General features: G+C 41.0%; 2 protein-coding genes across 7 annotated transcripts; both read left to right on the top strand.

The window, feature by feature from the left end:
• Positions 1-26,307: 26,307 nt before the first annotated feature.
• On the top strand, positions 26,308-120,511 carry LOC115153236 (receptor-type tyrosine-protein phosphatase epsilon). Of its 6 annotated transcripts, none has more exons than XM_029698464.1 (21): positions 26,308-26,382; positions 30,880-31,007; positions 84,891-84,962; positions 89,896-89,992; positions 90,383-90,456; positions 106,597-106,733; positions 106,915-107,005; positions 107,159-107,235; positions 107,367-107,403; positions 107,582-107,679; positions 108,211-108,330; positions 108,840-109,003; positions 113,552-113,687; positions 113,779-113,928; positions 114,056-114,149; positions 114,395-114,471; positions 114,563-114,697; positions 116,485-116,610; positions 116,864-117,015; positions 119,400-119,535; positions 119,742-120,511. In XM_029698464.1, the coding sequence occupies exons 2-21, from the start codon at positions 30,893-30,895 to the stop codon at positions 119,814-119,816; spliced, it is 2,163 nt and encodes a 720-aa protein (XP_029554324.1). In that variant the 5' UTR covers positions 26,308-26,382; positions 30,880-30,892; the 3' UTR covers positions 119,817-120,511. The 6 variants fall into 6 exon arrangements, with proteins under 6 accessions (XP_029554324.1, XP_029554323.1, XP_029554325.1 ...); XM_029698463.1 differs by lacking the exons at positions 26,308-26,382; positions 30,880-31,007 and adding exons at positions 49,994-50,438; positions 72,073-72,375; XM_029698465.1 differs by lacking the exons at positions 26,308-26,382; positions 30,880-31,007 and adding an exon at positions 49,995-50,438.
• Positions 120,512-122,741: 2,230 nt separating this feature from the next.
• On the top strand, positions 122,742-124,144 carry LOC115153238 (progonadoliberin-3). The gene is made up of 4 exons (XM_029698468.1): positions 122,742-122,758; positions 122,944-123,086; positions 123,559-123,639; positions 123,950-124,144. Exons 2-4 carry the CDS (start codon positions 122,949-122,951, stop codon positions 123,977-123,979), a joined length of 249 nt encoding a protein of 82 aa, XP_029554328.1. The 5' UTR covers positions 122,742-122,758; positions 122,944-122,948; the 3' UTR covers positions 123,980-124,144.
• The last annotated feature ends 20,035 nt before the right edge of the window (positions 124,145-144,179 follow it).

Genomic DNA, 144,179 nt, shown 5'->3' with positions numbered 1-144,179 from the left:
AGGTTGATGCATAGGCTAGTGATTTTGCTGTTCAGTTACTAGTCTTGTTGGCTGAGAAACTAAGTGTGGACAGTTATTCTAACATCTTCAAAGTGCGCAGACACGTCATTGCATCCTCGACTTGCATGTTCTGTTAAGATTAATTACCATAATCGAAAAGTGATTTCTGTCATTCTGAGCACTGTGGATGCTGTCGGTCAAATGTCCGGCGCCACATTTTCATAACATAAACCCTGGTGGGAGAATGTACTGTGTGAACACACATGAACAAACACACACACACACACACACACACACACACACACACACACACAGAGTCTTGTATAACTAACCTACAGCATTTTCCCTAACCCCTTACCATAAACCTAACCCTAGCTCCCAACCCTAACCATAAAACTAACCCTAGATCCTAACCCTAAACCTAATTCTAACCTTAACCCTAAAACCCCTAGAAATATCATTTGACCTTGTGGGGACTAACAAAATGTCCCCAGTTGGTTTACTGGGGACATTTGTTTACTATTCTAGTGGGGACTTCTGGTCCTAGCCAGATAGCTATCTGGCTAGCAACTTCTGGTCCTAACATAAATAACATTCCTCTCTGTTTGAGTCAGGTTGTTGAGAAGGCTAAATTAGCTGCATTAGCTAAGTGAAAGGTATTCTAAGAAGAACAAAAATTACAATGAAACATAGTTCTCTGCTGCTTCTTTAATTTGTTAAAAACTGTTCTTTAATTTGTTAAAAACTGTTCAGCTATTGTCTCTCTTTGAGTCAACTACTCACCACATTTTATGCACTGCAGTGATTTTAGCTGTTAATTACTACTTTTTTAATGTTTCACAATTTTTACTTTTATTAAATTATTAGGATGGTTTTCCCTTCCTCCTCTGAGGAGCCTCCTCTGTTAGTGTTTTCACCTCCAGGTGGCAAGTGGGCAAATGTAATGTATGTGTATACTTAATGCAAGATCATTCCTGGTTTCAGGAAAGAAAAGTGTTCATTTTCGTAAGAGGATGTGCCAATTGGAAAGGTCAGAACTGTCTATAGAAAACAAATCAAGCCAGTATTCATCATTACTCAAGCTCTCCACAGACACATAAAAACGAGGTGCCTGTCGGAATCCTGATGATCCCCCCCAGTCAAATAAAATAAAGGCATCTGGATTTAACAGCTCATCTTATACAACATTGAGCAAAACATTTAAAGTTTAAGAATTGTTATTTTGGAGTGATTTTCTATAGAACTGTCATAGTATAATATCTCATTTCTGTCACTATGTCCTGTATGTTTGTTATATAGCAGGAGTTGTTTCTGCATGCAGGAAATATCAGAACCAGAGATATACAGAATACAATTATCTAAGTCTTACAACAACGTTACCATACCCCCAAATCATCTTCGCCTGCAGTAACCAATCGCTCTCACGTTCATATCTTATTTTTGAGAATTCTTTAACAAGACTGTTCCGATGGTTCCTGTCCTGCCTGACAAGGTCGTCCGTGGCTGTGTCCGTGGCTGTGTGTGGAGCTGTTTGTGAGGGGGATTAGAGGCCTAATAGACAGTGCCCAGCTCTAATGAAAGGCCTCTGCATTGTCCCCCATCTATAGATCACAAGCTGCCATTTCCATTTTCATGCGTGCCCAGACGCATCACCAAGGGAATTTAATGGCTGATTTGTTGATCTCTGTGGACTGATTCTCACAGGTGTGTGTAAATAACAGAAGAGGGTTTTGTGTGTGTGATCCTGCCTAAACAGTCAACATGTTTTAATAACAGTTATTTGGCTAATATCTGTGCACGGATCGATTACACAGACAAAAATATGACAATAAATATAGCACTCACACAGGAATGAAAAGCATGAAAGAATCCCAGGTCCTTCCAGTCACTCAATCTGAAATACTTATATTTCACATGCAGTATTATAACCTGCCATTTCCTCAGGTAGCGTTTTCACAAGTAGATTCGGTTGCAGCAGAATCTGCTATACTTAATTTTTTAACAGTAGAATCTGCCAGAGCTAAACCAAATAATGACCATTATGTAGAGAGGAAGAATGAAGGACAGCAGAATTCTCCCACTTGCTTGCTGTATCCTGTCTGCACAGTGACACACCAGCCTTGTGACACTGATAGTTTTCCTGGACTCAAATCCCCTCTCGATACCTACACTGTGAAGGTTAATGGGGGAGAAAGGACTTTGTCATAAAGCAGAGCACCTTGTGTCTCGTTTGTGTCGACATGCAGTTAAAGAAGAGGGATGCAGTGACACCGGTCACTTCAGAACAACTTGTCATAGCGTCCTACTTCAGAATACTATATCATGTAGCATTACAAGTGGATGTGTCAAGTACAAGGACATACAGTTGAAGTCGGAAGTTTACATAAACATTTAAACTGTTTTTTTTTATACAATTCCTGACATTTACTCCAAGTAAAAAGTCCCTGTCAGTTAAGAATGTGAAATGTCAGAATAACAGTAGAGAGAATGATTTCTTTCATCACATTCCCAGTGGGTCAGAAGTTTACATACACTCAATTAGTATTTGGTAGCACTGCGTTTAAATTGTTTAACTTGAGTCAAACGTTTTGGGTAGCCTTCCACAAGATTCCCACAATAAAATGGGTAAATGTTGGCTCATTCCTCCTGCAGAGCTGGTGTGACTGAGTCAGGTTTGTAGGCCTCCTTGCTCGCACACGCTTTTTCAGTTCTGCCCACAAATGTTCCATAGGATTGAGGTCCGGGCTTTGTGATGGCCACTCCAATACCTTAAATTTGTTGTCCTTAAGCCATTTTGCCACAACTTTGGAAGTATGCTTGGGGTCATTGTCCATTTGGAAGACCCATTTGCGACAAGCTTTAACTTCCTGACTGATGTCTTGAGATGTTGCTTCAATATATCCACATAATTTTCCTTGCCTCATGATGCCATCTATTTTGAGAAGTGCACCAGTTCCTCCTGCAGCAAAGCACCCCCACAACATGATGCTGCCACCCCGTGCTTCACGGTTGGGATGGTGTTCTTCGGCTTGCAAGCCTCCGCCTTTTTCCTCCAAACATAATGATGATCATTACGGCCAAACAGTTCTATTTTTGTTTTATCAGACCAGAGGACATTTCTCCAAAAAGTCAAATCTTTGTCGCCATGTGCAGTTTTATGGCGGTTTTGGAGCACTGGCTGCAAAACCGCCGAGCGGTTTTCAGAGGTTGCTGAGCGGCCTTTCAGGTTATGTCGATATAGGACTCATTTTACTGTGGATATAGATACTTTTGTACCTGTTCCTTCAGCATCTTCACAAGGTCCTTTGCTGTTGTTCTGGGATTGATTTGCACTTTTTGCACCAAGTACGTTCATCTCTAGGAGACAGAACGCGTCTCCTTCCTGAGCAGTATGACGGCTGCGTGGTCCCATGGTGTTTATACTTCGGTTTGTACAGATGAACGTGGTACCTTCAGGCGTTTGGAAATTGCTCCCAAGGATGAATCAGACTTGAAATACATCCACAGGTACACCTCCAATTGACCCAAATTACGTCAATTAGCCTATCAGAAGCTTCTAAAGCCATGACATCATTTTCTGGAATTTTCCAAGCTCTTTAAAGGCACAGTCAACTTAGTTTATGTAAACTTCTGACCCACTGGAATTGTGATACAGTGAATTATAAGTGAAATAATCTGTCAGTAAACAATTGTTGGAAAGATTACTTGTGTCATGCACAAAGTAGATGTCCTAACCAACTTGCCAAAACTATAGTTTGTTAACAAGAAATTTGTGGAGTGGTTGAAAAACGGGTTATAATGACCTAAGTTTAAGTAAACTTACGACTTCAACTGTAGATGTAGAAGGCGGTGCAAAATTGGCCCAGCATCATCTGGGTTAGGGAAGGGTATGGCGGGGGGGGTTTACAGTTTAGCCGTCATTGTAGATAAGAATTTGTTCTTAACTTGCCTAGTTAAATAAAGGTTAAATAAATAAAATGTTGCTCAAATAAAATAGTTGAGGTCTTCCACAACAGTTTCTTCTTCCAAAATGCAATCCATTTTGGACCAGTTTCCTTTGCTGATGCCAAAACATGCATTGCATACGTAGTGATATTGTGCATTTTATATCACACATAAAAATGTTAAACAAATTGAACTTGCAATTTCATTCACTGAAAACATTCACCTTTAGAAAGACAGTAGTCTATTTGACATGCAGAGGAAAAATATGTAACTCTCAAAAGGTCTCCTGGGCCCTTAGGGGAGTGAATGTACTCCATTGCATCTCATTCCCTTTCCAGACAATGTCTTTTTCTAGTGATTTTTCCACAGAGCCAAAGTGCTTTGTCACTGTGATGACAGTGTGAATGTCTCCATAAAGGCTGAATCCTTCACATTTTCACTTAACTCTATGCTGGAGACAACATGGCAACCCTTTGACATTTACGCATTACTGGTTTTCCACAGTAAATAATTGTGTGACAGATCACAAGTTTTTGACTGCTAATCAATCACAACATTATATTGAGATTGTGTTCAGGAACACAATTGAGATTGTGTTCAGGTGCATCTTGTTTCCATTTATCATCCTTGAGATGTTTCTACAACTTGGAGTTCACTTGTGGTAAATTCATTGGACATGATTTGGAAAGGCCCACACTGGTCTATATAAGGTCCCATAGTTGACAGTGCATGTCAGAGATAAAAACCAAGCCATGAGTTCAAAGGAATTTTCCGTAGAGCTCCAAGACAGGATTGTGTCGAGGCACAGATCTTGGGAAGGGTACCTAAACATTTCTGCAGCATTGAAGGTCCCCAAGAACACAGCAGCCTCCATCATTCTTGAATGGAAGAAGTTTGGAACCACCAAGACTCTTCCTAGAGCTGGACGCTCGCCCAAACTGAGCAATCGGCGGAGAAGGGCCTTGGTCAGGGAGGTGACCAAGAACCAGATGGTCACTATGACAGAGAGATACTCTGTGGAGATACGAGAACCATCCAGAAGGGCAAACATCTCTGCAGCACTCTACCAATCAGGCCTTTAGGGAAGAGTAGCCAGATGGAAGCCACTCCTCAGTAAAAGGCACATGACAGCCCACTTAGAGTTTGCCAAAAGCACCTACTGTAAAGACTCTCAGACCATGAGAAACAGGATTCTCTGGTCTGATGAAACCAACACTGAATTATTTGGCCTGAATGCCAAGTGTCACGTCTGGAGGAAACCTGGCACCAACCCTACGGTGAAGCATGGTGGTGGCAGAATCATGCTGTGGGGATGTTTTTCAGTGGCAGGGACTTGGAGACTAGTCAGGATCAAGGGAAAGATTGCAGGAGCAAAGTACAGAGAGATCCTTGATGAAAACCTGCTCCAGGTTCACCTTCAAACAGGACAACGACCTTAAGCACACAGCCAAGACAATGCAGAATTGGCTTCGGGACAAGTCTCTGAATGTCATTGAATGACCGAGCCAGAGGCCAGACTTGAACCCGATCTAACATCTCTGGAGAGACCTGAAAATAGCTGTACAGCGACGCTCCCAATCCAAGCTGACAGAGCTTGAGAGAATCTGCAGAGAAGAATGGGAGATACTCCCCAAATACAGGTGTGTCAAGCTTGTAGTGTCATACCCAAGAAGACTTGAGGCTGTAATCCCTGCCAAAGGTGCTTCAACAAAGTACTGAGTAAAGGGTCTGAATACTTATGTAAATGTAATAATTCATCTTTTTTGTATTTAATACATTTGCAAAAAAAAAAAAAGTTTTTGCTTCATCATTATGGGATAGTGTGTGTAGATTGATAAGAACAAAAAAAACATTCAATCCATTTTAGAATCAGGCTCTAACGTAAAATTCAAGGGTTCTGAATACTTTCCCGAAGGCACTGTATATCATACAGTGGACACCTAAGCCTATAGCCTATTCATGCAATACCCTGATGTTTTTAGTGTACATATTCACAAATTGGGTATGGGAATTTCCACGTGGAGTTGATTTAACATCAACAAATAGGGCACTAACAGCTACTGTACCAGTGTAGCTAGCTAGCATGCTAACCGTATCTAGCTAGCTAGGAAAGCCAAGTCAGCCTGTGCTCATGGTTCTCACAGGGGAAGTAAAATGATAGGCTACAATGACTTTGCTCATGATCATGCATGCTGCAAATGACACGTTTACGTTTACGTCATTTAGCAGACGCTCTTATCCAGAGCGACTTATATAGTTATATGTACATTCACTTTGTAAGTTCCTTGAATGTTCTATTGCAGGTGCCTTCTCATTATCTGGATAGACACTTGGTTTCTAGCTAATGTTATTTCAGTCAAAACAGTTGAATGTGTAGTGAAGCAAAACTTTAGTGGTCAAATTTGGTCCATGGCTCAGGCCAAGGTGCTAAGTGGACACGAGGCTGTTTGGCTCAACTCAATCGCAAACAGGAATAACTTTGCATCTGTTTATGAATAATAAACAATGCCATGCTGGTGGGTGGTAACATTCAAATAAAAACGCAGCCCTGAAATGAAACATAGGTTGAAAAAAAATGGTATGTCATCATAGGAAAAGATATCGCATTAAGACAGATTTCCACGAAGTGGGCAGTTCGGATTTGTCACTTCAAGCCTTAATGTAAGTATATATTTCTTTATATACCTAAAGGGGTCCTAAAATTCAAAATCATATAGCAAAATGATCCATGGTATGACCATCTTAAAATAATTCCATATTTTGGCTTAGTTCCCTCCTACAGACAAAATGTACTACAAACAAAATCCTTCTGATGCCCTGTAACATGCTTTCCCGCTGGGCACAGGAGTCAGTTCCACGTCGGAGTCAGTTCAACATCTATTTTTGTCAACTATCATGAATTCAACCAAAACTTTCACCCTGTCATTGGATTTAAGTTAAAAGTTGAGTGAAAAAATACTCAATTCCCTTGGGTTGATTACTTTTTGCAAATCCAATCAGTTTTCCACGTTGATTCAACGTCATCACATTTATTTTTGGGTTGAAATATGGAAACAACGTTGATTCAATCAGTTTTTTCCCAGTTGCTTGAGTCAATGTTGTATTTTTAAATCAGCCATTAGACGTGTACAACATCAATCAATCAAAGTCTGATATGGCACATTCACACAGATCCAGATGTATAATACTTCCACTCCATGTCACTTAACTGAAGGGCATCTCCATTGCTGTGCTTATATGTTTTTTTTGGTATGTGGGGAGGTAGATATGCTGAATTGAAACCAGATGACCTGGAATTAACTCCTGGTCAGTTGGACAGAGTATCAGAATGACCCTGAGAAGAGCCCATTGATGGTGTGCAGCACCGAGGTGCAGACTGGTTCAGAATCGTTCTAGGACATTGTAGTCTGAATGGTTTAGGTTATCCCTTATTACATGAAGGTCGACAGCAAATTAGTTCTAGTACTGATCAAACTCTAATACAATTTAAGCAAAACATTATTTTATCTAAAAACAGACCACAACAAAACATTCACTTGACCTTGCATTTCACCCTTTAAAGAGGGCATATCTATATTCACTCCCATCCTATTTGAGTGCAGACCACAGCATATACCATCCATCAAGTGTTTAGTGGAAGGTGTTGTGGTAACTCTAGGGGGACAAACATGTAGAGTGATGGTGTAGCTGACCTCAAAGTGTCCATTTGATTAAGGCAGTAAACTGTGTGTATGTCTAAGAGTGAGTCCAAATTACGAGTCAAGTTGAAGTTTCACTCAGTGTTTGAATAACTGCTCTGGGACATTTCCATGTAAAAGGACCCATGAGCATCAACATGTGAAGTTCATAGGAGCATGTCAAATTGGGTGTCAAGTGAAAGCTAAGAGTCTATATTTGTGAAAATAAGGCATAATACATTTTTCAACCATTTTCCATCCTAAGAATTAGGAATAAGCAAAGGCTTTGATTGCTGGTCAAACAGATGGAAAATAGGTCTTAGACAACATTTACCAGAAAAACAATAATGTTGAAGTATAGACACCTGCCAACTAATATCAACACATATTTCATTTTCGAGAAATGATTTACATTGCAAGTTGAGGGATTTCCACAACAGTAGCCGGGCTATAAAAAGTATATTGTCCTGCTAATAGGAAACATTTGCATGATGGGCTATATTCTTTATTATAACCGCAATGTCACATATCATTTGTATCTACCGTTCCAATTACTTTGAGTTTGGGATTTACAAATGCGCGCTTTAATTATTAGCTATATTGTTTAAGTTTGAACGTGCAGACTTTTTTTCTATAAATGATTGTTTTATGTAGGATGCTACATTTTTGACCAGTTGCAATTGGAAGTAGGCCTTTAAAAAAATCTACTTCTATTAGGCTGTTAAGCCTCATAGCCTACCTCAGCCAGTTAAGTTATTTTATATAGGTCTAGGCTCCGAAGAAATAGACTCCAATTAAGTCCTCGTTGTTTGTAAAGTCAAAATAAAATGAAGATTATTGTTGAAATGAATTGCTCGACTGGTGTAGGTTTTCTTCATCTGTTGGTGTGCAACACTTGCATAACAAGTTAGCTACATTTTCAGCACCAGCATACGTTCACCTCCTATTGATTGCGCTGCGGTTGCGGCTAGTTGTTTTTTAAATTGAACCTTTAATTAACTAGGCAAGTCAGGTATGAACTGATTCTTATTTACAATGAAGACCTACCCCCGGGCAAACCCGGATGTCGCTGGGTCAATTGTGCGCTGCCCTATGGCACTCCCAATCATGGTCGGATGTGATACATCCTGAATTTGACCCAGGGACTTTAATAAAGCCTCTTACACCAAGATGCAGTGACTTAGACCAATGCGCCACTCAGGAGCCATGACCAACATATATATTAGTCTGGTTCATCCTTGGGAGCAATTTCCAAACGCCTGAAGGTACCACGTTCATCTGTACAAACAATAGTACGCAAGTATAAACACCATGGGACCACGCAGCCATCATACCGCTCAGAAAGGAGACGCGTTCTGTCTCCTAGAGATGAACATACTTTGGTGCGAAAAGTGCAAATCAATCCCAGAACAACAGCAAAGGACCTTATGAAGATGCTGGAGGAAACAGGTACAAAAGTATCAATATCCACAGTAAAACGAGTCCTATATCGACATAACCTGAAAGGCCACTCAGCAAAGAAGAAGCCACTGCTCCAAAACCAGCAATAAAATAACCAGACTACGGTTTGCAACTGCACATGGCGACAAAGATCGTACTTTTTGGAGAAATGTTCTCTGGTCTGATGAAACAAAAATATAACTTTTTGGCCATAACGACCATCGTTATGTTTGGAGGAAAAAGGGGGAGGCTTGCAAGCCGAAGAACACCATCCCAACCATGAAGTACAGGGGTGGCAGCATCATGTTGTGGGGGTGCTTTGCTGCAGGAGGAACTGGTGCACTTCACAAAATAGATGGCATCATGAGAAAGGGAAATTATGTGGATATATTGAAGCAACATCTCAAGACATCAGTCAGGAAGTTAAAGCTTGTCGCAAATGGGTCTTCCAAATGGACAATGACCCCAAGCATACTTCCAGAGTTGTGGCAAAATGGCTTAAGGACAACAAAGTCAAGGTATTGGAGTGGCCATCACAAAGCCCTGACCTCAATCCTATAGAAGATTTGTGGGCAGAACTGAAAAAGTGTGTGCGAGCAAGGAGGCCTACAAACCAGACTCACTTACACCAGCTCTGTCAGGAAGAATGGGCCAAAATTCACCCAACTGGGACGCTTGTTGAAGGCTACCCGAAACGTTTGACACAAGTAAAAAATGTAAAGGCAGTGCTACCTAAAACGAATTGAGTGTATGTAAACTTCTGACCCACTGGGAATGTGATGAAAGAAATAAAACCTGAAATAAATCATTCTCTCTACTATTAGACATTTCACATTCTTAAAATTAAGTGGTGATCCTAACTAACCTGAGACAGGGAATTTTTACTAGGATTAAATGTCAGGAATTGTGAAAAACTGAGTTTAAATTTATTTGGCTAAGGTGTACACTATGTAAACTTCCAACTTCAACTGTGTATATAATAATAATATATATATATATATATATATACACATACACAAATCTGAACATTAACCGTGTGTACTGTAGGTAGATGTGGAAAGACAGATACAAATGATTTGTTGCAATTTTGGGGGGGGTTCACACCTAACTCAAGTTGGGGGGTTCACACCTAGCTCAGCTACTAGACAATTCTTTAGTAAAGGTTGAATAGTCTATTGTTCACCTAATACCCCATGCTGCTACGCTTGTGAAAAACTAATAATAATACTTTTTCCCCTTTCAAAATGTTAAAGATTCCAATTGAAAAAGTGTTTTTAGCCACAATCGGCCCCAACCCCAATTAATATATTTGGGCACAATCAATAGCCCGCTGGACTTCGGGATAGAATGTTGAGGGTTTGAAACCTGCTCCCTGCTCGTTTCATTACATTATTATGCTCGTCTCATAGCAAATAGCCTGGTTTGTTACTCCCATCTCATTCCTCGCTCTCTTCCACGCGTCATTCAGCACGCTTGTGGGCGTGCTGGCAGGATGTACTGTTTTTATTCTGTGTATATGAATTACATATCAGCCTTTACTTAAATCATGTTTCTAGTCTATTGCGTAGTTACAATGTGTAATAATTGATGTCCCAGGAGCAGGAGTGGTAAACACTGTTGAAGTGTATAATTGTAATACATACATGCAGACACAGCATCATTCACAGAATGGCGTTTGATACACCTGGTATTGGATATGACTGAGAAAAAAACATGCTAAATAGCGATTTTCGTGAATTAACTTTATAACAAAAGAATATGCACAATCGTTTGTCCCTACATTAACTAGCATATCCCTCTCAATTGTACATTTTTTGCTTGACTCGTTATGACGTTATAACTACTTACATTTGATTCCCCCGTAATGTTTTGTCAGCCATCTTTGCTGAAGAAAGTCACCAGTGGCTCCCATCAAATTCGCCATTGGAACCACTTGATATGATTGTTCATTTAAAACCTTGGGACCCAAACGCATAATGAGTGCTCTAACTCCCCCGTGTGGTGGTCTGGAGCAATGAAGTCGTGAAGCTGGGTACCTCCTAAGTCCTGCGGTGTAAACTCAACTTTTAAAGGAGGAACCACTGTAGCTACAATATATGCTCTCTTGTGTAAATAAATTAAACAAGCTCCAGTAGACTAATCTTTTTGAGTGTGAACTATATTACTGTACTGTATTATACTATATTAGATGGAGTGGTCTTCACGCACATCGTTCAAACAATAATAAAGTAGGGAGAGAACATGTGATTCTGGTGCAGCACATGCAGCCTACAAATGTACAAGAATAGGCTAGCGAATTAGATTTTAATTTTTAAATATATTACGGCCTATTTGTATAATTAGTAGGCTGACGCATATATACCTTTCATAATAGTTCCCCTAATATTATTAGCCTACCTCCTCTTTATCTCTCTATTGTTGCTTCATTCCTTTCTCAATATCAACAACTTAAATTAAATAAGTTGTCCTTATCTTCATCATTCTAATGATATCCTTGAATAATATAGGACTAGAATTAGATGCAGAAGGCTTTCACTTCTCTTCACGAACAGTTATGGGTCTGAATAAATAACTGCTAGCCTAGCGCATTCGCTCTGCTTTCAAACTACCCATGAGGCGATTGGCTGCTGTATTTAACATTCAGCAAACAAGAGCTTGCGTACCTCCTCGAATAGTCTATTGGTATAAGAATTTGTAAAAAAATGTATGTCATGCAATCTATTCTAGTCTATCTTTTCCTGCATGGGACGAGTGCGTATTGCGCAAGAATCAGAGGCTATAAATTAGCAGATTATTATGCATAACCCATCATTAATTCACTAAATATAAGGCTAATACTGCATTGACTGCATTACCTGAAAGAGGTAAGGTAGGACATCTATATATAGGGCTATATATCAATCTAGAACAGGATTATACTGTATATTTTGTACTGTAGTGTACTGAACTCTATTCTACTGTAATCTACAGTGCTCTACTGTGATGTCCAAACTTTTGTAACAGACGTCTATGATTGGTTCCTATTTGGTCCGGACCAACTAAATGTGGTCTTGTTTGGGGGCTGAGCTCATTAGAATAGCCAGTGTGTAGAATAATACGCAAATATGCAAAGGAGGATATGGCATATTTTTACCTTCTTGTACCTTTTCAGGATACATCACCATGAAGAGATCATATTCAGATCGATAATTATGCATTCCTGTAGTACAGACAAGGGACAAGGGACCCATGATGTAAATCCGTTACCATAATTCTGTTACCGGATGTAAATCCACTTCACTTACTGTAGTTCAATAACCAAAATATATGTTTTCAAAGTCAAGGTGTCATGTCATAGATGACACCCCATTCTATCTGCAGACATCTTTAAATCTTAATCAGAGCAGATATTTCGTTTTTGGAAAATGTGGTCACTTAAAAAAGAACATCTGCACAGTTCTTCCAATAAATGTATTTTTGTACCCTGTTCGGTAACACTTCACTGTAAGGGAATGTATTAAACCATTTATAAATTGTGTAGTTAACCGTTTATTAATCATTACTCACACATTTATAAACTATTTACTAATTATTAGTAAAATAGTTTTGCAGTCCCTAATCTAAAGTGACCGCTATTTATATTTCTCACAAAAAGATGGGTATGCCATTGGTAGTCATTCCTGCAGTACCATGTAAAATAATATGCACACAACACAGGATGTGTAGGAAATCTATAAGTGACCCCAACATTTTGAACGATACTGGGTGTAAATATATATACATACACACACACACACTACCGTTCAAAAGTTTGGGATTACTTAGAGATGTCCTTGTTTTTGAAAGAAAAGCACATTTTTTGTCCATGAAATTACATAAAATGTATCAGAAATACAGTGTAAACATTGTTCATGTTGTAAATGACTATTGTAGCTGGAAACAGCAGGTTTTTTATGGAATATCTACATAGGCATACAGAGGCCCATTATCAGCTGCCATCACTCCTGTGTTCCAATGGCACGTTGTGTTAGCTAATCCAAGTTTATAATTTTTAAAAGGATAATTGATCATTATAAAACCCTTTTGCAATTATGTTAGCACAGCGGAAAATTGTTGTTCTGATTAAAGAAGTAATAAAACTGGCCTTCTTTAGACTAGTTGAGTATCTGGAGCATCAGCATTTGTGGGTTTGATTACAGGCTCAAAATGGGCAGAAACAAATAACTTTCTTCTGAAACTCCCTTGTCTATTCTTGGTCTGAGAAATGAAGGCTATTCCATGCGAGAAATTGCCAAGAAACTGAAGATCTCGTACAACGCTGTGTACTGATACCTTCACAGAACACCGCAAACTGGCTACAACCAGAATAGAAAGAGAAGTGGAAGGTCCCGGTGCACAATTGAGCAAGAGGACAAGTAGTTTGAGAAACAGACGCCTCACAAATCCTCAACTGGCAGCTTCATAGTAAAAACACCAGTCTCAACGTCAACAGTGAGGAGGCAACTCCGGGATGTTGGCCTTCTAGGCAGAGTTCCTCTGTCCAGTGTCTGTGTTCTTTTGCTCATCTTCAACGCATCTTTTTATTGGCCAGTCTGAGATATGGCTTTTTCTTTGCAACTCTGCCTGGAAGGCCAGCATCCAGGAGTCACCTCTTCACTGTTGACGTTGAGACTGCTGTTTTGCGGGTACTGTTTAATGAAGCTGCCAGTTGAGGACTTGTGAGACGTCTGTATCTCAAACTAGACACTCTTAATATACTTGTCCTCTTGCTCAGTTGTGCACCGGGGCCACCTGGCCCACTTGAAGGGGCGGGACTGAGACAGGTAATGGCGGACTGAACGTAGTTATGTAGAGCACCTCAAGATAAAAGCGTAATATTCAATATCGGCAAGTTAGACTAAATATTCGCACTACACAATCTGGTGGGTGATAACGTTCAATCTGGATAATAACACAAAACAAATCTTAAGACTAGAGAAATGTATCGACAAATATTACGAAAACAAGCGACACCCAAACATGACGGAGAGTAAGACAGGGGAACCAATTTCTAAACGAAAACTTGACTCTTCTACAGACACAGACAATTTAATATTTTCACCACAAGGAATGGTAAACATCGAAACCGATCTTTTAAAATCAATAAATTTTTATTTATTTTTTATTTCACCTTTATTTAACCAGGTAGGCAAGTTGAGAACAAGTTCTCATTTACAATTGCGACCTGGCCAAGATAAAGCAAAGCAGTTCGACAACATACAAAAACACAGAGTTACACATGGAGTAAAACAACATACAACCAATGATGCAGTAGAAAAAAATAAGACTATATACAATGTGAGCAAATGATGTGAGATAATGGAGGTAAAGGCAAAAAAATGCCATGGTGGCAGAGTAAATAAAGTATGGCAAGAAAAACACTGGAATGGTAGATTTGTAGTTTGAAGAAAGTTAAAAGTTAAAATATAAATAATATGGTGCAAAGGAGCAAAATAAATAAAATAAATAAATACAGTAGGGGAAAAGGTAGTAGTTTGGGCTCAATTAAAGATGGGCTATGTACAGGTGCAGAGATCTGTGAGCTGCTCTGACAGCTGGTGCTTAAAGCTAGTGAGGGAGATAAGTGTTTCCAGTTTTAGAGATTTTTGTAGTTCGTTCCAGTCATTGGCAGCTGAGAACTGGAAGGAGAGACGACCAAAGGAGGAGTTGGCTTTAGGGGTGACCAGAGAGATATACCTGCTGGAGCGCGTGCTACAGGTGGGTGCTGCTATGGTGACCAGTAAGCGGAGATAAGGGGGGACTTTACCTAGCAGGGTCTTGTAGATGACCTGGAGCCAATGTGTTTGGCGACGATTATGAAGTGAAGGCCAGCCAACGAGAGCATACAGGTCGCAGTGGTGGGTTGTATATGGGGCTTTGGTGACAAAACGGATGGCACTGTGATAGACTGCATCCAGCTTGTTGAGTAGGGTATTGGAGGCTATTTTGTAAATGACATCGCCGAAGTCGAGGATTGGTAGGATGGTCAGTTTTACGAGGGTATGTTTGGCAGCATGAGTGAAGGATGCTTTGTTGCGAAATAGGAAGCCAATTCTAGATTTCACTTTGGATTGGAGATGATTGATGTGAGTCTGGAAGGAGAGTTTACAGTCTAACCAGACACCTAGGTATTTGTAGTTGTCCACAAATTCTAAGTTAGAACCGTCCAGAGAAGTTATGCTGGATGGGCGGGCAGGTGCAGGCAGCGATCGGTTGAAGAGCATGCATTTAGTTTTACTTGTGTTTAGGAGCAGTTGGAGACCACGGAAGGAGAGTTGAATGGCATTGAAGCTCGTCTGGAGGGTTGTTAACACAGTGTCCAAAGAAGGGCCAGAAGTATACAAAATGGTGTCGTCTGCGTAGAGGTGGATCAGAGATTCACCAGCAGCAAGAGCGACATCATTTATGTATACAGAGAAAAGAGTTGGCCCAAGAATTGAACCCTGTGGTACCCCCATAGAGACTGCCAGAGGTCCAGACAGTAGGCCCTCCGATTTGACACACTGAACTCTGTCAGAGAAGTAGTTGGTGAACCAGGCGACGCAATCGTTTGAGAAACCAAGGCTACTAAGTCTGCCGATGAGGATGTGGTGATTAACAGAGTCAAAAGCTTTGGCCAGGTCAATGAATACGGCAGCACAGTAATGTTTCTTATCGATGGCGGTTACGATGTCGTTTAGGACCTTGAGCGTGGCTGAGGTGCACCCATGACCAGCTCTGAAACCAGATTGCATAGCGGAGAGGGTGCGGTGGGATTCAAAATAGTCGGTAATCTGTTTGTTGACTTGGCTTTCGAAGACCTTAGAAAGGCAGGGTAGGATGGATATAGGTCTGTAGCAATTTGGGTCAAGAGTGTCACCTCCTTTGAAGAGGGGGATGACAGCAGCTGCTTTCCAATCTATGGGAATCTCAGACGACACGAAAGAGAGGTTGAACAGGCTAGTAATAGGGGTTGCAATAATTTCGGCAGATAATTTTAGAAAGAAAGGGTCCAGATTGTCAAGCCCAGCTGATTTGTAGGGGTCCAGATTTTGCAGCTCTTTCAGAACATCAGCTGAATGGATTTGGGAGAAGGAGAAATGGGGGAGGCTTGGGCGAGTAGCTGTGGGGGGTGCAGTGCTGTTGAATGCAGTAGGGGTAGTTAGGTGGAAAGCATGGCCAGCCGTAGAAAAATGCTTATTGAAATTCTCAATTATAGTGGGCTTATCGGTGGTGACAGAGTTTCCTATCCTCAGTGCAGTGGGCAGTTGGGAGGAGGTGTTCTTATTCTCCATGGACTTTACAATGTCCCAGAACTTTTTAGAGTTGGAGTTGCACGAAGCAAATTTCTGTTTGAAAAAGCTAGCCTTGGCGTTTCTAACTGCCTGTGTGTATTGGTTTCTAACTTCCCTAAAAAGTTGCATATCGCGGGGGCAGTTCGATGCTAATGCAGAACGCCACAGGATATTTTTGTGTTGGTTAAGGGCAGTCAGGTCTGGGGAGAACCAAGGGCTATATCTGTTCCTGGTTCTAAATTTCTTGAAAGGGGCATGCTTATTTAAGATGGAGAGGAAGGCATTTTTAAAAAATAACCAGGCATCCTCTACTGACGGGATGAGGTCAATATCCTTCCAGGATACCAGGGCCAGGTCGATTAGAAAGGCTTGCTCGTTGAAATGTTTCAGGGAGCGTTTGACAGTGATGAGTGGAGGTCGTTTGACCGCTGACCCATTACGGGTGCAGGCAATGAGGCAGTGATCGCTGAGATCTTGGTTGAAAACAGCAGAGGTGTAATTAGAGGGCACATTGGTTAGGATGATATCTATGAGGGTGCCAGTGTTTGCGGCTTTGGGGTTGTACCTGGTGGGTTCATTAATAATTTGTGTGAGATTGAGGGCATCAAGCTTGGATTGTAGAATGGCTGGGGTGTTAAGCATGGGAGGAGGCTTCTAATGTTAACATGCATGAAACCAAGGCTATTACGGTTACAGAAGTCATCAAAAGAGAGCGCCTGGGGAGTAGAAGTGGAGCCAGGCACTGCAGGGCCTGGATTCACCTCTACATCCCCAGCGGAGCAGAGAAGAATAAGTATGAGGGTACGGCTAAAAGCTATAAGAATTGGTCGTCTGTGACGTCCAGAATAGAGAGAAAAAGGAGCAGGTATCTGGGGGCGATAAAATAGCTTCAAGGTATAATGTACAGACAAAGGTATGGTGGGATGTGAGTACAGAGGAGGTAAACCTAGGCATTTAGTGATTATGAGAGAGATATTGTCTCTAGAAACATCATTGAAACCAGAAGATGTCATAGCATGTGTGGGTGGAGGAACTGAGAGGTTGGATAAGGTATAATGAGCAGGGCTAGAGGCTCTACAGTGAAATAAGCCAATAAACACTAACCAGAACAGCAATGGACAAGGCATATTGACATTAAGGAGAGGCATGCTTAGCCGAGTGATCAGAGGGTCCAGTGAGATTCAGACAGCTAGCCGGGCCATAGGTAGCAAGCTGGTGGAAGATGGGAGGGAGGTCTGTTTTTAGCCGCCTCGTGCGTTTCCGTCTGTGGGTTAGTGGGGTTCCGTGTGGAAGGGGGGACCTGTCCAAGTTGGCAAAATAGTTATAGTGGCCCAAGAAAAGTGTCCGACAGACCTATTCAGATCGCAGCCGAAAAGACAGCTAACGATTAGCTGGCCGCAGATGGGCGATCAGGTTACGTCGCGACGGAGGGGCCAGTTGTACAACTCCCTCGGGTAGATAACGTCGGTGATCCAGTCGTGAAGACCCAATGGGGCTCCGCATCGGCAGTAAAACGGGTCAGGATAGGACAGTTGTAGGCCAGGAGACACTTCAGCTGGCTAGCTCAGGAATAGCCCACGAGTGGCTGACGGAACTCTTCAGCTGGCTAGCTAGCAAGCTCCGTAATAGTGTGTGTTAAATTCCGTGACCGACGTTGCCAATAGTCACTCAGGTAGCAGCTAGTTAGCTGCAAGATCCAGGTGTAAATGTCCAGAGCCTGCGGTAGAAATCGAGGAAAGGAGAGAGAATAGGTCCGATATGCTCTGGTCTGAGTCGCGCTATACAAAAACTGGCGATAGCTTTTCGAGCTAATGGATAGCTGAGGACAGCTAACCGTAGCTAGCTGAACTTCAACGTTAGCCAGTGAAAAATGGCTAACCTCTGGCTAGCTTCTGTCGTGGAATTCAGATGAGGTAAATAATACTATTTTTTTTTTTTAATTGATGAGGCGGGTTGCAGGAGAGTGCTTTGAGGTTGAGTATTTAGAAATAAAAAAAAATGTAAAAAGATAAGTGAAGAAAAAATATGTAAATATATATATATATATATATATATATATATACACGGGACACGACAGGACGTCTGAACTGCTACGCCATCTTGGATACTACAGTGATGACAAATGACAAATGATGACAAATGACAAACTAGGTATACTTCAATTAGTCAGTAAGGATATAAAAGAGTTGAAGGCAAGCCTCGAGATGAGCGATGAAAAAGCTGCGACATTGGAGAAGGAAACAAGCAAGCTAAAAGTGACAGTCAATAAGATTGAAACCAAAGTGAATGAACTTAAAAAGGAGAACACCGTTCTAAGAGAAGCCTTACTTGACATACAGACTAGATCCATGAGAAAGTATCTGGTACTTACAGGTATCCAAGAGAAAGAAGGAAAAGTTCCTGAGTCCGTAGTTAAAGAGTTCCTTCTTACAGCGCTGCAGATTCCACGTGAAGCTATCGACAAAATCCAACTCGAACGTGTACACCGCTTCGGACAGAGAGGGCAGAGGAATGAACGCCCAATCGTTGTCAAATTTGCTTCATTTAAAGATCAAATAATGGTTAAAAGCCTGGGTAAAAGACTTGCATGAATGACCAGTTCCCGAAGGAAATTTCAGAACGGCGTAAAGTTCTGTATCCAATTTTCAAGGAAAATAGATTAAAAGGGAAACGAGTAGCTCTCGTCGTCGATAAACTATATATTGATAACCAGTTGTTCAGAGACACAAAGACTACTCCATGGCTATTTAAAAAATTACAACGTTCTTATAGACGTGGAAAATAATGAAACACAATTCTAGCCCGGTTATGGATTATAATAATACAATACAAAATATAGCTTTTCTATATATCTTCAAATATAACTAATTGGAACTCAAGCACTAATTCAACATGGTGAAGATTAAAACTCAGTAAACAGAAGGCACAGTATGTGTGGATGGTGCAGTGTGTGTTTTTTTTGTTATGTTTGGGAACGTGTGGCGTTGAGTGAGAAAGGAAATGGTTGCATATCCCAGAACCAATGTATTGCTGTGAGCGGGGGTGTGAGAGTGCTTTCAATGTTGTTCAGATGATGGATTTCCTTTTTATAATGAATTATACGTCTTGTTTATTTATTTATTTATTTATTGTCCTATCATGGTGGAACAGTGTTTCAAATAAATTATACATTTGATTTATTTATTGTGGATCCTATCACGGGGAACTACATTTTAAAAATAAATCATATCTAATTTATTTATTTATGATCCTATATTGATGGAACGGTCCACAACCCTATACCTTAGACACCCACCTGAATGACCCAGATACTAAGGAGAAGTCCCTAACTGTTTTATGGGCCTGCTGTAAGCGGTCTGTATGCAGCCAAAATGCGGTCAGAGACCTACAGCAGCACTGCCCCCTCAAGATTCTGAGCCTGCTTGGCAGGGTTGGTCCTGCAAAGCCAAAGCCCCCTAAAGGGACAGCGTACTACACAAGGAAATTCTCAAAGCTGCTAATGAGAACCTTGACGACCTTGTACCTAGCCGGTGGGGATTCTGGTGGGGTGCCCCGACCCAGGCAGTGGCAGTGCTGGCAACACTAGCTGCAGTAACCCATGGGGAGGGGGTCACACTCGGACATTCAGAGAGGGGGTATATTATTGTGACCCTGGTGGAACAAAATCAAAATTCTGACTGCATGGAGATACTTGGGCGTATGGTCAATACGGGGGACTGTGTTGTGGGTGTTTCATGGAAAAGGTGTACATTTGACCTCCGTCATCTAGGATGTGACAATGATTAATAAAATCTTTCCATTTATACCCTTTTTTTTGCACAGTCTTGCAGGCTTTCTCATATAGCTGCAACTGTATATGCATTCGTAAATCAAGACCTTTTTTGAGTTGGACTCTGGGATGGTGCAACTGTTGAGAATTATGAGCCTATGGTTGTGTGGGGTGAAAGGGTTGAGCGTGTATGTGCGTATCCCACAACTATTGCAAAGGAGTAAAAGATGCTAGGGACAATATAGGATGATTCCCAAGAATTGTTTGCTGATATAATAATTGCTTGCAATAATGTAATTTTGGTAATGGCGAGACTGGTGAGAGATAAAATCCTTTGCATAAATTGCCTACATTACTACAAATATGAATAGCTAATTATGGAAATTAAGAAACAGGATTTAAAACAATATGTATACAGTGCTGTGAAAAAGTATTTGCCCCCTTCCTGATTTCTTATTTTTTTGCACATTTGTCACACTAAAATGTTTCAGATCATCAAACAAATTGAAATATTACACAAAGATAACCCAAGTCAACACAAAATGCAGTTAAGTGATATAGTTGAAGTCGGAAGTTTACATACACTTAGGTTGGAGTCATTAAAACTTGATTTTCAACCACTCCACAAATTTCTTGTTAACAAACTATAGTTTTGGCAAGTCGGTTAGGACATCTACTTTGTGCATGACACAAGTCATTTTTCCTTAGAAAATAAAGGAAAGCCGCACACTCTAAGAGCTCAGATGCAAAAAAAAATTTTAATAACCAACGTTTCGACAGCTAAGCTGTCTTCATCAGGGTATCATCACAAACACTGGGAGATGAGTCATATATAGTGTCAAGAGACATACAGGTGTTTGTAATCATGGCCAAGTATGGCCTAATATCATTGGTTAACTGAAATATTAAAAAAATGGTATACAAGAAACATACAAAAAGACAAACAAATGGATAACATGATCATAGCATTTGTAGTCTAAAAAGTATCTAACAAACAATTACAATGGCAAAATCACAATAATCACAAGAATGGCTTCAGATCAAAGTCTGTTGAGACCGAAGGGAGCAAGTGTCTTTAAATTAAAGATCCAGGCAGCCTCTCGTTTTAACAATAAACAAGTCATTTTTCCAACAATTGTTTACAGACACATTTCACTCTATCACAATTCCAGTGGGTCAGAAGATTACACACACTAAGTTGACTGTGCCTTTAAACAGCTTGGAAAATTCCAGAAAATGATGTCATGGCTTTAGAAGCTTCTGATAGGCTAATTGAAATCATATGAGTCAATTGGAGGTGTACATGTGGATGTATTTCAAGGCCTACCTTCAGACTCAGTGCCTCTTTGCTTGACATCATGAGAAAATAAAAATAAATCAGCTACGACCCCGAAAAAAAAATCGTAGACCTCCACAAGTCTGGTTCATTCTTGGGAGCAATTTCCAAACGTCTGAAGGTACCACGTTCCTCTGTACAAACAATAGTACGCAAGTATAAACACCATGGGACCACGCAGCCATCATACCGCTCAGGAAGGAGACGCGTTCTGTCTCCTAGAGATGGACGTACTTTGGTGCGAAAAGTGCAAATCAATCCCAGAACAACAGCAAAGGACCTTGTGAAGATGCTGGAGGAAACAGGTACAAAAGTATCTATAGCCACAGTAAAACGAGTCCTATATCGACATAACCTGAAAGGCCTCTCAGCAAGGAAGAAGCCACTGCTCCAAACCCGCCATAAAAAAGCCAGACTACGGTTTGCAACTGCACATGGGGACAAAGATCGTACTTTTTGGAGAAATATCCTCGGGTCTGATGAAACAAAAATAGAACTGTTTGGCCATAATGACCATCGTTATGTTTGGAGGAAAAATGGGAAGGCTTACAAGCCGAAGAACACCATCCCAATCGTGAAGCACGGGGGTGGCAGCATCATGTTGTGGGGGTGCTTTGCTGCAGGAGGGACTGGTGCACTTCACAAAATAGATGGCATCATAAGGAAATAAAATGATGTGGATATATTGAAGCAACATCTCAAGACATCAGTCAGGAAGTTAAAGCTTGGTTGCAAATGGGTGTTCCAAATTGACAATCACCCCAAGCATACATCCAAAGTTGTGGCAAAATGGCTTAAGGACAACAAAGTCAAGGTATTGGAGTGGCCATCACAAAGCCCTGACCTCAACCCTATAGAACATTTGTGGGCAGAACTGAAAAGGTGTGTCGAGCAAGGAGGCCTACAAACCCGACTCAGTTACACCAGCTCTATCAGGAGGAATGGGCCATAATTCACCCAACTTATTGTGGGAAGCTTGTGGAAGGCTACCTGAAACGTTTGACCAAAGTTAAACAATTTAAAGGCAATGCTACCAAATACTAATTTAGTATGTAAACTTCTGACCCACTGGGAATGTGATGAAAGAAATAAAATATGAAATAAATCATTCTCTCTGCTATTATTCTGACATTTCACATTCTTAAAATAAAGTGGTGATCCTAACTGACCTAAGAAAGGGAATTTTTACTTGGATTAAAACTTTTTCCTTGTGAAAAGCTGAGTTTAAATGTATTTCGCTGAGGTGTATGTAAACTTCCGACTTCAACTGTATATTTTTTGATTGCTATATATACACAATAGAAATCCAGGTGAGGGCGATGGAAATGCATTTGGCGGTTGATCTTCTTCTGTTCTGTAAATGGCACTGTATGCTCTTTTCGAAGGATGGATCCCAGTCTTTTCAGGGCTATGGGATATGGGGGATCGGGGGTGGTCTGCCGGGCATTGGGATGACAACCCAACTCGGGATAAGGAGGGCTTTTAGCGGGTGGAATAGTGGGGATCAGTTGGAGGTTTACTTAGTAGCAATGCAAATATCATGGTACAGCTATATAGACACTCAGAAATTCAAAAGGGGTGATGGTTTTAATTACCAGTCATTTTGATCCAAATGTGCAAATTGTCCAAACAGATCATCAAGGTAGATGGATTATTTTAAATATGTTATTGGACAAAAAACAGATATGGCTTATTAACCTATACGGTCCAAATAATGATGATCCAAGCTTCTTTGAAAATATATAAAGAATTGATCAACTCTACAAGCAACACTAGACTCTATTATTATGGTGGGAGATTTTAATACGGTCTTAAATACCTCTATGGACTGGAAAGGAAATCACACTACAAACTATCACCCTCAGACACTTAAGGAAATCATGAATGTCATGGATATATTGGAATTAGTGAATATATGGAGATTTAAATACCCTGACCTAGTGAGATATACATGGCGGAGGCTTAATCAAGCTAGTCGTCTTGACTACTTTCTTATGCCATTCTCTCTGCCACCAAAAGTTTAAAAAGTGTTGACGGGACAGAATGCGGTCGGATCATCACATAATTGGCATATATTTTACTCTTACAGAATTTCCACGTGGGCGAGGATATTGGAAATTTTATCAAAGCCTACGAGATGATAAATTGTTTAGAACTAGGACAGAAGAATTTATAACTTACTTTTTCAGACATAACTGTCATGTCCTGACCAGTAAAGGGATTATTTGTTCTTATAGTTTGGTCAGGACGTGGCAGGGGGTATTTGTTTTATGTGGTTCAGGGTGTGTTTGTGTATGTGTTCATGTAGAGGGGGTATTTGGTTTATATGGTTCGGGGTGGTTGTGTATATAGAGGGGTATTTGATTTATTAGTCCAGGGTTTTGGTTATTGTTCTATGTTAGTTTATTTCTATGTTCAGTCTAGTCATTTGTATTTCTATGTTTAGCTAATTGGTGTTGGGGCCTTCAGTTGGAGGCAGCTGTCTATCGTTGCCTCTGATTGAAGGTCCTATAAATAGGAATGTGTTTGTCATGGGATTTTGTGGGAGATTGTTTCTTGTTTTGCTGTGTGCCTGACGAGACTGTCTAGTTCGTTTGTTTTTGTATACATTGTTTGTGTTTTCCTGAGTATACATTTTCCCACTGCGTTTTGGTCTACACCCTACGACACCCGTGACAATAACATAGGTACAGCAGATCCCCTTATTGTATGGGAAACTTTTAAATGTGTCTTTATAATTATAATTCAGTATTCATCTATAAAACAAAAGCAATTTAGATCAAAAGAGTCCATATTAACAAAGGAAATTGAAGGACTAACAGTACAGTTAGATAGCAATAAAAACTGTACCATAGAAGCACAGAATAAGTTAGAGGAAAAACAAAAAGAAATGGAGGAACTTATTCAAGAAAGATCCAGTGTAATATCTCTGGCCTGCTCGCCTCCCTATCTCTGCGGAAGCAGTTCCCGCTCAGCCCAGTCAAAACTGTTTGCTGCTCTGGCACCCCAATGGTGGAACAACCTCCCTCACGACGCCAGGACAGCGGAGTCAATCACCACCTTCCGGAGACACCTGAAACCCCACCTCTTTAAGGAATACCTGGGATAGGATAAAGTAATCCTTCTAACCCACCCACCTTCGCCAAAAAAAATCTAAATGTACTATTGTAAAGTGGTTGTTCCACTGGATATCATAAGGTGAATGCAACAATTTGTAAGTCGCTCTGGATAAGAGCGTCTGCTAAATGACGTAAATGTAATAGCCCCAGTGGCTTTTTGCATCCAACTTTAGCCCCCTCAGTTTTTGTTTTATGTCCCTATATATAAATAGCAAATAAGTTATAATTGAATGACAGGTTGAGGGCAAAATAAATGTGTCTCTTCTGCGCTGTGTTAGGACAATAGACAGGGCTAGGGCTGGCTGTTGTGTGTGTGTGTAGGGGGGTTATGGAAAGCCACTGGGAGGTTAGGTATGACTCTTGGGTTTCCATAAAAAGCGGGGGAAAGGTTCTCATCGTTGTGTAGTTAGGCTAAGTGAATAACGTGATACCCCTCCGCCTGTAATATTTTATTTGGATTTATAGGGGCGGGGGAAAGTTTACAGTTGAAGCTGCTTCACTCTTAGTAGGCTGGACAATAGGCTGAAAAACAGCAAAATAACGTAGGCTGAGCTGGAACACTAGCGGGAGGCCATAGCAAATGAATTGAAACTAACCTTTGCTGAGCCTCTTCTGACTGGCGTGATGCTTAGAATTCCATTTTGCCTAAATGGCACAAAAAAACGTAGCCCTTTTAATTTTACCACTACAATCTGTTCTTAGGGCGAAACTGAAGAAAAACAAAACTTGTGTAGAAAGTAAACATCCGCACCTCGATGGTGTCAACGGTGCTTATGTCTGCGTAATGAGGAAGTTGGGAAAAAAATGAAAACTCGACTATTTATTTTCTAGTGATCGAGGACAACCATGCTCGCTACCCAGACTTACATAATTACAAAGGGGAGATTCTTCTGATTAAAATGGTGTCCGACTTGAAAAAATTTAAACACACAAATTGTGAGATATTTGGCGAAATAGACCGGCATGCCTCTCCATAGGAAAACAATGAGCGGAGCTCAGGATTTCAAGGGCAAAAAGTATTTTGGGGCTAGCATTTGATGACAACCGAGCTCACTGCCCAGACTTACATCATTACAAAGAGGAGATTCTCCTGATTAAAATGGTGTCTGACTTGAAAAAAATCTAAATATACACATTGTGAGATATTTGGCGAAATAGACATGCATGTCTGTGTAGAATTTCCCCATAGGGAAACAATGGGGCCTCCTCAGAGTTACAACAGTAATGTGTAATTTCTGATATTTGAAAGGCTAGCGTTTAATGAGCACAGAGCTCAACATCAATTTTGAGTTATTTGGCGAAATACAGACATTGCCACTGTATTGGGGAAATAGTGTCGGGAGACCACTTTGTTTTGTTTCAACTGCTGATTGGCACTTTAAGGGGGTGTTACTTTGGCAGATAATGCTACACAAAGTGTTTTTCATAATTAACTAAATATATGGTGTATTTGGTTTAAGGGTATATGGACCATTGTTCATTGTCATGCTGTAAATGGCTATTTTATGGTTGTACGTGATAAAATGAACTAACACATTTTATATTTAGCAATTCTGAGTAATTACTACTTCAGTAAGGATTACTATACACTTATTTGGTGACATTGTTTATGGTCCTGCTAAATATTTCCAATAAGACCACAAATGGCATTTCTCAAGATTAGTTCTCCCTGGATACACCACTCCCAGGAAAACTCCCTCATACGCTTTTTGTCTGTCCCTTTCCACACTGCTAACGCAAGAGGAAGAACTGACTAAGAGGACTGCAAACATGACTGCAATATCATTTAAAAAGATAACTACAGGTGAGTGGGAGCAACAATATAAATGATGCGTGCAGTTAGGTGCAAATGTAGAATTAAGTTGTGGTAGCAGATCGCCCAAATTTGCATTAGAATCATTAACAAACGGAGTAATGATTGAAATTCTGACAATTCCTCTGAGATCTTCTCCTGCGTCGACCACTAGTCTAATGTATGACATTTTAGCTAATAATTTCAATTTAAGTGACCAGGTTGCAAGTAAACTAGTATTTTCGATAGCCAAACAAGTCTCAGACAAGAAGTTAATTTGTCCAAATGACAAAGAAACATTCAGGCATCAAGTGTTTACACTTCCACTCTGAACAGCCAGAGTTCACGGGAGAAACATTGGCTGCTAGCGCTTGCCCTCCCACTCCCTATCTCGATACAGATAAAATAGATTGTGTAAGAAATGCAAATGAAATTGTTATTGGGTTAAACAAGGAGTTCACAGTTTACCATCAAACAAGAGAGAGCTAAGAGAATTTAGATGCACAAATTTCTAGACTAAAGATTCAACGCAATGAAATGGAGCATGGGCTTCAACAGTCAAAGAAACATTATCTCCCTTACAAATAAATATTAGAGCGTGCAAGAGACCTTGCGAAATTCAAACAAACGCAGTAAATGGAAAGATGTTCAAATAGATTTACTTCAAACTAAAATCCCGGAGCAGAAAGGAGAGAATCACAGATTAGAGCAGGTTAATTTATAGTTGGAGAGAAATGTTGAGGTGCTGCAAGTAAAAATTAAAAACCTTAAGCGTGGAAAAGAGAGCAATTTAAATAAACTTAAGTGTAAGAAGAGAAAGGAAAATGAATTGCCAGATAAAATGGATGATTTAAACAATGAGAGAGTTTACTGGCAATCCCAACAAAGCACAGAAGAAACAGGTAGGGGCCTTGGATGGTTGTGTGTTCAGTGACAACACTAGGCAGACAGTGATGGAGCTGACCTGTGCATTGGGGGTCAGTAGTAACAAAGCACCTCAAGCAATAGATTGCGTAGTAGAAAATATGGGAGAGATGCAAATTGATAGGTTATCTAGCATATCGCCATGTAAAAATATTACACTGGTGGCAAGACAGGTGTCATTGCAGCAAATTCAAGATATGAATGATGCATGAAAACGAGGTCACGCTGACCACTGATGGGACCAGAAAGCTGGGTCATAAATACGGAACAGCAGGTTTTTGTTTTAAAGACAGCTCTAGGCTTCATTTAGGGTTTAAGACAATAGGCATCTGGTTCTGCGCAATACACGTTTGACACCATTGTTGAAATGGTACAGGACGTTGTCAATAGTGGTAAAACATAGTTTTCACGTGATCATCACATCAAACACATATTTACAAAAATAACAAACTTAATTGGTGACAGAGCGAGCATAGAGAAAAAAAATGTAATGAGATTCTATCCCAGTTCAGGTCAAAACATTATCAGATATTGTAGATGACACAGAAAAGGCTAGACTTTCTCTTGTCAATAAGCTATTTTGCGGTATGCACGTTATTGATGGGCTGGCACATCAGGCGGGTACAACATTAGCTATGTGGGAATCCCTTATTTTCCAACTGGACAAGGTAGTACTAGTGTAGATCCTAGTGTAAATTGATTTGCATTTTAATGAGGGAAATAAGTATTTGACCCCCTCTCAATCAGAAAGATTTCTGGCTCCCAGGTGTCTTTTATACAGGTAACGAGCTGAGATTAGGAGCACACTCTTAAAGGGAGTGCTCCTAATCTCAGCTTGTTACCTGTATAAAAGACACCTGTCCACAGAAGCAATCAATCAATCAGATTCCAAACTCTCCACCATGGCCAAGACCAAAGAGCTCTCCAAGGATGTCAGGGACAAGATTGTAGACCTACACAAGGCTGGAATGGGCTACAAGACCATCGCCAAGCAGCTTGGTGAGAAGGTGACAACAGTTGGTGCGATTATTCACAAATGGAACACAAAAGAACTGTCAATCTCCCTCGGCCTGGGGCTCCATGCAAGATCTCACCTCGTGGAGTTGCAATGATCATGAGAACGGTGAGGAATCAGCCCAGAACTACACGGGAGAATCTTGTCAATTATCTCAAGGCAGCTGGGACCATAGTCACCAAGAAAACAATTGGTAACACACTACGCCGTGAAGGACTGAAATCCTGCAGCGCCCGCAAGGTCCCCCTGCTCAAGAAAGCGCATATACATGCCCGTCTGAAGTTTGCCAATGAACATCTGAATGATTCAGAGGACAACTGGGTGAAAGTGTTGTGGTCAGATGAGACCAAAATGGCGCTCTTTGGCATCAACTCAACTCGCCGTGTTTGGAGGAGAAGGAATGCTGCCTATGACCCCAAGAACATCATCCCCACCGTCAACCATGGAGGTGGAAACATGCTTTGGGGGTGTTTTTCTGCTAAGGGGACAACTTAGCAGACAACAACAGGACAACTTCATCGCATCAAAGGGACGATGGATGGGGCCATGTACTGTCAAATCTTGGGTGAGAACCTCCTTCCCTCAGCCAGGGCATTGAAAATGGGTCATGGATGGGTATTCCAGCATGACAATGACCCAAAACACACGGCCAAGGCAACAAAGGAGTGGCTCAAGAAGAAGCACATTAAGGTCCTGGAGTGGCCTAGCCAGTCTCCAGACCTTAATCCCATAGAAAATCTGTGGAGGGAGCTAAAGTTTCGAGTTGCCAAACGTCAGCCTCGAAACCTTAATGACTTGGTGAAGATCTGCAAAGAGGAGTGGGACAAAATCCCTCCTGAGATGTGTGCAAACCTGGTGGCCAACTACAAGAAACGTCTGACCTCTGTGATTGCCAACAAGGGTTTTGCCACCAAGTGCATGCATTTCATTAGCATGCAATATAACCTACTTATATAGCAATATAACAACATTTTCCCATGGACAAAAATTGACGGTCGACCATATCCCGAGTATCTTAGATATAGGGCTTTACAATCATCCAAAGATACCTGCAATTTAACATATAGTCAGGGCGCCACCTTCATTCTTAGCCTGACATATAATGGTTGGGAGTATTTCCGAAATAACATGGGGGGTGGGAAATGTATGTAGCATGCTTGTGTTGTAAACCTACACCTGTTGGGAAAAATGCAATAACATAGGCGTGTTTAAGATACTATTAGCCTGTCAGAAGTTGCACAAGTGAATGGCATCACAAGAATGAGGCAATTTGGTGATTTTAATGTTTGGAAAATACACAGCAGAAGCCAATACAGTGTTTGTGAACATTACATAAATTGACAAAGAGTTGCATCAGTTCTCATATTCAAGTGAATGGCATCACATGAACGAAGAGGTTTGGTGCATTTTAATGTTTGGAAAACAACAAGGAACATGAACATCGGATAGCATAATAAAACCTCAAATCAATGTAAGGTAAAATAAAAAAAATCTGAGGCAACTCAGAAAATGAATGCAAAGAAAATAACAGAAATAAACTGACTACCCTACCTCATGTAATGAAACAAAAAACGCTGCAAATAATCAAAAAGCCTAACCTTGCGGTGACAATTAAGATGAAGCCGGTCACTGCTATAAAGCGTGTGATTGGGTTGTGAGTGCCTCAGAAATAATCTATTAGTCCTAAAATAAATGACATCGTTTATGTGACAGATGCTCCAAAAGCCGATTTGTTACAGACGCGACCCACTCGTTCGTTCTTTGTGTTCAGTTGCATTGCTCGCTGGCAAAGTTCTTATCCCTTGCTTGCTGCTAACTAGCCAGCTAGCTACTACTAAATCTGCAGCCAGAATAGTTACTGTTTTCTATTGACATTCATTTGGATACATCCATAACAATGAGCTGATAATGCCTGATTTTACCTGGCATAGCTAGAAATGTTTGCCGCCTTGTCAGGACACTCGTCAACACTGACTGATAATTACGAGGAGATCACATTGCATTTCAAACAAGATGCTAGAAGCTAGCTAAATAGTTCGTTGCTAGCAAACCTGCCAACATGACAACCTATATAAAACACTATCAGTTGCTGAAAACAGCTGGTCAAAATAGAACCACGTGGGAAGATTTCACAGCCGTAGCGGCGGAGGGGACCGTAGAAATTAATGTTCATCACTCTCCACGTTAGGCCATCAGATGCGCCAAGAACATATACCTCTGCAAAAAGCAAATCAATGCAAGCTACGTGTTTTCCTCTTTGGACCTGCATTTACAATGTATCCAATTTCTGTTTGTTTAGTTGTTGGTTTAGCTTTCAGTGTCCCGATATCTTTTCCAACTGTCCCGTTATCCATTATCTGGTTGTAATGTCCATTCGAGAATGCCCTTCTTGCCAATCAGAAATGAGTATTCAACAATGCTGTGGTTTAACAATGCTGTGGTTTAATTCCCTGTAATGGTAGAATTCAATGGCTATAGTTCATTCTTACATGTTCATGTTTGAGGTGCCTTTGAAAGCAAAAGTCTAATTGAAAACATTACTGGCGTTGTTGAATTCTTTTTCATAATAGGAGGTCTCCAGAGATGGTATGGAAAAGGGAGGAGAGGATGGGATCAAGCAGGCTGGTTGTCGGGCAGCCAGACATCACCAGTGGCATGATTTCTTCTGGAGAGAGGGGAGAAAGAGGTCAAGGCGTAGGTCAGTTCTTTAACGATTTGATATTTCGCATCACTGTTTTGTTCTGTTCACATTTGTTTGCATTCGCTGTTGTGTCGGTATTCTAAGCCAAACTGCTGTTCAGTATTTTTGGTTGCATGCATGAATAACTAAGCTATGACTTTCAGCATTTACTCGCAGGTCCTATTATTTTGATAAGACAGCTGTGTGTATGGCTGGATTCACATAGGTCAATTCACCTATTACAAACAGCCTATCTATCTTGTAGCTTATATTCATCACCAAAATGGCCTAGCTGTAGGGCACTGTCCATTGTGCTGATACAGAGCAGCAGAGATCAAAATCTCTTAATGATCTCGGATTCTCTGCATTTAAACGTTATGTTTATTGTGGTATAGCTTGATTATATAAGCAGAATTCAATATAATTCCATTGGAAGGACCCCAGGAAATGTTGCACCCTGCCGACTTCAACTGCTCTCTTAGTTAATTTATCCTGGTGCCGGTGTGGTGATATAACTCGATCCCTTGGAATAAGGCCATAGGAGAGCTTATTTCAAAGAGTGCTCCGTAAGCCACGCCCCAGTGGGCAGAGCTAGGCATGATGGACTGGGACACGTTTTAATATGAAGAAAAGCCTCTAATTTTACAATGGGTCCACCCTGGTTCTGTGTATGCTAGTTATGCCAATATATTGGAATACATTGAGTGAGTTGACAAACAGACCACGGGATGCCTTTTCACACAGATATTTATTTGTTAAAGGTCCACGGTGGGTCTGTGTAAACTATGCGGTTATATTGGAGACAGGTTTATAGCAGTGAATGTCATCTATTCATTTACTGTTATAGTATTTCTAAGTAGCAGCATACCAGCAAGGGAAACTAATTGTTCTCACTTTATGATAGAACATTAAGATTTTTCTGCCTGACTGGTGCTCTTTACCTGAATTGGTAGGATTTCCTTGTGATCACAACAAAACCACTTATTTTGGAATAGATGATAGGCAGTGGAGAGGCCAGGTGCATCATTTCGCATTAAATAACAGCGAAGACATGACACACCGCTTAAAAAGCTCCCCTATTGATCTTGTTTAGGGACAATAAAATGATCCTACCTAGACTAGCCTAATTAATTAATAATTTCATTGTTGTTTTCAAGCAAGTACAAAATTCTATTCTAGTCTGCAGTGAAAATGTAATTTCAATAACGGCACAAAATCCCTGTGATTTGAATGTTTCATTCAATGTGAATCTACTCGACAGTTTATAAGGTCTAGAAAGCCACAGTAGCAAGCCAGTCTGGCTGTATTCTTACTTCTGATACTGAATGCGCTGTCGGTTGCAGATCATCATTCTCCCAAGTTGTTCCATGATAATGTGACCACTTACAGTGCATTCGGAAAGTATTCAGACCCCTTGATCTTTTCCACATTTTGTTATGTTACAGCCTTATTCAAAAATGTATTCAATATTTTTTTCCCCCTCATCAATCTACACATAATAACCCATAACGAAAAAGCAAAAACAGTTTTTTAGAAATGTTAGCAAATTTATAAACAATAACAAATGAAAACATTACATTTACATAAGTATTGAGACCCTTTATTCAGTACTTTGTTGAAGTACCTTTCGCAGCGATTACAGCCTTGAGTTTTCTTGGAAAGGGATTGGGGGATACCTAGTGGGTATTGCGCTACAAGCTTGGCACACCTGTACTTGGAGTTTTTCCCATTCTTCTCTGCAGGTCCTCTCAAGCTCTGTCAGGTTGGATGGGGAACGTTGCTAAATAGCTATTTTCAGGTCTCTCCAGAGATTTTCGATTGGGTTCAGGTCCGGGCTCTGGCTGGGCCACTCAAGGACATTCAGAGACTTTCCCCAAAGACACTCCTGCGTTGTTTTGGCTGTGTGCTTAGGGTCATTTGGAAGGTGAACCTTCTCCCCCAGTCTGAGGTTCTGAGCGCACTGGAGCAGGTTTTCATCAAGGATCTCGCTGTACTTTGGTCTGTTCATCTTTGCCTCGATCCTGACTAGCCTCCCAGTCCCTGCCTCTGACAAACATCCCCACAGCATGCTGCTGCCACCACCATGTTTCACCGTAGGGATGGTGCCAGGTTTCCTCCAGACGTGACGCTTGGCATTCAGGCCAAAGAGTTCAATCTTGGGTTCATCAGACCAGAGAATCTTGTTTCTCATGGTCTGAGAGTCTTTAGGTGCCTTTTTGCAAACTCCAAGTGTGCTGGCATGTGCCTTTTACCGAGGAGTGGTTTCCCCCTGGCAACTCTACCATAAAGGCCTAATTGGTGGAGTGCTGCAGTGATGGTTGTCCATCTGGAAGGTTCTCCCATCTCCACAGAGGAACTCTAGAGCTCTGTCAGAGTGACCATCTGGTTCTAGGTCACCTCCCTGACCAAGGCCCTTCTCCGATTGCTCAGTTTGGTCGGGCGGCCAGCTCTAGGAAGAGTCTTGGTGGTTCCAAACATCTTCCATTCAAAAATGGAGGCCACTGTGCTCTTGGGGACCTTCAATGCAGCAGACATTTTTTGGTACCCTTCCCCAGATCTGTGCCTTAACACAGTCCTGTCTTGGAGCTCTATGGACAATTCCTTCAACCTTATGGCTTGATTTTTGCTCTGACATGCACTGTCAACTGTGGGACCTTATATAGAGGTGTGTACCTTTCCAAATCATGTCCAATCAATTGAATTTACCACAGGTGAACTCCAATCAAGTTGTAGAAACATCTCAAGGATGCTTAATGGAAACAGGATGCATCTGAGCTCAATTTCGAGTCTCGTAGCAAAGGGTCTGAATATTTCTGTAAATAAGGTATTTCTGTTTCAAAAAATATCTAAATTAGCAACAACAAAAAAAGAGTTTTCACTTTGTCATTATGGGCTTTTGTGTGTAGATTGCTGAGGGGAAAAAAATATTGAATCAATTTTAGAATAAGGCTGTAACGTAACAAAGTGGAAAAAGTCAAAATTGTCTGAATACTTTCCGAAGGCACTGTATATCATAAAGTGGACACCTAAGCCTTTTGCCTATTTATGCAATGCCCTGATGCATTTAGTGCTCAAATCTCCGACAGCTGAACCGTGAGATGAACAATTATTGTTTTTGGAAAGTAGCCTAACCCCCCCCCCCCAAAAAAAGACTATAAAAAGTTTGCATATTCTACACATCGAAACCCAATGAATACTGTTTTTGTAAGTTGTTATAGGCTGTTTGGAAATGTAAATGTGGCTCATTTGGCCAATATCCCTTGTTTATTGATGCCGCTTTTTGCAACAGGTTGGATCTGAATGCATATAGATGTCTGGTAAATTTCTCAAATGTCCAGTAAATTAAAATCTTCATGTTCACGTTGTCCGGCGGCAAATGTTCCTAAAGGAAACTCTGAAGTGCGCATATTGTTTTTATGCAGATATTAGAATATTCGCATGAAAATCTGTCACCAATTTGATGGAAAACTAGCTCTAGCCACCCTTTGGGAGAAGGACAATGGATATGCAGCCAAAGTTAATGGTCACACACCTTTGAGTCTGTAGTAATAAAGGGTATTCTATAAAAGAGAAAATAATTGACACAAGTTGTTGTAGTAGTAACAATCGGTAAGACAATGGATCCAGAGCTGTATAGGTTAACTATGGACTTTAAAGTAGCAGGCAGGTAGAGGGGGCCCAGGTGGGATTGGGCCAGGTACGTCCAGGTGTCAGGCCAGGGTGTCCTCAGTCATGGTCCAAGAGCCTCGGGCCCCCCGGAAGGAGAGACAGCGAAAGATTTAAAAAAAGAATGGTTAGTGAGAGCATGGCTAAGAACATAGTACACCAAATGCACTGGGAGTAGAGAATAATCAATAGTGTTGCCGTGGACACTGGATAATCTGACTAACGCACACACACTTGTTTGACCTGGCTGTGATACTGTAGGCCTACAATTCAGGTAGCATTCAATGTCCTACTTTTCAAAGAAATACCATTTATTCAATTATTTTGTTTTCCTTTCTTGTTACCTGTTAAATAACAAACAACCATGGATAACCACAATGAAAGTAAGGTGGAGAAACACCCATGTCAGCCAGGCCCATCTTTTTAATAAAGAAACACCATTTATTTCAATCTAGTTTATTAACATAAATCGTTTTGTTCTGGTCACAAGATAATCCAGAAAATTGCGGTAAATAGCGCCACACTCAGGCAGAAAATGGAATGTTCTATTCTCAGCCAGGCCCTTCTTTTAAAAGAAAACAATTAAATGATATCTATTTGAGCAAAAATAAGTTGTTTTGTTTGATGATAAGAAAATCCTAACAATTCAAGACCGACAAAGTCAGGCAGAAAAATCTGAATGGTCTATCAAAGTGAGAACAATTACAGTGGGGGGAAAAATTATTTGATCCCCTGCTGATTTTGTACGTTTGCCCACCAACAAAGAAAGGATCCATGTATAATTTTAATGGTAAGTTTATTTGAACTGTGAGAGACAGAATAACAACAAAAAAATCCAGAAAAACACATGTCAAAAATGTTATAAATTGAGTTGCAAAGAGGAGTGGGACAAAATCCCTCCTGAGATGTGCGCAAACCTGGTGGCCAACTACAAGAAACGTCTGACCTCTGTGATTGCCAACAAGGGTTTTGCCACCAAGTACTAAGTCATGTTTTGCAGAGGGGTCAAATACTTATTTCCCTCATTAAAATGCAAATCAATTTATAACATTTTTGACATGCGTTTTTCTGGATGTTTTTGTTGTTATTCTGTCTCTCACTGTTCAAATAAACCTACCATTAAAATTATAGACTGATCTTTTCTTTGTCAGTGGGCAAACGTACAAAATCAGCAAGGGATCAAATTTTTTCCCTCACTGTAGTTTCCCTGGCTGATATGGCTGCTACTTAGAAATACTACTGTGGACCTTTGACAAATATATGTCTGAGTGAAAAGGGGTCCCTGGACTGTTTTGTCAACTCAATCAATATATTCCAAACACTGGTGGTAACCAGATGATCCCAATAATTGATTTAGCCTAGTAAACGATGCCCCCCTTTGGTATGTTCTATTGCGAACTGTCTGGGACTCGTTGTTTCCATGTTTACTACCCAAAGATATTTTACTAATTAAGTCAAAGAAGAAATGAACAGCAATACAGTGGTCTGAAATATATTAGCATAATTAGGCTACACAGAATCACGGCGGACCCATCGTAACTCGGACCCATCGAGTTTTTTTCTTTGTATGAAAACGTGCCCCAGTCCAAGATGCCTAGCTCTGCCCACTGGTCCGTGGATTATGGAGCACACTTTGAAATAAGTGCTTAAATCGCCTTATTCCAACTGATCGAGTTCTCACCACACCGGGTCTGCCTGTGATACGTAGCCTATGTAAATAAAGTGTATGTGCACGTGTGTAATAAATGTTTTTATCATAAAACAACCATCATGTGACTGTACAGCTCCATTTCCCTACATACAAACTCTTTCACGTTGCTATTAACTTAAAATGTGTAGGCTACACGTTATGCCCCACACTGAAAACATTGTGTTTGGTGTTTTGCAACGTGTGTATAAACTAATGTTTAGTTGATTACATGTTGCATTGATTATGCAAACTCAGTTTTCTACTCGTCTGAGCAGATTGTGATTTGGCAACATCATGTCTCAGCCATATCCTTTCTAGCCAGTGGCTACCTGTCATTCAAGGCGGGTGGGGCTTTTGAGGCCCACATTTTTGGGGGGCTTTCCTGTTTTGCATGCTATTTTGGCAATAATACATGTCACATATCAGTTTGCAAACAATGTAAAAAATATAATTGAGTTAATAAAACTGCATACAAAAATGGTCTCTTTCTTTTGTTTTCTTGAGTAAGACAGCTTCAAAATGCAGCTGTTTCAGCCTAGCTCTGGCTTTCTGTGGTGGGGCAAGTCAGCAGAAAATACTGAGCGTGTCACGGTTGTCGTTGCTCATCTTGAACTTTTATTAACTCAAAATGAACACCAAAATAACAAAACGAACTCATGATCAACGAAACAGTCTTCTCAGGCTCACACATGCTAGACAAGAAACAATCTCCCACAAAACCTACACCAAACAATTACCCATATATAGGACTCTCAATCAGAGGCAACGAGGAAGCACCTGCCTCCAATTGAGAGTCCCAACCCCCCCATTAACCTAACATAGAAATACACTCACTCGACTAAACATAGAAATACCTAAACATAGAACATAAACCAAAACCCGGAAATAATAAATCAAACGCCCTTCAACAAACACACCACCCCGAACCACATAAAACAAATACCCTATGCCACGTCCTGACCAAACTACAATAACAATTAACCCTTATACTGGCCAGGACGTGACAGAGCGTTGCGCTGTGATTGGCTCAATGTTCTGTCACTCATGGGGACACTACGTCAAATCACATATCTTCAAAAATTTGGATTTTGCTTCCATTTGTCAATTTTCAGATTTTGGAATATTTTGCAACTATAACTTCCATACTTTCATAAAATGTACAAATAAATCGTCAATAATGTATGTAAATACTTTTTGTATAATTTTATCCCAACTCTGTCAACCACACCTACCATAAATGTCGTTCTTGATAGCATGTTTCATATAGGACTTTAACCAATATTTTTAAAACTCCCATGTTGAATCATACATCATTCAAATGCTTGTTTTCCGGAGCATATCATTAGCTAGTCCACAAACAGTCAATGTAATTGCCCTGTCATTTCTACACTGCGTGCACAATTATTAGGCAAGTGAGTATTCTGATCTTATCATTATTTCTATTCACATTTTCGAACTCCAAACCATATAAACTTGAATGCTTATTGGATTTAATCAAAGTCCTTGTATGTGACAAATTGAGCAAAGTGATATGAGAATTTGCCCAAAACTGCACATTTGCCCAACAGACCAGTATTCAAAGCAAATGCTCTATTGCTTGAAACAAATGTATTAAACGTGCAAATGTATTTGTAAAAGGTATATTTAATTTATTTGTCAGTTTAGAAGAGATATATGAATAACAGCTGAATTAATGTGACATAAATTGTCATATTTGTGGAAAGTACATTTTAATTGCATTAGCTTATCTTTATCGGCAATTTTCTCAAAATGACATATTCCCCGTGCGGCAATTTATTTTTCTCAGTCTTCAAAGGACTTTGATGTACATTCACATTATTCAACACACAGGTTCTTAGGTCTTATTGTCATACTTTTACAGAGGCTTTTTTTATATCTTGTGTCGTTTTCATTTTAAGCGTAATTTTATGTGTAAATATATGCACAATATGCATCCGTCATACATGTCAATAGTGTTTAAATAATTCCATGAAATTACAATATTTTGATAAAATAATCTGTAAAAGTCTAACCATTGAGTGTCTTGTCACAATAAAAAAATATATAAACAATTCTGCCTTGAAGCAATGTGTTGAAAAACAGATTCTAGTCATATGGAAATTAGCTCATATTTAAGGAGGGTTTGCGTCATTTGCATATTTTAAATAAATAAAACTTATAATAATACAATAATATATTTTATTTATGTATACTTTCAACTGGTAAATTACAATATTAGCCTATGGTGCCTGGCCTTAAGGGTCTCTTTTCCTAGTTTAAAATTATAAACATTCAACATTGGCCATGCTGTCAATGAAGCATGATTTGTGCCTTGCTCAAAACAACTGTCAACTGCAAAATCTGACTTTAGTGAGTTCAAGACAACTGGGATCTTCAGAGAAAACGAGCTACGACTGGGAAAATAAGTTTTGAACTTTCATCCAAATGACCTCTGGCCTCTTTCTAGAGCTATGACCTGAAGATCACTGACATCATCATGATTCAACCTTTTTTTCCCCTGAGTTCCCAGTTGTCTTGAAAGCACCATAAATCCAGAGAATGCCAGACTTTGATGACAAAGTTTAATGACAAAATTTGCCTTTGAAGGCCCACCGCGCCACCTTCCTGTTCAAGTGAACACAGCACAACAAGGTGAGTCCAAAAATGCCTGTATGCTGCTGTATAAATTATGTAATATGCCAGGGAGATATGTATACTGTAGCAAAGAAAGTAATACTAAGTGAATGTTGTGTAGTAAGCTGTTGGTAACCCATGTGCCTCACCCTAATAATTTGGTCTATTTTCACCTCTTAATTTTGCCTACTGTTCTGACTTGGTGGTGCACAAGTAGCCTATAACCTGTTTTTGAGAAATATTTTCTGAAGGCACTTTAGCCTTCCATTTGTATTTTATATTTATACATTTTCTTATTCTATCTGGTCATTAACACAGGCCTACGGCATTGCACCAGAATATTGTTTAAAAAAATATATAATCTGTGCTTCAGAACCAAAAAGTTGCATGTCTTCACTGTTGATTAATGACCAGTCATCAGCATTGGCCACAAAGGTGGCACACACATCCATATTTGTGACCAGAAAGCCCTTGTTTAATTTTCTCCTGTATTGCCTGGCAAAAACAGAGTAGTGTACCTACCGGAACCTTAATATTATACATATAAAGTACTGTTTAGAAATCTGCTATGGACGCATCTTTGCCACAACATTTATAATTTTCATATTTCAGATAGACATAGTTTGGGTGGGTTATAAATAAACTACACGTAACAGTAAAAGTAAATCCGGAACACTCAAATTTTGGTATGGTTACATAGTCTGCAGTGGAGGTTGCAGGATTGGATGGAAAGCATGAACAGTCTGTAGCTTTTTTATTCCTCACACATATCGTAATTAATTCATATGTTATGTCTTCATCCCATAATTATTGAAGGTAGTGCAATGTTACAGCTATCTTTAGACATGCAGTACCACCACTGAAGTATATATACAAACTGATCTCAGAGCATTTCATATTATTCTGTGCGTAAATCCGAGGGCAGTCTATTTAGTATGATATGTTACTTTTCATATGATTTATATTCATTTGTGGAAGTCCATCATCCATTCGTATATTATGTTACGAATTACAATGCGTGTGATACGTTATGAATTTTAAAAATGTAGGATAATGTTAGCCAGGTGACTAAGTGGCTAAGACTTACATTAGCTAGCTGGCTAATGTTAGCTAGGCTAGGGGTTCAAGTTAAGGTTAGGGTTAAGAGTTATGGTTAAAGGGTTAAGGTCAGGTTTAGGGTTAGGGTTAGCTAAAAGGATTAAGGTTAGGCTTAGCTAACATGCTAAATGCAAAGTAGCTAAAAATAAGTAATTAATTGAAAAGTTTCTAATTAGTTAAAATGCTCAAGTTGTCCATGATCAGATTTGAACAAGCAACCTTTCGGTTGCTAGACATTCGCATTATTTCATTTTTGCATTAAGTTACCTTCTGTCTTATGTAACCATACCAAATGTAACATACAGTATCATACTCATAGACGTCTAGTCTATGAGACCAGGCTGTGCATACAGGTAGGCAGGCCTATGATTCTGCTTGCTCTGGACTACAGAGAAGTGACAGTGTGACATGATATCCCTAGTTGATATTGAATGCTAATATTAATTACTTTTCAGCTCAAAATTCAGGTGTAAAACACTGTTTCTTTCTGCATCTTGCGTTTTGAAAATGCGTCACCATTTATTTGCGCAGAAATTGCATGCGTGCGCGAGTTTCGATGCTTTGAACCACTACTCTTTTGGGGTTGCGGGTTAAAAAGTTTGGAAACTACTGAGCCATCAAACAGATTGCTGATTTGCCGTACAGCTATAAAATCGGTTGCAGGCCACACTCAAATTGCAGGGAGAGAGGATTGCCGTAAATGATTGTGCAGCTACAAAAAGTGTTTGGTGATCAAGAATATTAACCGTTTACTTTGCTAGGTCACATGCAATGGGGCAACAAGCAACAATTACTAGCATCTTTTGGTATGTCAAAATTGCTTGAAATTTATAATTTACTTATGAAGTTTGCATTTGGATTTTGTTGTTGAGATTAACATAAGGGCTGATTGGTAGTCTCAATAAATAGACACAGATTTGTAAATTGAACAAGTCATTGTCTGTATAGATTAATTGTTTTACTTGACTTGAGTCTTAACCTAAAAACTTGTCTCGACTCGACTTGCTCTTTAAATGCACGATGTGAACTTCACTCGACCCGTTCTACTTGGGACTTGTCTTGAGACTTGGACCTTATGACTTGAGACTTGTTTGTTACTCGAATAATAGTGACTTGATCCCAACTGTGCTATTTTTGTTGACAAAATTAACACTGCCCTAAAATCTACTTACCTGACGCAACCTGTTTACATATGGCAAGAATAGAGTGAGCTTCCTGACACAGAGGGTATTTGAATCGGTTGGTTTGAGGAGAGAAGAAGGAGAATGAGAAGAAGGAGAATGTAAATGTGTGTGCTGCTGTGTGTTGCTACGTTAGCCATGTCAAGTTTGGGCCAATGTATTTTGCTCCTTTTTTTCTTCATTTCTCCTTGGTCTTGAGCACATGAATGCTGTCGCCAATGATAGCTCACTAACCCGTTATTCAATAAATCCGGCACCAATTGGAAATCATCTTGCAACCTGTGCTGCCGACCGACAGTAGGTATCATCTCTAGTGATGGGTCGTTTGCGAACGAGTTGGCTCTAAGAGCCGGCTCCTGTAGGTAAACATTGGGATCCGGCTCGCATATCAGAAGAGCCGAATCTATTTATAAAATTATTTAAAAAATAAGATATGAATAATCAAAAGATTGAAATGAATAGAATTAACTAATTCAAAGAACGAAAAAATAAATAAAATAATACAGCCCTAAATGCTCAAGCGCATACACATTCGTTCTGATTGTCTGCTCAGACTAACAGCCTCACCTGTTGTTCCTGTCAATCAGAAACGCAGTGTCAACCAATGAACCAAAGATGCATGAGGGAGGGCCGAGCCAACTCACTCAGTCACACACTTAGCAGCCGAGGAGAGAGAGGAAGGACAGCTGTGAAAACAACAGCTGGAAAATGAGTCGGAAGCAGCATTTGGATGCATTTTCATAATGTAGACAATGATTGAGCACAGTGTAGAATTTGCCAAAACAAAATCGTGGAGGACAGAGGTTTTAGAAATTATGGCAATAGTCTAAATCCAATGTACATAATTCCAAGCAGGAAAACCCTTTCAAAATCACTTATTCCACAACTGTACGAGAGCACAAAGGCTTCAGTGCGGGAAAGAGTCCAAAAGGCTACTGCAGTTTGTCTTACCACTGACTGCTGGTCATCAAGAGTAACCACTTCTTACATGTCGGTTATATGTCACTTCATTGAAGATTTTTCGATGTCTAACTGTCTTCTGGACTGCTTTGAGTCCAGTGACAAACACACCTCAGAGAACTTGGCAGAGGAACTGTTGAGAGTGGCCAGAGAATGGCAAGTAGATGGAAAAGTGGTCTGTTGTGTTAGCGACAATGCAGCTAACATAACCAAAGCCATGAAAATGTTTAAATGGACCCATCATCCATTTCTTGCCCACACAATCAACCTGATTTGTAAGAGATGCTTTGAAGGTGATGAAGCCCACTGTGGACAAAGTGAATGCAGCTGTGGAATACTTCCACAGGAGCACAGTAGGTGCTGAAAACTAAAGTCTACACAACGCCAGATGGGGATGCCTGAGATGAGGCCTAAACAAGACTGCACTACAAGGTGGAATTAAATATTTTATATGTTGAAGTGGTTTCTTGAGTCAAAGGATGCCATTTATCTCTACCCTGGCCATTGTCAATGCACCTGTTGATGCTCTGACCCAAGAGGAATGGGAGGTGGTGGAGGAGGTGTGTAATGTGCTCTGTGTGTACCTTGTGTAGAGGAGCAGGACAGCAGATATGAGTAAATAAACGTAATTTACTCAAAATAGACAAGTATAATACAATAAAGCAAGCCCACATAACGGACCGTCTTACATGCAAACAATTACTCAAACAAACATGGGGGAACAGAGGGTAATAATGAACAAGTAATTGGGGGATTGAAACCAGGCGTGTAAGACAAAGACAAAACAAATGGAAAATGAAAAGTGGATCGGCGATTCCTAGAAGGCCGGTGACGTCGACCGCCGAACACCGCCCGAACAAGGAGAGGGACCGACTTTGGCGGAAGTCGTGACAGTACCCCCCCTTTATGCGCGGCTCCAGCAGCGAGCCGACATCGTGGACGACCAGGAGGACGAGGCGCAGGGCGATACGGGTGCAAACGGTGGAAATCCCGTAGCAACGAAGGGTCCAAGACGTCCTCCACCGGCACCCAGCATCTCTCCTCCGGACCGTACCCCTCCCACTCCACGAGGTACTGAAGGCCCCTCGCCCGACGCCTCGAGTCCAGGATGGCTCGAACAGCATACGCCGGGGCCCCTCTTGATGTGGAGGAACCCCCCGCACCTCAGACTCCTGGAGTGAATCAGCCACCACCGGCCTGAGGAGAGACACATGGAACGAGGGATTAATACGGTAACCTGGGGGAAGCTGTAACCTGTAGCATACCTCGTTCAGTCTCCTCAGGACTTTGAATGGCCCCACAAACCGCGGACCCAGCTTCCGGCAGGGGGGCAGGTTTCGGGTCGAGAGCCAGACCCGGTCCCGGGCCTCACTGCGGTGGTGGTAGTTGCTCGCCTTCTGCCGCCTCACGGCCCGTTGCAGGTGCACATGTGCGGCGTCCCAGGTCTCCTCCGAGTGCTTAAACCATTCATCCACCGCAGGAGCTTTCATCTGGCTCTGATGCCAAGGTGCCAGAACCGGCTGATACCCCAGTATGCACTGGAAGGGAGAGAGGTTAGTGGAGGAGTGGCGGAGTGAGTTTTGGGCCATCTCTGCCCAGGGGATGAACGCCGCCCACTCCCCCGGCCGGTACTGGCAATATGACCGCAGAAACCTACCCACATCCTGGTTTACTCTCTCCACCTGCACATTACTCACGGGGTGAAAACCTGAGGTGAGGCTGACCGAGACCCCCAGACGTTCCATGAACGCTCTCCAGACCCTGTACATGAACTGGGGACCTCAGGAACCCCGTAGTGCCGGAAGACGTGAGTGAACAGGGCCTCCGCAGTCTGTAGGGCCGTAGGGAGACCGGGCAAAGGGAGGAGACGGCAGGACTTAGAAAACCGATCCACAACGACCAGGATTGTGGTGTTGCCCTGTGAGGGAGGAAGATCCGTCAGGAAGTCCACCGACAGGTGCAACCACGACCGTTGTGGAACGGGTAGGGGTTGTAACTTCCCTCTGGGCAGGTGCCTGGGAGCCTTGCACTGGGTGCACACCGAGCAGGAGGAAACATAAACCCTCACGTCCTTGGCCAAGGTGGACCACCAGTACTTCCCACTAAGGCAACGCACCGTCCGACCGATGCCAGGATGACCAGAGGAGGTTGACGTGTGGGCCCAGTAGATTAGACGGTCGCAGACGGAACATACAGGCGCCCAGCTGGACACTGAGGGGGAGTGGGCTCTGTGCGTAACGCCCGCTCGATGTCCATGGATCTATGGACCACTCCTCTGTGTCATACATCCAGGACAGTGCGTCTGCCTTAGCGTTCTGGGAACCTGGGAGACTGAACCTCATTGTCAAAACAAAACGGGTAAAGAACATGGCCCACCTTGCTTGGCGAGGGTTCAGTCTCCTCGTCGCCCGGATGTACTCCAGATTGCGGTGGTCAGTCCAGATGAGGAAAGGGTGTTTAGACCCCTAGGCCAATGTCTCCACGCCTTCAGAGCCTTGACAACAGCCAACAGCTCCCGGTCCCCCACATCATAGTTTGGCTCCGCAGGGCTGAGCTTCTTTGGAAAGAAAGCACAGGGGCGGAGCTTTGGTGGCGTGCCCGAGCGCTGAGAGAGCACGACTCCTATCCCAGCCTCGGACGCGTCCACCTCCACTATGAACGCCAAAGAGGGATCCGGATGAGCCAGCATGGGAGCCGAGGTAAACAGAGCCTTCAAGTGACCAAAAGCCCTGTCCGCCTCAGCCGACTACTGCAGTCGCACCAGTCCCCCCTTCAGCAGTGAGGTAATGGGAGCCGCAACCTGACCAAAACCCCGGATAAACCTCCGGTAGTAGTTGGCAAACCCTAGAAACCGCTGCACTTCCTTTACCGTGGTGGGAGTCGGCCAATTACGCACGGCTGAAATGCGGTCACTCTCCATCTCCACCCCTGAAGTGGAAATGCGGTACCCTAGAAAGGAGACGGACTGTTGGAAGCACAGACATTTCTCAGCCTTGACGTACAGGTCATGCTCCAACAGTCGACCAAGCACCCTGCGCACCAGGGACACATGCTCAGCGCATGTAGCGGAGTATATCAGAATGTCGTCGATATACACCACTACACCCTGCCCGCGCAGGTCCCGGAAAATCTCATCAACAAAGGCCTGGAAGACTGATGGAGCATTCATCAACCCGTACGGCATGATGAGGCACTCATAGTGCCCTGAGGTGGTACTAAATGCCGTCTTCCCCTCGTCCCCCTCCCGGATACGCACCCAGTTCTAAGTGCCCATGAGACCCAATTTTGTGAAGAAGCGCGCCCCGTGCATTGACTCGATCACACTGGCAATGAGAGGCAGCGGGTAGCTGTACCTCCCTGTGATCTGATTGATACCCCGATAGTCAATACACGGGCGTAAACCTCCATCCTTCTTCTTCACAAAAAAGAAACTCGAGGAGGCAGGTGAAGTGGAGGGCCAAATGTATCTACAGGAGCAAGGGGGATCCCTAAACTATGAGCAAATGAACGGTCAATAAAATTCCCAGCTGCGCCTGAATCTACAAGCGCCTTATGCTGGGAATGCGGGGAAAACTCAGGAAATTTAATGAACACATACATGTGAGCAACAGGGGGCTCTGGGTGAGGCTGGTGCCGACTCACCTGGGGTGACACGATAGTACCCTGCCTGCTGCCTCGACTCCCTGAAGAACCCCCCCAGCACCGACCAGCAGTGTGCCCTCTGCGGCCACAGATGGTGCAGGGAATGGCCCCTCCTCCGGTCGCCCTAAGTGCAGCACCTCCCAGCTCCATGGGTGTCGGAGCGGTGGTGCTGGAGGATGGAACTGACAGGCCCCGATCCGGACGTCCGCGGGTAGCCAGCAGGTTGTCCAGCCGGATGGACAGGTCCACCAGCTGGTCCAACGTGAGGGTGGTGTCTCGGCAGGCCAACTCCCGACGGATGTCCTCGCGCAGACTGCACTGGTAGTGATCGATCAGGGCCCTGTCATTCCATCCCGCACTGGCGGCCAGGGTCCGGAAGTCCAAAGCGAAATCCTGTGCGCTCCTCGTCCCCTGCCTCAGGTGGAACAGACTAGAGGTCGACCGATTAATCGGAATGGCTGATTAATTAGGGCTGATTTCAAGTTTTCATAACAATCGTAAATCGATATTTTTGGACACCGATTTGGACGATTTATTTTTATAAGTCAGTTAAGAACACATTCTCATTTTCAATGACGGCCTAGGAACTAACTGCCTTGTTTAGGGGCAGAATGACAGATTTTTACCTTGTCAGCTCGGGGATTCAATCTTGCAACCTTACGGTTAACTAGTCTAACGCTCTAACCACCTGCTTTATATTGCAGTCCACGAGGAGCCTGCCTGTTACGTGAATGCAGTAAGAAGCCAAGGTAAGTTGCTAGCTAGCATTAAACTTATCTTATAAAAAACAATCAATCAATCATAATCACTAGTTAACTACACCTGGTTGATGATATTACTAGTTTATCTAGCCTGTCCTGCGTTGCATATAATCGCTTAGGTACACGTTGCTCCATAACCATAAACATCAATGCCTTTCTTAAAATCAATACACAAGTATATATTTTTAAACCTGCATATTTAGTTAATATTCTCTGCTAACATATTTATTTTAACTAGGGAAAATGTGTCACTTCTCTTGCAACAGAGTCAGGGTATATGCAGCAGTTTGGGCCGCCTGGCTCGTTGCGAACTGTGTGAAGACTATTTCTTCCTAACAAAGACAGCCGACTTCGCCAAACGCGGGATGATTTAACAAAAGCCCATTTCCGAAAAAAGCACAATCGTTGCACGAATGTACCTAACCATAAACATCAATGCCTTTCTAAAAATCAATACACAGAAGTATATATTTTTAAACCTGCATATTTAGCTAAAAGAAATCCAGGTTAGCAGGCAATATTAACCAGGTGAAATTGTGTCACTTCTCTTGCGTTCATTGCACTCAGAGTCAGGGTATATGCAACAGTTTGGGTCGCCTGGCACGTTGCGAACTAATTTGCCAGAATTTTACGTAATTATGACATAACATTTAAGGTTGTGCAATGTAACAGGAATATTTAGACTTATGGATGCCGGTTCTGAACGGTTCTGTATTTCACTGAATGAATTAACGTGATAGTTTACGGATTCAACCATATTAATGAACTAAGGCTCGTATTTCTGTGTGTTATTATGTTATAATTAAGTCTATGATTTGATAGAGCAGTCTGACTGAGCGATGGTAGGCACCAGCAGGCTCGTAAGCATTCATTCAAACAGCACTTTCGTGCGTTTTGCCAGCAGCTCTTCGCAATGCTTCAAGTATTGCGCTGTTTATGACTTCAAACCTATCAACTCCCGAGATTAGGCTGGTGTAACCAATGTGAAATGGCTAGCTAGTTAGCGGGGTGTGCGCTAATAGCGTTTCAAACGTCACTTGCTCTGCATGGGTAACGCTGCTTCGAGGGTGGCTGTTGTCGATGTGTTCCTGGTTCGAGCCCAGGCAGGAGCGAGGAAGAGGGACGGAAGCTATACTGTTACACTGGCAATACCAAAGTGCCTATAAGAACATCCAATAGTCAAAGGTATATGAAATACAAATCGTATAGAGAGAAATATTCCTATAATAACTACAACCTAAAACTTCTTACCTGGGAATATTGAAGACTCATGTTAAAAGGAACCACCAGCTTTCATATGTTCTCATGTTCTGAGCAAGGAACTTAAACGTTAGCTTTCTTACATGGCACATATTGCACTTTTACTTTTTTCTCCAACACTTTGTTTTTGCATTATTTCAACCAAATTGATCATGTTTCATTATTTATTTGAGGCTAAATTGATTTTATTGATGTATTATATTAAGCTCAAATAAGTGTTCATTCAGTATTGTTGTAATTGTCATTATTACAAATAAATAAATACAAATCGGCCGATTAATCGGCACCGGCCTTTTTGCCCCTCCAATAATCGGTATCGGCGTTGAAAAATCATAATCGGTCGACCTCTAGAACAGACGTTCACCCGCCGCTCGACCCTCAGGCGGGTGGTCGAAAACTGCCAAAAGCTGCGGGTGAACTCTGCGTAATGGTCCAACGCCACGTCTCCTTCACTCCATACGGCGTTGGCCCACTCCAGGGCTTTGCCTCAGAGGCAGGAGACGAGGGCGGACACGCTCTCACGTCCCGAAGGAGCCGGGTGGACGGTCGCCAGGTAGAGCTCAAGTTGGAGGAGGAACCCCTTGCATCCGGCAGCCGTCCCATCATACTCCCTCGGGAGCGCGAGCCGAATTCCGCTGGGACTGGGTGAAGGAGGGGTGGCCAGTCGGGCCTGCTGTAGTGGGGCTGGTGGAGGCGCTGGACGACCTCCTGATCCTGCAGATCCTCTGAGCTAGTGGAAGAACAAGGCCTCTGTCTACCCACGGCATACTAAAGTCATTACAGGGAGACTCTGCATAGTGGCCACATCCGTTCCCTCTGAGAGGGTCTTCTCGAAAATGGAACAAATAATTACTGAGAGAAGAAACCGCATCAGCCCCTCGAAAGTGAGGCAGCTTCCATTTCTGAATGCAAATCTCTCATAAAAGCAAAATATGGTCAGCATTGCTGTGTGCTGCTGGTTATAACATGGCAATAAAGAACAGAGAAAAGAGGGGCCAGTTTAATGTTTTAAGTGGGATGCTGCAGTTTTGCAAAAATGTTTTTATTTTTTTAATATGGTTCAATATTCTATTATTGTCACGCCCTGACCTTAGAGACGTTTTATTTCCTCTAGTTTGGTTAGGTCAGGGTGTGATATGGGGTGGGCAATCTAGGTTTTGGTATTTCTATGTTCCATTCTATGTTTTCTATTTCTTTGTGTTGAGCCGAGTATGGTTCCTAATCAGATGCAGCTGTCTATGATTAGGAATCATACTTAGGCAGCCCTTTTTCCCTCCTTCCGTGTGGGATCTTGTTTTTGTACAGCTCAGTTAAGCCTGCGGAACGTGACGTTGTTTATTGTTTTGATTTAGTGGTCTGAGTAAAAATAAATGTATCATGAGCACTCACCACGCTGCACCTTGGTCTACTCCTTTTGACGATCATTACAATTATGCTGTTCAGATTGTATTCGTTTTGAATGGTTAGATTTACATGCACTTTGTTGATATACATTATAATGTTATACTTTAAATGCAAATGTTTAATAGCGTTCTTTTTCATAAAAAAAACAATGCATTTTTAAATACATTGTGGTTAAGTATGATTTAATAATAATTGTTTTAATACCAATCATAGTCCAACTATCGCAAACTGACTTGAAAAAATATAAAACATATTTTTTTAAAGATCCGTTTGGGAGCCAAAAGAGCCGGATCTTTTTGGTGAGTTGAGCCGAACGAGCCGGCTCACTGAAAAGAGACGGAATTCCCATCACTATTCACCTCCCTAGGCCCTGAGACACTGTTGGCTATCCATTGTTTGTGTGTGTGTTGTAGGCTGTTTGCTCTCTCTTACCAGCAGATGGCTCTGCTGATAGCCTACCGTAGTTATTGTATGATTCTCGAACAAGATAACAACGTTATTCAACCTTTAAATAAAACGGTGTAGGCTAATAATTAAGTGTGTAGCTTATGTTCAGGAATTGGTCATTGTAGGATAAATAGCTTAGAAAGGCCTAAACATAAAACAAAAACGACATATTTAGGCTACCAGAAAATCATCTGACTTTAATTCTCTTCACTTCATGTACCACGTGCCTTTTTATTATATATATATATATTAGGCCTATTACACGTATGATAGTAGCCTACTTGTGCGATATCACTTTAATTTAATTTCAATACGTAGGCGTGTTTACAGGAAAAACACAGAATCATAGAGAAAATGATTATCATGGAACGTCCAGCAGCTATCATCATTACGAATTGAGGGATGTAGATGATGCGCCGCTTTGCAGTGATGCTCACTCCGACCTGCCTGATGCAGATTCATGTAGCCTATGCGCCCCGTGGGACGGACCAGGTCTACTTCGCTCATAGCGACTTTTATACTACGGCATCATCGGCCGGGCAGCAAGATTAATCTTTTCCTAAGAGCTTTGCGGCATGGAAGATAGTCCTCATTTTCATATCCACATCTCATTAACACCAGCGAATAAAAACACAGTTTTTTTCTCAGCCAATAAACCATATAATTCCTCAAGACGCTGCGAGATCACATTTCCTACATCTCTACGGTAAGAATGTATCTGCTTTGATGATGCCAGTTCTATTCATATGCCAGCCTGAGCCTAGCAACCTGAGCCAAGTGAACAAATAAAAAAAACAGTTCTGAGATAGCTCTCTAATGTAGACCTATCCGGTAATAGCCCACCCAACCAATCATGTTTTACAATTCAATCCGTGTCAACGAGCACTGTGAATAGGCCTAGCGCATTTATATATGGCAGATTTCAAAACATCTATGCTCATATTGTCCATGGCATATTGTGTGCAAGCTTTGAATGCAACATGAATAATTCGATATTTTGCGTACCGCAGTTCCTTAAATTGGCATGATACGAGGTTGGCGACGTCTACACTACAGTATGTAGAGCAAACCCGTTCCTCTTGCGACCACCAAGAATCTTCACGAATGCATTCATTGATAACGTTTGATAACTGTGGATCTAAACCTGTTTATATTGCACTTTTCTGTGCCTTCCGAAGCTCATATTCAACAGCAGTATCTTACACCGTCACTAAGGACAGTGTGTTGAGGTTAGCCCACCGGTTTAGACGGAATCAGGCAGGGGCGAGGAGCAGAGAACACATTGGATATTTATTTGTAGGCTACCCAATACAGCAGCAGGTTGCCTAATGTCACAACTTTGGTTCACCCTTGACCACCTTCAATGAAAGATGCTGTATGAGACATGTGCATCTTTTAAAAGTAGATATTCTAGCTGTGTACCTAAGAAATTGCTCGATACTGTAATTGGTAGGGGTGCAGTAGATATGTTATCTATTGACATGGGTTTTTACAAGGGCTGGCAAACCATGCCAATATATCCTCCAAACACCACCTTCGAGGGCATTAATCACTTTTATACAACGGGTTACCAACATATTAACATAATGATTGACATATTTTCATTAAAAAAAACGTTATTTTGATGAATTTATTCATACCATTTCATCCTTCCACAAGATATATATATCCCCGACACAAATCTAGGGTTGCTACCCAAGCCAGGCTGGTCGTTAAGTATTTTTGTTCTATAACTATGGACGTGACCCAAACGTTTCGTTCTAAATGTTCTATTGCAATGGTTATTTGGAGACATTTATTTCTAGTGACATTTATTTGGAGGCATTCATAACAATTAGCTAATGATGCGATATTTCACATGGCATAGAAAATGTGCTCTCATCAGGACACTGTTCTTCAGAGGAGCTAGCGAACAACACAGCTAACCCAATCACGTCAAACCGAAGCTGGGAAGACTGCAAACTAGCTGCATTTCGTTGTATATATCCATAAAAACTATGCTGATTCGTGATTTCGACTGGCTGATAAAAGCTGCCTGCCTGTATTTCTCGTCCCGACTCCCAACCCCTACATGTTCTTCACTATGGGACAGCTGGAGATCGAATTTCAGTATGGAAACAATGTTGCCAATGTCAGAGCAACAGACAGCAAGGTTTATACAAAACTCTGCTATTGAAAACCAACGTCTAGTCTAAAAGAAATGGGAGATAATGGCTAGATGCTTTTTACAGTGGAGATCAACTTTATAAATTGTGTTGCTGAACTGATCGACAGTGGATTGCGCAGTCAGATAGAACAGAGTAAATTTCAACATAATAGCTTTAGCCAGTGGTAATTTGTGGAATTGGCACCGGCTAGAATGTGGTTTTAACCAATCAATGTTCAGGATTAGACCCACCCATTGTATACTTAAGTGATAACACCCGAGAAGCCGGTGTTTGGAGGATATATTGGCATGGGTTTTCCTCTCAGGCCTGCAAACCAGTGCCAATATATCCTCCAAATACCGGCTTCTCGGGCATTATCACTTTTATATAAAGGGTTACCAACATATTAAAATAATGATTGACATATTTTTAATTAAAAACGTTATTTTGCTGAATTTATTCATACTATTTCATCCTTCCACAAGATATAGTCCCGACACAAATCTAGGGTTGCTACCCAATCCGGCTGGTCGTTTATTCCATTGGTTCGGTTGCCAGAGACTGACCCAGTCATTCAGTCTTTTTGTTCTGTAATATTACATTTACATTTTAGTCATTTAGCAGACGCTCTTATCCAGAGCGACTTACAGTAGTGAATGCATACATTTCATTTCATACATTTTTTTCCTGTATATGAACATAACTCAGTTGTTCATTCTAAATGTTCCATTGCCATACTGGCTGGCAACGTTCTTATCCCTTGCTTGCTATGGCTACAGTGCCTTGCAAAAGTATTCATCCCCTTTGGCGTTTTTCCTATTTTGTTGCATTACAACCTGTAATTTAAATTACATTTTATTTGGATTTCAAGTAAGGACATACACAAAATAGTCCAAATTGGTGATGTGAAATGTAAAAAAATAACTTGTTTAAAAAAAAAAGTAAAAAACAGAAAAGTGGTGCCTGCATATGTATTCACCCCCTTTGTAATGAAGCCCCTAAGTAAGATATGGTGCAACCAATTACCTTCAGAAGTCACATAATTAGTTAGATTGCACACAGATGGACTTTATTTAAGTGTCACATGATCTGTCACATGATCTCAGTATATATACACCTGTTCTGAAAGGCCCCAGAGTCTGCCACACCACTACTTTGAACATCCCATGGAGCACCATTAAATCCATTATTAAGAAATGGAAAGAATATGACACCACAACAAACCTGCCAAGAGAGGGCCAGGCAAGGAGGGCATTAATCAGAGAGGCAACAAAGAGACCAAAGATAACCCTGAGGGAGCTGCAAAGCTCCACAGCGGAGATTGGAGTATCTATCCATAGGACCACTTTAAGCCGTACACTCCACAAAGCTGGGCTTTAAGGAAGAGTGGCCAGAAAAAAGCCATTGCTTAAAGAAAAAAATAAGCAAACACGTTTGGTGTTCACCAAAAGGCATGTGGGAGACTCCCCAAACATATGGAAGAAGGTACTCTGGTCAGATGAGACTAAAATTGAGCTTTTTGGCCATCAAGGAAAATGCTATGTCTGGCGCAAACCCAACACCTCTCATCACCCCGAGAACCCCATCCCCACAGTGAAGCATGGTGGTGGCAGCATCATGCTGTGGGGAATATTTTCATTGGCAGGGACTGGGAAACTGGTCAGAATTGAAGGAATGATGGATGGTGCTAAATACAGGGAAATTCTTGAGGAGAAACCTGTTTCAGTCTTCCAGAGATTTGAGACTGTAATGGAGGTTCACCTTCCAGCAGGACAATGACCCTAAGCATACTGTTAAAGCAACACTCGAGTGGTTTAAGGGGAAACATTTAAATGCCTTGGAATGGCCTAGTCAAAGCCCAGAATGGCCTAGTCAAAGCCCACTTAAAGATTGCTGTACACCAGCGGAACCATCCAACTTGATGGAGCTGGAGCAGTTTTGCCTTGAAGAATGGGCAAAAATCCCAGTGGCTAGTTATAGAGACATACCCCAAGAGACTTGCAGCTGTAATTGTTGCGAAAGGTGCCTCTACAAAGTATTGCCTTTGGGGGGGGGGGTCATCTTATTTCTTGTTTGTTTCACCAAAAAATATTTTGCATCTTGAAAGTGGTAGGCATGTTGTGTAAATCAAATGATACAACCCCCCCCAAAATCTATTTTAATTCCAGGTTGTAAGGCAACAAAATAGGAAAAATGCCAAGGTGGGTAAATACTTTCGCAAACCACTGTAGCTAGCCAACTACGGCTAATTTACAGTCAAGTCCAACAGTGCAGACAGAATAACCACAGTAGCTGCATTTGTTTAAGCTGTTTGCTAGTGACATTTATTTGGAGACATCCGTAACAATGACCTAATGAGGCACGATTTCGCCTGGCATAGAAAATGTGCTCTCTCTTTAGGACACTGTTGTTCAGGGGAGCTAGCCAACAACACAGCTATTGGAACAATGTTGCAAATGTTGGAGAGATAGACAGCAAGGTTTATACAAATCTCTGCTGTTGAAAACTACATGTTTGTCTAAAAGAAATGTGAGATAATATCTAGATGCTTGTCACGTCCTGGCCAGTATAAGGGTTAATTAGTATTGTAGTTTGGTCAGGATGTGGCAGGGGATATTTGTTTTATGTGGTTCAGGGTGGTGTGTTTGTTTAAAGGGTGTTTGATTTAGTATTTCCGGGGTTTTGGTTTATGGTCTAGGTTTATGTATGTCTATGTGGAATCTAGTGAGTGTATGTCTATGGGTGATTAATTGGGGTTGGGACTCTCAATTGAAGGCAGGTGTTTTCTCTTTGCCTTTGATTGAGAGTCCCATATATTGGGGTGTGTTTGTGTTTGTGATTCGTGGGTGATTGTTCTGTGCTTAGCCTTGTGCCTAGTCAGACTGTTTTGTTGTTTGTGGTTTCATTTTTTGTTATTTTTGTATGTTCATTTTGGAAAGTAAATAAACATCAAGATGAGCCTGCACATACCTGCTGCGTTTTGGTCCTCCTTAACCGACGACAACCGTGACAGAATCACCCACCAACTATGGACCAAGCAGCAGAGGAAGGAGCAGAGGGACTTTGAGTTGGACTGGCGGGAGAAGTGGACCTGGGAGGAAGTTCTGGACGGGGCCGGACCTTGGCACCAGGCTGGGGATTATCGCCGCCCGCAGTGGGAAATTGAGGCAGCCAAGGCAGAGAGGCGGAGGTACGAGGCCATGGACGCGCTGAGGGAGAAGCACGAGAGGCACCCCCAAGAAATTTTTTGGGGGGGCACACGGGTAGTTTGGCTAGGCGTAGGAAGAGCCGGAAGCCAGCTACCCGTGGTTATATGGAGGAGCGTATGGGGTGGAGAGTGCTATGTTTCGCTGAGGAGCGCACTCTCTCACCCATACGCACGCACAGTCCGGTGCGAGTTATTCCAGCCCCTCGCAGGTGCCGTGCTAGAGCGGGCATCCAGCCTGGTAGGAGGATGCCTGCGCAGCGCATCTGGTCGCCGGTACGCCTCCGAGGACCAGGCTACCCAACTCCCGCTCTACGCACGGCTACCATCAGGCCCCTGCACAGCCCAGTCTGCCCTGTACGAGCACCCCGCTCGTACAGGGCTACTAGTTCCATCCAGCCAAGGCGGGTTGTGCAGGAGGTAAGATCTAGACCGACTGTGCGCCTCCATAGCCCTGGGTTTCCAGCTCCTTTCTCTCGTGCGGACCCGGAAGTGCGTCAACCCAGTCCGACTCGTCCTGTTCCCGCTCCCCGCACTAGCCTTCAAGTGCGTAAACCCAGCCTCGCCAGTCAACAGTCGTCGGAGCTGCCCGCCAGTCAACAGTCGTCGGAGCTGCCCGCCAGTCAACAGTCGTCGGAGCTGCCCGCCAGTCAACAGTCGTCGGAGCTGCCCGCCAGTCAACAGTCGTCGGAGCTGCCCGCCAGTCAACAGTCGTCGGAGCTGCCCGCCAGTCAACAGTCGTCGGAGCTGCCCGCCAGTCAACAGTCGCCGGAGTGGCCAGACTGCGCTGAACTGCCGGAGTGGCCAGACTGCACTGAACTGCCGGAGTGGCCAGACTGCGCTGAACTGCCGGAGTGGCCAGACTGCGCTGAACTGCCGGAGTGGCCAGACTGCCCTGAACTGCCGGAGTGGCCAGACTGCGCTGAACTGCCGGAGTGGCCAGACTGCCCTGAACTGCCGGAGTGGCCAGACTGCCCTGAACTGCCGGAGTGGCCAGACTGCCCTGAACTGCCGGAGTGGCCAGACTGCGCTGAACTGCCGGAGTGGCCAGACTGCCCAGACTGTCCCGAGCTGCCAGACTGCCCAGACTGTCCCGAGCTGCCAGACTGCCCAGACTGCCCCGAGTTGCCAGACTGCCCCAAACTGCCAGAGTGGCCCGACTGCCCGGAACGGCCAGAACCGGAGCCACCTCCTGATATAGGTGGGTTGGGGAGGGGGGGTGTAGCACAGTGCCGTCGTTGACGGCAGCCACCCTCCCTTCCCTCCCTTTAGTAGAGGGGAATTTTTGTTTTGTTGTTTGGGGTTGTTGTTTTGGTTTTGTTTTTTGTTTTAAAGGTGCTTCCGGGGTTAGCACCTTTAAGGGGGGGGTACTGTCACGTCCTGGCCAGTATAAGGGTTAATTAGTATTGTAGTTTGGTCAGGACGTGGCAGAGGGTATTGTTTTATGTGGTTCAGGGTGGTGTGTTTGTTTAAAGGGTGTTTGATTTAGTATTTCCGGGGTTTTGGTTTATGGTCTAGGTTTATGTATGTCAATGTGGAATCTAGTGAGTGTATGTCTATGGGTGATTAATTGGGGTTGGGACTCTCAATTGAAGGCAGGTGTTTTCTCTTTGCCTTTGATTGAGAGTCCCATATATTGGGGTGTGTTTGTGATTCGTGGGTGATTGTTCTGTGCTTAGCCTTGTGCCTAGTCAGACTGTTTTGTTGTTTGTGGTTTCGTTTTTTGTTATTTTTGTATGTTCATTTTGGAAAGTAAATAAACATCAAGATGAGCCTGCACATACCTGCTGCGTTTTGGTCCTCCTTAACCAACGACAACCGTGACAATGCTTTTTATAGTGGAGATCAAGTTTATAACTTCCCTGCCTGGGCTGATGAGACATTGGATTGCGCAGTGAGAGGCAACTGAGTAAAAAGGCATTTCAACGTCATAGCTTTTAACCAATCAGTGTCCATGGTTTAGACCCACCCATTGTATAAATACATTTATGTGTGCTCTTCGTTTAGGTAATGTTGATTCTCCTGTCATGTTCATAACAGGAGCCTGCATTTAACCTTCCAGACAGGTTTCTGGGGGACTGGATTGATTGAATGTGTGCTGTGTTTGTTTTACACGCCTTTCTAAAATCCGATCCTCTTAACAAAGGCACATCATTGAAAGGATATACCACGTGCAACAAGTCATTTCTCTGTTTAATGTGAAGAAACCCTATTAGCCTGTATAACAGCAAATAGACTCTGAGGTACATTTGGCAGTAATTGGTTCAATATGTGACATAGGCCTAGAATTCAAATTAATCAGTATTCTCACGCATGAATTATAGATGTTATTCATTCACAATATCAGTGCTGTAATATCCTTCAGTTCTATCCCTGATCAAATGACCAAAATAAATCTAGATAATTTTAGACTGATAAACAGATGCTTCATCCAGAAGTCGCTGAATAATATATTGGCTTTTTTACAGACCTGGAGATATGTGGGATGGGATTAGATACGTGTTGCTCAAATGGAGATGATTCATTTCATGATTACTTTTTTTTTCATGTCCTGATTCACATTCTGGGTAGTGGGTAATCACTTCAATAAGTGTTTCGCAGGTTTGGCTTTTGCTTAATTGCAATTCAGTTAAAGACAGACATTTCAAACAAATGGCATAGTTTATACTGTATGTGTATTTTGTGTGTAACTCGGACCTTTACAAATATGTACTATTCCCATGCTGTAACAACATTACTCTTTATGCTTTTGATTGGACAAAACATTTTACCAAACGGTTTGGTATCTCCTCAGCATTCAATATACTGTGCCTACTCTTACAAGGAAGAGGAAGGAAGGGCTAATTGAACTAATTTAGCAGAAGTACTAGTTCAGATTATTAGAATCTTGAGTTACTATTGGTTTAAATTCACTCAAAATGGTTTAGCATTGACTGAACCTATGTACTAAGTGTATGTACTTCCTCATCATGACTCAATTAACCAGTGACCACATTCAGTAAGGCTGAACCATTGGCTAAATCCATTCATGAGTATCTCTTCATCTCCTTTTCTTTATCGGCACCAGTTTGACACCACAGAATAGGTTAAATAAATGTGTAGTTGAATGAATCGCTTGTTTTTATTATCTTTCTGTTCACTAGGTTCATACACTAGAACACATACAGAACACGCCCATGGTTGCCCAGGGTTGTTATATGAATGTCAAGATCCACTTCCGTGCTCTGACATTGTTTGCTGAAAAGATTCAGATTGCCATCTGCCTAAGGAATAATTCAATGGTTGCCATAGAAGCACAATTATATTACAGCTATAAAATCTAATCCTGCAGCCTTTACAGTCGCATCAGGTATGCAGTTGGACATCGGATGGATAAAAAGGGGAGGGAGAGATTAGATGAGAGGGAGTGGATATGGATGAATTGTCCATCTCTGAGGAGAATGAGTCTAGATAGAGGTCAATTTAGCCATTTTCCCTGCTAATCTGAAGTGGGAATTGGCTGTGAACTGTTTACCATTCCATCCATAGGGAGGACACTGGGAAGCCGTGTTCACTTCACTGTGTTTGCAAATCGCAGGAAATAAACACAAAGGCTACATTGTCCATCTTTCATTATTCATATTCTGCTTGGAGTATGCTGCAAGATTTTGGGTTTCGTTCATTAAAATCTTTGCAAGGATTGAGTTGCATAGTATTGCCAGGAAGTGGCTGATATAACAATGTATGAAATCTCATAGAAAATGTACAGTTTATTTTTAACTGCCCTGTATACCCAAATGTGCTGATACAATCCACACGGTTTATGTTTCAACCCCTGGTAGTATGCTCCTACCTGGTAGTATGCTCCTACTTGGCTCATTTGGCATATATTGCAGACCATATGGATTGACTGACAATTGCAAACCACCCTGGTGTGTGTTCTACTAAAGCTAAGATTGAAGGGTGCATCTGAGCTTATTGCTGCTATACATCAGTTTGTGAGCAGCTGGGTAATTACAATTGGGATGATGAAGTTAAGAGGCTCTAGAATGTTGTTATATTTTATTTAGTCTGCTTTGTGTCCTTGAAATAGGATGCTTAAGAAGTCTTCTGTTGCTAAGAGGCCTGCTGGGGTGAGAGAAAGTAAAATAGAGAGAGAGAGAGAGAGAGAGAAGAAGCAGAGAGACCTTGTATGCACGTGTGTGCATGCGCATAGGCTAAATCTGTCCCTGGGGAAGAGGAAACATGACTCATTGAAGTATCAACCTGAGTTTGCATGTTACAATGCATTAGTCACACTGGAGCAAACCAAGTTGATAAGTTATGCCTGGCCTTTCACTTCCCTGTAGTGAAAGCTGTGGGAGGAGGTTGGCTTGCCAAAAAAATACACAACGTTTCCTTGTAATCAGAATGATAAACTGTGTGGGAATGGAATTGCCCATGTTCCTTATATGGATTGTGGGATGTGGGACGTGTCAGTTATAGTGCACTGCCTTACAAAACCTCTATCTATGTTATCATCATTGGGCCTTTGCATAAGATTACTGTAATAGACAGTTTATTGTAGCATCACAGAGAGCAAGGTCATCAACAGGATGACCACATCGACAAGTTGTGATCGACTGTTGTGTGTTGTACATCAGATATCATTCAACAACTTGATGTGTCCTGATCTGACTCAGTGGAGAGGATGTTCATTTATAGGGAATGCCAGTGGTTACAGTGAGTAGATGTTGAGGGAGAGAAGGAAGTGTCTTTTCACTTTAATGTGCCCGTCTGCAAGCTAACACAAAGAGCTGTTTCTTTAAAACTCTTAACTTAAGCAGTCATGAAACCCAGCTGTGAGAAGCTAATTTGAAACATTTGAAAAGATGACGGTGCTGCGTAGTTCTTGAATGGCATCCTAGAAACTGAAACTGTAAAGTACAGTATGTTTTATGATTCCCGTGTGGCTCAGCTGGTAGAGCATGGCACTTACAACGCCAGAGTTGTAGGGTTCGATTCGCATGCGGGACCAGTACGAAAAATGTATGCACTGGGAGAGTGTATGCTAAATTACTAAGTTGTAAAATAATTATGACACTAGTTACCATGTATTGCCCATCATTGTGGAATAACTGTAATGTTTATTTTTCAGCATGATGAACATGTGAGGAGTTCTGATAAAGTTTGACCCCACATTGTAGAGGATACGTTGAGTTGTAATTGTAATGATTATGTTTGCCAGTTCCTGGTCCCGCCTTGGCTGTGGCCTAGAAGTGTAATTTTTGGTCCCCTAAAACTCAAGGGTGGGGATCTCTGGAGTCATTGGTTGAGGTTTTCTTTGCTCTTCCATCCACACTCTAAATCGATCACAGTCATTTATGACATGAAATGCAATATCTGTGATGAATATGTATCTAGCATTAGCATTTCAAAGGCACAGCTCCACACATCCACCTGGCAAAACCTCCTCAAACGTCCCCACACATCCGTGTTCAGTATGTCTAGAAACCACAACTACAGATGTTAGTGGCTTATGTCATGACAAGGAATGTTAAACACTTTACCGTAAGATCAGCTGTTCTCTGTGAACCTATAGCTTGATTTCCTATCCTGCATCCCAGAAATATATCGACATGCACGTGGAATAGCCCTTTTAACTCTTTCTGCTTAAAGATGCTTTTTCCTTAATGCGTTTGAGCCAATCAGTTAGTTGTGTTGTGACAAAGTAGGAGTGGTATACAGAAGATAGCCCTATTTGGTAAAAGACCAAGTCCATATTATGGCAAGACCAGCTCAAATAAGCAAAGAGAAATGACAGTCCATCATTACTTTAAGACATGAAGGTCAGTCAATCCGGGAAAAATTTAAAGAACTTTTAAAGTTTCTTGAAGTGCAGTCACAAAAACCATCAAGTGCTATGATGAAACTGGCTCTCATGAGGACCGCCACAGGAAATGAAGACCCAGAGTTACCTCTGCTGCAGAGGATACGTTCATTAGAGTTACCAGCCTCAGAAATTGCAGCCCATATAAATGCTTCACAAAGTTCAAGTAACAGACACATCTCAACATCAACTGTTCAGAGGAGACTGTGTGAATCAGGCCTTCATGGCCGAATTGCTGCAAAGAAACCACTACTAAAGGACTCCAATAATAGGAAGCGACTTGCTTGGGCCAAGACACACGAGCAATGGACATTAGACTGGTGGAAATCTGTCCTTTGGTCTGATGAGCGCAAATTTGAGATTATTGGTTCCAACCGCCGTGTCTTTGTGAGACGCAGAGTAGGTGAGTGATGATCATCACGTGTGGTTTTCACCGTGACGCATGGAGGTGTGATGGTGTGGGGGTGCTTTGCTGGTGACACTTTGTGATTTGTTTAGAATTCAAGGCACACTTAACCAGCATGGCTACCACAGCATTCTGCAGCGATACACCATCACATCTGGTTTGCGCTTAGTGGGACTATCATTTGTTTTTCAACAGGACAATGACCCAACACACCTCCGGGCTGTGTAAGGGCTTTTTGGCGAAGGAGAGTGATGGAGTCCTGCATCATGTTGAGAGTGTGTGTGTTTATATATACTACTCAAAAAAATAAAGGGAACACTAAAATAACACATCCTAGATCTGAATGAATGAAATAATCTTATTAAATACTTTTTTTCTTTACATAGTTGAATGTGCTGACAACAAAATCACACAAAATTAATCAATGGAAATCCAATTTATCTACCCATGGAGGTCTGGATTTGGAGTCACACTCAAAATTAAAGTGGAAAACCACACTACAGGCTGATCCAACTTTGATGTAATGTCCTTAAAACAGGTCAAAATGAGGCTCAGTAGTGTGTGTGGTCTCCACGTGCCTGTATGACCTCCCTACAACGCCTGGGCATGCTCCTGATGAGGTGGCGGATGGTCTCCTGAGGGATCTCCTCCCAGACCTGGACTAAAGCATCCGCCAACTTCTGGACAGTCTGTGGTGCAACGTGGCGTTGGTGGATGGAGCGAGACATGATGTCACAGATGTGCTCAATTGGATTCAGGTCTGGGGAGCGGGCGGGACAGTCCATAGCATCAATGCCTTCCTCTTGCAGGAACTGCTAACACACTCCAGCCACATGAGGTCTAGTATTGTCTTGCATTAGGAGGAACCCAGGGCCAACCGCACCTGCATATGGTCTCACAAGGGGTCTGAGGATCTCATCTCAGTACCTAATGGCAGTCAGGCTACCTCTGGCGAGCACATGGAGGGCTGTGCGGCCCCCCAAAGAAATGCCACCCCACACCATGACTGACCCACCGCCAAACCGGTCATGCTGGAGGATGTTGCAGGCAGCAGAACGTTCTCCACGGCGTCTCCAGACTCTGTCACATCTGTCACGTGCTCAGTGTGAACCTGCTTTCATCTGTGAAGAGCACAGGGCGCCAGTGGCGAATTTGCCAATCTTGGTGTTCTCTGGCAAATGCCAAACGTCCTGCACGGTGTTGGGCTGTAAGCACAACCCCCACCTGTGGACGTCGGGCCCTCATACCACCCTCATGGAGTCTGTTTCTGACCGTTTGAGCAGACACATGCACATTTGTGGCCTGCTGGAGGTCATTTTGCAGGGCTCTGGCAGTGCTCCTCCTGCTCCTCCTTGCACAAAGGCGGAGGTAGCGGTCCTGCTGCTGGGTTGTTGCCCTCCTACGGCCTCCTCCACGTCTCCTGATGTACTGGCCTGTCTCCTGGTAGCGCCTCCATGCTCTGGACACTACGCTGACAGACACAGCAAACCTTCTTGCCACAGCTCGCATTGATGTGCCATCCTGGATGAGCTGCACTACCTGTGCCACTTGTGTGGGTTGTAGACTCCGTCTCATGCTACCACTAGAGTGAAAGCACCGCCAGCATTCAAAAGTGACCGAAACATCAGCCAGGAAGCATAAGAACTGAGAAGTGGTCTGTGGTCCCCACCTGCAGAACCACTCCTTTATTGGGGGTGTCTTGCTAATTGCCTATAATTTCCACCTGTTGTCTATTCCATTTGCACAACAGCATGTGACATTTATTGTCAATCAGTGTTGCTTCCTAAGTGGACAGTTTGATTTCACAGAAGTGTGATTGACTTGGAGTTACATTGTGTTGTTTAAGTGTTCCCTTTATTTTTTTGAGCAGTGTATATTTATATACACACTCACAGTGCCTTCGGAAAGTATTCAAACCCCTTGACTTTTTCCACATTTTGTTATGTTAGCCTTATTCTAAAATGGATTAAAGAGAAAAAAAAGTCCTCATCAATCTACACACAATACCCCATAATGACAAAGGAAAAATTTTTATTTTTTTTTGCAAACTGATATCACATTTACGTAAGTATTCAGACCCTTTACTCAGTTAGGGTTGAAGCACCTTTGGCAGCGATTACAGCCTCAAGTCTTCTTGGGTATGACGCTACAATCTTGGCACATCTGTATTTGGGTAGTTTCTCCCATTCTTCTCTGCAGATCCTCTCAAGCTCTGTCAGGTTGGATGGGGAGCTTCGCTGCACAGCTATTTTCAGGTCTCTACAGACATGTTCGGGCTCTGGCTGGGCCACTCAAGGTCATTCAGAGACTTGTCCTGAAGCCACTCCTGCGTTGTCTTGGCTGTGTGCTTAGGGTTGTTGTCCTGTTGGAAGGTGAACCATCACCCCATTCTGAGGTCCTGAGCGCTCTGGAGCAGGTTTTCATCAATGATTTCTCCTGCTCCATCTTTCCCTTGATCCTGACTAGTCTCCCAATCCCTGTCGCTGAAATACATCCCCACAGCATGATGCTGCAACAACCATGCTTCACCGTAGGGATGGTATTGGCTTGGTGATCAGCGGTGCCTGGTTTCCGCCAGATGTGACGCTTGGCATTCAGGCTAAAGAGCTCAATCTTGGTTTCCTCAGACCAGAGAATCTTGTTTCTCATGGAGTGCTGCAGAGATGGTTATCCTTCTGGAAGGTTCTCCAATCTTCAAAGGAACTCTTTCAGTTACCATTGGGTTCTTGGTAACCTCCCTGACCAAGTCCTTTCTTCCCTGATTGCTCTAGGAAGAGTCTTGGTGGTTCCAAACTTTAAGAATGACGGAGGCCACTGTGTTGTTGAAGACCTTCAATGCTGCAGAAATGTTTTGGTACTCTTCCCGAGATCTGTGCCTCGACACAATGCTGTCTCGGAGCTCTACTGACAATTCCTTTGACCTCATGGCTAGGTTTTTGCTCTGACATGCACTGTCAACTGTGGGACCTTATATAGACAGGTGTGTGCCTTTCCAAATCATGTCCAATCAATTGAATTTACCACAGGTGGACTCCAATCAAGTTGTAGAAACATCTCAAGGATGATCAATGGAAGCAGGATGCACCTGAGCTCAATTTTGAGTATCATAGCAAATGGTCTGAATAGTTATGTAAATAAGATATTTCAGTTTTTAATTTTGAATACATTTGCTAAAATGTCTAAAAACCTGTTTTCCCTTGGTGATTATGGGGTATTGTGTGTAGATGAGGAAAAACATGTATTTAATCCATTTTAAAATAAGGCTGTAATGTAACAAAATGTGGAAATAGTCAAGGGGTCTGAATTCTTTCCGAATGCACTGTAGGAATTCCCACTGTAAGGATTCTAACATACATGTTAGAATCACCTTTGGCGGTGATTACAGCTGTGGGTGTTTCTCTTTAAGTCTCTAAAAGCTTTGCACACTTGGATTGTACATTATCTGCTTATTATTATTTTCAAAATGCTTCAAGCTCTGTCAAATTGGTTGTTGATCATTGCTTGACAACCATATTCAAGTCTTGCCATAGATTTTCAAGAAGATTTAAGTCAAAACTGTATCTTGGCCACTCAGGAACAATCACCGTCTTCTTGGTAAGCAAATCCAGTGTAGATTTGGCTTTGGGTTTTATTGTTTATTGTTATTGTCCTTCTGAAAGGTGAATTCATCTCCCAGTGTCTGGTGGAAAGCAGACATACCATGTTTGCCTGTGCTTAGCTCCATTTGGTTTATTATTTTCCTGAAAAACTCCCTACATAGTGCACGCTTAGCGATATTCCATGTTAGGGCAATGTGACTGATCTAGCCCCAGATAATAGTTGGTCATTGATATTCACATATTTTTTAATTGCAAGTACTGCTTTTCTTCATTCACTTCCTCGTCTGTAAATAATATCATAGTGAAGAAACGTTAGTAAAAGTCCAGTAGAAAGCTAAAGCAGCATTATCTTTCCAGCTCCAGAGATCACTCACAGGGCCATTTCTGCCGGGATACACTATGATTCATATTTGACTGACAGCTTCTCTAATGTGATTTGTTTGTGCATGACCTGGTCAGGGGGTGGGGCTGTGCCATCAGTGACAGTCCTGTGTCAGTGTGGGGCTCCTGTGACTGTATCTGCGGGACTCTTGCAGGCTACTTTGCACAGCATGGTGATCAAGGGTTGAGGGAAATGTTTTATCGTGTTTAGCCTTGCTTGTTATTGTGCAATTGTTCATCTACAATCCAGTTTTTCACATTCTTGGATTACAAGTACGGAGTGCAATTGTAATAACTTTACTATATTTTGTGACTTTCAGTGCTGTTGTACTTGTTTGAGGTCACTCATTTGTCATTAGGCAATGCTCTTTAGGTCATTGTGTTGCCATCACAAAAACAACTCCCAAAAAGTAAACTCACACCCATCTTTCTCCGTGGGGGTCCAGGTAGATTATGTATGCTCTGGCTGTCCTTGGCTGAGCCATACCATAATCCAGAGAATTTTTTCATTGTTTGTCATGGTATCGAAACAGACAGACACAATAGACACAAAATGTTGTACTGTGTCTACTAAATCATCAGGGAATAGATTATGACCTCCTTGTGATTTGTATGTTGTAGTCTCATCAGTAAACTGGTCTAGTTAAAATATGGGCTGAATGGACACTGCTTCAATTAGTCAAATGTATACTTCAGCCCAAAAAATGTATTACATTAGGAACATGTGAATTTATTAGTTTGTATATTTTTGTTGCTGCGAAACAGTGCACCTAGATGCATTCAGGGTCAATCCACTTAAAACCCTTTTAATAAGATAAGTAATTTATATGTTGGCATACACGAAAGATGGTAAACAGCTTCCATATGTTGCGTGGGTAAATATGTGCTTAATTTGACTCAATCAAATCAAGTAAACTAGGGATGCAGCGATATGACATTTTTGACCGATACCGATATCCAATATTTTCCTTGCCAAAGAAAACCTGATTACGATAACCGATATTTAACATTTTTGTGGCCTTTTAAGCATTCTAGTACAGTTAAATACTTAACACACACACATCTCAGTGCAAGAGGCATCACTACAGTGCCTGGTTCAAATCTGGGCTGTATCACATCCAGCCGTGATTGGGAGTCCCATAGGGCAGCGCACAATTGGCCCAGCGTTGTCCGGGTTTGGTCGTCCTTGTTAAATAAAGGTTACACACACCACAGATACACACCAAACCACACTGACCAAAAAGTTATTTTGTTGGCATTTACTTATGTCTCCATTACCAGTAAAACGTAATCAAAACCTATTTCTTTCACTTACTTGCTGTGCTGTTTCGTTGTTCATTTGTTCAGTCTCAACCAGGATTTCATCATACATGTTAACCATTGAAGTTTCAGCTCTGTCTGTCCGTGGCCTCTCTTCCTCAGTGCGCACTGTCACTGTGTCCGTTTCCATCTTGTCCAGCTGTGTAGTGTACAATATGTAACAATTCACGTAAACCCTGTTTCTTGTCTGCATCGAAGTAGCGGTCCTTGTACCTAGCATCAAGCATGGTGGCGACACAGTAAAGAGGCTCAGAGAGAATACCACCCAATCACTTGTTCACAGCCTCGAGTACTTTTGTAAGTTTTAACCCCACAGTGTGTGTCGGCAGTTTTGTTGAGCAGGCGTTTCAATGCCATGACAGAGGGTATCACGCCTGCTGCAGACGCAGTTGTCGTGTCTCTGACTATGATTAAATTATATGACATGCTATTTTATCAAATCAATTACCTAACGTTTAATTGATTACGTGATTTAATTAAACCATGCAACAATTAAGCCATTAATAACCTGGGGTACCACGGAAGCATATAGATCGGTTATCTCCCAAATCCACTCTCTTAAAGATCTGAAGATCTTTACTATCAATAGCAGTCAATTGTTAATCGTCACCTTATTCAGTCTCATTCTGATTGTCGTAAGTACTTGGTTATCTGCACGAACCCTAGCTAATAAGTTGAATCAGCAATACACAAATTGGCTTAATTATTTATTTACTAAATACCTAAATAATCACACAGAATTACATATATACACAGGAAAGATCATACATCGATTACTAATCACGTCATGAAAAGCCCCTAGTGCTAACCCGATATGACGGCTGGTTACACAAAGGAAGGGGGTTGGGTTTGAATGAAATAGTGGGAAGACTGAGGGACAAAGGGAATGGGTCTCTATCGGAACTTGAGAAGCTATGCTACCGTAAATACAGAATCTTATGCCTTCTAATAACCACTTATTCGGAAAATGAAAATGCAAGATATATTTACACTGAGCTGCGCTTCGATATGGGTCGAAGATGGAAGACTGGTTACCCAGCAGAGATCGCCATTGTCCTTTGAAGAATCTTTCTGATCGTAGTGTTATAGAGCGGATACGTTAAAGTACCCTGTCGTTATTAGGAGATTGTCTGTCCTTTCCTAGGCCACGTACGTTTTCAGCTGCAGCTGATAACGCAACGTCTAGGAGGTATCACTTCTTATTTAGTGAATAATCGTTCAAAGTTCATACCAAGTTGCCACAATCAGATCACGGTGTATTCTGGCTGTTCTAGTCGAAAGTCCTAACATTGCTGGAATTAAATGTTAAGTTGTAGTTGAAATTATCCCTTTAAATGAATGGACACCAGTCCTCACGTCATCAGGAACTATGGTTGACTTCCGTCAACCGGCTTTTGTATTGGGGGAGAGAACGGCGTGTTTCATAGTTCTCAACCAATGTCTGTTCTCTTGGGTGTGGCCACTGAGTGAGCATAGTGTACTTATGAAAAAATTTCTCTCATTTAGAATCTAAAATTACATTTAATCTTTTCACAAATAGTTTCATATTTCAAATTTAAATTGCACAACAATTCCATGTGAATCTGATAACTAGAATGTGTAGACTTTCCAAGATACAAGTTATGTCGTTCTATCATCAGATATAATGTCCCAGACACCAACTGATCTGACATCATATTCTTTAAGTACCAACTGACACTTTCAACTGCTTGAGAAAGGGAAATATTGTTCTATTCCCCAACCTTTTGATGTTACCATACTCTCTCAATGTTAACAAAGGGCTTTCCAAGAGTCTATTCTGTAGAGTGGAAAGAAAAGGGGAAAGGTATTTATGGGGGGGGTCATAAACCTCACCCAACAGGGCAACGTCATGACACAGTTGATTAGCTTATTTCTCTAATCAGTTGTTCGAATGGCGCTAGGAGTGTGTTCATGTTTCCAAGTTTCAAACATCTTCTCAAATGCCATTGAAATGGCAGCAGCGGAATGAGAACCAGCACATTCTTGAGCATGCAATACGGCTTTCCTCAGTACGAAATCTTCGTCGACCCACTGTGTTGTCATACTCAGCATGCTCATTGAGCTGACATTGCTGGTCCAAATGTCAGTCGTGAAGCTAATAGCAGTGACACCCATAGCAAGTGGCTCATAGATGTGCATTTCAACAATACTGTGTAAGTCCGGTAGGGCAACATCTGAAAAATAGCGCCTACTTGGTAGTGTGTACCGGGGCTCGAGGTGCTCGACCAATCGGCAAAAGCCAACATCATCCACAACAGTGAACGGTTGATTGTCAAGGGCAATGAATTCCATTATCTTGGTGTTAATGGATTTTGTTTAGTTTTTGGAAGTGTGCGCTTAGTATTTCTCTGCTTTTGTTATGTGTAGCGCTGTATTTTTCGTGGTGTCATTATGTCATCTAACTACGTTATATACAGTTGAAGTAAGTTTACATACACTTAGGTTGGAGTCATTAAAACTAGTTTTTCAACCACTCCACAAGTTTCTTGTTAACAAAATATAGTTTTGGCAAGTCGGTTAGGACATCTACTTTGTGCATGACACAAGTCATTTTTCCAACAATTGTTTACAGAGATTATTTCACTTATTATTCACTGTATCACAATTCCAGCGGGTCAGAAGTTGACTGTACAGCTTGGAAAATTCCAGAAAATGATGTCATGTCTTTAGAAGCTTCTTATAGGCTAATTGACATCATTTGAGTAAATACCTGTGAATGTATTTCAAGGCCTACCTTCAAACTCAGTGCCTCTTTGCTTGACATCATGGTAAAATCAAAAGAAATCAGCCAAGACCTCAGAAAAAAAAGTGTAGACGTCCGCAAGTCTGGTTCATCCTTGGGAGCAATTTCAAAACACCTGAAGGTACCACGTTCATCTGTACAAACAATAGTACGCAAGTATAAGCACCATGGGACCACGCAGCCATCATACCGCTCAGGAAGGAGACGCCTTCTGTCTCCCAGAGATGAACGTACTTTGGTGCGAAAAGTGCAAATCAATCGCAGAACAACAGCAAAGGACCTTGTGAAGATGCTGGAGAAAACAGGTACAAAAGTATCTATATCCACAGTAAAACGAGACCCATGTCGACTTAACCCGAAAGGCCGCTCATCAAGGAAGAAGCCACTGCTCCAAAACCGCCATAAAAAAGCCAGACTATGGTTTGCAACTGCACATGGGGACAAAGATCGTACTTTCTGGAGAAATGTCCTCTGGTCTGATGAAACAAAAATAGAACTATTTGGCCATAATGACCATCGTTATGTTTGGAGGAAAAAGGGGGAGGCTTGCAAGCCGAAGAACACCATCCCAACTGTGAAGCACGGGGGTGGCAGCATCATGTTGTGGGGGTGCTTTGCTGCAGGAGGGATTGGTGCACTTCACAAAATAGATGGCATCATGAGGGAGGAAAATTATGTGGATATATTGAAGCAAGATCTCAACACATCAGTCAGGAAGTTAATGCTTGGTCGCAAATGGGTCTTCCAAATGGACAATGACCCCAAGCATACTTCCAAAGTTGTGGAAAAATGGCTTAAGGACAACAAAGTCAAGGTATTGGAGTGTCCATCACAAAGCCCTGACCTCAATCCCATAGAAAATATGTGGGCGGAACTGAAAAAGCGTGTGCGAGCAAGGAGGCCTACAAACCTGACTCAGTTACACCAGCTCTGTCAGGGGGAATGGGCCAAAATTCACCCAACTTATTGTGGGAAGCTTGTGGAAGGCTACCCGAAACATTTGTCCCAAGTTAAAGAATTTAAAGGCAATGCTACCAAATACACTCAATTAGTATGTAAACTTCTGACCGACTGGGAATGTGATGAAAGAAATAAAAGCTGAAATATATAATTCTCTACTATTATTCTGACATTTCACATTCTTAAAATAAAGTGGTGATCCTAACTTACGTAAGACAGGGAATTTTTACTAGGATTTTAAATGTCAGGAATTGTGAAAAACAGAGTTAAAATGTATTTGGCTAAGGTGTATGTAAACTTCCGACTTCAACTGTAGGTATGCACGTCAGCTTTGACATCGGTATTGCACATCGGCTTTGAACTAGACATCGGGCCGATGTTGGCATTTTTAGTTAATATCATCCGTTTCCGATATACTAACCGATATATCGTGCATCCCTAAGTAAGCCAATGAACAGTTAAAGTCATGTACTGTCAACAGGGATAAGTAACTGTTTGTATGATCTGTGTCAGCAGTTTTAGAATATGATCATTATCATGTAACCCAATAGAAGCTCCTTATCTGTCCCAGGTTCTCGTCCATTATTTTGAATCAGTAGAAAACTGACATTGCACAATAGTTCTTCTCTTTTTCCTGGAGGCCCTATTTTCCCATCACAGCTCTGTATGAGAGGGCTTCTCCAGCTAAGTTCACTGACTCACCTCTGCTTTGTCTCAGTGGCCGGGTGCTAACAATCTGGCTTTGTGTTTCCACTTGTGGGTAGAGAAACTCTGGGTCTGGGAGAGCGAGAGGGAGCGAGTAAGCACTCAGAGCCATGCTTTTTCCTTCGTACACTGCTAGAGCCATAGAGTAACGCCACAGTTAATGCTTTGTTTTGGGTGCTCAGATTCCAAAATGCAACAATGTGTAGCAATACTTAGTCGTTTAGAGCACATTGGAATGAAACACTGGCAATTTCAAATATGTACAGAACTGGATGTGTTTTGTGTAGATTCCATAATAAAAACAGTATTGTGTATGCGTTTGGCTTGGCTGTCATGTAAAACATTTTAAGTATTCAATGTTTATATTGTTGAGAAATAGCGTAACTGATTGTCTATTCCTCACTCTGTTCTGAAATTCTGCCGTGGGTGGGATTAGATCGCATGCTTAGCGATTTAATAGCTCTTGAAATGTTCATATTTTGCTTTGCCACACTGTGTGGGCTAGAACAAAGGGGTTTGTCTCAGTGCAGACAAAGAAACAGAATAACATGCACACGCACACATACACACACTCGTGACTGTGAACACTACACCCCTTCTCTTTCTTTCTCTCTTTTTCTCTCTCTTTCCTCGACCCTCCCTTCTCTCACCCACACAGTCTAGCATAGTACAATCTCTCTCTACGGTACAGTTCACTCAATCAGACACCCATTTCTGGTGTACACAGGAAGTAGCTTTATAGTTTGTTCATCTCTTTTATAAAGACTTTTCCTCTGAGTCAGGCCCAAACAATGAGCAAGAGAAAAATGTATTTTGACTAATAAGCAAACAGAGTGGAGTCCAGGTCATGACTGTATTCATTGAATTCCCTGGTCTTTTTGAAGCTATTTTGAATGTACTATATCTGCGGGTGTCACCATAGTAAGGAGGCAATAAGGTTTTCTATAGCCACTTTAATAGAAGCAACCATGGTCCAACCTTTTCTCTTGTCTTCTCTTTCTTCAGGTGGTATGTGTTTATGGAGATCACTGAGCTCGAGACAACTTTTAAACCGTGTCATGAATTGAAACTTGGAAGTCCCCTGAATCCCAGCCCACTGGACATTAGCTACAGGAACAAAGTGTGTCCTGATCACAACCAATACATCCCCGGCCAGTCCCACCAGACCCTGTTCCTCTGAGACTATGTGAATGTGGACTGTGTTATGGGTACAGAACCCCAAGGGCCCAGTCAGGAAAAGAATCAGACTTTCAGGTTGCTATGGACTATTGGATCAACTCCTGAATCCTGTCAGCTCTGCTTGGAACTGTGAGTAAACCCTGAGTCAATTTCATTTAAACTCAATCAATTTAGGGAATCAATCTAAATGCCATTTATTAATGCAAAGGGCCCCTTGTTTTCAATTAGGATTTAAATTCAATTCTTGAAATACTTTGTTGACCCTGACCATTCTTCCGACACAGTGATATAGGAGATTACAAAAACAAGATTATGGTACAGCTTCAATGTCAGTGCATATGATACTGTGATGACTTGTGTGTATGGATAAGCTTAGTGCATGTTGGCTGAAAGCAAATCCCATAACAGAGGCTCAATACAGTATCATGCTTTTGAACAGGCAAATATTCAACCTTCCATCATCCCACAACAAAGGAAACATCAGTTTGTGTCAACTAGCCATTCTTTTGACAATTGATGCCATAGAGTTGTAAAGCATATAGTGGTGATTGTGATATTTGTCTGTAGCATGACCTGCTTCTTACCAGTGAAGCCATCCTTCCCTCTAGTACTGTTGCTGTTTGTCTGATAGGGAAGTCTCCCATTATGGCGGCTAATGCTTTACCCAGGGCCCAGACATGTATCTTTTCCAGCCTCATCTCTCTTTTCATCCTCTCCTCTGTTCACCCGCCCTTGTGACATGTATTTGTTTTGCACTTCCACTGACTGCTCCAGCCAGACAGCCATGCTACTGAATGTGTTTGGGTGTTGCTTTCCACTGTCTTTCATTTTTCTCTCCTTGTAAAAAAAAAATGTTTTTAGGTTTTATTGATTCATGGAGAAATCTGAAGTTAAATGGATGTGGATTGGGTTGCCACATGAAGATGTATGTTTTATCTTTGTTTCATAAGACAAAGGGTACACTATTTTAAATGTTTTTATTTAACTAGGCAAGTCAGGAAAGAACAAATTCTTATTTACAATGACTGCCTAGCCCAGGCCAATTGTGCCCCGCCCTATGGGACTCCCAATCACGGCTGGATGTGATGCAGCCTGGATTAAAACCAGGTACTGCAGTGACGCCTCTTCCACTGAGATGCAGTGTCTTAGACCTCTGCGCCACTCGGGAGCCACTAGTCTAGCCAATCTGATGAAATCTCTTTGAAATTGGAGATAAGGAAATATTTTGTGTGCTGTAAATGGATTGCTATATTTTGGATGCCTTTTTTATGCTTGGATACAATTTTGCAATCCATGTATGTTTGCACAATGTCCATTGGTAAAGAACATACACAAAACATATTTCCATGCTCGCGGATACAGTATACATTGTCCTCTGACTTTGGAACCCGTAAGATATGTTTTAACAATTTATAAACCATTCATTTTTTAATCTATGGCTCATTCATTACTGTGTGCCCTTTAGCTGGGATCATCTGGGTTCTTGTCAGGTTGTATACCGTAATGTTTTTCTTTACCCACATGTCAGAGTGCATATTTTGGGAACAATGGACAATTAGGAATTCAAATGCATACTCTTCATCAGATGAGAGCGGATTTCAGTTATACGTGTGTGTGCGTGTGTGTGTGTGTGTGTGTGCGCGTGCGTGCGTGCATGCGTGCAGACATACAATAGCTTTCAGGGCTTACTGAAGTAAAGTACAATGAACATTAGGATTTTCCACTCAGGGTTATGGCTGGGATTAATATTTACCCACCTATAACCATCAGTGTTGCTGACGGTCAAACTAGATCAGAGGGGATTCATCACATTTAAACAGTTACTTTCACTTCATTTGACACACATACAGTACCAGTCAAAAGTTTGGATACACCTGCTCATTCAAGGGTTTTTTGAATAATAGTAGTGAAGACATCAACTGTGAAATAACACATAGGAATCATGTAGTAACCAAAAAAGTGTTAAACCAATCAAAATATATTTTATATTCTTCAAAGTAGCCACCCATTGCCTTGATGATAGCTTTGCACACTCTTGGCATTCTCTCAACCAGCTTCATGAGGTAGTCACCTGGAATACATTCAATTAATAGGTGTATCTTGTTAAAAGTTCATTTGTGGAATTTCTTTCCTTCTTAATGTGTTTGAGCCAATCAGTTGTGTTGTGACAAGGTAGGGGTGGTATACAGAAGATAGCCCTATTTGTTAAAAGACCAAGTACATATTATGGTAAGAACAGCTCAAATAAGCAAAGAGAAACAACAGTCCATCATTAATTCAAGACATGAATGTCAGTCAATCCGGAACATTTCAAGAACTTTGAAAGTTTCTTCAAGTGCAGTCATAAAAACCATCATGTGCTACGATGAAACTGGCTCTCATGAGGACTGCCACAGGAATGGAAGACCCAGAGTTACCTCTGCTGTAGAGGATGCGTTCAGTAGAGTTACCAGCCTCAGAAATTGCAGCCCACATAAATGCTTCACAGAGTTCAAGTAACAGACACATCTCAGCATCAACTGTTCAGAGGAGACCGTGTGAATCAGGCCTTCGTGGTCGAATTGCTGCACAGAAATCACTACTAAATGACACCAATGAGAAGAAGATACTTGCTTGGACAAAGAAACACGAGCAATGGACATTAGATTGGTGGAAATCTGTCCTTTGGTCTGATGAGTCCAAATTTGAGACTTTTGGTTCCAACCGCTGTGTCTTCATGAGATGCAAAGTAGGTGAATGGATGATCTCCGCATCTGTGGTTCCAATCGTGAAGCATGGAGGAGGAGGTGTGATGGTGTGGAGGTGCTTTGCTGGTGACAATGTCAATTATTTATTTAGAATTCAAGGCACACTTAACCAGCATGGCTACCTCAGCATTCTGCAGCAATACGCCATCCCATCTGGTTTGCTCTTAGTGGGAAAACACACCTCCAGTCTGTGTAAGGGCTATTTGACCAAGTAGGAGAGTGATGGAGTGCTGCATCAGATGACCTGGCCTCCACAATCACCCGACCTCAACCCAATTGAGATGGTTTGGGATGAGTTGGATGGCACAGTAAAGGAAAAGCAGCCAAGTGCTAAGCATACGTGGGAACTCCTTCAAGAGTGACTGCTTTGAAGAATCAGAAATATAAAATATATTTTGATTTAACACTTTTTGGTTATTACATGATTCCATATGTGTTATTTCATAGTTTTAATGTCTTCACTATTATTCTACAATGTAGAAAATAGTAAAAATTAAGAAAAACCCTTGAATGAGTAGGTGTTCTAAAACGTTTGACTGGTACAGTACCTTTGACCATAGTATTTACATTAGCAATTGCTGCACAACTTAGTGGTGGATCAAATGAATGAAGGCTACCGTTGGCCTTGTATGTTTTTGATCCAGAACAAATAAAATGAAATGTGAGTGAAATATGAATGAATGTTATTGTACATTGGTTATAATCAAATCAAAACACATTTTATTTGTCACATGCGCCGATCACAACTGGTGCAAACCTTACTGTGAAATGCTTACTTACAAGCCCTAAACCAACAGTGTAGTTTTAAGAAAAATAAGAGTTAAGAACTAAATTTACTAAATTAACTAAAGCAAAAAAAATGTAAGAGCAACAATAAAATCACAACAACGAGGCTATATACAGGGAGTCCCAGTACCGAGTAAATGTGCGGGGGTACAGGTTAGTCGAGGTAATTGAGGTAATATGTACATGTAGGTAGGGGTAAAGTGACTATGCATAGATAATAAACAGCGAGTAGCAGCAGTGTAAAAACGTGTGGGGGGGGGGTCAATGCAAATAGTCTTGGTAGTCATTTGATTAGCTGTTCAGTAGTCTCATTGCTTGGGGGTAGAAGCTGTTAAGAAGCCTTTTGGACCTAGACTTGGCATTCCGGTACGGCTTGCCATGCGGTAGCAGAGAGAAGTCTATGACTAGGGTGGCTGGAGTCTTTGGCAATTTTTAGGGCCTTCCTCTGACACCGCCTGGTATAGAGATCCTGGATGGCAGGAAGCTTGGCCCCAGTGATGTCCTGAGCCGTACGCACTACCCTCTGTAACAACTTGCGGCCAGAAGCCAAGCAGTTGCCATATGGACAGAAATGGAAAACCTCTCAAATCTGAAAGCTCTTGTACAGTTGTAATACATACAGTACATGTAACTGCATATCTCTGCTTGAATTAATAATACAGAGAAATGTAAAGGTTCCAAGTCTTCTGAAAGGAAAATATACAATAAATATATGAGGATGTTATTTTTAACGGCAAACACTTTTCTCAGGGTCTGTCGCGCTTGCTCATGTTTGCGTGTGAGAGTTGAGGTTAAGCACAGCTGTTCCTTTTTGAGATGAAGCTATCATCAGATTCTCCACTTCCTGCATCTTTTTTACCATTCATTTATTTTGGCACTTTATAATATTTATACGAAACAAAAATATAAATGCAACATGCAACAATTTCTAAGATTTAACTGAATTACAGTTCATATAAGAAAATCAGTCAATGGAAGTAAATTCATTAGGGCCTAATCTATGGATTTCACAAGATTGGGAATAAAGATATGCATCTGTTGGTCACAGATACCTGTGAAAAAGGTAGGGGCGTGGATCAGAAAACCAGTCAGTATCTGGTGTGACCACCATTTCCCTCATGCAGCGCGACACATCTCCGTTGCATAGAGTTGATCTAGGCTGTTGATTGTGCTGTGGAATGTTGTCCCACTCCTCTTCAATGGCTGTGCGAAGTTGCTGGATATTGGCTGGAACTGGACACGCTGTCGTACATGTCGATCTAGAGCATCCCAAACATGCTCAATGAGTGACATATCTGACGAGTATGCAGGCCATGGAAGAACTGGGACATTTTCAGCTTCCAGGAATTGTGTACAGATCTTTGTGGCATGCCAGTCAAAAGTTTGGACACACCTGCTCATTCAAGGGTTTTTCTTTATTTTTACTATTTTCTAAATTGTAGAATAATAATAGTAAAGCCATCAAAACTATGAAATAACACATATGGAATCATGTAGTAACCAAAAAAGTGTTCAACAAATCAAAAATATATATTCTATTTTACATTCTTCAAAGTACCTTGATGTACCTTTACCTTTACCTTGATGACAGCTTTGCACACTCTTGGCATTCTCTCAACCAGCTTCACCTGGAATGCTTTTCCAACAGTCTTGAAGGAGTTCCCACATATGTGACTCACCACCTAGATTCGGTCTTATGTAGCAAAATATGAAATGGTGCTTTTTACATTGGGTAAAAGTAGAGACTCAGCTACGAAATGTTATCTCATACACTGCATTTGAGGAACATTGGGAAAGTAATTCTGCTTTGAAATTTGATCAACATGTAAACTCACTTTTGAAAATTGCCTTTGAATGTTTTGGTATCTAGTGAAGACCTCTTCTTTGTCTACACCCATTCAGCATCATTCACACCCTCTTAAGCTTTAGCCCCACCCATCTCATTTCGCTCTCAGAGCGCACACTCGACGCTCTGGCCGATGATTTGTTTACCTCTGGATAACATAAAAACAGCCAAATCAGCTCTGCTGGCAACAAATTTCATTACGCTTTTTTTGCAGATGTTTACTGACACAGGTCATATTCAATGGGTGTTGTACACACGTCACGTAACGTTCGCTAACGAGCCAGCCAGCTAACGCTAGCCTGTTAAACAACAATGAACAAAGTGCCAACACTGCTTAACATTAGACTCTAACTAGAAAAGCAAACTGCTCTGGGAAACAAATAATAACGTCCGCTAGGTAGACAGCTAACGTTAGCTAGCTAGCTAACAGTACACTTCAGCTTAAGACATATAGCTAGCTAGCTAGCTAGCTAGGTAAACAATGAACCTAGCCAGGTAAACAACGTTTAATATCACACACGTCATGTAACGTTAGCTAACAAGCCAGCCAGCTAACGTTAGCTAGTTAAACAACAAAGTGGCAACAATGCCACAGTGCTGGGAGCTAACCAACCAGGTCTAATGTTAGCTAGCTAACATTAGGCTCTAACGTGTAAACTCACCCCATTCCGTACAAATGTGCGCAACCGCGACATTCAAACGAGGCTGCAAAGAAAACTAATGGGACTGTAGCGACTGTGTTGACTTCAATATCTGGGGTGTGAACTACGTTTCTATTCAAGCGTTGATGGACATGGTCATAGCTCTAAAGTATTGGAGAAAAGTTGAAAAAACTGACCCTCCGTTACATCGTGACGTGTCTTACAATCTCTCTCCACCAGGTGTAGCACTTCTCTCATAGTTTAAAAACAAGAAATGGACAGTGACGGGGGTAAGGGGGGGATACCTTGTCATTTTTTGCGTCATCACTGTAAGCGATCATGACTCTCAAAGCCGCTGTTTACTTCTGAAGATCAATTTAGCACCGCCCTAAAAACCCGATTCAAATTCGACACAAACCTTCAAATAGGTATGTAATGACACATTATATAAAATCTTTATAGTGTTTTATTTACATTTTAGAGGCGATAAGGTGATAAGTTGGACTTCTCACTACCACACATTATTTTCGCTTCCCCACCCGCCATTTTTAAAAAGACCTGACGGAGCTCATTGCCTTCTTGAATTATGCAGAAACGGGCAGCTTGGAGGTCATGTCATTAATTTTGTTGGAAAGGGAGAAATTGTGCTTTACAATGGTATTGACATTACAGTTGATCTGGAAGTATTACGTTTTTGGGGCGCTAAAATAAGGTCAATTGTACGGACCAAGGCGACGTACAAAAGTGAGTGAGTTTACGTTAACTAGAAAAGCGAACGGCTCTGGGAAACAAATAATGTCAGCTAGGGTGCCAGACAGCTAACGTTAACTAGCTAGCAAACAGTACACTTTAGCTTGAAATGAAACCACTTTCTGTCAAAATTAGAAACGTGTAATATATGAAAATGTAGCTAGCTAACGCTAGACTTTCTTATCTGCATACATCAACATGCATCATGGGCGCGTCTCCCTGTCAGGAATGCTATACCACGATTGCCCTTAGTTTAAAGATGTAATCCGGAGACAAGTGTTTTCTCCATCTCTTTAGCTATCATACTCCAATTCCACTGATTTCAAAATGTGTTCCTCCAGAAAATGGAGAGCAACACTTATGCAACTCCACTACACATGACATTTTTTAAAAAGCAGCGTTCGACAGGTTTACCAAGACAGACTGACGAGCTCAGACAGAACCCTTCAATATGGCAGACCAATCCGAACTCCTCTCTTGGCATGTCCAGCCCACTCATTATCTCAGCCAATCATGGCTAGTGGGAAGGTTGCTTACTTTTTCTGTGGCTTAACCAACAAGGCTCGTAATTTAACAGATGTGATCCAAGTTTGTTGTTAAGGCACATGGAAGTTCACATGTTCGAGAAGACATTTCTGCCCCAAAAATATTTTGATCAAAAAATATTTTTGAGCACTTGTTGGCTGATTTTCCTGATTTCCTGATTTTCCACTCTGCGGTCCAACTCACCCAAATCATCTCAATTGGGTTGTTGTTGGGTGATTGTGGAGGCCAGGTCATCTGATGCAGGACTCCGTCACTCTCCTTCTTGATCAAATAGCCCTTACACAGCCTGGAGGTGTGTTTGGGTCATTGTCCTGTTGAAAAACATAATGATAGTCCCACTAAGCAGAGACCAGATGGGATGGTGTATCGCTGCAGAATGCTGTGGTTGGCGTGCTGGTTAAGTGTCTCTTGAATTCTAAACAAATCACATACAGTGTCACCAGCAAAGCACCCCCACACCATTACACCTCCTCCTCCATGCTTCACTGTGGGAACCACACATACATAAATAATCCGTTCACCTACTCTGCGTCTCACAAACAGACGGCGGTTGGAACCAAAAATCTTAAATTTGGACTCATCAGACCAAAGGACAGATTTCCACTGGTCTAATGTCCATTACTCGTGTTTCTTGGCCCCAGCAAGTCTTTTCTTCTTATTGGTGTCCTTTTGTAGTGGTTTCTTTGCAGCACTTTGACCATGAAGGCTTGATTCACGGAGTCTCCTCTGAACAGTTGATGTTAAGATGTGTCTCTTACTCTGTGATGCATTTACAGTTGCAAGAAAAAGTATGTGAACCCTTTGGAATTACCTGGATTTTTGCATAAATTTGACATAACATTTTACAACAATAAATGAACACAGTGTCCTTAAACTAATAACACACAAATTATTGTATTTTTATTGTCTATATTGAATACATAATTTAAACATTCACACTGTAGGTAGGTATGTGAACACCTAGGCTAATGACTTCTCTAAAGCTAATTGGAGTCAGGAGTCAACTAACCTGGAGTCAAAACAATGAGATCAGTTTGGAGATTTTGGTTAGAGCTGCCCTGCCCCATAAAAAAACACTCACAAAATTTTACTTTGCTATTCACAAGAAGCATTGCCTGATGAACCATGCTTCGAAGAAAAGAGAAGACCTAAGACTAAGAATTGTTGTCTTGCATAAAGCTGGAAAGGGCTACAAAAGTATCTCTAAAAGTCAGTCCACGGTAAGACAAATTGTCTATAAATGGAGAAATTTCAGCACTGTTGCTAATCTCCCTAGGAGTGGCCGTCCTGCAAAGATGACTGCAAGAGCACAGCACAGAAGGCTCAATGAGTTTAAGAAGTATCTTAGAGTGTCAGCTAAAGACATACAGAAATCTCTGGAAGATGCTAACATCTCTGTTGACGAGTCTACAATCCGTAAAACTGTCATGTCCTGACCATAGTAAGTTGTTATTTTCTATGGTAGAGTAGGTCAGGGCGTGACAGGGGGTGTTTGTCTGTTTTTGTATTTCTATGTTCAGTTTCTATGTTTTGTATTTCTTCGTGTTGGGCCGAGTATGGTTCCTAACCAGAGGCAGCTGTCTATCGTTGTCTCTGATTAGGAACCATACTTAGGCAGCCTGTTTTTCCTTTGGGTTTTGTGGGTAGTTGTTTTCCGTTTTGTTCATGTACCTGACGGAACTGTTGGCTGTCGTTTTTTTGTTATTTTTGTTTAAGTGTCGTCATTAAAAGAAATATGAGCACTTTACACGCTGCACCTTGGTCCCCTTCATACGACCCTCGTTACAAAAACACTAAACAAGAATGATGTTCATGGGAGGATGCCATGGAAGAAGCCACAGCTTTCCAAAAAAACATTGCTGCACGTCTGAAGTTGGCAAAAAAGCACCTGGATGTTCCACAGCGCTACTGTCAAAATATTCTTTGGACAAATGAAACTAAAGTTGTGTTGTTAGTAAGGAACACACAGTACTATGTGTGGAGAAAAAAAGGCACAGCACACCAACATCAAAACCTCATCCCAACTGTAAACTATGGTGGAGAGAGCATCATGGTTTGGGGCTGCTTTGCTGCCTCAGGGCCTAGACAGCTTGCTCTCATCGACGGAAAAATGTATTCCCAAGTTTATCAAGACATTTTGCAGGAGAATGTAAGGCTATCTGTCTGCCAATTGAAGCTCTACAGAAGTTAGGTGATGCAACAAGACAACAACCCAAAAGACAGAAGTAAATCAGCAACAGAATGGCTTGAACAGAAGAAAATATGCCTTCTGGAGTGGCCCAGTCAGTCCTGACCTCAACCCGATTGAGATGCTGTGGCATGACCTCAAGAGAGAGGTTCACATCAGACATCCCAAGAATATTGTGGAACTGAAACATTTGTAAAGAGGAATGGTCAAATTCCTCCTGACCGTTGTGCAGGTCTGATCCTCAACTACAGAAAACCTTTGGTTGAGGTTATTGCTGCCAAAGGAGGGTCAACCTGTTATTAAATTCAAGGGTTCACATACTTTTCCCAACATGCACTGTGAATGTTTACACAGTGTGTTCAATAAAGACATGAAAAAGTATAATTGTTTTTGTTTAAGCAGGATGTGTTTGTCTATTGTTGTGACTTAGACGAAGATCAGATACAATTTTATGACCAATTTATGCAGAAATCCAGGTAATTCTAAAGGGTTCACATACTTTTTCTTGCCACTGTATTTGGGCTGCAATTTCTGAGGCTGGTAACTCTAATGAACTTATCCTCTGCAGCAGAGGTAACTCTGGGTCTTCCTTTCCTGTGGCAGTCCTCAAAAGAGCCAGTTTCATTATAGCGCTTGATGGTTTTTGCAACTGCACTTGAAGAAACTTGAAAAATTCTTGAAATTTTCCGCATGACCTTCATGTCTTAAACTAAAGATGGACTGTCGTTTCTCTTTGCTTATTTGAGCTGTTCTTGCCATAATATGGACTTGGTCTTTTATCAAATAGGGCTATCTTCTGTATGCCACCCCTACCTTGTCACAACACAACTGATTGGCTCAAATGCATTAGGAAGGAAAGACATTCCACACATTAATTAAGAAGGCACACCTGTTAATTGAAATGCATTCCAGGTGACTACCTCATGAAGCTGGTTGAGAGACTGCCAAGAGTGTGCAAAGTTGTCATCAAGGCAAAGGGTGGCTACTTTGAAGAATCTCAAATATAAATTATATTTTTTATACTTTTTTTGGTTACTACATGATTCCATTTCATAGTTTTGATTCCTTCACTATTATTCTACAATGTAGAAAATAATACAAATGGAATGAGTAGGTGTGTCCAAACTTCACAGGTACTGTAGAGAGAGAGACTGTGAGAGAGAAGTGAATGCAGTGAATGAACTGAGAGAAAGCATGCAGGGCATTCTACACCATTAAAAAACGATTTCTAATTGAAATACCTATCAATATTTGGCTAAAACTAATTGTATCTGTTATTGAACTAATTGCACTTCATGGCAGCGAGGTGTGTAGGGTCCAGTTGCAAAACAATATTTCACCCAATGGGACAAACACCCTATTGAAACCCTGCATGCAGAGTTCTATAAGATTATCTTACATGTCCAGAGGAAAACTACAAACAATACATGCAGGGCAGAATTAGGCCAAAATCCACTAATAATAAAAGCTCAAAAAAGAGCTTTTGGAAAGTGTTGGAAACATCTCAAATACAGTGACCCCCTCTCATACCGGACAATTTACATTTGCCCCCCCCCCCCCCCCCCCGCCCCGTACACTGCTGCTACTCGTTGTTTGTTTGTTACCTATGCATAGTTATACTTTTTATTATTACTTTTTATTTTAGCCAACTTGGTAAATATTTTCTTATTCTTGAACTGCACTGTTGGTTAAGGGCTTGTAAGTAAGCATTTCACGGTAAAGTCTACACTTGTTGTATTTGGTGCATGTGGCAAATAAAGTTTGATTTGATATCATTACCAAGCCCTGCAATGCCAAGAGCTGAGCAAAGAAAAGAGTCCCCACATCCAGCTGGTCCTGGGGCTGAGTTGACAAACCTGTTCTACTAACACACTGAAGCCTCAGGACCAGAACATCCAATCCATCAGATCAAAACAAATTACAACACAATCAAAACAAAACTACAGTACTTATTGGGAAACACAAGCACAAAGCAAAATCCAGTGCTATCTGGCCCTAAATCGACAGTACACCGTGGCAAACTATTTGACCATAGTTACTGATCAAAACCTTAGAAAAACCTTGACAAAGTACAGGCTCAGTGAGCACAGCCTTGCCATTGAGATGTGTAGCCACTATTGGGGGAGGATGCAGAGAGCTGTGGGTTGGCAGCGCACTACATTTCTGCCTGTCATAAGATGAGGGACAGTGTCTGACAGACCAACCAACCTGCACATGTCCTCTATGCTTATTGTTATTGTTTAATGTATGGTTATTTTGACCCTTGGTTATTGTTGTTACTGTTGTCCCTTTGACAGCATTGATTATTATTATTAATTATGTTAATATTGTAGATCTCCAAAGTAAGCTTTGGCAATATGTACATTGTTACATCATGCCAATAAAGCAAATGTAATTGAATTGAGAGAGAGAGAGAAAGATAAAGAGAGAGATTATTAACAATGGCAATATTAATGATTATATATATGCCATACAGCTTTTTATGACTTTAACAGAGAATAAAGTGGTACTCTCAGGTCTGCACATGGATAAAACTCTTAACAATAACTGTACTCTTGTTTAACTGTACTCTTGTTTAATACGGCATATGTATCCTTGTAGTGCTTTCAGACTACATAGTGACTAAATGGTAACAGGAGATTCCTCTTCCTTCAAAGTGATTGTTCCAAGAAAATGATATTTCTCATTCGGTTTTCACTGTTTATCACTCCCTCCTATCCACTCCCTCCTAAGAGCTGCTCATTTCTATGTGAGATGTACATCTCTTGAGCTTATGTTTAGCTTTGCTCCAGTCTGTCTAGGACTACAGGGGATCTGGTTTCTGTTGTCTGTGAGATAATGCTGCCTGTTTGGACATTGATATGTGTATTTTAGGGATATGAGGTCAGAGGAGATGCACCATGCTGCTAAGTGGATATGCTCGGACAGGACAGGACAGGAAACTGATAGGCTATAAGGAGTTACAGAATCATACAGTCAGAGGGCCTGGCATCATCCTCTATTTTACACTGACAACACTGACATCATCAGGTCAGAATTTGTTTGTATCGTGGGCGCCCTCTAGTGGAATTTAGTTAGTGGATTATTTTTTTTTTTTTACAGCATTATGTATTTACTCATGTTCTGTTTTATCTCCACAGTCACAATGGTGTTGTTTCTGACTGCAACTATAATAACCTTGCATAACTCCTCTCATGAGAACCAGACTACAGGTAAGTAACTTTCATATGAATAGGGAGTCAAACAAGGCCTCGTTTCCCAGTTGCGATGTAACTTAAGCATTTCGATGATCTTACCAAATGCATCGTTATTTACGAGTCAACTTTTTAAGAGTGTTTCTCAAACAAGCACGTAGAGAGAACGTTTGTTAAGTGCAACGTTAGAACATCTGTCAATACTGATAGGATCGAAAGAAAAGCAGCGCTGCTCTCAGATCAGCTTTCTCCATTCAAATCTTACCTTAGCATTATAATTATTCCAAAATACTAACGACAGATCAGCTCCTAGAGATATATTAACACTTATGGCTGCAGATATAGATGCGGCTTATTCTAAATGCCGACCCTATCATTTTAGGATCTATTAGGATCCCCATTAGCTGCTGCCAAGGCTTTGTGTGTGTGTGTCCGCATTGTGCTGTGAGGTGTTGTTTTGTCTGTGTTTTTTTCTTATTTTACTGCTCGCTTGAAAGTTACTTGATGTGGAAGAGAGTTACATGTAGTCATGGCTCTATGTAGTACTGTGCATTTCTCAGAGTCTGTTCTGGACTTGGGGTCTGTGACCCAAAAGGGTTCTACTTGGAACCAAAAAGGGTTCTACCTGGAACCAAAAAGGGTTCTCATATGGGGATAGCCGAAGAACCCTTTTGGTACCCTTTTTTCTAAGAATGTGGGTGTCTGAGCTGTGTGTTACCAGTTCGTGCAGACAGTTCAGTGCTTTCAACACGTCAATACTTCTCACAAAGATAAGTAGTGATACAGTCAATCTCTCCTCTACTTTGAGCCAAAAGATTGACATGCATGTTATTGATATTAGCCCTCCGAGTACATCTAGCCCTTCCTGCAGTCAAATTACCAAATCGCCATCTAGTGGCCTCGTGGGTGGAATGCAATTAATATTTGTCATAATTTAATTAACATAAGTTCAAAAAACCTTCCGAAAACCCGGTCTTTCTATATCAAACAAATTTGTAGGGTTGAATATTAACTATAATGAACTTATCCTCTGCAGCAGAGGTAACTCTGGGTCTTCCATTCCTGTGGTGGTCATCATGAGGCAGTTTCATCATAGTGCTTGATTTTTTTGCGACTGCACTTGAAGAAACTTTCAAAGTTCTTGATTTTTTTCATTGACTGGCTTACATGTCTTAAAGTAATCATGGACTGTCGTTTCTCTTGCTTATTTGAGCTCTTCTTGCCATAATATGGACTTGGTCTTTAACCAAATAGGGCTATCTTCTGTATACCATCCCTACCTTGTCACAACACAACTGATTGGCTCAAACACATTAAGAAGGAAAGAAATTCCACAAATTTACTTTTAACAAGGAACACCTGTTAATTGAAATGCCTTCCAGGTGACTACCTCATGAAGCTGATTGAACAAATGACAATATTGTGCAAAGCTGTCATCAAGGCAAAGGGTTGCTACTTTGAAGATTCTCAAATATAAATTATATTTTCATTTGTTTAACACTTTTTTGGTTACTACATGGTTCCATATGTGTTATTTCATCGTTTTGATGTCTTCACTATTGTTCTGCAATGTAGAAAATATAAAAAATAAAGTTAAAACCTGGAATGAGTAGGTGGGTCCAAATATTTGACTAGTACTGAATATCGAATCTTTGTTATCATTTACAAGCAAAATATGCTGTTGACGCCGGCAATACATGTAACGTTAATAGTAGCAATAGAGGACATCTTTTGCAGGCTAAGCTAGAAGAGTGTGCGCGCTGGAGGCTTATGGACAAGTCGGCGAGCAGCGAGTTAACACTGTGGAGGACGAAGGCTTGAGGGATATTATTTGGATAGGATCAGACGACTCACCGTATGAGTTACCCTCGAGCCATCGTCGTTACAAGAATACACAAGCTGTATGAAAGCAAGAGGGCTACGAAAGCGGAGGAGTTGAAACATGCAATGGCTGTTGCTTTCACAGGAGACCACTGGACTTCGGTCTGTATCCACAAGTACCTTGGGGTTACTGCGCACCACATCAATAAAAATTGGAAACTACATTCACACGCTATGGCCATAATGAAGACAGAAGACAGTCACTATGCTAAAACGTGCGCTCGGCATTTCATGGTTCTAGCAAAGCAGTGGAACATTGAAATCAAAGTTACCACAGTTTGCACAGACAGTGTACGGAACATGATTGCAGCTGCGAGACATTTGCCTTTTGAACATCTGCCCTGATCGCGCACAGTCTCCAAATGTCCATCACAGTGTCCCTACAGAACAGCGGGTTCGAACATGCCCTAGCCAAATCCCACAGTTTTGGGGGGCATTTCAAACAGCCCACCAAACGCTGCATTGCTAGGACAACAGCAAGTTCCAAATGGGCTAAAGAAGGAGTCATTCGCACAAGATTTCACAACAAGATGGAACTCCACTCTGGAAATGGTAAAGCCTCTGGCCCAACAGAAAACAAACATCACCATGCCAATCACAGCAGAACTGGAGAAACTGCAGAAGCTGGAAGCACTATGGGAGCCCTGCAGGTAATATTCTTTATCTCTATATTAGTGGTATAATAAGATGTTGTGTGTGTGTATGTGTCTATGTGTGAGAGAGCAATTGTGTAATTGTGTGTTTGAGAGAGAGAGAGGGAGAGTGTGTGAGAGAGAGAGTCTGTAACAAGCCTCTCACAATTGACTGAAGTAGTTTTGAATTATCTTTCACTGCAGGTACTTGACTGAACTTTTGATAGGAGAGAAGTACATTTCCTGCTCAGTGGTGTTGCCTGCTTTGTGTCATCTCCGTTGGGTGATGGAGAGCTCTGATGAGGACCCTGCCTCCCTGGTAAGATTCAAGCTGACATTCACAACAGACCTGGATAAACGCAAGGAAAACACCAACCTCACATGGCTGAAGATCGCCATAGCTCTCAACCCAAGGTTTAAGGACCTGAAGTGCCTTCCCAGATCTGAGAAGGGTGAGGTGTGGGCTTTGGTCAGCAACTTTCTGAAGGAAGAGAGGCCTGCATAGCAACCTGATACAGCAACAGAGTCAGAGCCACCAAAAAAGAAAGCTGCCCTTTTGTTGAATTCTTCTGAGTCGGACTCTAATAAAGAGGAGGAGTTCATTGAGAAATGTGTAGAGCGTTACAAAGCAGAGCCCAGCATCAACATGGAGGACTGTCCACTACAGTGGTGGTCACAGCATGCAGGGGCACACACCAGGCTGGCCTGCAATGCACGAAGGTGCCTGGCAACACCTGCTATGTCAGTACCTTGTGAGAGGTTGTTTTCACTCTCTGGGCATATCGTGCAAAAGTAAAGAGCAGCTTTATCATCTGAAAATGTCAACAGTCTTGTTTGTCTTTGCAACTGGCTCAGTGAAAAGAAACAGGAGGACTGAAGTGTATGGTCACAGGTTTATGTTCTGTGGAATTCATAACATTGTTGGACAAGTTATAGCTAACCCTCCAGTCAGTAATTGGGAGAACAATCATTTGGAATGGCTGAAGCTTTAAGTGTGTGTGTGTGTGTGTGTGTGTGTGTGTGTGTGTGTGTGTGTGTGTGTGTGTGTGTGTGTGTGTGTGTGTGTGTGTGTGTGACTATTCTTGTGGGGACTTATGGTCTCCACAATAATAGTAAACAAATAAAAAATTGACCAACTGGGGACATTAGACATCAGAATTAGAGTTAGGAGCTAGGGTTGGGTTTAGGGTTAGGAGCTAGGGTTGGGTTTAGGGTTAGGAGCTAGGGTTGGGTTTAGGATTAGGAGCTAGGGTTGGGTTTAGGGTTAGGAGCTAGGGTTGGGTTTAGAGTTAGGAGCTAGGGTTGGGTTTAGGGTTAGGAGCTAGGGTTGGGTTTAGGGTTAAGGTTAGGTTTTTGAGTTAGGGAAAATAGGATTTTGAATGGGACTGAATTATACAAGACTGTGTGTGTGTTTGTGAGAGAGAGAATTTATGAGGGAGCATTAGTAAGTTACAGGACTTTTCCATCTATTTCTCCCCAATTTCATGATATCCAATTGCGATCTTGTCTCATCGGCCTGCAGGCACCCGGCCCGCCACAAGGAGTCGCTAGAGCACGATGAGCCAAGTAAAGCCCCCCCGACCAAACCCTCCCCTAACCCGGACGATGCTGGGACAATTGTGCACCGCCCTATGGTACTCCTGGTCACGGCCGGTTGTGACACAGCCTGGGATCGATACAGTGCTTTAGACCGCTGCGCCACTCGGGAGGCCGCGATTAATTATTTTAATTGTTTGACAGCCATAATATATATTTATTTATTTTCAAGTTTGAAAAAAAGTTCCTGACCTCCATGTCCTCATGTAGTTATGACCCTGCGCACATGTTGTTACACATCATGAAATATATTGAGGAAAACATTAGACAGCAGCCTAGAATTAGCTAAATAGAATTCAATGGAATGAACATAAAATGTATCTTAATGTGATTGAAATATATAGGCCTACCTGCCCTATAATGTATTTATCTTTTGCAGTCATCTACATTTTCATTTGAAGCATCATTTTATTATTTGCTTGTATTTGTAGTCAACTTCGTTAGAGACAGATATATCTCTTGATTCTGTGTTTAGCGTACATCTTCTGTGTATGAAGTAATGCGGAAGGGCAAAAAAAAGCATCTGATGACGCACTTAGCTGTTCTACGAGTGGTCTGAGGCAGTCGGTAAATAAAAAGCGTTTAAGTGAATCTTCAGTAACTATGGTTTTGGGAAACAACTCGGCTTCTTAAGATGGTTCTAGCGATGAGCTTAACGCTATGAAGGCTCTGGGAAACGAGGCCCAAAACAATCAGCATATATTAACTTGATCCTAAATTTAAACAACTGTTAGACATGCACAGTGCAATTATCTATTTAAATGGGTGCATATAGATGTTAAAATATTGAAAACACTTGTATGTGTAGTATACAAAATAATATATTTATCTTTGTTTCCCAGAAAACCCCACCCCCCAGGGTGCCCATGTACTTTCCTCTATGCTGGTCATCTCTCTTCTTCTCATCATCATCGTTCTCCCGACAGTATACTTCCTAAGGTAACAAACAACACTGGGTGGCTTCACCGCACCCCCACATTTCCTTTATCATCAGCCCAGCCCACCCCCACGTTGTGTGCGTTTGGTTGTGCGTTGGAAGTGTTCCAACAACTGCTCTTCCAGTAAAACAGAAAACAAATGCCTAGCTGGGTCATATTATACCATGCTCGCTCTCACTCACTCACTCACTCACTCACTCACTCACTCTGTCAACTCCTCTCTTAGTGGTGAGGATACTCTGCTTCTCATGAGAAAGAACAGCTTTCAGTACAGATGGTGGCTTTCTATTTATTCTGACTTGTTGAGCTGAAATATTCTCTTTCATCGGTTATGGTCAGTTCTTTCTTTTTTTGTTTCCTTTTCCTCTTCTCTGTCACACTCTCTGGTTAGGTTTAGAAACCACAGGAAGGCTCTTGTCACCTCAGTTGATAAGAAGATTCCAAATGGCTTCTTGGAAGATCAAGGTACGTCTCACAACTTCACTTTTCCACATACATCTTATGTATAGGACTGTTGCGGTAACCGTATTACCGCCACACCGGCAGTCATTGAGTCTTGACCACATTAAAATTCCACGTGACCGTTGACTCACAGTCATCTCCTCTTATGCACTCTATCCATGCGTTAGTAGTACCCAACTCGCAAACGATCAGGTTCTAATGGCCTGGTACTCAGGGCTCAGGGCTGTATTGTCATCTGACATCAACGCAACTGAAAATCACATCAAACACTTATCATCAAAAGAGTATGTGCTTTTAAAATTCTACTCACTGTGATGATCAATTTGAAGAAAAAAGTTCAACAACACGTTGAAACTGAGTGTAAAACATGGTCGTTGTGGATGTTTCAAACGCAACGAAATAGACAGCACTTTCGAAAGTGATGGATGATTAATTCAAAAACATCCATATGTGACCTGTTTCAGGAAACTAGGCGTATGTCGCGGGTCACTACTTCACAGGAGAGCCATTTGAACGTAAACTTTTTTGTCAAAATGCGTTTTTGGGCAGAAATGCCTTCTCGAACATGTGCACTTTCATGTGCCTTATTAACAAACTTGTATGCCATCTGTAATTACGAATTAAATTGTTAAATTACAAGCCTAGTTGGTTTAGCCATAGAAAAAGCCAGCAACCTTCCCACTAGCCATGATTGGTTGGACATGCCAAGAGATACGTTTGGATTGGTCTGCTATATAGCACGCTTCTGTCTATTTGAGCTGGTCAGTATGTTTAGGTAATCCTGTCTAACGCTGCATTTAATTTTTTTTTATCGTGTATTAAAACTGCATAAGTGTTGCTCTCTACTTTCTGGAGGACTGAGTTTTGAAATCAGTGGACTTCGAGTATGATAGCTAAGGAGATGGAGAAAACACATGTTTCTGAATTACATCTTCAAACTAAGGGCAACCATGGCATCCAACAGGAGACGCGTCCAACCATGTGTAACCCTCTCACCAGGCTCGAATATGACTCTCACAATATTAACTTATGCAGAGTATCTCAGCAGCATGGGATGTTAGGTGAGAAGGACATCTCCAATAAGAATTCCTATTGTAAACTATCTAGGGTTATGACAATAGGGTATTAACTTCAGAATAAATGATTATAGGTTTTTGTTATTGAATCAGGATAGACCATCCCATGCATTAAATTAAATTGAGACAATCAATGACTCCACCAACTCAATATACATAACGTTCCATATGTGTATTAGAACATTGTCAAACACAAATACATTTTCAGACACAACAAAAGAAATAGAAAATAATAAACCCCAATGAGTCCAAATTATTTCAAGTTCGCTTAAATAAACCGTTGGCGCGCGTTGGAGCTCAAAAAATGATGACACCCAAAAATATCTTGAAGCACCTCACGTGGTGGTTACTCACTGCTTGGTAGATATTCCCTCAGCGAAGTATGGCAATTCCATGCAGGTTTCCTCACAAAGTCCAAGGCAAGCACAGCTACCCATGCAGACAGTACTCCTTAGCCGTAACCGATATCCCATGGGAACACGAACTCGTTAAGCTTCCCAGGCAATTATCTCCTGGTGTCACACGATGCTAGGCTAACCTCAAGGCTGGCAAATACCTCCACGACGAGACGGTAGCTTCAGTCTTTACTGAGTTTTAACAAAATTATAACAACTCTTTTATAAAATAAAACATGTATTTCCCTTCATATCCTAGTAGGTATGGGTTTTGTTCTAGTTCTGTCGTCTTCTTTTATCATTAATTTACCAACCGTCCTAAGGTAAAAACGTCCATCCTTTTCATCAACGTCTTTTTCCTCTCTTTTTTTTCCCAGGCCTCCCGTTAACCAGGTCAAATCCCATTGGCCACAACTTAACGAGCAACCTTATTGGTCAAAACTTACAATTCAAAGTAAAACAAACTATTCACTTATACATTAAATAAATATTTCTTCAAAAGCATAATGCATTAACAACATTACAGGTTCGGAGTAATTCAATTATCTTTTAAATATATAACCAATTAATTATAACAAATAAACTCAATACCTGGTTCAAACAAGGGTATTACACTCTCCCCCCACCAAAATTAGGCATGTCCTCATGACTTGTAAACACACAGTTGAAAAGTAATAAGTAACCGTGTCAACTCTTAACTGTCTACAACCTACAACTGAGACAAATCTTGTTAGATAATTGAAAAGGAGATACATTTGTATTTCCCTTATCCAATCCACTTGTATAGTGTGGAACAATATCTGACAACTGGGGCTAGACTTGGAACTCCAGGTTTATCATAGGTAAGTAGTACAGGAGCTTTCTTTATTCTCTGAGATCTTCGTATCCCTGGTCCTATTTCCTCTGAAATTTCCACTTCTCCTTGAACTTCTTGTTCCTCTTCTTGAATCTCCTCCATTGAATTAGATGTCTCATTATCATCTGCTTCAACTCCAGTTGCGACCTTAGCTTCTTGACTGGACTCTATTGCTTCTCCAACTTGTTCTGTTCTTTCAGATTCCCCTGTCATTTGATTCCAGACTATGTCTAGGTCCAAGCTAAACGGTTCCGACATCTCTTCCACTTCTCGGCTCATACAATTTGTATTAGGCACGTCATACCATACTCCGATGTCCTCATCTTCTGAGTCAAAATCCTTCTCATCTTTTGGATTCTTAACCTCTTCAACTTTCTCATTATTCTGAGGAGTACATTTCCCAGGCAACTTTTCATTTCCCTTTCTCGTCCTCCTTCTTTGCAGGGTCCTTCTACTAGGAGTTAGTTCTATGTTAACCACAGGTTCTAGGCGCACTTTCTGCCCCAGTGGTAGCAGGTGATTCCGATGAAGAATCTTATTGGGTCCATCTCCACTTTCAGGCTTCAAACGAAACACAGGTACGTTTGACATCTGACTCTCCACCACATATGGCGTAGAAACCCAGCGATCGGCCAGCTTATGTTTTCCATGCAGTCCTAGATTCCGTATAAGAACTCTGTCTCCAGGCATAAGTTGCGTGTAGCGAATCTTCTTATCATATCGCTGTTTGTTTTCATGGTTTTGCTTTCCAGCAGTGCTCTCAGCAACTTTGTAAGCAGCTTGTAACTGTTTCTTCATATCAGATACATACTTGAGGTATGTTCTCTCTGATGAGCTATCACTCGAGACTCCAAAACAGATATCAACGGGCAATCTAGCTTCACGTCCAAACATCAGAAAATAGGGCGAGTAGCCAGTCGCTTCATTCCGAGTACAGTTATACGAGTGCACTAGATGACCAACATACTGACTCCATTTTTTCTTTTGAGTAGGATCAAGAGTTCCAAGCATGTTCAACAAGGTTCGGTTGAATCTCTCGGGTTGTGGATCTCCTTGAGGGTGATATGGTGTTGTCCTTGACTTCTCCACTCCAAGCATATTCAGTAGCTCACGGATGAGTCGACTTTCAAAATCTCTACCTTGATCGCTATGCATCCTCTTCGGAAGACCATAATGGATGAAGAACCTTTCCCACAATACTTTGGCGACAGTGGATGCTTTCTGATCCTTCGTAGGAAAAGCTTGAGCGTATCTCGTGTAATGATCCGTAATGACCAGGACATTCTCTATGTTACTTGAGTCAGGCTCAATGGACAGGAAATCCATACACACAAGGTCCATAGGTCCCTCACTTTGCATATGACCAAGTGGAGCAACAATCTTTGGAAGTGTTTTCCTCTGTACACAGCGAGCACAGGATTTACAGTAGTCCTCTACTTCCATCTTCATGCGTGGCCAGTAGAACCGGTCTCTGACAAGTCCATAAGTCTTGTCAAATCCTAAATGACCTGAGTCATCATGCAGCGACTTGAGAACAATAGTTCTGAACTTCTCTGGAAGTAGTAACTGAGCACGACGAGTTTCGTTTGGCGGATGCGTGATCCTGTACATAACTCCATCTTCCATCTTTAGCTTCTCCCACTCTCTCAGGAGCAAAGAGATTAATGGATGTTTGGTCTTTGTCACCCTGGTAACATCATGTTTATTAAGAGCAACCCACATCTCTCCCAAACAAGGGTCTTCTTGTTGCGATGCAGAAAGTTCCACAGTGCTCAATCTGGGCATTTGAGACTTCAACATGCTCAGGTTACAGTATGCTTGAGGCACAGCATGCATAGAGGCTCCCAACTGATCAATCACTCTACTAGATAATCCAGGAGTTACTCTAACAACATTAGACATCTGGCACATGGCTCGGACACCAGATGCAGGAATGTCTCTCCAATCTTGTTCCACTGCAGATTGCTGATGAGAGCGGCGAGATAAAGCATCGGCATCTATGTTCTGCCTGCCGGGCCTGTACTTGAGACTAAAGTCATAGGTAGACAACGCAGCTAGCCAACGATGACCAGTGGCATCCAATTTTGCGGACGTGAGGACATATGTCAATGGGTTGTTGTCTGTTCTAACCTCAAACTTGGCCCCATACAGGTAATCGTGTAGTTTGTCAACCACGGCCCACTTCAACGCAAGAAACTCTAACTTGTGAGCTGGGTAGTTCCGTTCAGAAGCGGTTAGGCTTCGACTCACAAATGCCACGGGACGCGGACCCTCACCTTGATCTTGGTACAGTACTCCTCCTAACCCTTCGCGGCTAGCATCTACATGGAGAACGTATGGTAACTGAGGATCAGCAAAACCCAACACAGGAGCTTTTGTGAGGCTTTCCTTCAGTGTCTCGAATGCTAATTCACACTTCGCATCCCACCTTGATCCAAATGGTTCTGAGGGGTTAAGGTAGGCTTTCTCCTCCTTAGACTTTCTTCCTTTCTTGGCAGAGGGAAGATATCCACATAAGAGCTGATTCAGGGGGTAACTGACTTTAGAATAGTCTTTCACAAATCTTCTGTAATATCCACAGAATCCTAGGAAAGAACGCAGAGCAGTCACAGTTTCAGGCTTTGGCCACGTGGTGACAGCTTCAATCTTTGAGGGGTCTGTAGCCACTCCATTCTGGGATATGATATGTCCAACATAGTTGACAGATGTGCGGCAAAACTGACACTTGTCAAGGGACAGTTTTAGACCTTCACTTTTCAAGCGGTCTAACACCTTCAGTAACCTCTGCTCGTGTTCCTCTAGCGTCCTTCCAAACACGATTAAGTCATCGAGGTACACAAGAACTTCGAGTAGGTTCATGTCTCCAACTGTCTTTTCCATGACACGTTGAAATGTTGCAGGTGCTCCGGACACACCCTGTGGCATCCTCTCAAATTGGTAAAATCCAACTGGACAGATAAATGCAGTCTTCTCTTTATCTGTATCGCCCATCGGAATCTGATAGTATCCACTTCTGAGATCTAACACACTGAACCATTTGCTTCCACTCAAACATGTCAGAGCGTCCTCCACACGTGGGACTGTGTACTGATCTGGAACAGTGCGCTTGTTGAGAGTCCTATAATCAACACACATACGTATGGTGCCATTTTTTTTCCTCACCACCACAATAGGAGACGCATAGGGGCTTCTCGACTCAGATATGATCCCAGAACTTTTCAAGTTATTAAGGTGCTTCCTCACATCTTCAACGTCAGCTGGGGCCAAGCGGCGAGATCTCTCCCTAAACGGTTTGTCTTCAGTAACTCTGATGGTGTGGTGAGTACTCTTTGAACAACCCACATCAAACTCATGTGTTGAGAACACTTCTTTCCGTTCCATCATCTTTTCACATAACCTCTTCTTCCATCCTTCAGGCACTGAAGAATCTCCAAAGTTGAATGAAGAAGACGTCAGTCTCTCAGATGAATCCTGCTTACTTTTCAATGGGACACCCGGAGCAACATCTACAGGAAACAGATGAGCAATAGGCGTACCTCGTTTAAGGGTGATCTCCTTTGTCGAGACATTCCTGACAGTAAGAGTGATTCTTCTAGATGACACAACTGCAACCGTCTGGATTTCAGGCCTCACTAGAAGTTCGTCGGGGAACCGGGGTTCTTCAGGCCTCTCTACCAGAATGGCTTGAGTAGAAGGTATCCCAGGAAACTTTGGAATTCCAGTAACTCTCATCTGCCCACCAGGTGGCAGGGTGACAGGTTTTGTCTGTGCGAACCAGACCGTTCCTCTTTTCTCTTCATCATCAGTTGAGCTTTCTATCAGCCTCTCATATGCCTCTTTGATAGCAGGATGAACTTGTAGTGTGCTAAGGAAACCTTCACCTTCCTTTTCTTTGCAAGCAGTCATAAGTCTCCTCACTACAGATGTATTGGTGCCGACCAGAATAGAAACGTCACCTTTCATGGCCGGATCTGGACATACCAACACAAGTGCTTCCATGGTCTCTGCTACACCCACAACCGATCCTGAGAACTCAAGCTTGAGTGACAAATAGCCATCATATGGATACTGATCAGAGCTAAGGCCCCATATCTCTAAGTTTCCTATAGGAATCAATGGCAAATGCGTCAAGTACTTGTCATAAAAGGATCTGTACAGTAGAGTAATCTGAGAACCACTATCTAGTAAAGCTTTAGCATAGATACCTTCAATCTGTACAGGAACGACAGAACTTGGACCAACTAAACCTGTAGGTAGCATGTCTTTCATGTCTTCATACTTGTGGCACTTGGTGGAACGTATCTTCACCGGGACGTCAGGCCGCTCCTTTACTGGGTCCCTCTGTAGTTTCCCATAGACCGCTTTTGTTTGATTAGGCGTGTGTTGACTTTCCTCAAGTTCTCCTCACCTTCACAGTTTCTCTTGAAATGGCCATCTTCTCCACATCTATAACAGAACACTCCTGGGTTGCTGTCGGCTTGTGTCTGTTCTTGGGATGGATTAATTCTCTTCTTTTTGCTTTTAAATGCCACATCTGACCTTTGTATGTCAGATTGAGCTGCTGTGACGTTAGCAGACATGAGACGTGTCATTTCAGTTTTTAAACCATTCAGCTCTTTCCTCAGCACTTCTATCTCAGAATTAGCTTCTTTGCAAACTGTGGCACCAGGAGCAACAGCTGATGACTTCACAACACTCTTTGTTGTGTTCCTGTCTTGAATCATGTCCTCCTCCTCCCTTACTTCTTGCATTAGTTCAGTAAAGGTTGGTGGTTCACACAGTTTATAGGTCATGCGAATACGAAGCGCAACCATGTCATGTGAGGAGGCACCTCTCACTATTTGACCAATGCGTGTGCGATTCATTTCTGACAGCTCAATGCCTCCTTTTCGATAAACAGCATGCAGCAATTTGTCAAGTCTCAACAGGTAAGCTGAAAGCTTCTCTCCTTCATTTTGGAATGTGTTTCTGAACCTTACCATGAGATCAGGTGCACTTTCGGTGGTACCGAATGCCGTTTCTAGAGCCTTCATGTATTCGATCGCTGTAGCATGGGGGTTTCCTGTCTTGAAGAACCTCACAATGTCAGCAGCAGGCCCTTTAAGACTCTCTATTATTCTCTGTTTTTTCACATTGTCGGCGCACTGCCATTCCTCTAGAAAATGGGTGGTTTGTTCAGCCCATGCATCATACTCTTCCTCTCCACTAGGAGTGGGTTTCACACCTGAGAACATACGCAGCTTACGGTAACTCTGAGTCTCAGATGGCACATTGTTGCATTTCTCTACCAGTGAACTTATGGCAATAACCAGTTCAGTGTTGAGGTCAGCACCAGAGGGACTTACCAGGCCTTTAACATCAGCTACAGTCTTCCCTTCATGTCTTAGAAAGGATAATAGCTTCGCCTGAAAATCTTCACCCTCTCTCTCAACAGGAGATGTGACTTGTGAAACTACATGTACAGGCCAGGGACCCAACTCTCCAGGTATCCCAACCACACTTGGCACAGCTATTTCGTTAAGGTTGTTTGATATCTCCACCAAAACATACTGCTTTTTATCAGCTGAATAAGAACAACGACCATGCAGTCTAATTTTACCAAAAGCCTTAACATAAGTCAGTGTTTCCAGCAGAACCTCATCAGACACATCCTCTGTCACATTGCTAAGGACAAATGCACGATTAATAGCTAGTTGTTTCTCTCTACACCAGGTAACAATCTCTTCAGCATCCATGTTGTAAGTTTATACCTATACAGCAATGTTAGATAGAAATTCAAAATTTCAATTAAAACATTCAAATGGTGAGTCAATGTAGAATCTTAGCAGATGTCAGCAGTGAAAACAGTGGACAAAGAAATCTACACCAGAGTCATTTCTGAAAATATCCATCAACAATAACAGAAATCCCGGACGAGCCCCCAAAAATGTAACCCTCTCACCAGGCTCGAATATGACTCTCACAATATTAACTTATGCAGAGTATCTCAGCAGCATGGGATGTTAGGTGAGAAGGACATCTCCAATAAGAATTCCTATTGTAAACTATCTAGGGTTATGACAATAGGGTATTAACTTCAGAATAAATGATTATAGGTTTTTGTTATTGAATCAGGATAGACCATCCCATGCATTAAATTAAATTGAGACAATCAATGACTCCACCAACTCAATATACATAACGTTCCATATGTGTATTAGAACATTGTCAAACACAAATACATTTTCAGACACAACAAAAGAAATAGAAAATAATAAACCCCAATGAGTCCAAATTATTTCAAGTTCGCTTAAATAAACCGTTGGCGCGCGTTGGAGCTCAAAAAATGATGACACCCAAAAATATCTTGAAGCACCTCACGTGGTGGTTACTCACTGCTTGGTAGATATTCCCTCAGCGAAGTATGGCAATTCCATGCAGGTTTCCTCACAAAGTCCAAGGCAAGCACAGCTACCCATGCAGACAGTACTCCTTAGCCGTAACCGATATCCCATGGGAACACGAACTCGTTAAGCTTCCCAGGCAATTATCTCCTGGTGTCACACGATGCTAGGCTAACCTCAAGGCTGGCAAATACCTCCACGACGAGACGGTAGCTTCAGTCTTTACTGAGTTTTAACAAAATTATAACAACTCTTTTATAAAATAAAACATGTATTTCCCTTCATATCCTAGTAGGTATGGGTTTTGTTCTAGTTCTGTCGTCTTCTTTTATCATTAATTTACCAACCGTCCTAAGGTAAAAACGTCCATCCTTTTCATCAACGTCTTTTTCCTCTCTTTTTTTTCCCAGGCCTCCCGTTAACCAGGTCAAATCCCATTGGCCACAACTTAACGAGCAACCTTATTGGTCAAAACTTACAATTCAAAGTAAAACAAACTATTCACTTATACATTAAATAAATATTTCTTCAAAAGCATAATGCATTAACAACATTACAGGTTCGGAGTAATTCAATTATCTTTTAAATATATAACCAATTAATTATAACAAATAAACTCAATACCTGGTTCAAACAAGGGTATTACACATGAATGATGTATACCGGTAAGATAGTCTAGCTAGCTAGCTACTGTTGACTAACCCCATTCCGTACAAATGTGTGCAATCGCGACATTCAAATGAGGCTGCAATGAAAACTAATGGGACTGTAGCAACTGTGTTGGCATCAAAATTTGGGGTGTGAACTACGTTTCTATTCAAGCGTTGGTTGACATGGTAATGGTCCGATAGTATTGGAGAAAAGTTGAAAAAAACGGACCCCTCTGACACCTCTACGTTAAATTGTGACGTCATGACATAACGTACAGCACACATAATGCAACTAATTATGTGTCATACAGCCTCTCTCAACCAGGTGTAGCGCTTCTCTCGCAGTTTAAAAACAAGAAAGGGACAGGGTAAGGGGGGGGATACCTAGTCAATTGTACAACTGAATGCATACATTTTTTGCTTCCTCACTGCAAGCCATCATGACTCTCAAAAGCCGTGACAGCCGCTGTTTACTTCTGAAGATAACTTTAGCCCTGCCCTAAAAACCCAATTCAAATTCGACACAAACCTTCAAATAGGTATGCAATGGCACATTATATAAAGCTGTTTCCCCACATGGCTCATCTCCCCCTTTCCCTGTCACAAAGTAGGTTTCACTTCCCCACCCACCATTTTTAAAAAGACCCTATGGAGCTAATTGCCTTCCTGAATCATGCAGAGATGAGCGGCATGAAGGTCTCATCATTGATTTTGCTGGAAAGTGGAGAAATTGTGCTTTACAATGGTATTCATATTACAGTTGACCTAGAAATATTATGTTTTTGGTCTCTAAAATAAGGTAAATTGTACGTTACAGTGCGTTAGCTAACTATACATTTTCAGATATTACACATTTCAAATTTTGACAAAGAGCCGTTTGCTTGGCTAGCTATAGCATGATGTTAGCTAGCTAACATTGAACCTGGTTGGTTAGCTACCTGCAGATTCATTCAGGGTAGTAATATCATGAGTTGTGATTATGGTTCATTGTTTACCTAGCTAGCTAGCTACATATCTTAACAAAAGACTCCACTATGCAAGTAACCATTTCGGTTGTGTTCGTAAATTCAGTCTGGCCATCACTCCGATTTTATAGCACTCTTGTCTGAGTGTGCCAGAGAGGGCAGAGTAGCAATGAATTTACTAACGCTCAACACCTGTTGAATATGGCCGGTGTCAGTAAACGTCTGCAGAAAAGCGTAGTTCAATTCTTTCCAGCAGCACAGTTACAGTCACCAACGCTCTGGATAACATGAAAACAGCCTCACCAGCTCTGCCAGGGTGATTAAAATGGTCAGAGTGGGGTGTTCTCTCATTATGTGTCTGGAAGTAGTCAATGTTGGTCAGTTAGCTTGGGTGCTTGACTGCCGTTGTAAAGTCAGTACATTCGGATCAACCCTACTCATCGGCCAGAGCTTCCTGTGTGCGCTCTGATTACAAAACGCTCTGAATTTACAAACGGACAATCTGACAGCACAGTTGCAGTCACCAACGCTCTGGATAACATAACAGCCTAACCAGCTCTGCTAGGGCCAGTAATGTTCAGTGATCTGTTCTCTCTCACTTACATGTCTGAAAGTAGCTAGTAAGTTAGCTTGTGTGCTTGACTGCTGTTGTTAGTACATTCGGATCAACCCTTAACCTCTCTGGGCCAGTCACCTACTCAACAGCCAGTGTAATCCCGTGGCGCGATATTCAAATACCTTAGAAATGCTATTACTTCAATTTCTCAAACATATGACTATTTTACAGCATTTTAAAGACAAGACTCTCGTTAATCTAACCACACTGTCCGATTTCAAAAAGGCTTTACAACGAAAGCAGAGTACCCAGCCAGAAATAATCAGACACCCATTTTTCAAGCTAGCATATAATGTCACATAAACCCAAACCACAGCTAAATGCAGCACTAACCTTTGATGATCTACATCAGATGACAATCCTAGGACATTATGTTATACAATACATGCATGTTTTGTTCAATCAAGTTCATATTTATATCAAAAACCAGCTTTTTACATTAGCATGTGACTAGCATGTGACTAGCATTCCCACCGAACACTTCCGGTGAATTTACTAAATTACTCACGATAAACGTTCACAAAAAACATAACAATTATTTTAAGAATTATAGATACAGAACTCCTTTATGCACTCGCTATGTCCGATTTTAAAATAGCTTTTCGGTGAAAGCACATTTTGCAATATTCTGAGTAGATAGCCCGGCCATCACAGGCTAGCTATTTTGACACCCACCAAGTATGGTACTCACCAAACTCCGATTTACTATTAGAAAAGTTTGATTACCTTTGCTGTTCTTCGTCAGAATGCACTCCCAGGACTTCTACTTCAATAACAAATGTTGGTTTGGTTCCAAATAATCCATAGTTATATCCAAATAGCGGCGTTTTGTTCGTGCGTTCAAGACACTACCCGAAGGGTAAAGAAGGGTGACGCGCCCGACGCGTTTTGTGACAAAAATTTTCAAAATATTCCATTACCGTACTTCGAAGCATGTCAAACGCTGTTTAAAATCAATTTTTATACGATTTTCCTTGTAAAAAAGCGATAATATTCCGACCGAGAGTCGTTGTTTTCGTTCAAAGAGAGAGAAAGTAAACATGGTGTCGGCTCGTGCACGCGCCTCCAGTCTCATTGTCCTCAGATCGACCACTATCCAAATGCGCTAATGTTTTTCAGCCATGGCCTGCAAAGCCACCATTCTTCATTCTGGCGCCTTCTGAGAGCCTATGGGAGCGTTAGAAAATGTCACGTTATGCCAGAGATCCCCTGTTTTGGTTAGAGATGATCAAGAAGGCCATGAAATGGTCAGAGAGAGCGCTTCCTGTTTGGAATCTTCTCAGGTTTTGGCCTGCCAAATGAGTTCTGTTATACTCACAGACACCATTCAAACAGTTTTAGAAACTTTAGAGTGTTTTCTATCCAAATTATATGCATATTCTAGTTACTGGGCAGGAGTAGTAACCAGATTAAATCGGGTACGTTTTTTATCCGGCCGTGCAAATACTGCCCCCTATCCCCAATAGCTTAAAGAGATGGGTGGGGATAAAGTTTAATAGGGTGTGAACGATGCTGAATAGGTGTAGACAAAGAAGGGCTCTCCAATAGTAGTACCGAAACATTCAAAGGCCATTTTCTCAAAAGTGAGTTTACAAGTTTATCAACTTTCAAAGCAAAATTACTTTCCCATTGTTTCTCCACTGTAGTGTATGATATACCATTGTGTACAGAGTCTCTACTTTTATCCAATGTAAAAAACTCAATTTCAAATTTTGCTACATAAGACCGATTTTGAGCCGGTCGGGCACATATGTCTATTAGAGCATATGCATAAGCCTATATATGCAAATATCACATTAACATAAGAATTCAGACACCTTACTCAGTACTTTGTTGAAGCACCTTTGGCAGTGATTACAGCCTCAAGTCTTCCTGTGTATGATGCTACTACCTTGACACACCTGTATTTGGAGAGTTTCTCCCAGTCTTCTCTACAAATCCTCTCAAACTCTGTCAGGTTGGATGGGGAGCTTCGCTACACAGCTATTTTCAGGTCTCTCCAGAGATGTTCGATTGCGTTCAAGTCTGGGCTCTAGCTGGGCCACTCAAGGACATTCAGAGCCACTCCTGCGTTGTCTTGGCTTTGTGCTTAGGGTCGTTGTCCTGTTGGAAGGTGAAACTTTGCCCCAGTCTTAGGTCCTGAGCGCTCTGGAGCAGCTTTTCATCAAGGATCTCTCTGTACTTTGCTCCGTTAATCTTTCCCTCGATCCTGACTAGTCTCCCAGTCCCTGCTGCTGGAAAGCATCCCCACAGCATGATGCTGCCACCACCATGCTTCACCGTAGAGATGGTGCCAGGTTTCCTGGAGATGTGACGCTTGGTATTCGAGCCAAAGAGTTCAATCTTGGTTTTATCAGACCAGAGAATCTTGTTTATGGAGCAGGTTTTCATCAATGATCTCTCTGTACTTTGTTCCGTTCATCTTTACCTCGATCCTGACAAGTCTCCCAGTTTCTGCCGCTGAAAAACATCCTCACAGCATGATGGTGCAACCACCATTTCTCATTGTAAGGATGGTGCCAGGTTTCCTCCAGACATGACGCATGACATTCAATCTTGGTTTCATCAGACCAGAGAATCTGGTTTCTCATGGTCTGAGAGTCCTTTAGAAGCCTGTAGACAAACTCCAAGCAGGCAATTTAATCAATTTTAGAATAAGGCTGTAACGTGACAAAATGTGGAAAAAGTCAAGGGGTCTAAATGCTTTCAAAATGCACTGTATATAGGCAGGTGTGTGCCTTTCCAAATCAGGTCCAATCAGTTGGATTTACCACAGGTGGACTCCAATCAAGTTGTAGAAACATCTCAAGGATGATCAATAAAAACAGGATGCGCCTGAGCTCAATTTCGAGTCTCATAGCAAAGGGTCTGAATACTTATGTAAATTTTAATACATTTGCAAAATAAAAAATAAAACAACTGTTCGTTTTGTCATTATGGGGTATTGTGTGTAGATTGATGAGGGGGAAAAAATATTCATTCCATTTTAGAACAAGGCTGTAACGTAACGAAATGTGGAAAAGGTCAAGGAGTCTGAATTCTTTCCAAATGCACTGTATATGTTCCAAAGGCACGCATCAGCGGCTCCTATGCTGGTGGCCTGGAGATGCTTAACGCGTTTGTTAATTAACGGCCAATTACCATGAGACCGGCAGGCTTTTGCATGACAATAACCGGCGGACATAATTTCATGACCGCCACAGCCCTAATTATGTATACAATATTTAATTTGAACCATTGAGTATGTGTTGTGGGATATGATGCAAGCCTTAGGTTGTGTGTACATAGTTCTTCTTGAATTTCAATACTGATCAGTTCTCTAGATAAGTCGTCACAATCAAAACACAAAGTCAGGTCTATTCTGTAGCGACATCCTACTGAAGACATAATCTGCTATTGAGATCTGTCAAGACGAACTAATGCGTCTAAAATGGTAGAAAATTATAAAAAGATTCACTGTATACCTTACCACACGCAGTTGAGGCCAAATTCAAACTTTCTAACCTTGTAATTAATAATTATACCTTATTACATTTGTAAAGCACTTTTCATTATACACCATCTCACAGTGCATAAATACAACATTTAAAGAAACCAAATAGCAAATAATGAACAGAACTTAATAGGTCAACTGACACAAAGAACACAGCTGATGCTACAAGGGACAAGGACACTAAGGAACACAGCTATCAGCAGAAAGCCTTACTAAAGAGAAAGGTCTTTAGACCCATTTTAATGGAGCCCAGAGTCTGTGGTGCCTTCAGGTGTTCCGGAAGGGCATTCCAGAGGCTGGGGTGGTCTAGCTGAGGGTGCGGGTGGGGTTAATGGAGGGCAGTTATTTGAGATAAGGAGGGGCATTGCCATGAATACACTGGAAAATCAGCAGGAGGGTTCTGCATTCAATCCGGAATGAGACTGGGAGCCATTGCAGAGATGCCAGGATGGGGATGATGTGGTGGCGTTTCCACACTCTGGCAGCTCTGTTCTGGATGTATTGAATCTTCTGGAGACTCCTGCCAGGGATCCTGATGAAGAGTGCATTGCAGTAAACCAGCCTCGAGGAGATAAAGGCATAGACAAGCTTTTCTGTATCAGACTGAGTGAGGGTGGGACAGAGTTTAGCAATGTGCTTGAGATGATAGAATGACGCTTTACAAAGGTGTCTGATGTGGCTGTCAAAGATCAGGGAGGAATCAAGCTTTACACCCAGATTGGAAACTGACAGGCTGACTACACCGCTCGCGTTGCGTGGGCGAGTGTTGCAAAATAAATGTAGAAATCTATATTATTCAATTATTGCACCCACACTGCTCGTGCGCCAACAAGCGTCTGCGTTGCCAAGGGCTAAAATAGAAGTCAGTTCTATTTCTGACGCAGATCGCGCTGCAAGTCCTGCCTCTCTCATCTCCTCATTGGTTTATAGAAGCAGGTACCCACGTGCCATCTCCTCATTGGTTATACCCACGTGGGGGACTGAAAGACAAAATAGGTCGGTGGCGGTAATGCACATAATTTATGAAAGTTGCCAATCGTAATATTACATCAAGAGAAGAAAAGGCCTGGAAGGAGGAGAGATGACTAGAAACGATTCGGTTGACCATTTTATGTGTGGATTAATTGGTGGCGTAGAGGACCTTGTGCATTTCAGGTAAAATAACAACTCAATGTTTATATCCTAGGACAAATTAGCTAGCAACAGCAAGCTAGCTAAATAGGACAAATTAGCTAGCAAGTGCAAGCTAATTACCTAGCTTTTCGACCTGTCTCCAAATTAATATAATTGGTTCAGAGTTTGTTTTGATATTTTAACCTGTCTGTCGTGATCGCGTTTGGTGTGGGGGGACAAAATACATTTATGCACGATGGCGCACGCACGCAGCCAATTTGGGTTCCGTGTGAGGGGGAGAGAGAGATGTTCTGTCCTTTAATGGTGAGGTGTGTTTTTGTAAGTTATAATGTAACGTTCACATGTAAAGTACAATGTTTAGCAAGTGTGAGTGAGAGTTGAAGACCCAGTCTGTTTTTATGAATCCCTGTAAGATGTCACCCTCCTTATGTTCACCTCATCACATTTGTTATTAGGTCATCTACTTTTTTCCCTTTAAAAAAGAAAAAGGCAGAACTATTATTTCAGTTATATCACAATTATTGTACTGAATGTAAAAACATTGACGTTTACATTTATTTTATTGTTTTACACAGGAGAGCAGACAGTGGTCCTCCTCCCACGATCCGCATCTTCATCCAAGCGTTACTTCCCCATCTCCCTGGACTCGCTAGAAGACCAGTTCCGGATACGCTCGGCAGACGACTGCAAGCTTTTCAGAGAGGAGTTCAATGTAGGTTCCTTTTCATACAACACATAGTAGTCACAGTAGTGTGATACCTTCATTTGTTAATGCTAATAATGTCACGTAGAGTTTATAGTTCTTTATGTTGTTACATATTATGCTGTATGTATGAGGGCTTCATTAATGGCTTCATAGTTTGACCCCCTGTGTTTGTTTTGTGTCTGTGTAGTCACTGCCCTGTGGCTACCAGCACAGCTTCTTTGAGGTGGCTAGCAGGGTGATCAACAGGGACAAGAACAGATATCCAAACATCCTACCATGTGAGTGATGGAATTGTTATGGGAATACATTTTGCAACCATAAAACCCACTTAAGAGAGAGAAAAATAAAATGATAACATGTAATGAAATCATTCTAAATAGGCTTACTTATTTTCCTAGTACAATTTAGTCTCTTTCTTCCATTTTCAACAGATGACCATTCCAGAGTGTTGCTAACTCAAATCGATGGTTATTCTTGTACGGACTACATAAATGCCTCATACATAGATGTGAGTTATATTTACTATGTATTTCGTTCCATCCTATTATGAATAACTTCAATGCATCCAGTGTTACTTCCTTTCTCATTACGGTCTAATCACTACTGTAACTTGCCAACACACATTTTCTTTTTCACCAGGGTTATAAAGAGAAGGACAAATTCATTGCAGCTCAAGGTAAATAAGCCATGTGCAACATTATTGTGCAAAATACTGTACTACTAGAGGATTCATTTTTTTTCAATTAACTCTTTTATGTGAGCATATGCTATTTTCCAGCACACTAGACCTACTGTATATCTACAGTGTGTCTTCTTATGTCTGTGGTAAGCATGTCACTCTCTCTTTTCCATAGGCCCAATGCACAACACTGTGGCAGACTTTTGGCGGATGGTTTGGGAACAGAAGACTGCTACTATAGTGATGCTCACTAACCTGAAAGAGAGAAAAGAGGTCTCTCACTTTGACTGCTCCCTTGTCTGCATATACAACCAGTAAAGAACGTCTTCAGATTTGCTAATGGGATCTCTTGTGGAATGATTTGACAGTTCAATATTCTTAGATGTTCTAAAGGGCCTTTGCTAGGCCCCTTCTTGTCTTCTCACACCTCAAGGTCATGGGTATAATTTATTTGACCCTTTCCTAACATTCCTAATCCATACAATGTGTCACCCCAAATAACTTGGCATCTGATATTGAACCTCAAGGGGCTGATCAATAAATAACAAAATAGAGGGTTTAGCGGCACTAAACAATTCGTTGATAAAGTCATCCCAAGGCTTGATTATAATTAGTCTGAGAGACTCATTAATGGTCTAGAATATCAGAGTGATTAACTTATTGACTGACAGACTATCACCTCTGTCAACTCTATCACCTGGTCAGTAATATTAATCCCCATAAAAGTCTCTGCCATTCACATTGGTGAAACTATTCAAATAGTTGCTTTTTGCTTTGCTGAATGTCCATTTCGCCTCTCTTCAGGACAAGTGTTACCAGTACTGGCCAGACCAAGGCTGTTGGATGTATGGGAACGTGAGGGTGGCAGCAGAGGACTTTACTGTACTGGTGGACTACACCATCCGCAAGTTCTGTGTACAATATGTAAGTGTCATTGTATGTGCCTACATGACAACCCTGCGCATGATCCCTCACTTAGAAAACATGATGCTGTGTGAGTCTGTGACCAGGTATTTAATATCAGGACTCAGGATAAGACCCAGATGCAGACAGTTCGAATCATAGATGTTTATTACTAAACAGGGTGCAGACAAACGACAGGTCAAGGGCAGGCAGAGGTCAGTAATCCAGGGCAGAGTCAGTAATGTACAGAATGGCAGGCAGGGTCAGGGCAGGTAGAATGGTCAAAACCGGAAGAACTAGAAAACAGGGACTAGAGAGAACAGGAGTACGGGAAAAACCACACTGGTAGGCTTGACGAGACAAGACGAACTGGCAACAGACAAACAGAAAACACAGGTATAAATGCACAGGGGAAAATGAGCGATACCTGAAGGGGGGTGGAGACAAGCACAAGACAGGTGAAATAGATCAGGGTGTGACAATTTGCAGTTTATTTTCTAAATGATTGATGTGTTTTCCTGTTGTAACAGCAGGGGAGTGACGGCCCCAGGGCCCCCTGCCTGGTCACCCAGCTCCACTTTACCAACTGGCCAGACTTTGGGGTGCCCTTCTCCCCCATCGGCATGCTCAAGTTCCTCAAGAAGGTGAAAACGGTCAACCCGTCCTATGCAGGACCCATCGTGGTGCACTGCAGGTACTGAACCAGGGGAGGAGACTGGGGATTGTAACTGGAAATTCATATCTACAGGCTGTACTAAATTAAGGCTATAGTGGTTAATATAAACTGTATGATATGTATAAATTAACAAGATTATAGTGTAAAATTGTTTACTAAAAAAGTATACCAATCATCTTTCCTTTATTTAGTACTGGTATGGCTGGAATTTCAATGCCTGTGTCATGTCATATGAAACTACCTTACCAAGGGGCATCATGAACGATCTAAGGGGGCAGGGGGGGTCAGTTGGAGAATCTGGTATTATTTAAACACCTGAAACAGCATTTTCCTGCAATCTAGAGCCATACTAATTATGCTTGATTCTATGTATATTTTTCTGCATATCTAAGCATACCTCTTGAGCTGTCTGTATCCTCCTGACTGGTGTTTCTTTTTTTAAAGAAACTAAATATGCTTCTCTGCATCTTTTTGATAAAATCTGGGTAAAAGATTGAAAGGAATGTGAGTCTTATACAGTACATTTAGATTTGCTTGCTTTTCTAAGGTCTACCAACCCTGTCAGCAGGCATGCCAGCTAAGATAGTTAGACAAGCTACTCTAACTTGATAGCCTGAAGTGGCTTCTTGGTAGCTAGTTATGCGGTTGGTGGATTGGGAAACTATCTGGGCTAGATAAAGCGAACTTCATAAAATTGCTGGTTGGCTAGTAATATTACTATATACAGTTGAAGTCGGAAGTTTACATACACCTTAGCCAAATACATTTAAACTCAGTTTTTCACAATTCCTGACATTTAATCCTACTAAAAATGCCCTGTTTTAGGTCAGTTAGGATCACCACTTTATTTTAAGAATATGAAATGTCAGAATAAAAGTAGAGAGAATGATTTATTTCAGCTTTTATTTCTTTCATCACATTCCCAGTGGGTCAGAAGTTTACATACACTCAGTTAGTATTTGGAAGCATTGCCTTTAAATTGTTTAACTTGGGTCAAACGTTTCGGGTAGCCTTCCACAAACTTCCCACATTAAGGTGGATGAATTTTGGCCCATTCCTCCTGACAGAGCTGGTGTAACTGAGTCAGGTTTGTTGGCCTCCTTGCTCGCACATAATTGTTTCACTTCTGCCCACAAATCTTCTATGGGATTGAAGTCAGGGCTTTGTGATGGACACTCCAATACCTTGACTTTGTTGTCCTTAAGCCATTTTGCCACAACTTTGGAAGTATGCTTTGGGTCATTGTCCATTTGGAAGACCCATTTGCGACCAAGCTTTAACTTCCTGACTGATGTCTTGATGTTGCTTCAATATATCTACATAATTTTCATTCCTCATATTGCCATCTATTTTGTGAAGTGCACCAGTCCCTCCTGCAGCAAAGCACCCCCACAACATGATGCTGCCACCCTGTGCTTCACAGTTGGGATGGTGTTCTTCGGCTTGCAAGCCTCCCCCTTTTTCCTCCAAACATAACGATGGTCATTATGGCCAAACAGTTCTATTTTTGTTTCATCAGACCAGAGGACATTTCTCCAAAAAGTACGATCTTTGTCCCCATGTGCAGTTGCAAACCGTAGTCTGGCTTTTTTATGGCGGTTTTGGAGCAGTGGCTTCTTCCTTGCTGAGCGGCCTTTCAGGTTATGTCGACATAGGTCTCGTTTTACTGTGAATATAGATACTTTTGTACTTGTTTTCTCCAGCATCTTCACAAGGTCCTTTGCTGTTGTTCTGGGATTGATTTGCACTTTTCGCACCAAAGTACGTTCATCTCTAGGAGACAGAAGGGGTCTCCTTCCTGAGTGGTATGATGGCTGTGTGGTCCCATGGTGTTTATACTTGCATACTATTGTTTGTACAGATGAACATGGTACCTTCATGTGTTTGGAAATTGCTCCCAAGGATGAACCAGACTGAGGTCTGAGGTCTTGGCTGATTTCTTTAGATTTTCTCATGATGTCAAGCAAAGAGGCACTGAGTTTGAAGGTAGGCCTTGAAATACATCCACAGGTACACCTCCAATTGACTCAAATGATGTCAATAAGCCTATCAGAAGCTTCTAATGCCATGACTTCATTGTCTGGATTTTTCCAAGCTGTTTAAAGGCACAGTCAACTTAGTGTATGTAAACTTCTGACCCACTGGAATTGTGATACAGTGAATTATAAGTGAAATCATCTGTCTTTAAACAATTGTTGGAAAAATTACTTGTGTCATGCACAAAGTAGTGTCATCACCGACTTGCCAAAACTATAGTTTGTTAACATGAAAATTGTGGAGTGGTTGAAAAACGAGTTTTAATGACTCCAACCTTAGTTTATGTAAACTTCTGTCTTCAAGTGTGTGTGTGTGTGTGTGTGTATATATATGTATATATTTATGTGTATATATATATGTATATATTTATGTGTATATATATATATGTGTGTGTATGTGTATGTGTATATATTTATGTATATATATATATATATATATATATATATATATATATATATGCTAAATCTAAAAGTATACATGACCAAAAATATGTTGACACCACTTTAAATTAGTGGATTCTGCTATTTCAGCCACACTCGTTGCTGACGGGTGTATAAAATCTAGCACGCCGCCATACAAACATTGGACGTAGAATGGTCCGTACTGAAGAGCTCAGTGACTTTCAACGTTGCACCGTCATAGGATGCTACCTTTCCAACAAATCAGTTCGTGAAATTTCTGCCCTGCTACAGCTGCCCCGGTCAACTGTAAGTGCTGTTATTGTGAAGTGGAAATGTCTAGGCGCAACAATGGCTCAGCCATGGAGTGTTAGGCCACACAAGCTCACAGAACGGTACCGCTGAGTGCTGAAGCGCGCAGGATGAGCCTGCAGGAAGTGTACCACATGAAGGAGGAGGATGTCTTCCCTGTAATGAATCCGACCATCACCCCTGGTGAGACAAAACCACGACTCGTCAGTGAAGAGCACTTTTTGCCAGTCCTGTCTGGTCCAGCGACGGGGGGTTTGTGCCCATAGGCGACGTTGTTGCCGCTGATGTCTGGTGAGGACCTGCCTTACAACAGGCCAACAAGCCCTCAGTCCAGCCTCTCTCAGCCTATTGCGGACAGTCTGAGCACTGATGGAGGGATTGTGCTTTCCTGGTGTAACTCGGACAGTTGTTGTTGCCATCCTGTACCTGTCCGGCAGGTGTAATTTTCAGATGTACCGATCCTGTGCAGGTGTTGTTACATGTGGTCTGCCACTGCGAAAACGATCAAATCAAATTTATTTATATAGCCCTTCTTACATCAGCTGATATCTCAAAGTGCTGTACAGAAACCCAGCCTAAAACCCCAAACAGCAAGCAATGCAGGTGTAGAAGCACGGTGGCTAGGAAAAACTCCCTAGTTTTTCAGCTGTCTCCCAGTACTGCTGTCTTGGGCGTCTCACAGTACGGACATTGCAATTTATTGCCCTGGCCACATCTGCAGTCCTCATGCCTCCTTGAAGCATGTCTAAGGCTCGTTCACGCAGATGAGCAGGGACCCTGGGCATCTTTCTTCTGGTGTATTTCAGAGTCAGTAGAAAGGCCTCTTTGGTGTCCTAAGTTTTCATAACTGTGACCTTAATTGCCTACTGTCTGTACGCTGTTAGTGTCTTAACGACCGTTCCACGGGTGCATGTTCATTAATTGTTTATGGTTCATTGATCAAGCATGGGAAACAGTGTTTAAACCCTTTACAAGGAAGATCTGTGAAGTTATTTGGACTTTTACGAATTATATTTGAAAGATTTTCTACTTTGTAGAATAATAGTGAAGACTTAAACTATGAAATAACACATATGGAATAATGTAGTAACCAAAAAAGTGTTAAACATATTAAAATGTGTTAATATTTGAGATTCTTCGAAGTAGCCACCCTTTGCCTTGATGACAGTTTTGCACACTCTTGGCATTCTCTCAACCAGCTTCATGAGGAATGCTTTTCCAACAACATTGAAGGAGTTTGCACATATGCTGAGCACTTGTTGGCTGCTTTTCCTTCACTCTGCTGTCCAACTCATCCCAAGCCATCTCAATTGGGTTGAAAATAGTGAAAAATTCTTGAATGAGTAGGTGTGTCCAAAATTTGGACTGGTACTTTATACATAAGTATTTTTTTTAAACAGGACAAATCTGAGGGGGCACCTTCCCCCTATGGGCATGTTGCCTCTGACTATACCACTGAAGTCAGACACTTGCAGGAACACCTGTTGAAGCAGGTGAAGCACTGGGGCTTTGCTTCCTGAATGGGCCTCATTGATTGGTTTCCATCACCCTAAGCTGATATCCCAGACTGCTGTCTGTGTGACTGGCCCTTCAAACACTGTGGATGTTGTTGGCTTGTAGACATGTGGCTTTTTAGAATATTTCTTATGGACATGTTGCAATTTAGCACATTTTAGGCCATACCACAATCAAGATTCCTGTTGCAAACTGAGCCACAGAAATACAGTGCATTAGCGTTCAATTGAATCATCTAACTTACCTCAGAGTTCTATGACAATGTAGGGGTCACTATTCTGTCCTGTCTCTTGTCTTTCCTCAGTGCTGGCGTAGGAAGGACTGGAACGTTTATCGTCATAGACGCCATGATTGACATGATGCATGTAGAGCGGAGGCTGGATGTCTTTGGGTTTGTGACCAGAATACGGGAGCAGCGCTCTCAACTCGTCCAGACTGATGTAAGTGTTTCCTGACATTTCAATATATTCCTGCAGTACAAACAAGCAAAGATGCCTCTTTCACCCATCTCTCACTCTGTCTGTATTTCAGATGCAGTACTCATTCATCTATCAGGCTCTGTTGGAGTATTATCTATATGGTGACACAGAGCTGGATGTGTCCTCTCTGGAAGGCCACCTGCAGAAGCTCCACAATACCAGAGCACCCCTCGAAAGGCTGGGCCTAGAAGAAGAGTTCAGGGTAAGGGCCAGTCAAACACTTATTGTATATCTGCTTTCCTAAATTGTCTCACATTTATAGCCACATTCAAATGAGGGTAGCCATCTCTCTTAAGTAGTCCTAATTTCACTCCATATCCTCTCCTCAGAAACTAACCAACGTACGCATAATGAAGGAGAACATGAGGACCGGAAACCTTCCTGCCAACATGAAGAAGAACCGTGTGCTTCAGATCATTCCATGTAAGGAATACTCTGACACTCTTAACTGGTCCATAATACATTACAATGCTACCACCATCAAACTTAGTGCTGTATTGATGCTTGATATGAATTCATTTTAGGCCTAAAAACTTTGCCAAGTTACCCCTTTGAAGTAGTCTTAGTTTTTGGAATTAATATACTGTAGTAAAATGACACAAATGACACAAGTAGTTGAACTATTGTTGGAAATAAATGAAGTTGTTAAGGTTTTTGCTTTACCACAGATGACTTCAACCGGGTTATATTGTCAATGAAAAGGGGGCAAGAGTTCACGGACTACATCAATGCATCATTTATTGATGTAAGTATTTAGAAGCACATTTAACTTTCTCCAGAGCCATTTACGTCTTTACGTATATGATGCCCTGAACAGTATGGGTTTTCTTTTCCAGGGCTACAGACAGAAGGACTACTTCATCGCTACCCAAGGTCCTCTGTCCCACACGGTGGAGGACTTCTGGAGGATGCTGTGGGAGTACAGGTGTCACTCTATTGTCATGCTCACTGAACTCAAGGAGAGGGAACAGGTACGGACCCCACTGTGGCAAGAGCTAACTACAGCCTGATCAGTAAATAACAGCTGTTATTTTAGCAACAGTCATCAAAATTGTTAAAAGGTTTAAAATACAATTCTGATGAATGCTGCAGTTGGACAATGGATGAAGAACCTCTGAACTCTTTGCGTTTTCAAAATCCATCTTATATTAATGGAATTATAGCACATGACACATTGTACTGGCACAGACAAATAATGAATGGAGTTCAGGTATTTTGGTGGGAATTCAGGAATTCAACTCATTGTAAATTGTCACTTTTTTTTCTAATATACATTTTCTTAGCATATCAGGTATTTATAAAATGAATTATATGTGCCTCATTTGCATATACTGTATATACTGGGTGTATTTGCATACATTATATAACGGCTGCAACCACCAAAGACTTCCCCTGTTTAGGCCTAACGCAGTGCTAACCTGCGCTGTCTATACTGCCTTATTAATTATGAATTACTGTTGTCACATTCCCTTGCATAATTTAATAAGTGTGTAGAGAAGGATACCCACGCGATTTAAAAACAAAATGCTTGGCTGTAGATTACACCTATCTATGCATACTTTACATCAGGGATCTCCAACATGTCGATTTGATTTAAGAATTAACATGGACTCAGAACATCCAATTTTGTTGTTTCTCTATGAACAATTGTACTTTTAAGAGTAATTTGGGAAAATATATTTAAAAATTATTTTATAGGGCCCCCCCTTACAGTTGTTTATAAAATATAGTGCACTACTTTCTTTTGTGCGTTAAGGACCTGGGGAAGAGTTGAAGGGGAGAGGAGAAGAGAATAATGTGCCTATTTAAAAGCTATAATATATATTTTTTAAATTGTAGCATATCTATATATTTTTTGAAGTAGCTCTCATGCTAGAAAAGGTTGGAGACCCCTGATTTACATTTTTTGAGAGATCAGTATCACCATAATCCGAGTGTTCGTATTCGGTAATTGCTTTAATTTCAGTGCATCTAATTTGTAAAAATGTAAACTTTATTAAATGTTTACTTTTTCATTTGCACAAAAAATCAACACCAATAGATGCAACGGAAAACTATTGTATTCCAATGAGCCCATTTCAGCCATAACTAGAATGTGTTTAACGGGTCATTTCAAATGTTTCCGAGGTCTTAACGTTAGTGGGGGGAAAAAATGGCACAAGCAATAGTGGGAAAGAGCCAACAGTATAAAATTAAAGCAATCAATCCAACGAGATTTAAGTGACAAGTCGATTTTGCACCCCTCAAGTACAGGAAATAGAGATCCTCAGGTGGGCTGGGCATACGCGTTGCTAGTTAGCTGCCTCTAATAGTGATATACAACATATTTATTTATCTTAGTATTTTTTAGGGGGTTAAAATGTTCTATAGTCTTGAGCTTCTACAGAAATATCCATGTGGAATTGCCTTACATCAGGGGTGTCAAATACATTTTGCCCCGTGGGACCACTTCAGTGGTCTGGAAGTCCGCTCAAACATTCCTTGTCGTCAAAATTATCAAAGATATTTCTATCCATCGTGTTTCTGTATTTTCAATGTGCCCTGACTGTATAGCTTTAATTTCGGGAATTTATATTAAGCTGAACAGAGAGACTATAAATGTAGGTCCATTGTCATTATATTTTATTTTCAACCATTATAATTTCTACACAGTTTTGATTTGTTATTAGTAATTTCAATGTAGATGTAGGTTGTTTTTCCCACCTGTGGGCTTTATGTTTGACACCCCTGCCTGACATTTATCTGTCACTTTCCCCAGGACAAATGTTTCCAGTACTGGCCAGCAGAGGGCACTGCGACATTTGGAGACTACACTTTGGAGCTGAAGGGAGATGCCCTATGTGACACTTTCACTCTGAAGGACATGGTGCTCACATATGGACCAGTGAGTTTCCTTTACATAAACAAGCATTTACGCTAGCTACCCGATATGGATGTATTTTAAATATATTCTTTGTGATCTTTATTTTTGTCCTTGAGGATCACTGGGTTTGGTCCTCTAATCAATGGCATTCTGTTATCTAAATGTGTGTCTTATCTTGAAGTGAATTAGGTTAAGTTCATGTTAGGTTTATTTTTATTGTTACCAGGTATACGAATGTATGTAATGATGAATCACATATGTTTCCCATCACCAGGAAAAACAGTCAAGGCACGTCCGACACTTTCATTTCCACGGCTGGCCTGAGATCGGAATACCGGCAGAGGGCAAGGGAATGATCAACATCATTGCTTCAGTGCAGAGACAGCAACAACAGTCTGGAAACCACCCTATCATAGTACATTGCAGGTAAGGTACATGTACTGTAAACACACACCAAATCTGGTAGCCCAAAACACTCATTACTATTGCCCTTTTAATTCTGTAGAGCGTAAGCCGTTGAGGGGGGTGGGGATTTGGGGGGTGCAAAGCTGACAAAAAATTCAGATGGTTATACTATGGATCATTTAGCTATTGGATTTTGAATTTTAGGACCCCTTTAGTTATAAAAAAAATATCCCAATATTATTTGATAAAATTTTGATTTTGGCCTTTACTAGTAAAGCCCATAGAAACGCATTGAATAACACATTCATAAATAGCAAAAAGGACAGTCAAAACATAAATAATAAAAAACAAGGTTTTAAAGTATCTGTCCTACAGTATATCTAGGAGATGTAAAAAAAACTCAGGAAATATATGTATATATTTTTTTGCACATATTTAACCCCTTTTTGGGGTAGGCACAAAACTACCATCATGAATGTTGTTTAAAACCGGTACAGATTACCTTCAGGGGTCGTAGAGCATAGAGTGGTCATAATAGTTTGTAGGTCAAACCGTTTGGATGTTACAGACGTTTTTGTGCTAACTCTACTACCTTTCACCACAGATGTGGAAGTGCACTGGCAGATGCGGTGGATTGAGACGCATCCAATGCAAAAAAAAAACCCAGATATATCTCTAGCTTAAACTGACAGATTTTGATGGGGATATATATATATTTTTAAGTAACTTCAATTTTTTTGTTATGTACTGCGTCAATCGAATCTAGGGGGCTCAAAACACATTAGGAGCATACCAAACACAAAATTATGTTTTAAAGAATATAGATTACTTTTTTTCCATTTTGGTCATGTCAGTTTCAATAAATGGTACATTTAGCCTTTGTAGACTGTTCTACTGGCCAACTCTTTATAACTACTTGTGTGAAAGACTGCTGTGAAAGCTCTGATCAGAACATACGTAGCTCCAGGTGAAGTACTTATCATGCAGCACGGCCCACTGGGATTGATCCAATCCACTGATTCACAGTCAATTAAAACCTCTCAAAGTGAAATCATATACGACTCGCACTTTGATTAATCTGATAGAATGAGCTAACGACAGGAAATGGTGTCATCACTCTCTCGTATTCCTTCATCAGGGCCTGTCTAAAGAGGGGCTTTTTAAAGCTTTTTCTCATCTGTTGAGAGTGGGTGCTTGCCCATTACAATCGCCCTCTCTCCTCTCTCGCTCTCACCGGCATTGTAAGCACTGACTCAATCCAAAGAGAGTGAGAGATAGCAGATGTATTAGTGCTACCGTTTGGATTAGTGTCTCTTTAAGGGAGGCTGATTATTAGTACTATTAGTCAAAGGTCACCTTTTCTCCAACTAATTGTTTTCAATACAAATGGTAAAGGACGCTGTAAGCTGTTGGGTTTGCAGTATAGCCCTATGGCTAGGGAAATGGGAGACTAAGAAGGTGTAGATCTAGGAGCTCTACTGTTAGAGATATCTCTTATCAACCTCTAACAAGATACTTTTGTATATATGGTGTATGTGGACACCTCTTTAAATTTGTGGATTTGGCTATTGCAACCACACCCGTTGCTGACAGGTATATAAAATCAAGCATCCCGCCATGCAATCTCCATAGACAAACATTGGCAGCAGAATGGCTTTACTGAAGAGCTCAGTGACTTTCAACGTGGCACCGTCATAGGATGCCACCTTTCCAACTGTAAAGTTTGGTGGAGGAGGAATAATGGTCTGGGGCTGTTTTTCATGGTTCGGACTTGGCCCCTTAGGCCTTGGCAACAGTTTGGGGAAGGCCCTTTCCTGTTTCAGCATGACATTGTCCCCATGCACAAAGCGAGGTCCATGCAAAAATGGTTTGTCGATCGGTGTGGAAGAACTTGAATGATCCTGCAATGAGCCCTGACCTCAACCCCATGGAACACCTTTGAGTTGTATTGGAACTCCGACTGCGAGCCAGGTTTAATCGCCCAACATCAGTGCCCGACCTCACTAATGCTCTTGTGGCTGAACGGGAAGCAAGTCCCCGCAGCAATGTTCCAACATCTAGTGGAAAGCCTTCCCAGAAGAGTTGAGACTGTTATAGCAGCAAAGGAGCGACCAATTCCATATTAATGTGCATGATTTTGGAATGAGATCTTCGACGAAGAGGTGTCCACATACTATTAGTCATGTAGTGTAACTTACCTGAATGTTGTGAAATCAGTGCATTGCTTTGGCGCTCAATGCAGCCCAAACGGCATGACAGTGAACTGGTAGAACCCTGTGGGTGTATGTAATGTAGTATACTCCTTTGATTCACATTCAGTTCTAAGCACATCATTTCAATACGCTCTAATGGTAGTTAGTCGATGCTGTAAATGATGATGATTTTGTCCTGGGTTTATTTCTCAGTGCTGGTGCGGGTCGGACTGGGACATTCATCGCCCTGAGTAATATTCTGGAGCGGGTGAAAGCCGAGGGCCTACTGGACGTGTTTCAGACAGTCAAGAGCTTACGCATGAAGAGACCGCACATGGTTCAGACTGTGGTAGGTATTACATATCGTAGCATCAACACATTGTTTGCCATGTTTGGATACAATTTCTATCATAGAGATTTAATGCATGATGGTAGCCTAAATTAATTAAAAGATACAGTATAAAGATTACATACATTCAAATGATCTTCAAAAGAATGACAATGATGTATTTCAGTGATTTATGTTTGTGTTGTGTGTTTTGTTTGTTGTTTCAGGAACAATATGACTTCTGCTACAGAGTGGTTCAAGATTTTGTTGATATTTTCTCAGACTATGCCAATTTCAAATGACAATATCTGCTACATATACCCATGTATTTTTCCACCAGGCATATACCATTTTGTTAGATCGCTCTATTAATCTCTTTTTATGCTTTGCACTTAAACACAGTACTTAAACTTATTGTACCATATTGTAATATATTTGTTTGTGTCTCTGTCTGTTTTTTTGTTTGCTCGTTCAAAACAGCCCAAAAGAAAATGGAATATTATGTCTATTTAGTCATGAACTTTTCTACTAGCTTTGTGTCCTCAGTATTTGGATGTCAAACGTTTTGAATTGAAAACCTAACACCAGTCGATCAAAAACGGGAATGAAGGGTTTATTATGTTAACATTATGTATATACACTGAGTGTATAAAACATTAAGGACAGCTTCCTGATATTGAGTTGCACCTGGTCAGTCTGTCATGGAAAGAACAGGTGTCCTTAATGTTTTGTACACTCAGTGTACATTTAATTAATTTATGCATATCATCTTTATCTATTTATATAATGTAGAATTTAATGTACATTTTGAGTATGTTAAAAACATTACCACGAGATTGCCTTTCGTTGCCTGTGGTCTGTACCATAGCTATGGCACATACTGTGGAAGTCCACAGATTGGACAAAAGAACTGCTGTTGTAAAGATACACAACCTGCCATAAGAGTTTGTCATTGTTTTACTGACCTTACAAGTGACTTAAAGTGCCATTTAATATTTGCTGCGTATGATGTTTTTTTTATATGAACAGTATTGGGTTTTTTTCTTTATTTGTGCTATTTTCTACATTGTAGAATAATAGTGAAGACATCAAAACTATGAATAAACACATATGGAATCATGTAGTAACCAAAAAAAGTGTTAATCAAATCAAAATATGTTTGAGATTCTACAGCCACCCTTTGCCTTGATGACAACTTTGCACACTCTTGTAAATATAAAATATATTTTGATTGATATGACACTTTTTTTGTTACTACATGATTCCATATGTGTCATTTCATAGTTTTGATGTCTTCACTATTGTTCTACAATGTAGAATATAGTACAAATAAAGAAACACCCTCGAATGAGTAGGTGTCTCCAAACTTTACATATACACAGTATATGTACATATAGTTGTAATAACTTTTTAAAGGTAGAATATATAGCATTTGTATGCTTTTCAAAATAACTACAGTATATTGGACCTAACATTTCAACGTTTGCATGAAGCAGTGCCATACAAAGATTGGAAAACCTTTCTGATCAAGAATCAATTGTCGACAAGTGACTTCAACTTCAAGTAGACAGTCTGCTAAGCCAGCAAGACTAAATTAAGAAGTTAGATTTCAACAAAATATATATTTTACTATTCCCATATAGTTAATAAAACAGCCTTCATCTCTGTAATAAACATGATTGGTGTTAAGGGAAATTATTATAATACCAATGTACCAAAAATATATTATTTATTCTGTTTATAGAGTTCTCAACTTGAAAAGTATACATTAGAAACAGGCATCAATTTCCTCTTGATAAGGAGTGTTCAGTCATAGTGCCCTCATATCAATCACTAATTAACTTGATTATTATTATCATTTAGCAGACACTCTTATCCAGAGCAACTTAAAGGAGCAATTATGGTGAAGTGTGTTGCTCAAGGGCACTTCCACCTAGTCGCCTCAGGGATTTGGAACCAGTGTTTTTTCTGTTACTAGCCCAACCGCTAGGCAACGCGTTAGGCTACCTGCCACCCGGTTATTGACAATAGGAAATTTCAGGAAGCTAGTTTCTGGAATTTCAATGTAATGTCATTTACTGGGAAATATATACACAGTATATGATCATACATGTAATATAACACGCATTTGAATTACTTGGTTACCTGGTTATTAAGTGTTGTTAGGCTATCCTTTTCATACCAAAGGTACATTTCTGCATTCATAACCTCTAAGGAGTGGTTATCTGTAGCTCTGTTGGTAGAGGATGGCACTTGCAATGCCAGTATAGTAGTGGGTTCGATTCTCAGGACCACCTGTATGTACTAATAACTGTAAGCTAAATGGCGAACTGTATTAGGTAAAGGTATAAGGATTGTGTCTTCATTTAGAATCAGTCTTATGTACTGAGTATGAAATTAAGGCTAGTGGTTCCTGTACAGTCTCTTATCATTTTTAAAATTTTACCTTAATTTAACTAGGCAAGTCAGTTAAGAACAAATTCTTATTTTCAATGACGGCCTAGGAACAGTGGGTTAACTGCCTTGTTCAGGGGCAGAATGACAGATTTTTACCTTGTCAGCTCGGGGATTTGATCTTGCAACCCTTCGGTTACTAGTCCAATGCTCTAACCACTAGGCTACCTGCCGCCCCAATCATAAGTCTGTATAAAGTTTACCTTTTTTAATTCTGAGTGCTATAAATGCAATGAAATAAACTAATTTGCCATTCATTTCTGAATATTTGTAAAAGATACAAAACATGTGTATCAAACAGTGGAGGCTGGTGGGTGGAGCTATAGGAGGACAGGCTCATTGTATTGGCTGGAATGGAATAAATGGAACGGTATCAAACACATCAAACATATGGAAACCACATGTTTGACTCCGTTCCTTCTATTCCTTTCCAGCCAATACAATGAGCCTGTCCTCCTATAGCTCCTCCCACCAGCTGCCACTTGTATCAAAGTAACTTTTTTATTGAGACAAATATAGAATTTAATTTACAAACATTACATATTTATAATATCTACACTGACGTCACCTCTTAACACATTACGAATTTGTTTGCTTCCATCAAATTCAGTTTGAAGCTTATGCACTAAGCTGGTCCCGTTGGTGACATTTAGTGTCCATTAGGCACTTAGTGTGTCACACCTGTGGAGAAGGGATTATAATCTTAATGTTCCATTTCTAACGACCCTTATAAAAAGGACCCATGATTATTCCCACCACACTGTAAGAAGGAATAGACAGAACGGAGACAGTATGTGATTCATTCATATGCTTTCAAGTACATTTAAATTGTTAACTGATTTATGTGTTGATAAGATATACTAAGTGCATGTTCAATAGGTAATCATTGCAAGACAATCCCAAACTATATTTGAGTTATGATAAAATATTTTGGACTATCAAATGTAGCTTGTATTTTACTGGCTTTTTTTCCAGCTTCCATGGATCTTAGCAGCAAAACGGTTGTGCAGGTGGTGATGTTGGCGTTGATAGCTCAGGTCACTTTCTCTCAGCATTGGTCGTATGGGTGGCTACCTGGAGGAAAGAGAAGTGTTGGGGAGCTGGAGGCCACCATCAGGGCAAGTACTATTTACCCTATGTTTACCTGTATGTAAGTAACTATGTCTACCTGAACATACATGTAATTGTCCTTTAAGTAAATCTACTGTGCCTTGAAAACCTGTGAACATGTATATATACACTCATGGGTCAGTTCCCCGTTCACGTAAATGTATCGCTCCTACAGACAGTGAGTCACGTGGCCGTGGTTTGCTATATAAAGCAGGCAGACAAGCAACAAGGTATTCAGTTACTGTTCGATTGAACGTCAGAATGGGCAAAACGAGTGACCAAATCGACTTTGAGCATGGTATGATTGTCGTGCCAGATCCAGTATCTCAGAAATGACCGTCATTTTTGGAGTGGGATATTTGTTCAAGAAGCAGTCTTTTCAAGAGTACATAGGCAAAGTTTATGAAGCTCTTTGAGGGTGTTGCATATCGAGTATATGGGTAATAACATTACAAATTCCTCTTACATATTGCTATCAAGATGATGGACACAGGTGGTGTAGTGGTTCTTCCTGAGGAGACAGGTGCCCATGTCCCAGAGAGACTGAGACCATATGATGTAGTAAGTATTCATATTCATATTATAGGTTAGATAATGTATTCATTGTTTTTCTAATGGTAAATTCCTTGTTTCGTCTAAAGATGTTGAATTAATGTCTCCTTGTAATATGTTGTAAAAAGATATGCCAAAGTACCAGAAAGAAATGTTAAGATGAGAGTATTGGCTGACAAACGGAAAGCTTTCCTGAAGTGGTACTTATAAATGTATGGAGACAATGTTGCTAATTTCTGATACATCATTGTAATATACTGTAGATACAGTATTATACAACATAAAGTAGACTTCTGACGTTGACACTTTGTTTCCCTAGATGTCAAAGAAACGGATGCCACATAAATAAAGAACTGTGAGACAATTCACAAAAAGCAAGAAGACAACGATGATGGAGCATTCAAGAACAGTTCTGTCCATTTCCAACTAAGATCACATTTAAATTGATGTAATTTACCTGAAGTATGAAACACTAACCTCCTGTAAAATTGTAATAAAGAGTGATTGAAAGATGTCTCTTTGTATGTCCTTACAATACAGTATCTGCAGTGTCCTATCCAATTTTGGATTCATCAATTAGTGACCCATCATAAGATTGAGGTGGAGTTGACAAACCATGAATTGATTATTATCGTATATTTGTTTTCCATGACCGACAAGCCTGATCAACTTGTAATTCAACAACCTTAGCATGACAACAGCTGGTGATTAAGTAAATGTATTAAAATTCAATGGTGTCATTAGATTTGAAACAGTGGTTTATGTCCCTTTTATAATTAGATTGTATTGCTTGTCAGTCATGTATAATTTTATCCATAAAAACCCAAGACCAATTGCATTTTGAAACAGGACATTTATTTTACCTCAAATGTATGTGAGTATGTCACCTGTTGAATAATTGAATTTTGTTTAGTTAAAAATGATTCTGAAATGTCAAGAGGGTTGACATTTTTCGAATAGTTTTGCCAGAATCATAGACATCACTAAAAGACTGTAAAACTTTAATGTCGTTCAATAAATTGGTGTTAGTTATACACATTTTCATTTCATATCCGGCAAGGAAAGGAATCTGCAGGGGGCATTTGTTTTAAATAGAACTCATTTTCTGGCAAAGCCCAACAGACATGGTACCTCACTAATCGCGTAGTGCATTAGGGGCCCATGATTCATGAACTGTGCCAACACGAGGGAGACCCTTCATTGTTAGCGTGTGGTTGTAATGCCCACCAATGAACCCAAACCCGCCGGTACTTTAGGGAAAAGGTGAACATTTTTCAAGCACATAGAATTAGAAAGAAATTAAACCACTTTCCATTGCACTTTCAGAACAATGGTTCTTCATTTGTGATACCTAACATCGTTTGGTTAATATTCACGGTTACAATTTGCATAATGCAATCATTTTCTTAGATGAGGAAAGACTTAAGTATTTTACTTCAAAAAAGTGCTTTACTTGTTTTTTTTAACATGAGAACTTGCTCCAACTATTGCAACAAAGATATACAGTACCAGTCAAAAGTTTGGACACACCTAATCAGTCAAGGGTTTTGTCACGACTTCTACCGAAGTCTATGGCCCTACTTGTTCGAGTGGTGCTCGGCGGTCGACGTCACCGGTCTTCTAGCCATCACTGATCCATTTTTCATTATCCATTGGTTTTGTCTTGTTTTCACACACACCTGGTTCCAATCCCATTCATTACCTGTTGTGTATTTAAAATAAAATGCAAGTTGGAACCAAATACGGTTCTTGAAAGCGATGCCATAGGGAACCATTCAGCGTCTCTGAAGAACCATAAATGGGATGGTTCTTTGAAGAACCATACAAAAATGTAAAAAACTAAAATGTTTTGGCCCTCCAGGACCGGAATTGAATAGCCCTGCAGTAGAATTTTAAGCTTTATTTGCATATTTTTCTGGGTCCCCTTAGAGTGAATTTTAGAGTTACCAGTACCACTCATGACTGTGCTTGCTAGTGACAGAGACATGGTTGTTGCATTCGTTCATTTTCACTCCTGTGGCCTTCACCAAGTGAGATCCTAAGTGAATATGTTGTCATTAAAATGTAATTCTTTAAGACAATACAATACATATTTCGGTCCTGCTTTAAATTATGTGCAGTTAATAAAGGCTTCTTAAAGCCTTCATAAACACAACATAAATCATCATCTATAACCATATGTCATGTAAATAAAGAGTTCATAAATGTGGCATAACTGTGTGACATAACCACCAATGTCAAATAATCTACTATGACATAAACCTGTGCGTTATAAAGGGTGGCATAAGCACCTCTTAATAAAACCTTTATAAAATAATATTAAATTGAGGCTTCACAAAGCGTTTATAACCTTATCATGCATCTTGGTAGAGCATTGTAATGCCAGGATAGTGGGTTAGATTCCCAGGACCACCAATACGTAAAAATGTATCCACACATGACTATAAGTCTCTGGATAAAAGTGTACATATTATATGGCATATATTATATTATATTACTCAAAAACAGTTATTGGATGGCCCAACCTCTTTCCCTCTAGGGTGCATAGTCAGTATTAGACCTGACCTCAACTTGCTGTGTTGCAGGATGGCATACGCTAGTAGGGCCTTTTTAAAAACTGTTTGTATTTTTATTTAGCTAATTCTGTATTCTTTTCCCAAATTCAGTTCTCTGGGTTTTGTTTTTCCTGGTTTCGGATTTCTCACAGTTTCTTCTGGCTTCCCCAAGTTATTTTCACACTTTTTTAATAGAAAAACTGCACAATGTGATTTTCTGTCTTCACAACAATGCTTAAACCGCATCAGGGTTAAAACGCACCACTTTTGAGTTATGGAAAAAAATCTAAGAAACTTTGATTTTTGAATGTAGTTACCGTTTAATTCAGTGAGCATGCACTGTTTGGTTAGAAGTGTTTCTGTTGGTGCTGACATCTTCAGGACAGGAATACCGGTTTACTTAACGGAGGAATAAACACACATGTTCATCATTGGTGTTTTAACCAGAACGGGGGAAAATGCACTTTATTTATTTTCGCACATGCGCAGTCATACATCTCTCATAGGGCATGACTGTACCAGTGTAAGAACACAACTCAACAACATATTAGTCCACATGCCAACACCCCCATTTGCTCTTATACTGTACAAGTCGTATTCAACCTAACTTTATCAACACATTTAGCTTACAGTTATTCATCTCACAAATGTCAGTTTATATTCCAAACATGTAACCCAAGAATTTTTCATTTTTGAACTTCATTACAGGTTTAGTCAAAACATCTGCAGCCATGTCTGCCGTTGGACAATATTCAATACTTATTTTACCATCACTGAGTGCAGATCGAATGAAATGATATCTGATGTCGACATGTTTACATCTCTGACGACATACTGGGTTCTTTGACAGAGCAATTGCACCTTGGTTATCTTCAAAGATTGTTACTGGTGTATATTGGCACTCACTATCCATCTCGCCCAATAACTGTACAAGGTACAAACTTTCTTGTGTAGTAGCAGCCAGTGCCATGTACTCTGCTTCACATGTAGATAAAGCTACTGTTGGCTGCTTCTTAGACCTCCATGAAATGACAGGTCCACATTTAGTTAAACTAAAACAATACCCTGTTATGCTTCGTCTGTCACTTTGATCTGCTGCCCAATCCGCAGTTTGTTTGTTATAAACACAGTGATCAGCTAGGTTCTGTGTAAAACCATTTTCACTAAGGTGATCATGCAACATTTTGTTCCAGTTCCTTCCTGACTGTTTCAGGCCGTACAGTGACTTGTTCAGTTTGCAGACTAGTTGCTCACCTGTATCTGACCTGACTTCAAAACCCTCTGGTTGCTCCATGTACACTTCACAGTCAATAGGAGCATGTAGATATGCTGTTTTGACATCCATCTGATGTAACTCTAAGTCATACTGAGCTGCTAGCTGCATCAAACAGCGTACTGATGTCATATTTGCAGTTGGAGAAAAAGTATCCTTATAGTCTATTCCTGCCACTTGACTATACCCCTTTGCAACATATCTTGCCTTGTATGTCTCAGTCTCATCTGAATTGTTTTTGACCGCATAGACCCACCTGCCCCCCACTGCATTTTTACCCTCTGGCAGTGTGGTTAATGTGAATGTATCATTTTCCCTAAGGGAATCCATCTCCTCCTTCATAGCAGTAGCCCAAATCTCTGATTTTGGTGAAATCATTGCTTCTTTGAAGGTTTGTGGTGCATTGCACATTACTCTGTAGCAGTAGTCAACACTAGGTGGTATCTGGTCATCACATTTCACTTTACACTCATAGTCTTTTAAGTAATGGGGTTTCTTCCTCACTCTGTTTGGATAGCGTGGACTCTGACCATCTGAAGTCTCAATTTGCACATCTTGTGTCTCTTCTGAGTTTTGATCTGCCATCTTGGCTTTCGGCATGGGGTTTTCAAATCTCTCCCCATGAAGATCATCACTGATTTCCAAATCTGTCTGAGTTTGGTGTTCGACTACACCTTTTGTAACACACTTGACTAATCTGTTTTTAAGAACTTTCCCAGTGTCTGGGTTGTAGACTAGGTATGCTGGACTATTTTTATCATACCCGACAAAAATACCCTTTTCACATCTTGAGTCTAACTTTTTCTTGTTCTGTCTATATGCATAGCAAACAGATCCAAATTCTTTCATCTTTGAAAGATCAGGCTTTCTCCCAGTAAACATGTAGTGTGGAGTCTGTCCTACACGCTTATTGTAACACCTATTGCGAATTACTGCAGCAGTCATTACAGCATATGTCCACAAGTTCTTTGGTAGGTTGCTTTCAAGTAGCATGCATCTTGCCATTTCGAACAGTGTTCTCCAATTTCTCTCAGCGGTCCCATTTTGATGGGGTGAGTAAGGGGCTGAAGTTTCATGTCTTATGGCGTTCTTACTGAGCAGTGACTGGAACTCTTTGGCTGTGAACTCTGTGCCATTATCTGACCTGACACACTTTATTTTCCCATAAGGGGCCACATCAGCAATAAACTTCTCAGTAGCTTTTACAGTATCACTCTTTGCTTTTAGGAAATACACTAAAACTGTGGCCAAAGTGGCCAAGAATTTTGTGCCATGTGTGAATATCATAGCACCCATGACACCCATCATCATTTTCATCACTTACAGTGTTAAGATAGTAAAGTCTATCGTACTCCTCGATGTCAAAAGTGGTACCGTTCTTGTGGATGAGCTTGTTACACCCCTGTCGAAAGTTGACTGAAGCTCCGTTGGCTGTCGCTGCTTTAACAGAGAAAATGTCCTGTGGAAACGACGGCACGTACAGCGCCTTCGTCAGCGTTGTTTTTACCCGACGACCCGTGTTGTCTCTCAGGTAAACCTCCGCTGCACCTCTCCTCTCCGCGACACCATTCGTTCTTGTTCCGTCAGCCAGCTCCACGGAATGTTTTTCCGGTTTGAAAGTCTCGTCAAACTCCTTAAACTTCCCGATGTCCGTGACTATATGTGACGTTGCTCCCGTATCAACCATCAGCCCTTTCTGTTTCAGTCCACTAACCTGACAGTCACTTATTCTGAATGCAAATGTGTGGCATTCAGCATCTGTTGCTTGTTTCACATTGTCTCTTCTTTTTCGTCTGCAATTTGCGTCAGTATGAGTGGAGCTCTTACAAAAACTACACCACTGTCTCCGTTCTTTGCGCTCTCCAGTAACGGTACATTCCCGGGCCTTGTGCCCTTTCTGGCCACAGTTGAAGCAGGTTATCTCGGTCCCTTTATCTCTCCCTCTTGGCCAGCTAACTTTAATGTTACTTGCCTTCATCACGTTGTCGTCAGTGGAAATGGCGCTAAACTTCTCGGTGCTTTCATAGCTCCTCAACTTGGTTTTGAACTTGCCAAAAGTTGTCGGCTCGTCACTCTGCGTTATGTGGATGGCAAACGGCTTAAATGATTCGGGCAAACCTTTCAGAATCATTGCAATCAACAGACCGTCACTTAAAGTCTCTTCAGCATTTCTCAGTGCTGTAATAGCCGTCTCAGCACAAATGATATAGTCCGTAACACTTTCGTCAGCGGATTTCTGAAGAGAAGTTAATTCAGTGTAGAGGCTAATCACACGTGGCTTCCCTTTACCTGCATAATGTTCCCTCAATACCTTCAACGCTTTTCTCCCATCATCTGCTGCTTCTCTCATTATCAGGGAAAGACTTTTATCATCCAAAACCTGTATCAATTCGGCGTGGGCTTCTTCATTTTTCTCTCTGTCTTCTTCATCTTCATCCACGCTCAATATGGCGGCCTTTAGCCCAAGCAAACGCAAGTGCCCCAAAAACTTTGTCTCCCATAACTCGTAGTTTTTTTTCATCTCCGTCGAAATATAATCTATTCCATCGGCTTCCATGTTCCCTCCTGGGCCCATAACCTGTTGGTGCTGACATCTTCAGGACAGGAATACCGGTTTACTTAACGGAGGAATAAACACACATGTTCATCATTGGTGTTTTAACCAGAACGGGGGAAAATGCACTTTATTTATTTTCGCACATGCGCAGTCATATATCTCTCATAGGGCATGACTGTACCAGTGTAAGAACACAACTCAACAACATATTAGTCCACATGCCAACAGTTTCTGTATCACAGCAATGGCACATGTGTTGGAATTCGCAAATCAAATGGATACTTGTGGTAATACTGGACAGCGAAAAATGAGTAAGATAACCTTTATTTATTGTAATTTAAATGAGTTTGCAGTAGTTAAGCGTTGAGTTAGATTACATAACTACCTCAATCGTTATTTCAAATAATTTTGGTGACTTCACAGCAATTGCTAGCAAGCTAATGTTAGATAGCTAGCTAATATTAGCAGCATGGGCTAGCTAGCTATACCATTACAACATGTAGCTAGCTAGCAGTCTCAATTAAATAAAAATTCCCCTATATATAGCCACATCACATAGTCACGCCATGAGATTTGTAAATGAAAGAGGACTATAATAATATTGACCCATTTCAGGAAAGTAGGGGTATGTCGCAAGTCACGACTTCACAGGAGAACCATTTATTTATTCATTTTTTATTATTATTTTTTCAGAAATGCCTTCTGGAACATGTGAACTTTCATGTGCCTTAATAACAAACTTGTATGCCATCTGTGAATACTAATACAATTGTTAACTTACGAGCCTTGTTAGTTAAGCCACAGAAAAAGTAAGCAACCTTCCCACTAGCCATGATTGGCTGACATAATGAATGGGCTGGATATGCCGAGTGAGGAAATCAGATTGGTCTGCCATATAGAAGGCTTCTGTCAATTTGAGCAGGTCAGTCTGCGTTGGTAATCCTGTCAAACGTGGCTTTTTAAAAAATGTATCATGTAGTGGAGCTGCATAAGTGTTCCTCTCCATTTTCTGGAGGATCGAGTTTTGAAATCAGTGGAATTAGAGTATGATAGCTAAAGAGATGAAGAAAACACCTGTCTTCAGATTACTAGCTAACATTGAACCTGGTTGGTTAGCTCCCAGAAGATTCATGCAGGGTAGTAACAACATGATTTGGTACTATGTTCATTGTTGTTTAACTGGCTAACATAAGCTGGCTGGCTCGTTAGCTAATGTTACGTGACGTGTGTGATCTTACACATTATTTACCTAGCAAGGTTAATTGTTTACCTAGCTAGCTAGCTAGCTACATGTCTTAAGCTAAAGTGTACTGATAGCTAGCTAACATTAGCTGGCTGGCTCCCTAGCTGATGTTATTATTCGTATCCCAGAGCCGTTTGCTTTGCTAGTTAGAGCCTAATGTTAGCTAGCTAACATTGAACCAGGTTGGCTGGCTCCCAGCAGCTTCATGCAGGGTAGTAACGACATTATTTGGCACCATGTTCATTGTTGTTTAACTAGCTAACGTTAGCTGGCAGGCTGTTTGCGAACGTTACGTGGCGTGTGTGATCTGACATGCTGTTTACCTAGCTAGGTTAATTGTTTACCTAGCTAGCTAGCTACATGTCTTAAGCTAAAGTGTACAACACCCATTGAATATGGCCAGTGTTGGTAAAAGTCGACAAAAAAGCATAATGAAATTGTTGGCAAAAGAGCTGGTTAGGCCGTTTTCATGTTATCCAAAGGTAAACAAATCATTGGCCACAGTGTCAAGTCTGCGCTCTGAACTCTCTGAGATGGGTGTCCTAAAGCTTAAGATGGTGTGAATGATGCTGAATGGGTGTAGACAAAGGAGCTCTTCACTAGATACCATAACATTCAAAGGCCATTTTCTCAAAAGTGAGTGTACTAATTTAGCAACTTTCAAAGAACAATTTCTTTCCCATTGTTCCTCAAAAATTCAGTGCATTTTGTAGCTCTGAGTCTTTACTTTTATCCAATGTAAAAAACACCATTTAAAATGTTGCTACATGAGACCGGATCAAGTTGGTGAGTCACATATGAATCGAGTTTCCCATCTCCCCATTTAGAGTATTTCTGGTGCAGCACAGACATACCCTTATCAAGAAGGTTTGACAAAGGTATTTTCTAACAACCTGCTAACTTTCTTTGTTGTTACTTTTAAGGTTGGAACCAATGATTGATATATACTACTGGTCAAACGTTTTAGAACACCTACTCATTCAAGGGTTTTTCTTTATTTGTATTATTTTCTACGTTGTAGAATAATAGTGAAGACATCAAAACTAAGAAATAACACATATGGAATCATGTAATAACCAAAACGTGTTAAACAAATCAAAATATATTTTATATTTCTGAATATATGGAGTTTGGTACTCTAATGTCTTGTGTTGCATTTGCCCCAAACGTAACACTTTGTATTCAGGACAAAAAGTGAATTGCTTTGTCACATTTTTTTTCAGTATTGCTTTAGTGCCTTGTTGCAAACAGGATTCATGTTTTGGAATATTTGTATTCTGTACAGGCTTCCTTCTTTTCACTCTGCCAATTAGGTTAGTATTGTGGAGTAACTACAATGTTGTTGATCTGTTCTGAGTTTTCTCCTATCACAGACATTAAACTCTGTAACTGTTTTAAAGTCACTATTAGCGGTTTCCTTCATCCATCCAAAGTGCAATTAATATCTTTGACATTGAATGTCCCTTGAGAGGGACATTCAATGTCAAAAATATTTTTTTACCCATCTACCAATAGGTGCCCTTCTTTGCGAGGCATTGGAAAACTTCCCTGGTCTTTTGTATTTGAACCTGTGTTTGAAATGTATTGCTCGACTGAGGAACCTTACAGATAATTGTATGTTTGGTGTACAGAGATGAGGTAGTCTTTCAACAATCACGTTAAACATTATTATTACACACAGGGTGAGTTCATGCAACGTATTATGTGACTTGTTAAGCAAATCTTTACTCTTTCATTTATTTAGGCTTGCCAAAACAAAAGGTTTGAATACTTATTGACTCAAGACATTTCCGCTTTTCATTTTTTATTAATTTGTCTACCTATCGAAAAAACATAATTCTACTTTGACATTATGGGGTATAGTGTTTATGCAGTGACAAAACAATATCAAATAGTCCATGTTAAATTCAGGCTGAGTATTATGGGACACTACATAATGTGTCAATAAATAGTTTATAAACGTTCTGTTGATTTATGAGGGTTCTCTCATAATCCATAGGTTGCTGTAGGGTGTTTAGATGGGTTGATGGACATGCAAAGTTTGCATTGGTTTGTGTGTGTATGTGTCAGAGCCAAGATGATTTGGAGTAGTCCTACCTGAGACTACCGCACCAGATATTCCTCTTCTGTTCCCATGCTGGAGACCAGGGCTTGATTACAACCTGTTACAATGATCCAAACATTTTGTTTCTGATCTTTCAGTGGGGGAGAGGGTGAATGTGACAAAGACCTGACTGGGCCCAGCACCGCACGGTATGGCTTGTTACATTGTTGTGTGTGTGTTTGTGTACTGAAGAACCTGTAACTTGGTTCCAGAAGAATGCCACATTCAATACCTTATGTTGGAGGCTTTCATCAAGCTAAATGTTTCTTGGTGTAACATTGTCCCCAGGCTATTGTGCACACAGCACATATGTATAAGCCTGGGATATAAACCATTCAAAGTTTGCCTTAGTAGGAGTGACCATAGCATTCTATGGGAGTGACCTTACTGAGTAAAGTATTTGTCATCAGGCTATGTCCTTTGCTAGAAAAACATTCCCCCCTGGCCGTCACTAGTTAACACAGTCACAAAGTCCTAATCATGGCAAAACCCCGCCCATTTCTAAAATGTATGTTCTTAAAATTTGATTTCAAACCTTAACCTTAACCACACTGCTAACCTTATGCCTAACGCTAACCAAAAAGCACATTTTTGTTTTCAGGATTTTTTATTATTATTATTTTTTATGATTTAGGCTAGTTGGAATTTGTGGCTGTGCTATATAGTAGAAACTATTCTCCCTGGCCTCAAGGGAGAAAAAAACGACATGCCCTACCTTCCAGCTAGCTAAGTACGTAGCAAAGGACATATCTAGCTAGCTAATGGCTTCACCGAGAAGAAGAAAGACTACACCCTTAAAATCTGCGGTCAATGTGTGTGGCGCTTGCGGAAAAAACGATCCAAATAAGAGCTACAAACACCATCTCTTTATTGCCAAGATGTCGGACCAATATGACAGAGGTGCACACGACATATGGGGGAAGGCGTTGTGGAAGATGATTGGTTGGTAGATCAAGCTGCAATAGAGCATAGTGGGAAATATGATAATGATGGGTGTGGTTTTGTTTCAACTCTGGTTATTAACACCAACAATGGGATTATTTTACACCACTGGGTGCTAATTTAACTTTTTACAGTGTTACTTTAACTCTTGCATCAACACTAGAAATGTTATACTGAAAAATCAACACTAGGTAATATTGTCCCATTTGCTGTTTGGTATGAAAGGGACACATCTGCAGGCTTCCTTACCGTAGATGCCACGTTAAGAATGTTAAGAACTCAAAAGTTGTTTGTTGGGCATAAGTTCTCCAAGGAACCTTAAGAGCTGAGGAAGAACCATTTAAGAAACAACATTTTTCTCAGTATAGAATTGTTTAGACAAGGAGACAACATACTTTTAGCTAATATATATTTTTTATTCAATCAGTGCAGTTTTTCATACTTTTTCATCCAAGTAACACATAATTGGTTCATGAGGCAGGATGAGGGTATATATTTGGTTAAAATATGTTTAGGTCTACCCACACATTCATTTAATGTTGTTCCAATTGTAACCAGTACACCGTCTTAAATTCCCCCTTTCTTTTCCAGATGGCCTCACCAAGGACCTAGTTAATTGCACATCTTTTAATACAAAACAAAAATTGCCGATATCTATGTTTCCAAATTTGATTTAACCTCACTTTCTCCTTTCCAGACCCCCTGGTGGATATTCACTTTGTTTACCTGAAATTAAACCTCATATTGTTTACAGCCTCTTAGTCCCTGAACATTTTATAGCATTTTGGAATTATATATTTATTTATTTTTGGTAATGATTGTAGTGTTGGGATTCATTTCAATGTTGCCCTCATCTGCATGAAAATTATATAATTAACTTTTGATTAACCAGCTCTGTTGCGTTTTCTCCCCCATGCACACTGGTGAATAGTACCCACTGCATTCTAATGACTGTTTTCCAATTGAGTGGTGACCTTTTCATCCAAGACCTGCAACTGGAGCTTAACAACAGTGGCAAATAATCATGGTGGAGACAATAGTAGAGGCCGGCAGGCTAGGATGTCATCTTTAAATATAACAACAGAGATAAAAAGCAACCTTATAGGGCCTTAGTGGTGGTGGCAGAAAGCCAAGTGCTTGTGTTATTGGTTGGCTATTGTTAAAGATGGAGGTCACATCCATTGGCGCATTGAGAGGGAAAGGACAGGAAGGTAGAATAGCCCATTGTTACTTGTCCTCGCTCGGAGGGAATACTATTATGAAGAGCAATACATTTTGATTCTTTGTGCCATTGAGTAATCTTCAAAACAATACTTATTTTTATAATAGCTTCAGGAAAAATGTCTCAAAACCCATCCATCCAAGGCCAAAGCATTTCATTTTATATCTGTCAAAAGAGTACATCCAACAAGCATCCTACTTTGTTTTCATAATTTCAGTATCAGTTTAGAGATTATTATCTATAACAATTGGTCTCAGTATACTTGAAGAGAAAGAACAAATGCTATTTTCAAACATTCATCAGTTAGACCAGTTAAGATTGAGTGTATGATGAAGTTGTATGCCCTAGTAGGTGACTTATTATTGTGTCTCTTATTATTAACAGCTTGGTGAATTTCCCATGAGGTAACCGTGAGATGGAATATCAATTGAAGTTTCATGTGGGTAGTACAATGTTCCCGCAGGCTATAGAGAGAAGCAAAGTTAGTCTTCAGAGAGAGTTTAAATGCAAGGGAGGCCATCAAATACTTCAGAGGGAACTTAAAGGGATTTTAGTATCTCATAGTAAGGGTATCCATCAAGGAACTTGGGATGACAAGGTTATGTGGTGGTCTAAGGCAATCATTAGCCTATTTGATCTATATTATTTGACATATCAAATCATTTTGATATGTTTTGTAGTGATTATGTTATTGTTAAACTTTGGACTGTGAGCAACAAAGCACCAATTCAGTGTATTGTACCAAAACTAAAATTGCCTAATGGATGATGATGGTCTCATAATACATCACATATTACATTTGAATGTTTTGCCATATCCACATTTCCCCACATGGTGACACTCTTGAGCTGTCTGATTATGAATCTAGTCCATACCTCATCAAGCATTTCAATCATATAAATTGAACATTTCTCAAAATCAAACAAAGAATTGAATCAAACAGCTGTCACTTCAACCTAAAACAGGCATGTCACATGTTGGTGAAAACATTTAAGAATAATATATTTGAATTGCAGAGGCTGGGTTACACTGGTCTTAAAATCCGGGTGAGTGGCACATGCTGCTGTTTTCACAAAAATATTTGCTAGGATGAACAAAAATACATAGTGAAAGTATAAGCATGTCTCTCTCATTAACACATACTGTAAATAAACATTGTAATTTCTGAGTTACTGTAACAACAGGTATTTGCTATAGGAGAAATTTTCTACAGTATACGTTAGTTATTACAGTAGACTGGGCTCCTCTCTTCTACTGTATGCTGGCAGGGAACCTTCCTGTTGAGAACCAAGTTATATCCTTTGATCAAAGAATAGTGTTAAAGCACTGTGAGAAGAAGTAAGTATGAAATATTAATGAATACAGCTGTGCTTTGATGGATATGTGTGTCGTTCCATGAAATGAGTCCCTTTTGGGTATAGTATAACTTGGTGAAAAAAAAACTTTTTATTTCACCTAATTTTAACATTCTGTCATGAAGAGCACATGTTCAACTTAATAAAATAACCTGTTTTCCAATCTCGAGAGGTTAAATAAAAAATGACTATATTAAGTGCCTATTAAGTGACAAATAAAGTAACAGGGTTGACCGTAACAGGGTTGACGATTTAATCTTAAATTAGCCATAAATCCCCTAATGAAAGGGGTAACTGAAGCTTGTTGTGTACGACATGGTGGTGTAATCAAATGCAAGCTTCACCAAACATTTGAATTGTTAAAAAAAATGTTTTGCCTGTCTATCTAAAAGTAAAAGGGTTGACGTGTTATGCTAGACCCACTCAGTTTTCCACCATAAAACTCCACAATCACATTTGACTATTAGATGTTCAATGTTTCTTAAAAAAAATGGTTTCACCATATTACATTTTTCAGTTCACATAACAGTGTTGACCTTAAAGGATCGTACACTTTTTTTTCAATTTTTGCCTAAAATGACATACCTAAATCTAACTGCTTGTAGCTCAGGACCTGGAGCAAGGATATGCATATTCTTCATACCATTGGAAAGGAAACGTGTTGAAGTTTGCGGAAATGTGAAATTAATGTAGGAGAATATAACACATTTGATCTGATAAAAGATAATACATATATTTATTTTATATATTTTTTTACCATCTTTGAAATGCAGGAGATTGGCCATACTTTCAGATAGGAGTCTAGGTGTAATTTAGATGTTGGCCACCAGATGGCAGCAGTGTGTGCACAAAGTTTCAGACTGATCCAGTGAAGAATTACATTACTGCACAATATTTTGTATCAAGTCTGCCAGGAGTTTGCCCAAATGTGCCTAATTGGTCAATTGATACATTTTCAAGTACATAACTATAGAGAACATACAAAATGCTATGGTAATAAAAAATGTACATTTACATTTTAGTAGACGCTCTTGTCCAGAGCAACTTACAGTAGTGAATGCATACATTTCATTTCATTTTTTTTTTTTTCTGTTCTGGTCCCCCGTGGGAATTGAACCCACAACCCTGGCGTTGCAAACACCATGCTTTACCAACTGAGCTACAGGGAAGGCCAAAATGAAAGTTTACACACTGAATCATTAACTTATACACTAAATTTCATACATCTTGATGGCCGTGGGGTCAAACTGTATACCCCAGTTGCTACATTTGAACATAGAAATTGATTTTATCAAACAAACCTATGCTGCATTTTATCTCTGGGACGCGCAGGATGACAAATCAGAGTAAGATTACTGAATGTAAGTACATTATTTAACTTCAGAGGTGAATGTATCAAACCAGTTGCTGTGATAAAAGTTTTTGTTGTTGTTGTGCACTCTCCTCAAACAATAGCATGGCATTTTATCACTGTAATAACTACTGTTAATTGGACACTGCAGTTAGATTAACAAGAATTTAAGCTTTCTGCCCATATAAGAAATGTATTTTTCCCAGAAAGTTGTCTGTTGTATACAATGTCATTTTAGTCACATTAGCGCACGTTAGCAACAACTGTCCCGGTTTAGGGACACTCATCCCGTAGAGATTTAAAATGAGGGCCAGGTTTTTTTTATACTTAAAATGAAGGGGGATATCATCATTCATATGAACTCATCATTAGCAAAGATATGTTTTTTTATGAAATACACAATAATCTTCAGAAATGATTTTGTTAAAGCAACCAAATAACTAGGGCTTTATTTAATGTTCCATGTGGTCTATAATAAAGGGAAACTAATTTAATATAACAGGCTTTTAACATTCAATATTGGTGCACATTTTTTACTTACAATATCAAAGGGATGCAAAAGAGATTCATTTTGTGGAACGACCCATGTCTCAAAGTACCCCAGTAAGACACTGCTAAAGGCCAGTGTTTGCGTTTTGGAAATGTTATCTTAGCAGCTTGTTTCTTACAACAGTTAGTGCTGAATGTTAGCTCTGTTTTGTTTGCACATAGATCAATCATGAATCATACAGCATGTGTAAATAATTTATCCAAGAGGATTGTGATGTATAAATAATAATATCATCCATTTTTGTTTAATTTTGAAATCTCTTTTGGACAAATCGAATAATGACTTTTAAGAAACCAGTTCTACTGTAGAGCCAGAGTTCCTACAGATGGTGTGAGATCACAACAGCAGATGAGATGGTTGAGGCTTTGTCACCACTGTGTGCAGCTTTTCATTTCCTGTTCCTAATGCCCATTGGGAGCTGTGACTCATTGGAGGTTATAAGTTAATAATGTACTGTAGAACTGTTCTCATCGAAATTAAGGGGGATAGCATCATTTACATGAACTCATCAATAGCAAAGAAATGTTTTCTGAATGAAACATTTTTACTTTCTTGTGACCTCATACTTTTGAGAGATATCCTTCTTCTGTTGCCCTCTCTTTAAACTTTTCTGATAAATATTTTTGTCTTTGGACCAGAGTTGAGATAAAGTCGCTGTACTGTTAGAGGTGGGCCATAACAGTAAAAGTACTTACATGATCATTTGGGTACGGCACTCCCCATGACCCACAACATCTAACGCTGGACCCATACTGTAAGCCTTCCTCCCTAGACTTTTCTATGCGATGTCCCCTAAGTAGGTTTCAGCCCATCGCTACACAGCAATTAGCAGTATATGGCAAGCTGTGAAGGAGGACAGGATCCATGTCCACGTTTCAACCCCAGATCACGAGTCTCCAACCCGACTTCAAGGCAAGCCATGCAATTAGCCACAATAATGATAATGTGTTATAGGTGAACAGTGCTGGGGTGAGATGCGAATGGGAGGCTAATGGGGGGGGGGGGGGGTTATATGTTGTGGGATATGAAGAAAATCAAACATACAATGCAATGATGAATTACATTCTAGCCTCTAATTATCCATTCCCTCATGTGTGGACCAACAGCATGTTTTTTGCATACTAGCCATCTCTGGCCAGTGGCCTTCAGATATCACACTGGGGTTGTAGCTTTTATTTCTTGTAAGAAAGGAGTGCTAGATGTAACTCATGCAGCTAGGCTGCTGAGAAGAAAGGGAGATCCACTGACACATTTCTTAGTTAGACTTTGCAAAGCTAATGAAATACATTTTAATATATTTTGTATTAGTACAGAAAGATGAGAGATGTGAGCTATTGTATATTTGACCATTAGAGATGTTCTATGTTGATTCTGTCCCAACCTGTTTGAAATGACCCATTCCTTTACCACTATAGTAGAGGATAGAACTTTAGCTTACCAATAGATAGAAAAACAGACTGCCTTGCTCAGAGCACTAAACATAGCTCTATTCTCTGTGCTCTGGGAACAAGGCCGTTCCTCCAGTCTACCATTGGGCTTTATGGAGGATATTTCACTGGGTGTTGTGCAAAACGAACCAGTTCCCCAGAGTGGCAGCAACTTCACCTTGGTGGGGTAATGCTGTGATATTCTGTTTATTCTTCACTCACTTCATTTTACTCAGAGCAAAGCCCCTGGAGATGGCTTATCTTGGAGCTGGAACAGGTGCACTCTAATTTACTCCTATTGCTTGGGGAGCCCAGGGCCCCTGTAGAGAAGAAAGTAGCAATGTAGCGCACTCCACTGTACGCCACAAACAGCCAGACAAAGAGCATTTAATGGAAAACTAAAAAGCTACTGCTTTGAGAGCAGCTCTATCATTAGAATGTAGCAGTCCTTTTCTTGACTTTTGGAATTTTGTTTTTTTTGGTCACATAATTTGAGGGAGTTCCATTTATACAGCACACTGTCTGATTGTGCCCACGTCCACTCAGTTTTAAATGAACATCAACTCCCAGCACAATGTAGAGAAAGTTCAGATGAAACCATGCTAGTCTCAAAACATGGATATTTATATTTTAACAGTTTTATTTTGCATTTAATCACACATGAAAACATATTGTCTCATTAAGACAAAGTGGTTGCCTTTGTTCCCCAAAAATAAAACTATTCCCAATATTTTGATCACCTTAACACTCTTGATTGTAACATTAGGAAGATGAGCTAGTAGTGGAGCCTTTTGTCCCACTGGCACAGTGTTTTGATCCTATTAGGCAACATAGACAGTCTGGGCTATGGCCTATACGCTCCTCAGTCAGGAAAAAGGTTGTATCCCCTCTCTTCGTCATTCTCCAGTGCCTTTAGAATGTGCTAAGGTTTCAAGTAAGAATTTATTTTCCAATTCCTTCTCTTTAGGAACCATGGATTCGAAGAGTAGAGCTGGTTTGTTATTTGTTCGGTATATTATAGGTCTGAATTCAGTCAGTGTTGTTCTTCTCTGGGGAATTATGCAATCAAAAGCAGATGCCTCAAGCAGTCTGGAAAGTGCCTCTTGTGAATAAGAGAAAATCTTGTACACAGCATTTGGGGAGGGGGGGGCGGGTAAGGAATGAAAACATGGAAACAAAGCTAACATATATGGTATTGTTCCATGTAAAATATAGGCTTACCTGCATGCTGCTCGTTTTTCAAAGAGATACAGTATGCCACCCTTTACATTACGGTTCAATCCATAACTGTTTGAGTATAAAATTAATACACATTCATCAACACAAAAAACACAATTTCCTTCTGAACCATTTGCATTAGAGTGATTTTTCCTCAAGGCTCTCACAGACGAAAAATGTAAGTTCTTCAATGATGGTAGGTAACCTAGGATGTCAGTGTTAAAAAGTAGAGGTCATTCACTCTAAACAAGGAAAATTAATTGAGGATAGAGAGAGTGTGTGTGTGTGTGTGTGTGCGCGTGCGTGCGTGTGCGCATGCGTGTGTTTTTTTATGTGTGCGTGTGTGAGATGAAAGATTATATGCACTTTTAATGAGTGTATCTACTCTAAGCGCACATTTTTAATTACCTTGCTGGGTGACAAAATTTGCTGGGAGTTTATATATGCCTGAAAGGTTTTCACTTTTTGCTGTTGTCAACTCGAGAGCATTTGAACCAATCAATACCTGTCTGTCCTGTGGCACACTCATAGTTGGCCATTAGGAGAGAGCTGCTTATAGTAAGCTCAGCCAATACTATTAGCCCTAGCCTAAGGGCAGTTCCATGCCTTAGTCAGGGTAGGCACCTGCCCCCGTCATCCCCAACTCACCCCCTGAACCCCCCTTCACCCCTCCCCCACCATTAAGCAGCTCCCACTGGACATCATTTGGACACATCGGCCAAAGAGCACTTCTTTATTCCCTCTCTTTTCTTTCCCTGGCTCCACCAAAAATCAATACATCTCCCCTTTTTCTTAGTTTCACATTTTGCCTCAATATGATTCACCTCTCAGCTGAATACACATGCAGGATCAGCTTCTTTTATCTTCTATTTCCTGTGAGTTATAGGTCCACAACTCTCATTTAAAGCAAAGAAATAGAGAAATGATTGGCAAGTTATTTTGCTCTTTTGATACAAAACAGATCCTACAATCACTATTTTAAAAAGCAACTAGGTAGTTCATTTTTTCATACACGTTGTGATCTGGTCTCTCAGAGCACTTGATATTACCATTGTAGGTTCACAAATGACTGCCATTGTAACAATAATATTGACCTCATGAAAAACACATCTCCAATGTCAATTTTACAAACACTTTGTTCATGGTATATGAAGTTCATCAACCCTAAAATATCTTCTCTGTGATTGTTAGACTCTACTCTACATCTCACTAGGGCCGGGATTCAATCCGTATACCTTTGTCGACAATGGTGCTTTTAAAAGCAATGTTCCCGCGTTTGCAGAGACCTCATGCATGGTAAAGACTGGATATGCCGGATCAATCAAAAAGTACCTTTAAATGACACATTTTCCGCAAAGTGTGATGTGATTAAATCCCAGCCTAGGTTTCTCTTTTCTTAGCGATGTGTCATACCAACCCCATAAAGAAGACAGGAGACCAGAACACCCACTTATTACTTCCATTCTTATTGCAGACAATACTCTTTTGCAGACTAAAGTAGTATATATTATAATTAAGGTAGCTACAGTCAATCACTTACTCAGGCCAACCTTCCCCATTTACAGCCATAAGGAGAGGAAGACAGCCCTAAGTCTCAGACACTCCTGTTTATAATAATAACTCTGAAGAGTGATATAGCTGGTTGGTGGTTCTGCAGCGCTGACGATCTCTGTGGTCACCTCTATCGACCGGGGTCCTAATGAGCAGCAGTAGGGTTGTGGCTAATGGTGTTGTGTCTGGCGTCCGTTGTAAACGCCCACACTGAGATTATCATTCCCAGGAGGTTGTGGGAAAGGTTGGGCCAAGTCAAGCCCTCAGGTTGGTGGCGACACACTTCAGAGGTCAAGGTAAAGGATCAAAATGAACAGAGTCAGGGTTTCCCTCGTTGTCTTGAGGTAAAACAGATCTAGTACTGTGTACACTGTTGTCTATCTCAATCCTAATGTCCATATTCACAGATTGCAACCATGCCTATTTGGTATTACAGTAATAACAACAATGCTTGGATTTTAGATGAATTCCCTCTAAAATAAAATTATGACAATCACTTTTATCAAACCACCCTGTTTTGTTAGCACTGTGGTATTGTGCACACCAAACACGATTTATCCAAAGTTGCATTCCAGTTGCTGAAACTATTACTGCACCAAAGTCAGGGGGACTCCACTAAACCTCCTACTGTAACTGGTATTAAGAGACCCTGAAAGAGACCTGGCTTAACAGACTGGTTATGGCTTATATGACTTCAGAGGTTTTCTGGCACAAACACACCCATCCCCTTCAGATAGCAGGGGAGTCATTGTCGTTTTCGATGCATGGACATTCTGTCTTTGTTGTGAGACAGCCAAAACGTTCAGCACAATCAGTAATAAGTACACATTAGATACTTGTTATTGTTGAACCAGTAACCTGTGGGGTAAGAAATTCACTTATTGTTTTCATTCAAATCTGCACTTCATAAGTAAATCAAGAATTGTAATCATAATCCCCAAAACTTTTTAAAATGAAACCTGCAGGCACTTCATGACTAAAACAAGAATTGTAATCGTAATCAAAATAACCTTTGTTTTTTTTCATTACTCTTCCTAAGAGTGTGCTTTTACACCGTGGTAACAACAATATTTTACCAGCGCAAGTTTGATTGAATTCAGCCCCATAGAGTATTAGTAGGCCTCCATTGTAATGAAGTCAGCCAACCCAGTGCCCTGGTGGAGTCATGCCCCATTCGGAGTCACAATACCATGTCCTAGCA

The sequence above is a fragment of the Salmo trutta genome, chromosome 18 (assembly GCF_901001165.1).
Source record: "Salmo trutta chromosome 18, fSalTru1.1, whole genome shotgun sequence".
In the NCBI taxonomy this organism is placed as follows: Eukaryota; Metazoa; Chordata; class Actinopteri; order Salmoniformes; family Salmonidae; genus Salmo; species Salmo trutta.
The sequence above is the reverse complement of the archived record's forward strand: the minus strand, read 5'-3'. Positions and strand labels throughout refer to the sequence as shown.

Bases quoted from the DNA above. Each gene is read 5' to 3' on its own strand.
- LOC115153236 (XM_029698461.1), top strand. From the start codon at position 84,651: ATGCTGCTAAGTGGATATGCTCGGACAGGACAGGACAGGAAACTGATA. The intron at 89,993-90,382 runs GTAACAAACAAC...CTCTCTGGTTAG, and splicing joins CCGACAGTATACTTCCTAAG to GTTTAGAAACCACAGGAAGG. The intron at 114,472-114,562 runs GTAAGTATTTAG...TTTCTTTTCCAG, and splicing joins TCAATGCATCATTTATTGAT to GGCTACAGACAGAAGGACTA.
- LOC115153238 (XM_029698468.1), top strand. From the start codon at position 122,949: ATGGATCTTAGCAGCAAAACGGTTGTGCAGGTGGTGATGTTGGCGTTG. The intron at 123,087-123,558 runs GCAAGTACTATT...ATTGCTATCAAG, and splicing joins AGCTGGAGGCCACCATCAGG to ATGATGGACACAGGTGGTGT. The intron at 123,640-123,949 runs GTAAGTATTCAT...TTGTTTCCCTAG, and splicing joins GACTGAGACCATATGATGTA to ATGTCAAAGAAACGGATGCC.